Source organism: Strigops habroptila, chromosome 19 (genome assembly GCF_004027225.2).
Source record: "Strigops habroptila isolate Jane chromosome 19, bStrHab1.2.pri, whole genome shotgun sequence".
Classification (NCBI taxonomy): Eukaryota; Metazoa; Chordata; class Aves; order Psittaciformes; family Psittacidae; genus Strigops; species Strigops habroptila.
The window spans coordinates 1,429-108,472 of NC_044295.2; the positions used below are offsets into that span (position 1 = coordinate 1,429).

General features: G+C 46.8%; 7 protein-coding genes and 3 pseudogenes across 9 annotated transcripts; 5 read left to right on the plus strand and 5 right to left on the minus strand.

Annotated features, from left to right (window-relative positions):
* The first annotated feature begins 7,650 nt into the window (after nt 1-7,650).
* LOC115617849 (feather keratin 3-like) lies at nt 7,651-8,349 on the plus strand. The gene is made up of 2 exons (XM_030508825.1): nt 7,651-7,659; nt 8,020-8,349. The coding sequence occupies exon 2, from the start codon at nt 8,041-8,043 to the stop codon at nt 8,347-8,349; it is 309 nt and encodes a 102-aa protein (XP_030364685.1). The 5' UTR covers nt 7,651-7,659; nt 8,020-8,040.
* A 2,626-nt stretch (nt 8,350-10,975) lies between these two features.
* LOC115617946 lies at nt 10,976-13,076 on the minus strand (annotated as a pseudogene).
* A 21-nt stretch (nt 13,077-13,097) lies between these two features.
* On the plus strand, nt 13,098-14,022 carry LOC115617948 (annotated as a pseudogene).
* A 2,255-nt stretch (nt 14,023-16,277) lies between these two features.
* On the minus strand, nt 16,278-17,071 carry LOC115617839 (feather beta keratin-like). 2 transcript variants are annotated; one of them, XM_030508813.1, is made up of 2 exons: nt 17,002-17,071; nt 16,278-16,600 (listed from the first exon to the last, which is right to left on the minus strand). In XM_030508813.1, the coding sequence occupies exon 2, from the start codon at nt 16,596-16,598 to the stop codon at nt 16,278-16,280; it is 321 nt and encodes a 106-aa protein (XP_030364673.1). In that variant the 5' UTR covers nt 16,599-16,600; nt 17,002-17,071. The 2 variants fall into 2 exon arrangements, with proteins under 2 accessions (XP_030364673.1, XP_030364672.1); XM_030508812.1 differs by having other exon boundaries at nt 16,278-16,619; nt 17,002-17,026.
* A 1,045-nt stretch (nt 17,072-18,116) lies between these two features.
* On the plus strand, nt 18,117-18,437 carry LOC115617828 (feather beta keratin-like). Its single transcript, XM_030508801.1, has one exon. The coding sequence runs from the start codon at nt 18,117-18,119 to the stop codon at nt 18,435-18,437; it is 321 nt and encodes a 106-aa protein (XP_030364661.1).
* A 3,121-nt stretch (nt 18,438-21,558) lies between these two features.
* LOC115617829 lies at nt 21,559-22,191 on the minus strand (annotated as a pseudogene).
* Nucleotides 22,192-24,605: 2,414 nt separating this feature from the next.
* On the plus strand, nt 24,606-25,409 carry LOC115617830 (feather beta keratin-like). Its single transcript, XM_030508802.1, has 2 exons — nt 24,606-24,678; nt 25,087-25,409. The coding sequence occupies exon 2, from the start codon at nt 25,089-25,091 to the stop codon at nt 25,407-25,409; it is 321 nt and encodes a 106-aa protein (XP_030364662.1). The 5' UTR covers nt 24,606-24,678; nt 25,087-25,088.
* A 2,792-nt stretch (nt 25,410-28,201) lies between these two features.
* On the plus strand, nt 28,202-36,809 carry GTSF1 (gametocyte specific factor 1). The gene is made up of 7 exons (XM_030508803.1): nt 28,202-28,407; nt 30,525-30,622; nt 32,542-32,668; nt 32,916-33,002; nt 33,451-33,511; nt 33,930-34,018; nt 36,209-36,809. Coding segments are annotated over exons 1-7 (486 nt in total). The 5' UTR covers nt 28,202-28,385; the 3' UTR covers nt 36,211-36,809.
* A 2,513-nt stretch (nt 36,810-39,322) lies between these two features.
* Nucleotides 39,323-52,242, minus strand: GOSR2 (golgi SNAP receptor complex member 2). 2 transcript variants are annotated; one of them, XM_030508804.1, is made up of 6 exons: nt 52,136-52,242; nt 51,101-51,165; nt 48,586-48,694; nt 47,414-47,546; nt 44,493-44,633; nt 39,323-42,541 (listed from the first exon to the last, which is right to left on the minus strand). In XM_030508804.1, the coding sequence occupies exons 1-6, from the start codon at nt 52,162-52,164 to the stop codon at nt 42,380-42,382; spliced, it is 639 nt and encodes a 212-aa protein (XP_030364664.1). In that variant the 5' UTR covers nt 52,165-52,242; the 3' UTR covers nt 39,323-42,379. The 2 variants fall into 2 exon arrangements, with proteins under 2 accessions (XP_030364664.1, XP_030364665.1); XM_030508805.1 differs by lacking the exon at nt 44,493-44,633 and having other exon boundaries at nt 52,136-52,227.
* Nucleotides 52,243-77,789: 25,547 nt separating this feature from the next.
* WNT9B (Wnt family member 9B) lies at nt 77,790-91,812 on the minus strand (the record flags this gene model as incomplete). The annotated part of the gene is made up of 4 exons (XM_030508864.1): nt 77,790-78,276; nt 79,176-79,441; nt 84,814-85,070; nt 91,778-91,812. Coding segments are annotated over 4 exons (1,035 nt in total), but the record flags the coding sequence as incomplete, so codon positions are not given.
* Between the last annotated feature and the right edge of the window lie 15,232 nt (nt 91,813-107,044).

The window sequence follows — 107,044 nt, forward strand, 5'->3', positions numbered from 1 at the left end:
CCGCAACGGTGCCACCGGCATTGCTCTCGCTCCTCGCTTCCCACCTAAAAGTCCAATTGAATGCAACATCTACAGTGCCCACTCGAGGCTGTGCCGAGCCCATCGCATTGAGCACGAACGTCCGGGCCCTGCTCCCACAGCCGAAGAGCCAGGATAAAAAGCTGGTGCTGGGCCTCTTCTGCACATGGTGAGCTCCGCAACGGTGCCACCGCCATGGCTCTCGCTCCTCGCTTTCCCACCTAAAAGTCCAATTGAATGCAACATCTACGGTGCCCACTCGAGGCTGTGCCGAGCCCATCGCATTGAGCACGAACGTCCGGGCCCTGCTCCCACAGCCGAAGAGCCAGGATAAAAAGCTGGTGCTGGGCCTCTTCTGCACATGGTGAGCTCCGCAACGGTGCCACCCGCATGGCTCTCGCTCCTCGCTTTCCCACCTAAAAGTCCAATTGAATGCAACACCTACGGTGCCCACTCGAGGCTGTGCCGAGCCCATCGCATTGAGCACGAACGTCCGGGCCCTGCTCCCACAGCCGAAGAGCCAGGACTGAAAGCTGGTGCTGGGCCTCTTCTGCACTTGATGAGATTCGCAACGGTGCCACCCGCATGGCTCTAGCTCCTTGCTTACCCCACTTAAAGTCCAATTGAATGCAACACCTACGGTGCCCACTCGAGGCTGTGCCGAGCCCGTCGCATTGAGCACGAACGTCCGGGCCTTGCTCCCACAGCCGAAGAGCCAGGATAAAAAGCTGGTGCTGGGCCTCTTCTGCACATGGTGAGCTCCGCAACGGTGCCACAGGCATTGCTCTCGCTCCTCGCTTTCACAACTTAAAGTCCAATTGAATGCAACATCTACAGTGCCCACTCGAGGCTGTGCCGAGCCCATCGCATTGAGCACGAACGTCCGGGCCCTGCTCCCACAGCCGAAGAGCCAGGACTGAAAGCTGGTGCTGGGCCTCTTCTGCACATGGTGAGCTCCGCAACGGTGCCACCAACATTGAACTCGCTCCTCGCTATCCCACCTAAAAGTCAAATTGAATGCAACATCTACGATGCAGGCTGGAGGCTGTGCCGAGCCCATCGCATTGAGCACGAACGTCCGGGCCCTGCTCCCACAGCCGAAGAGCCAGGATAAAAAGCTGGTGCTGAGCCTCTTCTGCACTTGATGAGATTCGCAACGGTGCCACCGGCATGGCTCTAGCTCCTTGCTTACCCCACTTAAAGTCCAATTGAATGCAACACCTACAGTGCCCACTCGAGGCTGTGCCGAGACCATCGCATTGAGCACGAAAGTACAGGCCCTGCTCCCACAGCCAAAGAGCCAGGACTGAAAGCTGGTGCTGGGCCTCTTCTGCACATGGTGAGCTCCGCAACGGTGCCACCGACATTGATCTCGCTCCTCGCTTTCCCACCTAAAAGTCCAATTGAATGCAACCTCTTCGGTGCCCAGTCAAGGCTGTGCCGAGCCCGTCGCATTGAGCACGAACGTCCGGGCCCTGCTCCCACAGCCGAAGAGCCAGGATAAAAAGCTGGTGCTGGGCCTCTTCTGCACATGGTGAGCTCCGCAACGGTGCCAACCCGACATGGCTCTCGCTCCTCGCTTTCCCACCTAAAAGTCCAATCGAATGCAACACCTACGGTGCCCACTCGAGGCTGTGCCGAGCACGTCGCATTGAGCACGAACGTCAGGGCCCTGCTCCCACAGCCGAAGAGCCAGGACTGAAAGCTGGTGCTGGGCCTCTTCTGCACATGGTGAGCTCCGCAACGGTGCCACCCGGCATGGCTCTCGCTCCTCGCATTCCAACCTGAAACTCCAAATGAATGCAACACCTACAGTGCCCACTCGAGGCTGTGCCGAGCCCATCGCATTGAGCACGAACGTCCGGGCCCTGCTCCCACAGCCGAAGAGCCAGGATAAAAAGCTGTTGCTGGGCCTCTTCTGCACATGGTGAGCTCCGCAACGGTGCCACCGACATTGAACTCGCTCCTCGCTTTCCCACCTAAAAGTCCAATTGAATGCAACATCTACGGTGCCCAGTCAAGGCTGTGCCGAGCCCGTCGCATTGAGCACGAACGTCCAGGCCCTGCTCCCACAGCCGAAGAGCCAGGATAAAAAGATGGTGCTGGGCCTCTTCTGCACATGTTGAGCTCCGCAACGGTGCCACCGACATTGATCTCGCTCCTCGCTTTCCCACCTAAAAGTCCAATTGAATGCAACATCTACGGTGCCCACTCGAGGCTGTGCCGAGCCCATCGCATTGAGCACGAACGTCCGGGCCCTGCTCCCACAGCCGAAGAGCCAGGACTGAAAGCTGGTGCTGGGCCTCTTCTGCACATGGTGAGCTCCGCAACGGTGCCACCGACATTGATCTCGCTCCTCGCTTTCCCACCTAAAAGTCCAATTGAATGCAACATCTACGGTGCCCACTCGAGGCTGTGCCGAGCCCATCGCATTGAGCACGAACGTCCGGGCCCTGCTCCCACAGCCGAAGAGCCAGGATAAAAAGCTGGTGCTGGGCCTCTTCTGCACATGGTGAGCTCCGCAACGGTGCCACCGGCATTGCTCTCGCTCCTCGCTTTCCCACCTAAATGTCCAATTGAATGCAACACCTACGGTGCCCACTTGAGGCTGTGCTGAGCCCGTCGCATTGAGCACTAACTTCCGGGCCCTGCTCCCACAGCCGAACAGCCAGAATAAAAAGCTGATGCTGGGCCTCTTCTGCACATGGTGAGCTCCGCAACGGTGCCACCGGCATTGCTCTCGCTCCTTGCTTTCCCACCTAAAAGTCCAATTGAATGCAACATCTATGGTGCCCACTCGAGGCTGTGCCAATCCCATCGCATTGAGCACGAACGTCCGGGCCCTGCTCCCACAGCCGAAGATCCAGGACTGAAAGCTCATACTGGCCCTCTTCTGCACATGGTGAGCTCCGCAACGGTGCCACCGGCATTGCTCTCGCTCCTCGCTTTCCCACCTAAAAGTCTAATTGAAGGCAACACCTACGGTGCCCACTCGAGCCTGTGCCGAGCCCGTCACATTGAGCAGGAACGTCCGTGTCCTGCTCCAGCAGCCGAAGAGCCAGGACTGAAAGCTGGTGCTGGGCCTCTAACCCTAACGCTAACCTCTAACCCTACCCCCTAACACCTAACCCTAACCCTCTGTAACTCTAACGCTAACCCTAACTCTTAACCCTTACCCTAAAACCTAACCCTAAAATCTCACCCTAACCCTAAACTCACTAACCCTAACCCTAAACCCTGAACCTAACTCTAACTGTATCCTAACCCTTACCCTACCCTTAACCCTATCCCTTCCCCTAATTCTAACCTAACCCTAACCTTAACCCTAGCCTGTTATGTCTGGCTGCCACATCTGGCCCTCTGCATCACCTGGATAACACAAACAAGGTTCGACGTGCTTGTCACTGCTCTCCTTGCCTGAGCCAGTGCTGTTTTTTTATAAGATGATACTTGTCTTCCATACAGCCCTGCAGATTAAGAAGCGCAGGCCCGAGGCATTAACGTTGCATCTCTTGTGACTTTGCCGTACCTGTCATGAGCTATAGGGAGACTAAAATGAAAGAGACATCACCGACACCAAAATCTGACTGCAAAAGGCTGATGAACCCTCTGCTCTTTGATAACCACCCTCAGTCTAAAGCTTTTTAAACCCTTTCTTGGGTCCTGAACCCCACAAGAGGAACCCTGCTCCTTCCTGACAGCTCCCCCTCCCCTGTACTTGCACTCCTGAACCCCCTGCACCAGCTCTTCCTCAAGGGCTGTTCTTCTAACCCTCCCCCTGCATTTTGCAGTACCTCTTATCTCCTATCTTGCCTGAGATGCTGGGCCTTGCTACGAGCCTACAGCATACACGAAGTTGTGAGACTGATAATTTACTAGCAGCCTACAACAAGATGCACAGGTTCTAGGGACAGCAAGGTACTCTGCAAATAATTGCGAAAAGCAATAAGCCAGCCCTTGCTGGGAAAGACACAATCCCTTTTCTCCATAGAACTTCCTTGACACACCCTGAAACTCCAAGTAGAAATCCACATGTAACCTTGTGTCTACTGGATAACGTCTCCTTAAGTCCTACAAGCAACAAATATTTCAGCTACTAAGCCAATACAGAATAAAAGCAGCAGGAAAAAACCTCAAAACTCTACCTTCAGTAAAAAACCCCACACAAAACACAGTACTAGAAAAAAACCCCAAACCCCCCCAAAAATAGAGCATACCATTAAACTGCCTTACTAAACCTCAACACATCCTACAAATATACTACCCTGAAAAAAAACCCCACCCCATACAAAGATACTTACTAATACATACACTGGTAAAAGCTGACATGTCCTGAAAATCTCCTCTATCTCAATAAGCCTCAAAAACTAACCGCACAAAAAAAGAAGAAAAAGAAAATCACAAATCTTAGAAGCTATGAAAGACTGAATGAACTGCAGAGAAGCAACCCTAGTGAAGCCTAAGAACTGAATGAGCTCCCTAATGAAAGGCTGTGCCTCATATACCCCAGGCCCCACCCACAACCCCTCTCTCAATGCCCTAGGGCAGGGGTGGGGCAAACCACCAGCTGGGATATAAGGAGCCTGATGAGCCACAGTCTCTTTTGTTTTCTAGCTGATGCTGTAACAAGCAAAGGGCCAAATAGAGAAAAGGATTCTCCACTAAAGCTAAAACACCGGCACTTTCACCAGGATTACATTTTGTGCTTCAGTACATGGCTATGAAGGTAATTTAAAAAATCAAAAACTTAAAAAAAAATCTTCTCCATTTTGCTTTGACAAAGATATAAGAAGATAAGACTGTTTCTAGCCCATGTAGAAGTCCAGCACCAGCATTCTGTCCTTGGTAGCTCTGGTGCTGTTTCCAGTGGCAAAGTGAGAGGGGACTGCCATGTTGATGGCACCGATCCTCAGCTCAACAGAGGTAGGTGATGCCTAGCACCAGCCTTCCATCCTGGCACACAAGGTGTGGGAGCAGACACTGCATGATTTGCCTTCTGTGAGCTGTGCTACTTAATGCCTGAGAGCACTCAGTAGAGAGGCAGAAAGAAAATGTAGTTTTCGGTGGCAAACTGAGGGGAAACTGCCACGACAAGAGCACCGTTCCAGACCTCGGCATGCATAGGTGATAAACAGCAAGAGCTTTCTGTCCTGGCTCTTTGGCTGTGGGAGCAGGGCCTGGATGGTTGTGCTCTACGTGCCGGGCTCCGGCACAGCTTCGAGTACTTGCTGTAGAGGTTGCACGCAATTGGACTTTTAGGTGGAAAAACGAGGAGGAAGAGCAATGCCGGTGGCACCGCTGCGGAGCTCACCGTGTGCAGAAGAGGCCCAGCACCAGCTTTCAGTCCTGGCTCTTCTGCTCTGGGAGCAGGGCCCGGATGTTCATGGGCAATGTGACGGGCTCGGCACAACCTCCAGCCTTCAATGTAAATGTTGCATTCAACTGGACTTTTAGGTAGAAAAGCTAGGAGTGAGATCAATGCCGGTGGCACCGTTGCGGAGCTCACCATGTGCAGAAGAGGCCCAGCACCAGCTTCCAGTCCTTGTTCTTCGGCTGTGGGAGCAGGGCCCGGACGTTCGTGCTCAATGAGACAGGCTCGGCATAGCCTCGAGTGGGCACCGTAGGTATTGCATTCAATTAGACTTTTAGGTGGGAAAGCGAGGAGTGAGAGCAATGCCTGTGGCACTGTTGCGGAGCTCACCATGTGCAGAAGAGGCCCAGCACCAGCTTTCAGTCCTGGCTCTTCGGCTGTGGGAGCAGGGGCTGGATGTTCACACTGTGTATGAACTCAAGGCAGGTCAGAAGACAGCATCCTGGAGATGGAAGTAGAGTTGAGCCACAAAGGATGAATTTTGAAATAATTCCGGGCATGTTGGGATGCGGTTAGGAAAGCCAAAAATCAGCCTGCCTTGTCTCTTTCAAGGGGCATCAAGAGCAGCAGGCAACAAGCATGAAGAGTAACATAGACCCCTACAAGAGTAGCCAAAGACTGATGGAGGAAACTGTGGGCCTACTGCTGACTGCAGTGGCTAGCTTCCTGAAAGATGAAAGAGAGCAGTAGAGGGAGGTCAATGCCTTCTCTATCTCAGTCTCGCAGGCCCGTTTTCCCTCTCGAAGAGTTGAAGGAAGGACTGTGAGTCATCCCAGCAGTGCATGAGTGTCAAATCAAGGACTGCCAGAGGACAGACAGCCCCTAAAGACTGCTGATGTGCTCCAGGGCAGACCTGCTCTAAAGGTAGACTGAGACTGACTCAAGGACTGGGCCAGAGGAGCCTCCTGGCATTCAAGAAGGACAAATGGCAAGTTCTGTATCTGAAAAGAGGATCCTTGTCTGGGTAGGTCTGGCTCCTGGGGCAGGGTCAGCCTTGGGAGAGAGTAGAAGGATGGAAGGGAACAGATGCCCAGGCCTCATCTTCCTGGCCAAGGAGACCTGGCTGTGGTGAGAATCTCTGCTGCATACTCTTGGGAAGGAAAGAAAGGATTCCAGAAAACATCTCTCCACTGTATGGGAGTCAGCGCCGGATCTCAGGCAATACAGGGTTACAGAATACATCCCCTTTCTGTCAGGGTCCCATTGCTATATCTATTCCTGTCATCAGTGCCCCATCATGCCACCTTTGCCATGCCCCAAAGGCCTCCTCAGCTTGGGACACAACCCAGGACCATTGGGGAAACTTCCCCAAATCCCCAAAGAGTGAGGGCTGGCAGGACTCTGCAGTGCCACGTGCCTGGGGATGCTCAGGGAGGACCAGTGCTCAAAACACCCCTGAGTACAAAACCAGCTCTGAAAACACCTCAAGGAGCGATGCGCTTCCCTGCCCTGCAGCCATGGAGGCAGCTGGGATGCATCCCAGGAAGGCAGAGGAATGCCTTCCGTAGGCAAGCTTCCTGGGATAGACTCTCCCTACCCGTGGCAAGTCACACTCTAATTCTGGCCTGGTGTGTGTCAACCTTTGGTGAGAGGACAAGCCAGGAGTGCGAGCTGTCTGCAGCCCATGCCCATGTAGGGCTCAATTCCCCTGCGGCCAGGGCAGCTTCATCCATAACCCAGGAAAACCACCTCAGAGCTCTGGGCTGTCCCTGAGTGAGAGAAGAGGAACGTGACCCCAGCAAGGCTTGTTGAGCAGTTAGGATGCTGGGGAGGGCAATGCTCTCTTTCTGAAAGCCTGCTGGCAACATGGGCTGGGAACCCCCAGAGAATGCCACAGGAGGGGGCAACATGCCAAAGAAACCAGCAAATGTCTCCCAGAAGAAGAAGATTTGCTTGGGCGAAGGCTTTTGAGACGAGATATGCAGCCCCCTGCCTATAGAGGCAAGGACCAGTGACTACTGATGTGAGCAGGGAGACAGGCAGCGAGGGAGAAGGAAAAACATTGAGACCTCCCATCACGATACTTCAAAAGAGATTCCATGCCATAAGGGTGATGTCAGAAATGAGGAAATGAAATGGCAGTGTTGACAGAAACCAATCCCCAACCTATGCCATTAGGTGGGTGTTTTGCTTTGGAGGTGAGTCTGCTGGAAAATTAGTACCTGTGTGCAGTGACTGTGGGCCTGGGGCGGTGCCGGAGCAGTATAAAAGTGGGAACTTCTCCTCACTCTCTCATCTGCTGCTCTCACCTCCATCTCCTTGAGAACAAGGTGCATTTGGAACCCTTCTTCCTCGCTATCCTCCTCCTGGATAATTTCTAAGCTCCTCCTGGATAATTTCTAAGCTCATACCCTGTTTTGGTCTGGGTTGTGGGGATATTTACCATGGGAGAGGGAAGGTGGTAGAATGTGTGGCATGGGAATAGGCAGGGACTTGGTTCAGCTGAGATGTGGGCTAGGTGGGAACTTTCCATGGCTTGGTCTTTCTGGGTAGGGCTCTTTTTCGCTGAGGGGAAGCTGAAACCAGTGGGTGTCCCTAAAATGCCCCTGCATTCTTGTTTCATTGGGAGTGGGGTGAGAGGCTGCTCCTGACCCATCTCCCTGCTCTGCTTGCCCCTGCCCTGTCTCCAGGTGAAGCTCTACCATCGAGACATGTCCTGCTACAGCCCGTGCATGCCCTGCCAGCCCTGCGGCCCGACCCCACTGGCCAACAGCTGCAATGAGCGCTGTGTCAGGCAGTGCCAGGACTCCATCGTTGCCATCCAGCCCTCCCCCGTGGTGGTGACCCTGCCTGGCCCCATCCTCAGCTCCTTCCCTCAGAACACTGCCGTGGGCTCCTCCACCTCTGCTGCTGTTGGCAGCATCCTCAGCTCCGAGGGAGTGCCCATCAACTCCGGGGGCTTTAGCCTCTCCGGCTTGGGCCTCTCTGGCTTGGGCGGCAGGAGGTGCTTCCCCTGCTAAAGCTGCCGCCTGCACAGAGGCCTTCACTCAGATCGACCTCATTTCCCTCTTTTGACTCACTCATTAAAGTTCTGTTGCATCCCAGCCTGTGCTGTTGTCTCATCCTTTCCCCTGCAGATGCTCTCCCAAGATGGCCAAGGAAGAGAGATGTTGCTCATGGCTGGTCCTGGGAGGGCGTTGTTGGGAATGGTTTTGCAGTGACTGTCAGAACACTCTGGCATTCATTATGTTCAGTCACACACTGAGCGACCCTCTACTTTCTAAGAAAGTGCTGCCTTTTTGGTCTGGGATACAATTACCCCACATCGGTCCATGCCTTCAATCCACCCAGCTGTGCACACCTTTCCTGTTCCTCAGTAACTTCAACATTTTCATGCAAGTATTCTGGAAGGAATGTGGTATTGACAAGGCACAGCACTTGCTTCCCAGGAGAGGCCAGGAGAATCCGCAGCTTTCTCTAAGGGAGGGACATGTTTCAGTGGGGGACCTTGTTGTAGATCCATATAATTATAGAACCATAGAATTGTGTTGATTGTAAGAGACCTTTAAAGAACATCAAGTCCAAACTCCCTACCATGGGCAAGGACATCTGGCCCTACATCATGTTACTCAAAGTTCTGTCAAACCTGACATTCAACATTTCAGTGATGGAGCATGCCGTCATTCTCCAGGTAACCTTTTCCAGTGTCTCACTATCCTCATCATAATAAATTTCCTCCTTATATCCAACCTACATGACCTCTATTTCAGTTTAAAAGTGTTGCTCCTTGTCCTATCAGTACAGTCCAAACTCTACTTTGGACTTCTTTATAAGTTCCCTCTACATGTTGAAAGGCTGCAATAATGTCTCCCCATGGCCTTCTCTTCTCCAGGATAAAAACACCCAACTCCCTCAGTGTTTCCTCATCTGAGGGCTGTTGCAGGCATCTGATAATTTTTGTAGCCCTTCTCTGGACCTGCTCTAACAGGTCCATGTCTTGTTTCTACTGGGGACACCAGGGTGGATGCACTCTTCCCCTAAAGAGAGAGGACTAAAAGCAGAGAATCACCTCCCTCAGCCTACTGGCCACACTTCTTTTGATGCAGCCCAGGACACGCTTGGCTTTCTGAGCTGCCAGCACACACTGCTGGCTCATGTCTTGTTTATCAACCTCCAGTGTCCCCAAGTCCTCAAGCATTCATCCTCCAGCCTGTATTAATATTGCCCAAGTGCAGGTGTGGGGTCTTGCACTCGATCTTGTCGAATATCTTGAGTTTCCCATGGGACCATTCCTCAAGCCTATCAAGGTCCCTCTGGACACCATCCATTCCTCATGCATGTCAGTTGCCCCTCAACTTGGTGTCATGCAGCAGCTGTCTGAGGGTGCACTCAATCCCACTATCCATGTCATTGATGAAGAGATGAAATAGTATTGGTCTCAGTACAGACCCCTGAAGGAAACCTCTTGCCACTTGTTTCCACTTGGACCTTGAGCCCTTCACTATAAATCTTTGCAGCCAAAGTGCCCTCAGGGCAACTTCACTTGCAGCAGGCAGTAATTTTTGAACAAACTCACATCCAAATAAAAATATCTTACCTAACATCACAGGCTGTGTTTTGATCATTTTAGTGCTGAGCTTCAAATGTGTCGTTGAAACACTGCAGATAACAAGCCTAAACTTTAGATATTGGCACATGGTGTGTAGAAGGGGTGTGCAAGTAGCTGGATGGGACACTGCCAGGAGACCTGACCAGAACTGACCAAAGGACCATGCCATTCTGTATAACATTATGCTCAGCAATAAAACTGTAGGCAGTCTTTCCAAAGGGGCTGTTCTTTGGAGCATGGCTGGGCATCGTCTGCTGGTGCGATGTGCTGGGTGTTGCCTTTGCGTCACTTGGGTTTTCTCTTTTTCCTCCTTCCACTCATAGAGTGTCACACAGGCCCACAGGCAGAGAACATCCTCCTTGCCCTGCTCCTTCCCTGCCTGTGCCCAGGGCTTCCTGGGAATGTTTCTGGAGAGTGGGAGGCAGAGAGAGGCTCAGGGCAGGAAGAGAGGAAGCGAGTAGCCAGGAAGGTGAGGAGACTGGTGCACGTGGCTGGCCAGGATAGGCTGAGGGTACGGGTTTTGCTGAGCATGAAGAAGAGAATGCTTTAGTGGGAGACCAAAAATCATTGGAGTAGCAATGTTCACTGAACATCATCTGGTCATTCTGCCCAGACTAGGATAGGTAGAGGAGTTTAGAAAGCAGAGGGTCACCCAATGCACAACTAAGAATACCAGAAGCAAGCCTATGTTAACTGTCAGGGCACAAGTATCTCCAAACCCCCATCCCAGAACCACCCCTAAGACACATGGCATTTGGGGGTGTATTTCCAGTGAAAAGGATGAGACAAAGGCATGGGCTGAGATGCAGAAGAAATTTAATGAGTCAAAAGAGAAAAATGGGAGTGGAGGCCCCAGTACAGAGAACAGCAGAGGCAGGCATGGTCCATGCTGTGCGAGAGCCCAGGCTGGCCATGTCCTTGTGCAAGGGGTGCTGGGGTTGCTCAGCTGCTCTGGAAGCAACAACCCAACGCTCCGTCCCCAGTGCGGTGCCATCTTCTGGGTCCCTGGGACCTTCCCAGGGCCATCGCCAGCAGCTTTAGCAGGGGAGGCACCTCCTGCCGCAGTAGCGGCCGCCCAAGCCGGAGAGGCCCAAGGCGGAGAGGCTAAAGCCCCCGGAGTTGATGGGCACTCCCTCGGAGCTGAGGATGCTGCCAACGGCAGCAGAGGTGGAGGAGCCCACAGCGGTGTTCTGAGGGAAGGAGCTGAGGATGGGGCCGGGCAGGGTCACCACCACAGGGGAAGGCTCAATGACGACGGTGGAATCCTGGCACTGCCTGACACAGGGCTCATTGCAGCTGTTGGCCAGCGGAGTCGGGCCGCAGGGCTGGCAGGGCACACACGGGCTGTAGCAGGACATGTCTCGATGGTAGAGCTTCACCTGGGAGACAGGACAGCGGCAAGCAGAGCAGGGAGATGGGTCAGGAGCAGCCTCTCACACCACCAAAAGTAAACCAAGTCACAAACTAGAGACGAGCATTGGAGCAGGGTGGGACATGGGCTTCTCCTTTCCCTCAGAAGATCCCTGCCAAGCTTGACTAAGCCCAGGGAGATTCCCACCTACCCCATAGCTCAGGAGTCTCCTCAGCCAAGATTTAGCCATGACACATCATCCTCCCTCCTGCTTCCCTCTCATATGACAAGATGGTCCAAGCCCCCGCATGGGGCAAAGGGGCAGTTATGTGCTGAGAAAACTCAGAGGACGAGGAGGAAGAGAAGGAGGTAGAGAAAAGGCTTCAGACTCACCTTATTCTCAAGGAGATTCTCAATGAAAGCAGTGGATGAGAGAGTGAGGAGAAGTTCCCGCTTTTATACTGCTCCTGCACTGCCCCAGGCCCACAGTCACTGCACATGGGCACTAATTTTCCAGCAGACTCACCTCCAAAGCAAAACACCCACCTAATTGCACAGGTTGGGGTTTGGTTTTCATCACTGCTGCTATTTCATTTCCTCATTTCTGACGTGCTGAACCTGCTATGCAGCTCCTTTCATGTCCTGGGATAAGAAGCCCAAGGCTATCCCAGGCAGAATCATGTCAGTGGGGCAAAAGAAGAGCCCCAGGTACTCAAGGAGTCCCATGCAGGCACGGGGGATGTTGTCTTAGGGCAGTGAAGTGCAACTGTTGGCAACTTCCTTTGCAGGAAGAAGCCCAGCTCTTCCCCACACTGCACATGTCAGCAGAGTACCCAAAGGCTGCTCTTCCTGAGGACGTGCCACGTGCTGTCCAGAACATGACATGGAGGGAAAGAAAGGGTTGCAGAAAACATCTCCCCCATGTCTGGGACTCAACCCTCAAGCCGGAGTGATACATCTTCTCCTGATATTAGGGCTCCATCACACCTCTGATCCCATGCCCCAAAGGCCTCCTCAGGGTGGAGCACAACCCAGCACCATGGGGAAGGCAAGAAAAGTTCCTCTAACTGTCCAAGCAGTGAGGGCTGGCAGGACTCTGCAGTGCCATGTGCCTGGGGATGCTCAGGGAGGACCAGTGCTCAGAACACCACTGAGTACAAAACCAGCTCTCAAAGCACATCAAGGAGCGATGCACTTCCGTGCCCTGCAGCCATAGAGGCAGCTGGGATGCGTCCCAGGAAAGCAGAGGAATGCCTTCTGTAGGCAAGCTTCCTGGGATAGACTCTCCCTACCTGTGGTGAGTCACACTCTAATTCTGGCCTTTGGCGTGAGGACAAGCCAGGAGTGCGAGCTGTCTGCAGCCCGTGTCCACACAGGGCTCAATTTCCGTGCAGCCAGGGCAGCTCCATTCCTGCCCTGTGAAAAGGAGCTCTGAGCACAGGGCATCACCCAAGTCCATGGCTCCAGGATGACCTAATGGCCGTTGCCCTCAGTAGGACTTTCCTGCTGCTACTCCCACAGGTCAGGGGCTGCAGGAGTTTGGAAACTTGGCCAGGCCACTGTGTCTCTGGCTGGTCGGGATGCAAAGCACCAGCCAAACTGCAGGGTGGTGTGAGCAGAGTGGGAATGACAAGACGTTGTCCTGAGCCCCCACACACCCCACAGGTAATGAGGAAGAACCCAAATCCATGGGGATCCCCTTGGGAATTGTCTTCTGCCCCTACTGATGTGTTCGTGCACAGAAAATTCTTGGGCTTCTCATCCTGGTACTTGAAATAAGCATCCATTGCCTGGTGGGTGTGTCAGAAATGAGGACATGTATTGTTGATGGAAACCAAACCCCAACCTGTGCCATCAGGTGGGTGTTTTGCTTTGGAGGTGAGTCTGCTGGAAAATTAGTGCCTGTGTGGAGTGACTGTGGGCCTGGGGCGGTGCAGGAGCAGTATAAAAGTGGGAACTTCTCTCACTCATCCACTGCTCTCACCTCCATCTCCCTGAGAACAAGGTGAGTATGAAGCTCTTTCTCTTCCTTCTCCTCCACTGGGATTTCTCAGGACATCCCTGCCTCTTTGTCTTGTGCTGGGCCTTGGAACTTCTTGCTAGGGTAGAGGGAAGAGGGCAGAAGGTGTGACATGGACATGGACACCTATGACATGGACAGAGCTTGGGGCTTGGATGACATGAGGTGTCTCCTGTGCAATGGGGTTGGTGGGGATCTCCCTGCTCTCAGTAACTCTTGGCAGGGATCTTCTGAGTGAAAGGAGAAGCCCATGTGCCTCCCTGCGCAGCCTCCAGCTCTTGTCTACAGAGCTGCCTTTCATCCTTCCTGGTGGTGCGAGAGGCTGCTCCTGACCCATCTCCCTGCTCTGCTTGCCGCTGCCCTGTCTCCAGGTGAAGCTCTACCATTGAGACATGTCCTGCTACAGCCCATGCGTGCCCTGCCAGCCCTGTGGCCCGACCCCGCTGGCCAACAGCTGCAATGAGCCCTGTGTTAGGCAGTGCCAGGACTCCATCGTCGCCATCCAGCCCTCCCCCGTGGTGGTGACCCTGCCCGGCCCCATCCTCAGCTCCTTCCCTCAGAACACCGCCGTGGGCTCCTCCACCTCCGCTGCTGTTGGCAGCATCCTCAGCTCCGAGGGAGTGCCCATCAACTCCGGGGGCTTTAGCCTCTCCGGCTTGGGCCTCTCCGGCTTGGGTGGCCGCTACTGCGGCAGGAGGTGCCTCCCCTGCTAAAGCTGCTGGAAATGGCCCTGGGGAAGGGCCCAGGGACCCAGAAGATGGCACCACACTTGCGGTCACAGACTCCTTTCTGCCCTTAATGCTCCATGCACTGTGACCTCCACTCTGATCAAACTCACTCCCCTTTTTTGCCTCATTAAATCTCTGCTGCACCCCAGTCCATGCCTTTGTCTTGTCCTTTCCCCTGCAGGCATTCTCTCAAGATGCCCAGGGAGACAGATGTTGCTCAAAGGGTTCTGGGACGGGGGGTTGGTGATTATTGTGCAGTTATTTTCGACATGGGTTTGCACTGAGTTTGCTCAGTCATGAATCCTTTGACCCTCTGGTTTTTAAACTTCTCTGCCTATATGGGGTGTAGCAGGATTGAATGACCAAATGACCCAGTCACTACCATCAGTTTGGTGCATACACCTCTTCCTCTTCCTTGGGAAGCTCAACATTGTGAAGAAGGCAGTCAGGAAGAGGAAGGATGAATGTGTTATTGACAAGGCAGCATCAACACCTTTCCAGGGAAGCCTAGGAGAACCTGCCCTATTTGCAACATTGAGATTTTGAGTTGCAGAGTGAAGAGAACACCAGGCGGGAAGTCAAAGCATAACAACAGTAAAGGAACACACTGCCACAATGTTCTTGGACTCCATTGTCTCCCCAGCTGGGGTCCACAGGTCTTGTGGTCTCCTATCTGGTGCAGAGATGCTTATGGCAATCTACTTTTTCCTTCTGCAGAGCGTTCAGGAGAGTTCCTGCACACTGCCTTTCTCCTTGGCCAGAGAGCTGAGTCCCCTCTCCTTATTGCCACCCCTATCCCCCCCCAGTAGGCAGAGGCACAAAGGCCATCCTGGGACAATGGGATCACAGCATAATCAAGTCAGAAAGGACCTCCAGAGGTCATAGGGCCCAACCCTTTGCTCCAAGACCAATCAGCCATGAGCATCTAAGGACTGTTACTGCACTACCTCCCCAGGCAACCCTTTCCACTGCTTGACTCTCCTCCTAGTGCAAACCATTTTCCACCGATCGAGTCCAAACCTCTCCTCTTTCAGGGTGAGCCCATAGTCTCCAGTTCTCCAACCACACACTGCCACAGTGAGCACTGTTGAGCCTGGATCTGTCTTCTGGGGGACCTCACCATGCCTACTCCAAAGCTGCTCTTAGGTCTTCCATCAAAGCCTTCTCTCCCGAAACAACAGGGCCCAGGCCCTCAGCCACTCCCCCCTGAACACATGCTCCAGCTCCTCACCATCTTGGGCACCCTCTGCTGAACTCACTCCATTTGGTCAAGGTCTTTCTCACATTAGATCTTTCTTGTGTTTTAGAGCAGTGTTCTAGACCCCAACTAGTGAGTGCTGCGCAGAGTGGGATGGGTCCTGTTGGTACTGCCCAGGATGCTGATGACAGTCCTTGGTGGCCAGAAACAATTTTGATGGTGCTACCACAAAAACTGGCCCTGCTTAGGCTGCTGCTTGTCAGGGTGGAAGCATGTGTGGAGAGCTAGGGGTGGTTGCTGCCAAGCCAGCTGCCATGCAGGGATCTGGGTGGACATGTGTGATCTCACCCAGTTCTGTCCTGCAGCAGTTCAGCTGCTCCACTTTGTCAGCCACAAGCCTCTCTGCAGCCTTTGCTGCTGGTCACCACACTGCTGTGGAGAACTCCTGGGCAGTCCCTGGAGACACTCAGCCTCCACACGCCCAGAGACTCCTGCCCTGAGTCTCTCCCTGCTTCCCGCTCTCCAGAAACATTCCCAGGAAGCCCTGGGCACAGGCAGGGAAGGAGCAGGGCAAGGAGGATGTTCTCTGCCTGTGGGCCTGTGTGACAGTCTATGAGTGGAAGGAGGAAAAAGAGAAAACTCAAGTGGTGCAAAGGCAACACCCAGCACCTCGCACCAGCAGACTGATGCCCAGCCATGCTCCAAAGAACAGCCGCTTTGGAAAGACTGCCCTGAGTCTTTCAGTTCACAACCATTGTGTTAACAACCACTACACCTTCATCCCCAGAAATTCCTCCCAGAATCACACAAAGAAACAGCTCCATCCTTGGGCATTTTGGGAGAGCATCTGCAGGGCAAAGGATGACAGAGAGGCATGGGTTGGGATGCAGCAGAAATTTAATGAGTCAAAACAAGGAAACAAAGACACTGTGAGTGGACATCCTGGTGCAGGGAGCACCAAAGGCAGAAAGGAGTCGTCATCCCCAGTGCGGTGCCATCTTCTGGGTCCCTGGGACCTTCCCCAGGGCCATTGCCAGCAGCTTTAGCAGGGGAGGCACCTCCTGCCACAGTAGCGGCCACCCAAGCCGGAGAGGCCCAAGCCGGAGAGGCTAAAGCCCCCGGAGTTGATGGGCACTCCCTTGGAGCTGAGGATGCTGCCAACAGCAGCGGAGGTGGAGGAGCCCACGGCGGTGTTCTGAGGGAAGGAGCTGAGGATGGGGCCAGGCAGGGTCACCACCACGGGGGAGGGCTGGATGGCAACGATGGAGTCCTGGCACTGCCTGACACAGGGCTCATTGCAGCTGTTGGCCAGCGGGGTCGGGCCGCAGGGCTGGCAGGGCACGCATGGGCTGTAGCAGGACATGTCTCGATGGTAGAGCTTCACCTGCAGACAGGGCAGGGGCAAGCAGAGCAGGGAGATGGGTCAAGAGCAGCCTGAAGCCCACCACAAATGAGCCAAGCAACAACATGGAGTCATGAGGTAGGGGCTGTGTAAGGAGTCCCACTGGCTTCAGCTTCCCCTCAGTGCAAAAGTGCAAAAGAGCCCTGTCAAGAGCAATCAAGCCCAGCAAGGTTACCATCTAGCCTGTAGCTCAGCCAAGATCCAACCTAACTCCATGCCACAACTTCTACCATCTTTCCTCTCCTATGACAAGCTGCTCCAACTCCCAGTATAGGACAAAGGAGCAGGTATATGCTGAGAAATCCCAAAGGAAGACAAGGAGAAAGAGGATGACAAGGAGTAGGAGGAAAAGCTTCATACTCACCTTGTTCTCAAGGAGATGGAGGCAAGAGGAGTGGATGAAAGAGTGAGAAGTTCCTAAATTTATACTGCTCCTGCACTGCCTCAGGCCCACAATCACTGCACAAGGACAGTAATTTTCCAAGAGACTCACCTCCAAAGCAAAACACCCACCTGACGGCACAAGTTGGGGTTTTGGTTTCCGTCAACACTGCCATTTCATTTCCTCATTTCTGAAATATTGGTCTGCCATGCAGGTGCCACTGATGTGCCTGCAGATGGCCTTGGTTGAGACCCCAGAGACTATCACAAGAGGGGATAGCTTGGCCAAACAAAAAGACACAGGCAGGAGAGGCCTGCATTGGTGGGACAGCACGTTCCTTTTCCAGGGGGTTTAAAACAACCTCACCAGATCACTCCAGACCCATGCCTCTTACCTGCACACACACCTCCACCACTTGGAGTATATCTTCTGCCAGTATTGATGTGTTCCTGCCAGGGAAATATTTGGGCCACTATTTTGATACTTGAAAGGATCTTCTGTGGCCTAATGGCCATTTCAGAAATGAGGAAGCGAAATGGCAGCGTTGACAGAAACCAAACACCAGCTTGTGCCGTCAGGTGGGTGTTTTGCTTTGGAGGTGAGTCTGCTGGAAAATTAGTACCTGTGTGCAGTGACTGTGGGCCTGGGGCGGTGCCGGAGCAGTATAAAAGTGGGAACTTCTCCTCACTCTCTCATCTGCTGCTCTCACCTCCATCTCCTTGAGAACAAGCCCTTTCTCCTCTCCCTCTGCCTCCTTTTCCTCTTCAGCTTTTCTCAGCATATACCTGCCCTTTGTCCTATGCTGGGTCAAGGGGCTACTTATAATGAGAGAGGGAAGGGAGCAGAAAGTGTATCATGCAGATAGTCTGCGGCTGGCTGAAGTGAGCGGTGGCTGCACTGGGAGCTCCCTGGACTTGACCACTCTTGATGGAGCACTTTTTGGCTGAGGAGAAGCTGAAGTCTATGGGTCTCCCTACTACACCTCCAGCTCTTGTCTCAAGCTTGGCTTGCCTTGGGGTGAGAGGCTGCTCCTGACCCATGTCCCCGGCTCTGCTTGCCCCTGCCCTGTCTCTCAGGTGAAGCTCTACCATCAAGACATGTCCTGCTACAGCCCGTGCGTGCCCTGCCAGCCCTGCGGCCCGACCCCGCTGGCCAACAGCTGCAATGAGCCCTGTGTCAGGCAGTGCCAGGACTCCACTGTCGTCATCCAGCCCTCTCCCGTGGTGGTGACCCTGCCCGGCCCCATCCTCAGCTCCTTCCCTCAGAACACTGCCGTGGGCTCCTCCACCTCCGCTGCTGTTGGCAGCATCCTCAGCTCCGAGGGAGTGCCCATCAACTCCGGGGGCTTTAGCCTCTCCGGCTTGGGCCTCTCCGGCTTGGGCGGCCGCTACTGCGGCAGGAGGTGCTTCCCCTGCTGAAGCTGCTGGTGATGGCTCTGGGGAAGGGCCCAGGGACCCAGAAGATGGCACTGCACTGTGGATGACGACTCCTTTCTGCCTTTGGTCCCTGCACCAGGATGTCCACTCACAGTGTCTTTGTTTCCTTATTTTGACTCATTAAATTTCTGCTGCATCCCAACCCATGCCTCTCTGTCATCCTTTGCCCTGCAGGTGCTCTCCCAGAATGCCCAGGAGAGAGCTGTTGCTCAGGGGTGGTTCTGGGAGGGGATAATTGTGTAGTGATTTGTAATAGCATTGTGCAGGATCTACCTGGATGGAGTTGTCCCCATATTAGCCCTCCTATTGGTTCTTTGTAGTTGTACCTGGAATGATGCTGATAACACATAAACGTTTTGGGTTTCACTGGGCAGTGCTTGCACAGCACCAATGCTGTCTCTCCGGCTCCTTCTCCAAAATGCTTGTAGGCTGGGGTGGGCAAGAGGTTGCGAGGGGACAAAGCCAGAAGTGACCAAGGAGATTTTCCATGCAATATGACATCATGGTTAGCAATAAATGTTAAGAGGAAGGAGCAGATTTGGGGCAGGGAGGCATTCACAGAATGGTCGAGGCTGGAAGGAACCACCAAGAGGTCATCTAGTCCAACCTCCTTGTCTCTAACCAAGCCTCCTAAACCAAGGGAAAGACTTCCTTTCTCCAGACCTTCTCTCTGGTCTTCTGGGTCAGGCTTTGATGTTGAAGACTGAAGAAAAGGCAGAATTCAGTATCTCTGCCTTCTTTGTGTCCTCTGTCACGAGGGTCCCTGCTCCATTCAGTAGTGGGCCCACATTTCCTTATTATTGATCCATTTGAAGAAGCCCTTCCTGTTGTTCTTGACATCCTCAGCTAGGTATAATTCCAAATGGGTCTTGGCTTTCTTCATCGCATTTCTGCATACTCTGACAACATACAAAGTGGCCTGTCCCTGCTTCCACCTCGTCTATGTCTCCTGCTTGTGCTTCAGTTCATTATCAAGGCATTTGTCTTCTGAAGCAACTACTAATTGTACTGTGACCCTGCTTCCTAGGGGTGGCGGAACATCGCCTGCTGATGGAAATACTTCATAGGCAACACATCTTTTTGCTTTTCCTGTTCTTTCACACACTTTGCTTTTCTTCATTAAACTGCCTTCATCTTGATCCACAAGTTTTTGATGTCATTTTTCTCCCCTCTTTCTCCCTGAGGAGGGGGATTGATAGAGCATCTTGGTGAGCAACTGGGGGACAGACAACGTCAACTCACCACAGTCTTTTTGGTGTTCAACGTGGGGCTTGAGACACTGGCAGTTTTGAATTGAGCATGCTATTGTCATAGTAGTTTCTAACTGGCAGGATTCCGTGTGAGCCAGGGAGTTTGCTGCTGCACTTCCCATCTCTTTATTCTACTAGGACAGGAACGTGTTGATAGGACCAAAGGCTTTGTGCTTTGCCCTGGCATTAATGCCCTCACTGCGCTGGGGAAGCTGTCAAGTGGAGAGGATGAGAGAATACACCTCCCTCTTCCCATCCAAGACTGATGTGGCTCATTCTGTTGAGCAGGTTCCCGAGGTCCTTGTTCACACTTCAGTGAGGTTCTTAAAAATACTAATTAACTGTTGGCTTAATGTGGGTTTGTGGAAACTGCTGTCATGCTGGCGTAAGAGGTGACAACTTTTGGGTGTGGTGACAGTGAAATGTGCCCTGAGGTGGCCAGTCCCTGGGTGGCAGCTGCTTGAAAACCAGCTAGTTTTAGCACTGTATTGGCCTTGACCTGTGTCTATCGAGCCACAAGTCATTAATATCAGATGCCATGGCTAAAACAGGGACTCAAATGACCTCTGGGGATCTCACAATTCAGTCAGGGATCCGAACTACATCTAAGAACATGGTAGCTGATGTAAAGACCCAAACCGCAGGCGAGGACACCATGGTTAGGACAGGGACTCAAACACTACCTGCAGTAATTGTTCTGGTAATGAAAAAGAAATATTGGACAGTGAGGTGAATGGGTCCTTATCATTGATTAGTAAAGTGAGGAGGGAAGTGTGTGATCAGTAAGGCAACCCTTCAGCAAAGGAATGGGAGGACGAAGTGAGACAAATAACTGAAGAGACAGAAAGTACAGAATCGAATCATAGAAAGGTTTGGGGAAGAAGCTCGTCCAGTTCCAACTCCCTGCCATGGGGAGGGACATCTTCCACTAGACCAGGTTGCTCCAAGCCCTGCCCAAGCTGCCTTGGTTGCACCCGGTCCTTGACCTCAAGAGAACTTCAAGACATGTGGAAACATTACAGCCACCAGCCTGATGAGCAGGTTACTGCATGGCAATTCTGATGTTTGGAGAGTGGGGCCCACAGTCAGGAACTGGAAGGTAAGGAAGCCAAACAGCTGAGATCCCTCACTACAGACCAGAGAATTGACAGTGGGCTTGGAAAAGAAGCCATGAACTGCAGTCTCTGGAGGTGTGTCCTGTGAAGTGTGAGGGCAAGATACCTGTTCAAGATCTTGTGATTTAGCAAGGAAAGTGGACTAACACTTAGGGAAGCATAAAGTATCTGAGAGGATTAGTGGCGATGGAAGTCGTCTGATGATAATGAGGTCTCCTAAGGACTGGAGAATGCCCCATGGACAAGGGCCATGTGAAAAAGGTGGTCCAGAATGAACCAGTGTTGTATTCTAACAGCTTGGCAGCAATGTATTGCTTGGATTTGGATACACCAATGGTGGAGAGAACATCTTCCTGTCCGAAATTCGGAACACAATGCGTCTCCCTCCTCTCGGCGTAGTTGCAGTTTAGTTACCCCATCTTGTGGGGCAAAAAAACCCAAGCAATTGAGAAAGGCTGAAGAATAATTCTGATTCTTCTGAAAGGTATATTTGCCATGAGATCAAGAAAGATCAAACCTGCACAGGAGATGCGTTTCTTGGGATATTGGCATCTGCATGAAAAAGGATGACACAAAGTCATGGGTTGGGATGCAGCAGAAATTTAATGAGTCAAAACAGGGAAACAAAGACACTGTGAGTGGTGCAGGGAGCACCAAAGACAGAAAGGAGTCGTCATCCCCAGTGCGGTGCCATCTTCTGGGTCCCTGGGCCCTTCCCCAGGGCCATCACCAGCAGCTTTAGCAGGGGAGGCACCTCCTGCCGCAGTAGCGGCCGCCCAAGCCGGAGAGGCCCAAGCCGGAGAGGCTAAAGCCCCCGGAGTTGATGGGCACTCCCTCGGAGCTGAGGATGCTGCCAACAGCAGCGGAGGTGGAGGAGCCCACGGCGGTGTTCTGAGGGAAGGAGCTGAGGATGGGGCCGGGCAGGGTCACCACCACGGGAGAGGGCTGGATGACGACGGTGGAATCCTGGCACTGCCTGACACAGGGCTCATTGCAGCTGTTGGCCAGCGGGGTCGGGCCGCAGGGCTGGCAGGGCACGCACGGGCTGTAGCAGGACATGTCTTGATGGTAGAGCTTCACCTGAGAGACAAGGCAGGGGCAAGCAGAGCAGGGAGATGGGTCAGGAGCAGCCTCTCACACCACCATGAGGGATCCCACTTATGATGCTGAGTGGGGATGTGAATGGTGCGCAGAGGAGGAGAGAAGGGAAGATAAAGAGCTTCAGACTCACCTGATCCTTCAGGATAGAGAGAAGTGGATGGAAGACTGGGTATTTGCACTGGCTTTTATAGTGCTCTAGCATTGCCCCAGGCATGCAGTCATGCTCTACACAGGCAGTAATTTTCCAGCAGAGTCTCTAATTGAAGACATCCAAGCCAATGGCCCAGGATCTTTTAGCTGTTCAGAGTTCAGTGCTTTCATACTGTGATTTATGCCATGGCCATTTGCCTTTGAGTGTTCTTTCAAGTTCTGAGATGAGAGATCCAAGGATTTTCAGGTCAGGAATGCATCATTATGGGCTGAAGACCTGACCCAGTTGCTGGATATAGATACAGTGGGGTTGTTCACCACCCTGTTCAAAATAAGGGGTCTGGCATTCCTCAGTGGTCACTGGTGAGCAGTCTCCACTGCTCATTTTGAACCTCCTCTTCCTGATGATCTTGCTTTCAGAACAAATCTGCCATCTGTTTTGCCATTTCCACTCTCTGACCAATTTCTTGGTGTCTCCAACCAATGCCTTCAGCATATGAGGGTTATTTCTCTGTCCAACCTATGTACAAACGACATTTGTGTAGCTTCACTTATACATATGTCTGCTCGTATGTCTTCTCACTTGTCTGCATTCATTTTTGTATCAAAAGAATTTGTTTTGCCTAAAATCTGTGTATATATGCATGCTTAAGTGTGAACAAGCACACAGATGTACAAGACCACATGCCTGTGTCTCCCTGTGTACGTGTCTTCTTCATGAGGAGATATGCTAGTCATGCCAGGGGCACTCTTCGTTCCTCTGTACATGCACACTACAGAGCAGTAGGTTCCACAGGCCAAAAGGAGGCAAGTGGCAGCTGAACAGCAATGGCATGGACCTCGTGGAGACTTGCCCTGGGTGCTAGCACTGAAACCCTGCCTCCTGAGCTCTCCTTTTCACACTCCTTCAAAGCTCTTGCTCTGCTACTGCAGATTTCAGAGCCTCACACAGGCAGTTTCACGCCAATTTGGAAACGCAGTTTAAATCAGTGTACCAACATTCAAAGTGTCTTAGCATGACTGTCAGTCACCACTCCCTGCCTCTCCAGGTCAGGATACACCTTCTCCTTCCAGTGTTAAGGAGTTCAAAGCAATGGGGTTAGCTTTCTGTACAGGGAGAAAAGCTAGAAAATCCTGCCCACCTCATGAAGGGCACTCCTGAGTGAACCTGCTTCTGTTGCGGTATTAACAGTGTCTGGGAAAGGGACACAGGCTCCTCATGTTCAAGTCAAAGCCATGGGCACCTCCGCAGCTAATTGACCTGACACTGAGTCGGGCAGAGACCTTGAGTCACTACCAAACACGAGGACAGATGACCTGGTGTCACTGTGCTTTAGAGGAAGGACAGTTGGTCTAGGCTGCAAAGGGAGAGCCGAATAGCTGACAACTCATTTGGTCTTCAACCACACAGAGCTTCTGTGTCCCACACTGAAGTCCTATTCTGCCAGGAACTGCCCGGAAGGGAAGGATTGCCTGATTCATGGCCACACTCTCCAAACGCTGCTGCTACCGTATGAGGAGTGTCAGGACAAGACCTCTTTCCCTAAGAGACTGTTGTCAGCAAAAGAAAAGGCATTGGAAGAGAGGGGAAGGTTCTCTCTATTGAGAACTGCTTCTGCAAGAAACTTCTTTGCATTTCACTTTGGGCTGTTCCTCTCTAACTTGCTTCCTCTCTTCCACCCAGGCTTTTCCATATTTCTCATCACTGCACAGTGGTGCTTCCTGATGGGAATGGAGTGTGTAGCACCAGAGACAAATTCTCTGCCTGTGACTGCATCCCCTCTTACCCCATTTCTCCATGACCTCTCAACACCCCTGGCCACATTTCTGCACACACCTTGGCAGACCTAAGAAGCATTGACTCTGAGATGCTGAGAGGCTCTCACTCTGCTGATTCCATTCCCAAGACATTTTAGCCAGTCCCTGATATATGGAAGTGGGAATTCTGTGACTTTTGGGTGCTGCAGCCACTTAGATGTGCCAGTCTGGGTTGCACACCTAGAAGAGAGAAGGCCAAGAAAGGGGAGAAATTTCTCCTCAAACTAAGCAATATAAGGAGAAAGAGGGCTGAAAACAGAAGCACCAGCCTGAGGAATGAGCTGTCAGTCTGAACTGACTGTCAGAGTGAGCTGGGGTAGAAGGAAAGGACAGAGCAAGTCCTTCTGCATGGGAATCTGTGGGGATACAACTGGGGGCTGCAACACTTGGAGTACCTGTGACCCTTACTGAAAAAAGAGTTGCAAGAGAGCCCACCAAGGTACCCCACGCTGGTGTCCCCTGACTGTATGGGATGTCTTCAGCACTTGAGTGCACTGCTGCATTCCTGCCCTGGAAGTGCTTGACTCTCTCATTCCAGCATTTGGTAGAGCGTCTCTGGCACAAAGGGCATGTCAGAAATGAGGAAATGAAGAGGAGTCAAAGAAGGAAACCAAATTACAAGCTGTGTGATTAGGAAGAATACTTTCCATTAAAGATGAGTCTGTTGGTAAATTGCTGCCTGAGCAGAGGCAGCCTCAGGGCCTGGGGCGGTGCAAGAGCAGTATAAAAGTAACCCCAAAGCCTTGTTCTCTCATCCACTTCTCTGGGCCTGCTCTCCTTGGGAACCAGGTGAGTCTACAGCCCCTTCTGCTTCTCATCCTTTCCCAGGCTGAGATCTCAGACCAATGGACACATCAGCAGATGACTGCTCCATCATGCCACAGCGGGAGTTGGAGGTCCTTGCCATAGAAGTAGGAAGGAGGAAGAAGATGTAGCACAGAGAGGGCTAGGTCTTGGCTGATGTGCCTTCTGAGCTATGGGCTAGGTGGGGACCCCTATGAGCTTGGCCATTTTTGATGGGGCACTTTTGGGCTGAGGGGAAGTTGAAGTCTATGGGTCTCCCTACAACACCTCCAGCTCTTGTCTCAGGTTTGGCTTGCCTTGGCTTACTCATGGTGGTGTGAGAGGCTGCTCCTGACCCGTCTCCCTGCTCTGCTTGCCTCTGCCCTGTCTCTCAGGTGAAGCTCTACTATCGAGACATGTCCTGCTACAGCCCGTGCGTGCCCTGCCAGCCCTGCGGCCCGACCCCGCTGGCCAACAGCTGCAATGAGCCCTGTGTCAGGCAGTGCCAGGACTCCACCGTCGTCATCCAGCCCTCCCCCGTGGTGGTGACCCTGCCCGGCCCCATCCTCAGCTCCTTCCCTCAGAACACCGCCGTGGGCTCCTCCACCTCCGCTGCCGTTGGCAGCATCCTCAGCTCCGAGGGAGTGCCCATCAACTCCGGGGGCTTTAGCCTCTCCGGCTTGGGCCTCTCCGGCTTGGGCGGCCGCTACTGCGGCAGGAGGTGCCTCCCCTGCTAAAGCTGCTGGTGATGGCCCTGGGGAAAGCCCAGGGACCCAGAAGATGGCACCGCACTGGGGACGGAGCATTGGGTTGTTGCTTCCAGAGCAGCTGAGCAACCCCAGCATCCCTTGCACAAGGACGGGGCCAGCCTGGGCTCTCACACAGCACAGACCATGCTGTTTTTTCCCTCTGCCACTCTCTTTCTTCACCACAGCCATGGGGCGCAGAGTCTTTTCTGCTCCTGATGCTCCCTGCATGAGGATCTCCACTCACAGTGTCCTTGTTTCCTGTTTTTGCCTCATTAAAGATCTGCTGCATCCCAACCCATGCCTCTCTGTCATCCTTTGCCCTGCAGACCATCTCCCAAGATGCCCAGGGCTGATACATGTTCTCAGGGCTGGTTCTGGGAGGGAGTTTTTGGGGGTGGTTGTGCAGTAGTTGTTAACAGAATGATTGTTACCTGTCATTGTATGGTCCTTCCCTCTGTTGACACTCCAGACACCTACAGTCAGGAGGGTGGGTGTTTCTCTGGGGTTATTAGTTGGCGGGGGGGGCACATGTAGAGCCTTCATCCTCCCCAAAGGAAGGGAGGGTTGGACACTGTGTAGTGGGCCCTCTTCAGGCACCATCACTTGCAGGTGAGGAAGGCATCCATGACTCTTCCAGAGTCTCTGGCCATCCGGCCCAGCTTTGTTGAGCCTCTGTCCAGAAATGCCCTCTTGGGCTTGGCGCACATGCTGCAGAAGGAGCATATGGCCACTCCCAAGCTTGATTGAGGAGCCTGGCCTGTGGAAGGCCCTGGGAGGGCAATAGCCGAACAGGGACTTGAGGAGTGAAGGAAAAGGAATTCCTCTTGATCTGGATGCTGCTTTACTGGGTGGGGAGCAAAGACTCAGGTAGAAAATGCTCCCAGAGAATAGCAGGAGTAAGAATGAGGTGATTAGGCTCACAATGCACATCAACATCCTGCTCCCATCTCTGCTGTGGGTTTCGTGGGGAAAGTTTCTGGAGAGACGCTGAGGGCAAGGAGAGAGGCAGGCGGTCATAGCCAGTCATTCTTTAAGGGGAGTCAGGAAGATATCTAAAGCAGTGCTGTCACTATCATGAAAAGCTGCACAGAAGGTTGCAGCTGAGGAAAGGTTGCAGCTGAACTGCTTCAGGACATTCCTTTTCACTATCACCATGGTTGGAGAGCAGCACACATTATTCGGCACTTCAAGGGACAGACTGTCAGCAAGTGAGGAGCTGCTTTCCTTCTGCTTGCCTTTTCTTCGAGAAAAACAAGGTGAAGATCATATGTGGAAACAAGAAAGGAGAAGGCAAGGCGAGATGCACACGGTGAGTTCTGCAGAAGTCACGTGTGCTCTGTCACCATTGCCCACCCTTGTATCAGCAATGTCCACTTTAGATTCTGCAGCCCAACAGACAGGTCAGGACAGGAATCCAAGACATGTGTCAATCACTCCCTGACTGGAAAACACTCTGGAAATGGGGAAAAAAAGGGTCATTCCTGTGTCTAAACCCTTGGGTTTACACAATGGTCAGAGCTGGGTTATGATCTGCATTACTACAGATGAGAAATATGCCACTACAAGATCATGTGTGCAGGGAGACATCTCAAACCGATTTTACATATTTTTGCATATAAAAGGATATGCAGAGGCAAGCCTCTGTCTGTGGCTGAGAATGTCTGTCATTAATATCTCCATTCAAGAAAAGCCTACACTTTTCCCCTGCAGTCCTGTTATGACTCTATAAACATACTATCTCTTTATCTTAAGATGATTCTGCTTTTGTTACTACCAGAGAACATAGGTATGACTTCAGTCACCTCCTGAAATTAAATTAGGCAGGGCAGGACCTACTGCCAGCAAAGCAAGCACTGCTGTCCTGCAGTGGAGACCTCACAGCAGCCTTCCAGTATCTGAAGGGGACTACAAGGATGCTGGAGAGGGACTCTTCATCAGGGACTGTAGCAATAGGACAACGGGGAATGGGTTCAAACTTAAACAGGAGAGATTGAGATGAGCTCTGAGGCAGAAGCTCTTCCCTGTGAGGGTGCTGAGGCGCTGGCACAGGGTGCCCAGAGAAGCTGTGGCTGCCCCATCCCTGGCAGTGTTCAAGGCCAGGTTGGACACAGGGGCTTGGAGCAACCTGCTCTAGTGGAAGGTGTCCCTGCCCGTGGCAGGGGTTGGAGCTGGAGGAGCTTTAGGGATCCTCCCAACCCAAACCGTTCTATGATGATTCTAAACTGAAGGGACTTGGGGGGTGGTTTGCAGATCTGGATCCCTGCAGCACCAACCTTCTGCTCCAAAAAAAAAAAAAAAAATATCTCTCCAACCATTTCTACATCCACCGAACTTTTATTTTTTGGCTGCAAAATGAGGCAATCGTGAGGCAAAAGCAAGTGTTTTCGAACCCGGCAATGTGGCGAGAGGAAGCAGCAGGGATCTCTGCTTTCATAGGACAGAAAAACCTCTGTTTTTCTCCTCCTGCACTGCATGTGCCTGCGAGTAGGGTATAAAAACGTGCCCTTTGTTTAAAGCTGTCTCTGCGCTTAGAGCCTTTGAGGTAGGAGACCTATGGGCGCAGAAACCACTGCTCCAAAGCTATGATGCTCAGCAGGGCTGCATGATGCACGGCTCCACCCTGCCCTCGGCCACCTTCCAGCTCGCCCTCAGCGGCAGGGACACACTCCCCTACCCTGGGAAGGAGCTGCGAGTTTTCAGTCCCCATCTGGGGCGCCGGTGGCGAGGCCGGGTCGGGAGGAACCGTCTCCCCGCATCACGGCAGGGGCCGGGTAAGATCGTGCCGGCCACAGACCCAAGCCACGGCGTTACGATGGCAACCGCTGGACGGCGGGAGGGGCCCGGCGCGGTTGCTAGGAAACAGCCGCGCAGGCGCGGAGGCAGCGAAGGGCAGGAGGCTGCTGGTGCCTGAGGAGCGGCCTCGGCCCGGAGCCGTGTGCTCCGCGCTCCCCCCATCCCTTCGCCATGGAGCTGGAGGATGACTTCGGTGAGGCTCGGGGTGGGATCCTGCAGGGGGAAACGGAAGGAGAAGGAAAGGGAAGGAAGGGGAAGGTGGCTGCTATCCACTGCGTGCAGGCCCCAGCCGGCCCGGCCCTGTGCAAGTGGCTCTGTGTTTGAGCTCTCTGTGGAGCCAAGTAGGCTCCAGTGGGTTGTTGGTTATTTTAACTAGGCCAATCTTATGTGTGGTTACCACTCTGGTAACTGTATAATATTGGTAACGTGTGCTTCAGGTGTGAACTTTAGGAAGCACCTGGATAAAATGACTTTAATTTGGTTAAAGCGTTGCTCCCGCCTGTAGCTGTGGTCTCAGCTGGCTCCAGACACGTTTTTAGGATTGTTGTGGATTTGGGTGTGCAGACAGTATGGTTAGGGACAGGTATCTCCTTCGAGCATGGCATTGCTGTGGTGCTGGAGAGGCTTTGCTCATTACAGCCTTGTGTTAATTGCATCTCTTTACCTGATCAGGCCAGCTCCTGTGATTGTGTTTGTTGTTTTACATACTATGGTGAGAGCTTTCCTTTTCCTCTTATACTCGTTTCTGTCTCCTTCCTTTTACTGTTAGTGCACTTGGTCTGATTTGTGTTGAGCCAGTTCATGACGGAAACCACTTCTGATTGCTCTTCCAGGGACAGTGGAACCAGAACAAAGCTTGTCAATCCTTCTGAATGATGAAGTCTTTAGTTTTCAGCTGTTCTAATGACCTAAACTGGCTAGCAGAGGTGAGAGGTGCTCACAGCTAGCAGGACTGACTGCAGCAGCACAGCACAGCTGAGATGGAAGGAAGGATTAGGTCTGTCCTTCCTTCCTTCCTAGTGGCTCAGGCTCACTTTATCTTGTGGCTCACAACATAAAGTCTGCTCATTGTGACTGGTGGAACAACATCTTCCCTGCCCATGGGAGAGGGGATGGAACTAGATGATCTTTAAGGTCTCTTCCAACACAAACCATTCTATGATCTTAACCAGCTGTCAGCCTGTGGGCTGATACAGCTCCCTGGCCCGGCTATTGACATAACTGAGCACCAATGCATGTGTAAGAGAAGGGGATGTGATGGGTCAGGGAAGAGGCTAAACAGCAGCAGGCCATGCTTAGGTCTGTTTAAGATACCAGGTAAGCAAATCCTAAATGTGCTAAAAGCCTGTGCAAAATGAGTGGCAGAGTAGAAACAATGGAAGAAGCCAGGTCTGTTTCCCTGGTGTGTACCCCACAGGCAGCACAGGGCACCTGTGTTTCCTTCTGGTTGCCTCTCTTCCTCACTGAGAACATGGAAATGTGTTCTTTCCATAAATATATTAATATTTATATTTTAATGGAAGTATTCAAGGCCAGTTTGGACACAGGGGCTTGGAGCAACCTGGTCTAGTGGAAGGTGTCCCTGCCTATGGCAGGGGGTTGGAACTGGATGAGCTTTAAGGTCTCAAATCATTCTATGGTTCTATGAATGTATTTTATCTAGAGATATATAAAAATCTGTATCATGTATGCCTGAAATGATGCTGCTTCACTGTTCAGTGTCTATGTTCTTAGGTATTTCAGCTGCTTTAGTAACATCTCAGCTTCTAAATAAGGGACTGAAATAAGAGACTGCGTGACTTCTGAAAAAAATCCATGCACCAGATTAGGCACACTGCTTCCTTGGAAATGAAACTAAATTGCTGGGCATTCTTCATCCAGCAAAACTAGCTGTTGATCCAAAAACGTTTGTTTCAGACTGACAATGCTCCCAGAGGCACTGGTGGGCATGTCGTCATCCTACTGATTCTCCTCTAAGATAGCTGGAAAAGTAGTGCTGTCTTCATTCACTTTGACTAAGTGTGGTTACCTACCTAATATGGTAACTTAAAGAGTTGTTATGCTCAGTGCTCCTGACTGTTCTCTGTCTGTTTTGACTAACATCCCAGTCACAGAAGCTTCAAAATGAATTTGGTTATGCAAAACAGGTGCCTGCCTTAATGAATGATTTCAAACTAAGAACAACCGGTTTAACTACTTAAGATCACAGCCCTGAGGTGATGGTATGTTTTTTCCCCACTTGGCTGTGTTAGTGACCCTAAATCTTTTCTTCCTAACCAATTTTTTTTCTTGTTTCTTCCATTCTACTAGATGTTTTGGATCCAGAGCGATTAATACAATGTCCATATAATAAGCATCATCGAATTAGAGCCTGTCGGTTTCCCTATCACCTTGTAAAGTGTAGGAAGGTAAGCTGGACTGCCAGACCTGTAATTCTGTGCCTGTAAATATGACGTGCATGTTCTCATTCTTACTGCATTTTCTTGCTGGCTGCTGTAAGATCCTGACAAATAGCCTTGTTTAGCCTTTATTTCATAACTTTATTATTTGATTAGTAATAGCTTCAAGCACGTGTTAATTCACCCATGACCAGTGTGGCTCTGTTGAAAGGAGGTAGAGATTCTTCATGGTCAGGTCAAGGAGAAAACTCTGGTCTCTTCCAGCAGCTCACATGGAGGTCAGATACATTTTTCCTCTTTAAGTTGAAGAGAGAACTCAGTCTGAGTTATGTGCCCTGCTTCTGGCTCATCCGAGTGGAAGTGTTGTGATGTTGGAATTCATTCTTGAAGTGCTGGAAATGCAGCTGCAAACAGGGTTAGGATTTTTTTTGTCTTGCTAATAACTATTTGAGTGCATCTGTCAGAAATTGTACTTCCTGAGCTTAGCACATATGGGAGACGGCTTTTTCCCCTCCCCATCTTTTATCCAGAATTTAAATACAAATCATATAATAGGAAGCATTCCTTCCTCTCTTCTCATCTGTTGTCCTCATGGTTTATTTACTTTAAACCTGCAAGTGCTGGCATCTGACTGAGCATGAGGTTTTGCTGATACCTTTTAAAACCCAAGTTGTTCCTCTTTAAGTTTACAAATAAATTTGACAATGTGTTTTTAAAATAGTATAATGGTGCTGTGCCTTCCAGTTAAGGTGTAGTTGTTGGGAGGATGTCCTGGTATCAGTACTTATAAAAAATTCATTTTGGTGAAACTAGAGCCTTAAAAAATATTAAGTAACTAGTGAAAGCAGGGGACAGAGCTAAGTGGCAAGTACCTCCATCATTCCAACATTAAAGGGGGCTGAAATTTTCCTTGTTGACCCCCTGAAGATTTTGGCAGGAATGTGCATGTTAGCTAGGTGAACAATGTTGGCAGGGAAACTTTGAACCATGTTGGGTTTGTCCTTGTGTTGCATAACTGCTGAGCAGACAGTTTTGGCAAGCTTACCTAGTTAGGAGGATGAGGTGAGGTAGTGGTCACCAGTCAGACACAGTTGGTGTCTAAGTAATTAGCAGAAGAACGGCTCAAGGATTATCATCTGATCCATCTGAAGATGCTACAGTTTTATTTGTAGTGGCAAGCGTCTGGGTGGAGATTGTCCTTCTTGCTTGGTAGTTTGAATTTCCTTTGCATATTCCATGCATAAAATCTAATGCTTCCATCTGCCTCAGCTTCTCATTGCTTATGCAGAATGCAGCCCTGCCACACAAACGGGGACACTCCAAACAGAGCAAGTTGAATCCTTTCAGCTTGATCTGCATTAGCATTGAAAAGCTTCTGCTACGTGGCCAGAATAGCTTGCTCAAGCTAATTGAAGCAAATGATGGACACATGAAGAGACAGCAACCCTGGCTGTATAGGCTGGGTAATGACAAACACCTTGGATGTACCTGCAGCTTGTGCTGCAGTCATGTATCGTATCGGTGGTAGTGAGGAGACACAGCCTGGAGCAGCATCAGTACAAGGCACTTCTGCCTCTTCATCTGCCTCAGGTGAAAGTCTGTTCCCTGGCCAGCAGAGCATCTCTTCCCTACTGTTATTAAAATAGTTTCATCTGTGCTTTAAACCATGCAGACATATTGCCAGCATTGCAGCAAACTGTAGGAAGTTTAGCTGAGGGTATGTTTCATTTCAGTCAACTCAAGGGTGGCTCAGTTTCTCAGTGAATTGTGTTTTAAAGAACAGTCATGTTAGTTCCCCCTTCCTTGTTTAGTCTTTTTTTTATTTTAAAGCAACATCACAAATATCCTTGAGGGTTTTTTCTATGGATTAGTAGGAGATAAATGAACTTGAGAGATATGGCACATGATTTTGGTTTTCCCTTTTCTAGAGCTACCCTAAAGTTGCAAAGGAATTGGCCACGTGCCCCTTCAACGCTCGCCATCTAGTTCCTCGAGCTGACCTCAGCGATCATATAACGAAGTGCAGTGACAAAGGATTCATTGAACAAGATATAGGTAAGAGAATCACCCAAGCTTAGAGGAGTTTGGTCATCCTGGGGCCTGTGGTCTCTCATTTGTAAGGACAGCTCATAGAATAACCAAAAAGTCAAAGTCAAATTATTGTCTATAGTTTTGTGTGGCACAGCAGCCTTGGAAAAACTTGAGTCTAAAGCCAAGAGATGTTTTACAACTTAATCCAAAGCATTTAATGCATCTGGAGCAGGACTGACTGCTAGTCACTGAGTTTTCTCTCTTCCTGAAGTGAATCAGTCCTCTGGCTTCCAAAGAGATCAGATGAATGCTGTGAGCACGTGGCAGGCACCTCCGTGTGATGAAGACTGGGAAACAGGTGAGGAACTTCCCCATCTGCCACACCACTACCTTCTCCTTGGTCCTGTCGTTCAATTCTGCTTGTGACAGTGTGAGACCAGAGATGCTCTTCACTTAGGTCTCACTTGTAGGACACCTTGCTTTTGCTCATTCCTAAAAGCATGCATCTCTTCACGCATCAGGCTTTTCTTGGTGTAGAGAACTGTTCAACATGCCTACCATAACTGGCATGGAGATATATTTCCAAATCTCTGCTCTTTCTCACATAAGCTTTTGTACATTATGTGCAGTGATGATAATGGAAACATGCTAATTTTTGTGTTCCTCAGTTAAATGACAGTGAAGCAGACACATTCATCATTATATCAACCTTTACTCCCTCTTGAACATGTAGAAATATGACAGATATTCCTGATCTGATGATGGTTGCTGGAGTTCTGAGCCACAACATCTGTTCCCTTTTGCAGAGTTGCTGGAGCAGTCAGATTCTCCTTTTATTTGGGGCATGAGCAACTCTGGCATAAACAGGTAGGGAATATGAGTTTGATTCCTTACAATAATGTTTTCTATAGAGGAATATTGCAGCCTGCTCCGAATCCAGCTTTCATGTTGTGACATGGGCTGACTTTGCTTAAGGTTTGTCTAAGCCAGTATGCAGCAACAGTCCTGCACTTGACAGCTCTGCAGGCCTGTATGAGCTCAACCATGATATATCTCTCCTTCCATAAAGTGACAACCTGTCTGATTTCACTTGTTACACTTCTTGGAAAACTTGCTAGTGTTCAGAGCATATATATAAAAAATATTAATATAATCATATATTCTTCTAAGCACCACCACCTCTGAGTGACAAAATACCATCCCCTTATGTCCCTGCTCTCCTCTGTGCTGTTGTAAAATGCATAAATTTGATCATCTGGCAGGAGAAGTAACTGAAGTGTTTCAGTTCCAGTACCACCTTTGAACAAAAGAATTGCTTGCCTTCAAGAGTACGTGCCCCTGAGTCCTTCCCGTACGCTGTAGCATGGAAAGGCTGTAAGTATTATCCATATTTTGGCACTGAATTCTGTAGATGGTGACAGTTGCTGTAATCTCTGGCTGCAGCAGTGCTCTATGGCCACTGCTGCATGGGCAGGAGGGGTAGTCTATAATACTTGCCTTCTTGAGAGCAGCGTATGAGGGAATCTGGTGTGTCGTGGTTTAAGCCCAGCTGGTAACTCAGAACCACGCAGCTGCTCACTCACTCCTCCCCTTCTCCCCCACCCCGCTCCCAGAGGGATGCAGAGGAGAGTACAATTGCTCACCACCCACCAACTGATACCCAGCCCGACCCAAGCAGCGATCTGGGCATTCTGGGTAACTCCCCCAGTTTATATACTGGGCATGACGTGCTGTGGTATGGAATACCCCTTTGGCTAGTTTGGGTCAGGTGTCCTGTCTCTGCTTCCTCCCGGCTTTCTGTGCCCCTCCTCACTGGCAGAGCATGAGACTGAAAAAGTCCTTGATCACAGTAAACATTACTTAGCAACAACTAGAAACAGCGGTGTGTTATCAGCACTGTTCCCAGGCTAAAGTCGAAAACACAGCACTGCACCAGCTACTAAGAAGGAGAAAAATGACTGCTGCAGCTGAGCCCAGGATAGGTGCTTAGATCATCCTCTGTATTCTTTTGTTTTCTGTGTGTGTTTTGGGGTTTGGTTTTTTTCCAGCATTCTCTGAATTCTTTATTTCATATTCTTGACCAGGCCCTTCATTACAAGTGATCCAGTTTAAGCAGCCCTGCTCCTCAGTCCTTTCACACCATCTACACTCATTCCTCTCACCCCCCATTCTCCTCCCCGACTTAGACAAAATTATTTCTTTGCTTTGTGCAACTCTGCTCACTGTCAGAGGCAGGTAAGTCAGAGCAGGGTAAAACTAAGACTGTTTAAACCAAGACTACTGGGGGAGAGGGTGTGGGAGCAAATTGCATCTGGAAGTGGAAGGGAACTTCCCCTGTTTTAGTGTCTGATGCTGAAGTCGCAGACCATTATTTGCCATTAGCTGCAAAGCAAAAGCTTAAAGATGCTTTGGGGAATGACTGTCTTGTTTCTTACCTGGAGCAACAAACTAAACCTGGTACTCTGGGGGCTTTGCAGGCATGGCTTCTGCACAAGTCAGTGGCTCCAATTGCCGTATTGTCAGGCTGAATCTGCCAAACAAAACTGGAATGTCACTTTTAGATAACTGTCCTTGGTTGCCAGATCTTCCTCCGAGCATTTGTTTCATAAGTTACCCTCATCTTCATTTGGTGACTGTTATTGAGTAAATAGACTGATAAATTTACCCAGCACCAACTCAGAACCCTTCCCTCCTCTGACTGCAGTGAGTAGCTAACAGTAGTTGACTGTGAAGTTGTTCCCATGATTTGGAAAAGGCAAAACTCTTGTGAAGTGGTGATGGATTTCAAGGGGTGGGAGTTGAAGAAGAGGAGGTAGGGTCTAATTAAGTTCCTAATCAAAGAAGTGACAGTGGGAAAACAGAACAGCACAGGGGGATTGCACATACCCCTAAATTCTTGCCCCTTAGCTTGACACTTTAAAACAAGAGTGGTGTTTGAGAAGAGGCTCCTTCAGAGTTGTGTTTTGTGCTAATTGTAAAAGAGAGGCTGCAATTATGCTGGGCGAAAGGGGAGAGAGGAAATGCCCTGCAAAAGTGGCAGATATGTGTGAATTCAGGCCTTGGCATAGCAGTAACTATTGTAGTCCTATTTTAGTGGAAGTCAGGAACCACACAACAGAATGATTTCCAGGAATTTCTACCCTGCACCATAAGCGCGTCTTGCATCTGCAAAGCAACACTCCCTACTGCTGTTCTCAGGAGCGTATAGTGCCCAGTGTGATTTCTGTGGGACTTCTACTGGACATTTCTGAGAACATTGGGTTGTTTGCTGGGAAGGTGCAGAAAGCTTTCTCTGCAGGAGGCTTTCCGATATCATAACATCTGTAGTCATTTGAGGGCCTGTTACAGCTGGAGACTCTACAGTTCTGAGAGTTTCTTCAGCCTGTAAAGAGGCTGAGATTTCCTGCTGTGTAATGTTGAACTAGAATCATCTGGATCAGCCAAACCTAAAAGAGTTTTTGTCTGCATGCACTTTTTACTTGTTACCTTGTCGGCATCTGAGTTTGTCCACATAGGGTATGGGAAGTGGGTAGTTTGGGTTTTAAACTACATTGTCATTTCCAGAGACTTCTGCCTTCGTTGGAAGCATCCTGATCATGACTTTGCAGCTTCAAGCCTTGATTTTGTCGTGTGGGCGCATGGTGCTTCAGGTCACGCGTTAATGGGGAATCCTGTGTGAATTCTTTACAATATGAGTAATACCAAGCAGGGGAAGTTTAAAGAGTACACTTAAGTACTTGTCTAGTTTCCATTAGAGTTTTGAAGTTTTCTAACACATAAAACGCATTTGAGGTTCTAACATAACTTCTGTTCTCTGTTGGGGACAGTGGAGGCAGGAATGGTTTAAATCACTCGTAATACATATTTGGGTCTGTGTAAATGTTTGGCTTAAGCAGTGTATTTCTAAAAACAGGCGCAAAGTTAAAAATGAGATCTAAATATACAGAGAATTAAGAAACCACATCTGGTGTTTGTCGAGAAAGAAAGAAATGCTGTTCACATTTTGGAAGTATGTTCCTCAAAGTATGTTCCTGGATTTTCCCCATTTGTATTCCTACCACTGTAAACCAATGCATGTTGACTAGAATAGACAAAATCAGGCTTACTTTAAAGTTCAGTTCTGTTAAAGTTCTTGTTGGTAATTTAGAATAAAAGGTTATGAATACTCTTGGACTCATATTTCTAAAATTCTGCAGTGATTTGTTAGACTCTTGTTCTGTTGAATAAGGAAATGCCTCCACAGTAAACCGTCCACTCGACCTTTATTTGATTTTCCTTTTGTCACTTCAAATGAAAGTGGTGACAAGTCAGCTTCTGGGTTGGCTGCAGTAGCTTGTCTGCAGGATTTGTGGGCCAAAGCATTGTAATTTTAGATAGATGCCATAATTGGGCTTCATTATCCTAATCTCATTTAATTGCCAATTGGTGAAAGGCTAGCGCAGTAACTACCTGCTTTTTGTTGGGTCTGCACTGCAGAGGAGGTGAACTTTGGGTGCACCTATTCCTAGGAGGCACATTATCCCAGGCCCTGCACTTTGTCCAGGTGAGTCAGGAGAGTACTGATATCCAATAGCACTACCTTCCTGGAAAGGACCAGAGGGGCTTGGAAGGTCATGGTTGTGACTTCAAAACATCCCCTGGCCACAGTAATGGGGGGATACGGACCACAAGAAGTGGGTTTGTCTTGTAAGGTGGGTGCAGCCAACATGTGATAGAGCTCTGACATCTGAAATCCCATATTCTTCTGGGCAGTATCCTCAAGCATGTCCTGCGTGTGCTGCTGCCTGTGAAGAGTGGGAAACCCATCATTTTACTGTTCCCTGCAGTGATTTGGGAGGATTGGGGAGAGTGATAAACAGGCTATAAGGGTGTAAAACACAAAGATGACCCTCCTCCACCATTATGACTATGTAAAACCCCAATATTGTCTTATCACTGGGCTGTTAGCTCCTTCTGATTGTTTTGTATTTACCACAGGACAAGGACTGTTTTCGGCAGCATGCTAAACGGCAGCTACTCCAAGGTGGCAGAGTGAGGACTTTCATGTGACTATCACTATGGTCACAGCCACAATATTCCTGTGTTAAACTCTCAGTCTCTCTAGTGATGGGCAGGCTGGCCAGTGCTGGAGCCTTCACCCCCTTCCCTAGAGGCTAGATGTGTCCCTTGCCAGGAGAAGCTCATGGGATGTAAGGAAATAGCAGCCCCTTCTGGTCTGTCCGGGAGGGGTTTGGAGCACATGCCTACTCCAACCTGAGTTTCTTGGTAGCTCAGCAGTGCCTGTGCTCACTCTGAGCACTCTGGTGGGTGCACCCTGCCTGCTGGGCCATTTCTGCTTTGTCTGAGCTACCAGCGCTGTGGCAATAGGACTGGTCTGACTAGAAATGCCTACAGATATTTGGGCTAGAAATGGTTGTGTCTGCAGTTGTCACTGGTGATTCAGAGGGAGGAGAAGAGGCAGTGTTTTCCTTTAGGCACAGATTCCTGGACACACTGGAATTCCTTGTTGCTCCTGGTGCCCTCTTAGGTTTTCCATAGAGATATTTATATCTCAATATAAATAATAAGTGTTCAAGGCCAATTTGGATGAGGCTTGGAGCAACCTGCTCTAATGGAAGGTGTCCCTGCCCGTGGCAGAGGGTTGGAACTAGATGAGCTTTAAGGTCCCTTCCAACACAAACCATTCAGTGATTCCATTATAAAATTCTTATACCTACACAGTGTTACTGTGAAAACATGACACCATCACCTTTGCATTATGTTACAGCTCACAAAGAGATATTTTTCTTTTTCTACTGTTGAGACATTCAATATTGTCACTACAGTCCCAGGTAGAATTATCATTGGTTTTGTCTCATGCTAAAGGAGGTATTGCTTTTTACATTCTTTGCTGGATAGTTTGTGATTTAATAAGTGGTTTGTAGCTGTGGGGAACTTGAATGACTGCAAACCAGAACATACATTGCAAGAGAAAGATGATCTTCCATACCCTCCATCCCCACTTCCTACTGAAAGATGCAAACTGGGCTACTCCACAGGACCCCTCTTCCCTGCTGATGCCTTCTCCTCTGCAGAGCCCCCTCCTCTCTCCATCCATTCTCCGAGAACTGGGAAGAAAGTCCACCCTGCATTTCCCATCTCCATTCTCCTCATTGCATACCTTCTCCCTCCACATGCAGGACATTCCTGGTTTATGCATCCCCGCATGTTTCCATCTGCCTCCACACTCCCTCTCCTCATGGTAGCTGAAGTAGCTACCTTTCCCCTTGGTGGAGGCTTCAGTTCCCTCAGGTGGAGTGTCTGCCACCACACACCTTCCTGGCTAGGCAAACAGTGGGAGAGATCGCAGGAGGAAAGACTTGGGTCACTCAGCTACCTCCTGTAGTGTCCCCTTTGGCTGGAGGCTTTTTCCCCTTTTGCTGCCAATGCATTTATACAAGCCCTTCTTACTAGTTTCAATGCCAGCTGAGCTTTGTTCTTGACCAATTATCCATCCCTCCAAGGGGAGCTGACCCCCACTCCCACTTCCTGTAAAACTTCCTCTTCACATCTGAGCTCAGGCAGGGGTTCCCCATTTGGCTAAGCCAGCCTGTGCCTACCTGTCTCAATATACTGGAATGTGTCCAGCTTGTTGAAATAGTTGAGTTCCTTCTATGTTAGCCAAGGTAAAAACCTTCATTTGGTTGAAAAAAAAATAATCTTTATTCACATCACATGAATCACATCATGTCCCACCCTTGCCCCTTCATGTATAAAATACTGGTAAAAAGGGTTTTTTTCCAGAGGCAAGTTAATTTCCACAGTGTCCTCTCATAAGAACAGTTCATCCAACAGCTGGGACACTTGCCATGCCACACAAGTTGAGAAGCAAAGCAGCTCTGTTGAGGGAAATGCGGTCTTTAGTAAGAAAGGAAACTACAGAGAGCTGCAGCAGCAACATCTGTAAAGACATGAGGGTTTCAGCTCTGTCTCATTTCACGTTAGCAGGAATCCTGAGCCTACCTTGCTACCTGCTGTAGCAAGAACTGACAGGCTTTGAGGGTTTTACATGTCTGAGACAGCACAGATGCTCTTGTACATCATTTTGGACTTAACATGTAGTACAGATCTGTTTAAGTCATCAAATCCAGTTACCCAGGTAGTTCCTTCAAGCCCCACAACTCACCTCTAGACAGTGAATAGCAAGGACACTTTGCTTACAAAGGGGAAACTACCCTACATGAGAACATAGAGACTCTAAAATGGCAAAATAAACAGAGAAATGTATTAAAATGCCAACCTAGTTTCAAAAACAGAAAACAAAAAATCCAGTTCCAATTATTTTATGGCTCCTACCACAAGCCAAAAATAGGAAACAAATTGGCTGAAGTCCCACCTTGGTGTAAGACAAATCCTGCTACATCAGGTCACAACTATTTGAACTTGAAACACCATCAGAGGACGTTCTTTGAAAGTCAAACCATGAAGTTGTAAAATCAAGGTGGAATTGGACCAGTTTATCGGAACAAAAAGATGTGCCAAGGATCCCTTTCAAGGTGCCCAACTGATCTCAGAGAAGAGGATCTCTCAAGTGCACAGTATGCTGAATCTATCAGGTTTCAGATTTAAAATAAATGTAAGGTTAATTTAGATTTAGGATTTAGCTTAAAGATACAGCAAGGCAGGTGATTTATCACTGCAGACTTCTTCTCCTTTTAATTCTCTCGTCCCTCAAATGACTGTACTTGGTCTGCTAACGTGTTTCCTTGGGAAGGCCTGGTGGACTGAGGAACACAGAGCACAGAACACTTCAGAAGCACCAAACACATCGAGAAGCACAAAATGGACAACCAGAAGGTGTGCTGCACACTGGATATTTAACAAGCATTGAGGCTTTCTTCTGCTGAACCATTTGAGAGATTTATCTAGGCACTGAGGGCAGCTTGGCCTCCACTCCTGCATCTGCAGCAACCAGCTAGTGCTCTGAGCCCTGGCTCTTCTCCCACCCTGCGTTCCAAGTATGAAGCTGACTGGCCTATAACAGCAGATCAAACTGGGTTCTCTCATCTGGGCATAAAGCTACACCACAGCACATAGGTCAGTCAGTACTTCGGTTAGGCAGCTGTAAACAAGCTACATAAACAACAGCTAAATCCTGCTTCACTTGCCCATATTAACCCAAATTCACTTTGTACAGTTATTAATACCATTTCTCCAAACTACATAATAAAAGCAAAGCTTATTGCAGCAAAGACAGAATGCAGAACTCGTAATCTGTTACTAAGTAAGAGACCCACAACCACTCCAGACACAAAAAAACCAAGGAATTGCCATCGTTATGCCACATCATCTGAATATGACCCTTCTGTGCCACTGCTGGACATCTGGAAATGCTCCAGACTTGTAAACACATTGGGATGGGAATGTATCTGAAGGCTGATTGAAATGAATGATGCCCAAAATCTCAGGAAGGCCATTCCAATGGAGCCCCCCCCAAGTCTGCAGTGAAAGTGCCACATTTAAACAATGAGGCATTTTATAACTGTGACTGTAAATGTGGGTAGATACCTACAACTGAGGAGATACGTCTAAGCTGGCTGTCACCACCTCCGTGAGATGATGTCTATGAGAATCTTTCACAGTAATTCTGCAGGTACAAAGGGTAACACAAAGAACACCCTTCCCAAGCACGAGGGATGTTTTTACCATCCCAAGGCACGTAACTTCAGGAAACTCTTTTGACACAACTCATTTTAAGTGAATGGTCTGTTGCCCTGATCTCACTGTTATTCTGAACAGCACAGAGAGCCCATTCCATCTCTATGAACATAAAAATCAGAAACCTCAATCTAAGCACAGTGAGGACTTGCCTGCTTCATAGACTCAACAAATACCAGCCACAGAGCACAAAACCCCAACCAACCACCTCAGAAAGTGAATACAACTCACCAAAACGTGATGTGCACTAGTATTAAAAATGTCTTAGAGGCTGGATTTGGTACTAGGCACAGTGGGATGACACAGGCTTGATGTGCATCTGGCTGAAAGCAGGCAGTACAACATTCAGCTTCCACTGGGAAGCAGCGGGGCATAAAAAGGTACCAGAACATACCTCAGTGAGAAGCATTTCAGCCTAAAACAGCAATGTTTGAGCTGGTTAATACTGTATGTGTAAAAAAAAAGTTAGCTGAGGTTATAACCGTGCTTTAAAACCCTTCCCCACAAATCCTTCTCCCTCCAGCAAAATAGTGAGTTTGCAGATGGGAATCCTTTACTTCCCACCTTTCTGCACACTGGCTCCCCAGGAGCACGCCACAAGTGATGCACATTCTCCTCAGAGGCATTCTTTCAATGGCAAAATACAGTGATCAGGGTCACTTCTAGCTAGCACAGGAAAGGCTCACTACATCTTATGCTCTGCCTTTGAATCCTCTTATCCCTACCTATCCCTACCCCAAAGGACCTTGCAATACAGCTGGGTAAAATTTTCACTTCTGCTTCCTACTTAACAGATTCTTAAACTTGCAGACAATATGGTGAGAGCAGGAAGGGCTGGGGTTATTTTTTATAGGGCCATTCTCAACTACAGTGTCCCCAGAGAAATTTGTTTTCCTACGTGCTTCCCACGTGAGTGTGATTTGTGAACACGAGTTCACAGGAGGGGCTTATCCAAAGCAGCACTCAAAGGAAAATATAGTTTGGAGGACAGTCCATCTTGCTCCAGAAGACCATCTCCTCTGATAATAGTTCAGTAGCTCATGTCAGATACTGCACGACAAGAAACATAATGACACAAGTCAGAATCATTCCCCCAATCATGAAGTATTTATCTTGAAAGGCTCGCTTCTCGATCAGCCGCATCACTGTGTTGGATAAGCCCAACATGTTGGCCACATCCAGGATCTTCTTGTGAGTACCCTAAGAATAAAAAGACAGCACAGAGAAACAATTAACCTCATGGTCCAACGCTTCTTATTTCACACAGTCCAAGAATATTTCATCATGGGTGGCACGTGATGAATTCCGATCAGTGGAACTTGCTCTCAGCCAACAGTTCCTACAATTTAAGACCAGGACCCTGGAAATAGCTGAATGATGAGACAAATTAATTCACATACATGAACAGGAATGTGGTTAAAAATATAGAACAATTTGTCCAGATGGAGACATCATGATGAGTAGCTCAGAGAACATGCACTCCCTACAGAGGCATTAAGAGTTTTCCTGGTCCTTTTTCAGACACAGTCTAATAATAGCTTGAAGTTTCTCCATCAGACAACCTTTCTTGTACAACTTCCTTCCTGCTGAAGTACAGGTCATACCAACAAGAGATTGAAAAGTGGGTCTAGAAACTTGTAAGGCTAATGGTAGAGTGCAATGAAAAGGCATATAAAAGTGTAGTTAATGTGATTTCAAGAACTCTTTCCACAGAAAAGCACTGAACAAAGGCTGCTAGCAGGTGTACTGCAGACAGGCCCACACCCTGGTTTTGTTTCACTGCTGAAGCAGTTGGTATTACTCAGAAGGGGATGCCACCAGTTTCCACATCATGAGCAGTAAGCACATGACAGGTAAACACAGCGAGCTGCAGGATGGGAGGCAGCAAACAGCCTTGTCACACCATGGTAATGATAATGGACCTGGTCTCTCAAAATGCCTTCTGAGTCCAAGTCCTTAACAGCACACCCTGCTTCAGAAAGCTTTAAGACTTAATTACTTCTTCTCTGAGCAGGAGCAATAGCACGGATTCCCATCACAGTGCTCTAGTACCTTCAAATAAAAACTCTAATTTCTGTTCTCCCAGTCCGCTGAATCTTTGGTTGCAGAAGAATAAAAAGGTGAAATTTGGCAATTGCTTTGAATATAAACCTGACTTAAGATCACAAAAGCTCTTTGAGGACAGAATCTATATCAACTATATTGGACATACATGCACAAACAATTTCTCAATCCATAAAATACATAGAATTGCAGTACCAAGTTAGATAACCAGTTTCTTCTGTGGAAGGCCCTTTGCTGAAATCAGGTTGTGTCTTTGCTAGTTATACGTAATCACATTTTTCACCTTCATTTCATACACCTCACATCAAACCCTGGATACTATGCTTTCAAGTTCAGCACTTCTGTCTCTGCAGCAATGTTTTCACATTAGTTCAGAACAAAAGGAAAACTTGCTTGGAGAAGAGAAACCAAATATGAAGCTTTAAAACAAAAGCAAACAATAGGAAAGTGAAGATTCTTCAAGTCTTGCAGTCAGTGGAACAGTTACAAGATCCCTTGCCATAATTTGGGAATACTTGGTTCATCCATATTTATATCCAATACCCAAGAAGTTACATGGAATAAAAAGCTTCCAAATTAACCCATTGATATTTGTAAGCTGTCTCCAGGCTAGCTGCTTCTGCTACGTTTATAAATGGGCAACAAAGTCTGGTAGTGTAAAAAAAGCTAAGCTAAAGGGAAAAGGAATATGAACAGGTATTTCCTCATCTGTGAGTGAGAAGATATATCTCCCTGAAAACATAAGGACCTGATGCTTCCAAAAGAATAGAATTCACAGCTTCCCATTCTTAAATCAAACACAAACAAACAAAACAAAACATAAGGGAACAGAACATAACATTAATCACTCCAGATAGCAAGTACCATGCAGATGAAGACTGCTAGGCCATCCAACCACCAAAAGAGCTTAAAGATGTTCCTAATAGGATTATAAAATGTAAAGATTTCAGGTTTAGTTTAAATGGAGTTTGGGCCTTCAAGCCTTCTCAGCTTGAAGCAGTGTAGTGAAAGAAACTCACGTATTTATTTTACTTATCATAAACACAGAAGAATGTGGGGTCTTTTTGGTAAAACATGATGCCCCCACCTTTAATGTCACTCTCTGGTCCCTCAGGCCCTGAAGGATGTTGGTCCCACTGCCAATAAGATCATCCATGCCACGATGGGCATTCTGGAGGGATTCATTAAACTGTAATGTTTCGTCGATCGGTATGGTGGTGTCAGAGTCCTGTAGGGGAAATGCAGGGTCTTGGTTACCTTGCCTGCTCACTCACACTGCCCACACATAGTTAGATCCACAAAAAGAACATGCAGAAACAAATGTGGAAAAAAAACCTTGACAGGACTTGAAGGATTATGTTTTAAACATGTTTTCATACAGATGCTAAATACAACATTAATATTTGAGTGAAAAAAAAGTAAGAGAAGCCTAGGGGAAGCAAGCCAAAAGGCAAAGTTGACCAGGTGTTCAACTGCAATTGGATCTCAAAGGCTAAAAAGTCAGATTAAAAGTGGAGAATTTCTTATAAACTGATCTATGCAGAAAAGGGTATTACAAGAGAGAACATCAGAACTAACAGAAGGTGTTTAACAAGGAGTCATTTGATCACTGCAAGTGAAAGACTTTGATTTAGTATCACATTTCTAAGTGACAAAAGGCCTGCAAAACATTCTGTAAGTTTACAACATGGCGCAAATTTCTGATGAGGGCAAAAAGACATTGACCTCGTTCCCTGAGGTCTGACTCACTCGACACCCAAGGCCTGGTCTTACAAAAAAAAAAAATTTGAAAACATTAAAAAATAACATTTTTTCCAGAAAAGATGCATTAGCTCAAATATGCATCTTGAAATGGAAATAACTGAATAAAACTCTGTAATCTGGATTGCACAAGAGGTTGGAGGATGTGATCACTTTTGTCTTTCAAAGGCCTCTAGTTTAATCTTCTCTGGACACCTTTCCATCCAGAGAGTCAAGATAAGAGCTCATCACTCCCATGCTGGTTTATGAACAGGAATCATGATACTGATAAGAGGTAAGTGTGGAACCACTGGCCTACCTGCTCACATGTACTCAGTACAAGAGCTACCAACATGCAGAATTCATATTTAAGCAAAAGATGGTTTATACCCTACATCTGACTGCCAGCTGTAGGTTACAGGCATGTAACATCACCAAACTTGCTCTGAGGACACTCTGATGATTATTATAAAAGCTAATATGGGAATGACATGTATGATCCAGAGTTAGATGTTGTACAGCCTCAGGGGGTGTTCTGCTTACTGTAAAAGAATGAAGGACAGAGTTGTTAGCAGCCGCAGGGTCAGAGTCAGTGGATGAAGTGGATGTGTCAGCACACACATCTCTGATCAAATGTCAATGAAGCACTAAGGTTGAAACAAGTGTCTTGTCTTACATGAGCCTGCAGAGCAGGAGCACTTGGATTTGCAGCTGAATGGCTGTTCTTTCAGGTATTTATAAGACTTCAAATCAGCAAGGATTTGATTTCCTAAATGAGGAGCTTGTAGGGCAGCAAGAAAACTACCAAAGTGGATTTTTGACTCTCCTCACAGGGAGACTTGATGGCATCATCTTTCATTTGCTGTTAGAGGTTTTCTCCAGAAATGGTACAAGGGAAGACCTTAAACATAAAGACCATATTTCTCTTTGAATTAAGCAAATTGTTCAGAACACTGCTACAGCTTTCAAAAGCTGTTCTGTATGTTGGTGATTTATTCAGGATGCTTACACGCTCAGCTGACATTTCTATTTAATAAGGTAGTATATCAATAGAAACATGTGAACTTCTAACCACAACAGATAGGCCAATAACTGACAAATCAATCATCATTTTCCTATTAAAGGGTCATTCTACTTTAAAAGTCACATTTTTATTATGAGTTGAAAGAAATACAAAATAATAATGGTTTGGGGTTTTTTTTCCATCTTGAGGCACCTTTCAACATCTAAAGGAGAAAAAAAAACCCCAATTTGCCATTTATTTTGTATTTGCAGAGCTACTGCTCTTCAAAACTGTTACACTTACACATATTTTATTTCTGGACAAATTTTCCTGTAGGAAATTGTCTCCATATTTGCAGAGAAACACCACAGTGTTTTAAAAACAAATCAAGTTTCAGTGTTCCTTTCAAGTCTTGTTTATCATTTCAAAATAGCCAACCTAAGGCTCAGGGTCATCTTTTTGTCAGGCTTTGAGAAGTTCCCTGAACTTCCCAAATCTCAAGAAAATAGACTGCTCACACTCATTCTTCCTTGCCTTAACAGTGAATGACAACACAGATGAGGAATGTTAGGTTATATGCCATTAACAAGAAAGAAAAAAGAAAAAGAAAGAAAAAAAAGAAAACCACGAAAACCAAACCAAAGACTAGCTTTTGAGTCACAGCAAAATGAAATCTGAAAGCAAACCTACATTATTTAAGCAACACTCCTCTAGGAATTTACACTGGGGAACTTCCCAGTGGAGGAACCAAGAATTAACAAGAACAGGTAGAAATACATCCCTGTTATTAAAAACTTCTAAATCATTTATAGATAAAAAGCAAGGGTTTTTTTTTTTATCCCCAGCTGTGTGATTAATATTTGGACAAATTAAAGCTTGCTGACATCTACTGAGAGCAGGGTGTATAAATCAGACAGTTTACAAATGTCAGGATTTGACAAAGACATTGGACACAAATCAAGTCAAATGTATATTTGGTACCTGACTCATTTTCCCCTTTGTAACTACTAGATAAAGTCAGGTAGAACTGCACTGGATAAAACAGGAGCAGCAGCTTTGGAGTCTTTTACTACTGCCTCTTAATAGCTCAACTGTCCCTCATGAGAGTTGTACTTTTTCAACACGTATTGTTATTCTTTTCTATCTTTACTGCGTTTACATCTCACAGCAGCAATCTAATAGAGTCATGCCTATGTCTTGCCTGAAACTCCTCTGAAAGCCTAGAGGCTTCTAGAACACAGAGAGCTAAAGTAAAGCATATTTACATTAGTAGTGAATGTACGTGCAAGCAACTCCTCTCGCTGTCGCTCCTGCTGCTCCCGGATATAACGGCGATGTTGGAAGTTCCTCAGAGCTGTCTGCAGGTGCTGAACATCATACTTGAGCTGGTCAACTCGGCTAGAAAGGATCAACAACAGCAAGACATTCCCAGGGATAAAAATACCATTCTTTTCCAGTGTTCTTAATAGGAATAATGGAGTATTACAAATTAACAGTGACAAATAATAAAGAATACTGAGTTCTACTTATAAGATAAAAGTCATTCAAGCTTAGGCCTGTATTCCAGGCTTAGATCTTCCATGCCTCATTTTTCTACTAAACAGGTGATGATTTAACTGGGGGCTAAACGATAGACTTGAACATCCTATTCCATGACTAGTCTCTTCAGGAGTTATATATATATTCCTCATTTAACACAGATTTGGAAAGATGGTAGGATTTATACAGTTTCTATTTCATGACCCCTCTTCCATAAAGGATTAAGCTTTCAGGTTTCTTTAATTAGCTTAAAAGTCAGCAGGCAATATAAGAGACCTCTCCATCAGGCTAAAACAAATGACATCCAGAACTCTGTTGTCTCTACTTACATGTTTGATTACTATAAAGCAAGCCTAGATGATTATTTCAGATACTGACCTCTATAATATAGGTAGGTGACATGAAATCCATCCCTAGTATTGAGAGAGACATTTTGGGACCAAACATTAATAGCAGAGTCACAGAATAAAGTAGAACTGAAAGTCCTGAGGTCTCTGGTCCAACCTCCTGCTCAAACCACTGCTCACTTTAGAAACCTCCTTATTTTAGTCACCAATGGGTAGGAAAATGGTCCAGAGAAAATTATACCAACTGAAGTAATTCTACGCCTTACCTCCACAAATGCCATTAAAAGCCAATGCCATATAAAGAAGAAATTTAAGCATCCAAGTGATACGTTCTGATCATCTCAGAACAGAGCCATGAATCCAGCTCCATCACCAGTCCATGGTTAAATGCAGGAAAGTGATTTTGCCCTCTGTGCCTCGACTTTGCCAGCATAGAGCACAGAGGTAAGTTATACAAAGGTTTCACTCAAACCAAAAGGCAAAGGGCTTCAATAAATTTGATTAAAATAATAACAAAGACTCCACTATCATAGCAAAGAAGGTGAACTTACAGTTTAGCATTCTGTCGCTTATTGGGAGGCTCTTTGCTGGACAGGATTTCCAGACGTTCCAAGTTGCTGAATATATTGTCTATTCTTGCCTGAATTTCATTTTCTACCACTGCAAGGGAATAAAAAAGCACTCAAACCAGTCTTTAAAACCTGACAGATGCAAATCCTTACTGGATAGGAAAAAAATTATCAGCTCCACATATCATGAAAAGCCACTTCTTTAACACAAAGATTTGAGACTCTTGCCTTTCCCTTCCACCTTCTCTGAGGAAGGAGCTAGGAAAGCCCCTGCTCTTTCAAGATATCTGAGCCTCTTTCCCTATCAGCTCCATGTATTAGGATTTAAAGATCCCACATTCCCCCCTGCATCCTCTCCCCGTTCCCTTGGCAGGATTTGCTTACAGGAGCTAATACCCAAAATTATTCTCACAACAATGGCAATTTAATGGCAAATTGTTAACAGAGAGTTAATATACATCATCCATACCTATAGCAGGGGAGATTGACAGAGCATGGGAAGGATTCGGGAACTGGTAGATTAGACAAACAGCTCAGAAGGACCTGGCCAAAGCCCTTACAAGGGGAAAAACAAGGCCACTGTAATTGCCTCTGTACTCATCTACATTGCAATTGCTTCTGTTAACCTGTGTAGAAATAGCAAAGGGACAATAGTACACAGTGCAAACTCACATACTTTAATGAGGTGGGAAATGGATACAACTGGGGAAAGAGAGTCATATGCTTTCAGTTACACTGTACAGCAAAACTCAGTAAAAGCCACAACCTCCTTCCTCATTTGACAACTGCATTTAACCATGTCACAATCCAGCATTTCACAACTCAAAGAATTGCACAGAAGGGCAAAAGACAGGGGCACTATTAATCACCTGATGTGTGTGTTTGAAGAAGGCGAGTGGTAGGGCTGCAGGTACACACCCTCCAGAGCACGTCCAGACTATCAAGAGGACAGAGGCACTGTCATGTCTCTGCAGCCACAAGGACAGTCCTGCAGGCTCAGACCTGCTGTAAATCACCACCAAATCCTACAGACACCATTTGTTCTTATTTTGCATTTAGACTAAAGAGGTACTCAGAAAAGCATTACTAACCAACTGCCAGCTACTCCACAGTATCTCAGGACTTCAGAGAATCCCATTCAGCAGAACCCAGAAAAGCAAACAGCACCTACAATCCCTTTTCTTTGCCCTTTGATCTCACGCAAACAGTAACTAACTCACATATATAGACACAAATCAATCAAATTGTCCTAATTCATCTCTCATCATTTAGTACAGCTAAACTTAACAGAAAGGCAACAAGGAGAGCAGACAGACTACGTTAGCTTTTGCTAGTCCAAACACTAGTATTATTATCTTGGTCATCTCATGCTTTTCTGAGCAAGAAGGGATTACTTGCCCACAGTCGGAAAAGGAAAGCTGCAACAGGAAATTTGATTTCCTGGCTTCTATTCCTGCTCTCCAGCCAAAAGAATCCTTTTTCCTATAAATTCTGAAATACTAGTATCTAGACCACATATCTGTCCTCAAATATGTATCTAGAGAAACAGTATGTTCATTTATTGTCTGTGTAAAATGGTACACAATCCTAGCAGTGTCCTTTTCAGAACTTCCTGATGAGGCCCATTAGCAATTACTCATACAGAAATTAAAGTTTCAAACACAGGTCCAAAATTCATTTGGCAAAAGTCCTGCCAGAAAATATCACGGCATTTTATTAGTCATTTTATTAGCACAGTGTTATAGTCCAAATCCACTGAAGCAATTTCAGACGTAGTTGTTCTACATATTTCTCATGAGCAGATGGAATTACAGGTTCTGATTCTGATGGAAAAAGGATCATCCTGCTTAAATTCCTGCACTCTAAATCATGGCATTTTCCCCAGAAACTGGACTAAGCATCTTTTGGGAAAGATTGCCAATTAGTGGATGTTTAAGGAATTAGTAAAATGACAAAACATATATACAATCACATTTCTCAGCATTTTGAACTTCTACCAAACTAGCCTGGTGATGTTCTGAATTTGCAGTTTTGTCCACATCCATGTGTTCGTTATACCTTTCTGACTGCATCACTGTGGGGTTTTATAACCTGTTTATGTCGAAGTCCTCCACAACATACTCTGACAATGAGTTCCAGCATCTAACAGCACCAAAAGGTATCTGGCCTTCCCATATCAAGGCACTGCAGAAGCATCCACAGTAAGCACTATCAGTCAATTAAAGACTTACAACGGGAAGATGATTTGAAGTAAATTCTTGTTCTGTCTTTTCTGCTCTGCCCTTCATATAAAACATCATCTTATTGAAGTGAAATAGCAAAATAATTCTAATGCATTTCCAATTGGTGCTGTGTCTCACCAGTTGATCACAACAACTGGAAAGCCCAATTTGTTCCAATAATGACTGCACATACAATGATAAAGCCACAAGTTAATTATACAAGCTAAATCAAATCAGTACTGGAATGGGACTTTTCTCACCAATTAATTACTTACAGTGTACTGACTCTTTGTCTGAAGTCTCCAGGCGCCCCATGTAAGACTGGACCTCATGGACTTGCCTTTCAAAAGACAAGGAGTAAATTAACAGAAGTCAGTTGACAGCTATGAAATCAAATAGTTTTTCAAAATCTCAATATTCAGCTTCTTTTACTTAAAAGTATTTTTTCAAACAGAACAGGAATGAACTACATAGTATTCAGTTCAGACAGTCTATCACTGAACATAAAAACCCCAGCCCAACTCTTCAGTGTGAAGTAAGGTGTGCTCTCAATATGCACCTACAAAACAAGTTTAAAAACAAAAATTGAGGTGAAAAGGATTTTCTTTCTTCAGATTCCAAACCCAGTTCGTATTTATAACCTGAACTGGCGCTCACACACCTGGCATATTAAAAGCCATCAATTCAATCTACCTAATCCACAACCATAAAGACAAGACTTCGGGTTCACAGTAAGACCTGGCGAGTGGTGAGCACAGCAGAAGGAAGACCTGACACCACTTCTCCCTCACCAGATCAGCTTTATCTGTGAAACAGCGTGGATTTTATCATCAAGGGGTCACACATTTCCCAAAGTGGTTTGTGTCCACTTTTGACATCTCAAAACCCCTGCTGCCATAAAAATCCTACTAAAACAGCATGCCTTAACATACGTACATTTAATAACACAGAAACACTTGTTTTCAGGGAATCCCAGACTCGTTTGGGTTGGAAGGGACCTTAAAGCTCCTCCAGCTCCAACCCCCTGCCACGGGCAGGGACACCTTCCACTAGAGCAGGTTGCTCCAAGACCCTCTGTCCAACCTGGCCTTGAACACTGCCAGGGATGGGGCAGCCACAGTTTCTCTGGGCACCCTGTGCCAGCCCCTCAGCGCCCTCACAGGGAACAACTTCTGCCTAAGAGCTCATCAAAAGGCGCAGCGAGCGCGCTGGGCCGCAGGCACTGCGCCCTCCCCGCAGCCCGTCCCCTTCCCCGCGGCCCATGAGGCTCAGCGCTGCGGCCGGGCCGGGCTCCCCGCAGGCTCACGCACTTGTTGGTGTGGTGGTACAGCCCCTCCATGCCGGCGGCAGCCCCCCGCGCCCCGCCGCCGCTCCGCCACGACCCACGTCGCCACCGCCCGCTTCCGACCCCGCCGACTCCACCGCTTCCGCTGGCCGCGGACACGCCTCTTCCTCTTTCCCACCTCCCCGCAAGGAGCCTCCGCCGCCGCCCGGGGGCGCTGCAGCACCGCGGTGGCGCCGCCGCCCGTCTGAGCGGCGTCGGGGCGGGCTGTGGGAGCGGGGGTGTGAGTGTTGGGGGCTGCGAGCGGCACCTCCCGGCCTCGGGTCCCTACGGGACATGCTTTTGCCGTCAGCCTGGCACCACCCGGCGACCCTGGAGCCCAGGTGAAGCGGGCGGATGTCCACTGCTTGCGTCTCCCACACCCATGTCCTCATCTGCCTCCACATCCCTTCGTCGCTTCCAGGCTCAGCATGCCAGAGGGATCATCGCAGTGTGGGTGTCTGAAGTGCACCCAAACCACTCAATGACTATCAGAGAAGCTGTGGCTGCCCCATCCCTGCAGTGTTCAAGGCCAGGTTGGACACAGGGTCTTGGAGCAACCTGCTCTAGTGGAAGGTGTCCCTGCCCGTGGCAGGGGGTTGGAACTGGATGAGCTTTAAGGTCCCTTCCACCCAAGCCAGTCTGGGATTCTATGAGAAGTTATTTTAAGACGTGGGGAAGCTTAAGGCAGACAGTTCATGTCACACTGGTCAACATCTGAAACCTTGAGACAGGAACAGTCTCCAAAGTGTTGATTTCTCCTGCTGTTGCTCGTTTACAGTTGAGGGTGTGTACGTGAAGGATACAGGCTAGTCACATAAGAACAAGTGACTGAGCATCGTACAGGTATAAATGAGTGAAATAGCTACAGATCTTTAATCAGTGAGAGATTCATGTTCCTGTGTATCCATCTTTTGATGGATTAAACTTTGTCTGCCCTGCCCTGCCATGAAGCAAGCCAGATCTCTGGCAAAAGATTATCCTCTGATGTCTAATAACTCAAGCCACAGAAATCACATCAGTCTAAGAATAAACAGCGTATCAGTAAGAAACATCAACAGTTTCAGTTAGCAGCAGTAACAAATCCATTCAGCCCTTGTTCTTTGCTCTGCCTTATCTGAGTCATTACACCCCATTTTCAAACACTTTCTGGAAATAGAGATGTTGAATGAAAATAGATGCCAGGATTTCCCTCCTGGCCAGGGCTTTAAGAAGTATCACAACAATTTTGATGAAGTGGCAAGCACTGAAATACAAGAATGGATTTCTCTTCCTTTGTAAGGAAATTGATTTTTGCCAGAAACAACATGCTGCAACCAAGCGTCTGTTCCTGTTAGACTTCAAGTCCTTCCAGGAGGAGTCCTTCAGCAAATTGGCTCATTTAGACACAACAGCCAGGAGCATGGAGAGAAAAAAAAAAAAGGGTTTTGTTCAAGGAAAGCCTCTGTATTGTAAACAGGATAAAAGGGGATGGAGAGAGTCACTTATCAATGTCTAATGTGTCCCCAGGTCATTCCTGTGTAGCACCTACTGGAGAAAAAGGATTTCATCTTCACTGCTCTCTTAGCAACCCCAAGCCAACTGTGGGGATTTTCTCTATCAAACAATCTACAGACATCATGTGCATTCAAACTCCCATCGGTGCATTCCCCATTGCTCTCCTCTGGCTTGTAGTTTAAAGCCTTACAGCACCAAAGGGAAAGCTGGATCCTTGTAGGGTCTTCTTTGTTCTGCCTACACCTGCCCGCTTTCCCCTCACAGCTATGGGACTTCGTTCTCCCTCCGAAAAAACAGACCCTGATGCTCTATTTAAAACCAGACCCTAATAATGTGTCTCTCCCTATTTCTCTAGGCATGATCCCAACAGGCAGAGAAACTCTTTCCCCCTCCTCTCTCCCTCCCTCCCTCCTTTTTTCGGGCACACAAAGTATTCCCCAGCTCTTTGCATGCTTTCTTGATTCTAATAACTCTGGCTTTAAAAACAAAGGAGTGCCGAACCTGAGGGCATGCCGCAGAGGCAAGACATTTAGATGAATGCTTGATGGAGACTCCTCACTTAGTCCAGCTGCAGGCCATGGGGCTGCGTGTCCCAGCTCTGACAGACTCCCTTTACACAAGCCAGACCTCACAGCACGCCTCTCAGCATTTTGAGGCTGTGGAAGTGGAGGAAAAAGGGAAGGGGAGACATGACAAGAATGTGGAAGACTCATCTATCACATTTTTTGGACTGGTGGGTGAGGTGCTGGACCCAGGTCTTCCTGGGCAGTAAGCTTTTTAAAGACACATTGCACCTTCCTTCTCACCTTCCCAAATGTAGAACGTTTCTGCACTACTATCATGTTTTGGTCAGTTTTGAGACTGATCTCTAGTCAGAAGAGTCACAAATGCTTGGACCATCATTCCCTTCTTAATAAATGTACAAGGTAAAAGGATACAGCAAGGGTGGGAAAGGTCAGGCCAATGGAAATATAAGTCTCTACCACTTCACAAACTCCCTCCCTTCCAGAAAAATGATAGGAATAGGAATACAAGAGAAACAAAATCACCCAGTGGAGAAATACACTGCAGCATCCCCAAGCCTTAAGGATCTTTGAGGCACAATGGCTGGAGGTTTGGAGAATATCCTGGGCATATTTGCCTCATGCTTTTATTACTCCCTGAGTGACAGCTGCAGATGACTGCTGGAGATGAAATGCTGACCTCGATGAGTTTTTGGCACATGCACTACATTGGGTGTGGTTGGTACCTCCGTGCCTCCACTGCAGTATAATGTGTTATATTATCATAATAATGCTTAAATCTGACAATGTTCTCCATGCAGGACTGAGTGCCTTTGCCCTGCAAATCATGTCTCAGTTTGACCTTATCAATGACATTCAGAAATCAGGAACAGAAGAGGCTCCTCCAACAAAGCCAAGGAAGCAGAAGGGGCAAGAAATGACATTGCCTTCCCCAGTCTATGAACAGGTGAAATTACAATATCCCTGAAGGGATAGCACCTTGCTTCCATTTGCCCAGCATCAGGGCAACTTGTCAGGAGCCTCAGCTGCCTTCTACTGAGGTGGCATCCCCACTTAATCCCAAATCCAATGTCAATCTCCGTCTTAAAAACTCTGGCTTTGAAAATCTGAATTTATTTGCTTGACAGCCCTCTGATACATGAATGTATCAGGACACATTCTGTTTTGGCAGTAATGTAGCCCTAAAATGTATGCATAATTTAACACTTACATAGGAAAATCTTAAAATATCTGGGCAAACCCATGTGCTATTATCCTGATTTTTCCAGGGTCAGTTCCCTGACAGTCAGTCTCTCTGAAAGGTGTCAGGTTAAGAATTCCATCAGAATGAGACAAAATCATCATCTGCTTTGGGAAATAGTAGGCACAGCTCTTTTATGTGCTACTCATTTCCACTGAATGAACACCCATTTGCTAGGTCGGATTTTGGCAAACCAATGCAGATAGCTGGACTTCATGAGTTTCATAGGTCAATTCTGAGCTGTTTTTCCAAGTCAAATCCTGATGCCAACCGGCCTCACACTCACATTTTGTCTATATGGGGGATCTTAAAATTAAAACAAAACAAAACAAACCCAAACAGGTAAAAATCATTTTAATCCATGTTTCATCAACTGATTAATCCAGGCGTACAGAGATGGATGTGCTGGGCTACCTCTGCCTGCTTCTCACATGCTGGACTGCCTGCTCCAGGGGCTGTGCTATGTTTGTTGTTAAGACAGCCTGACACAAAGAGGCCCCAGGAGCTGCATGCATCCACAGGATAGATGTCTTCTTCTGTCAATCCAGCTGGAGTCCCCCAAGAGGGAAAACTGGATTGTCTGTATGGGTGAGGAGAGGGTGGGGAGAGTCCTCTGAAGAATGTCATAGAGGAATGTTTCTAAAACCTTCTCCAGTAATCTGAGCAAAACCTTGCCAAGTCTTTTGCCATTAATGGAGGCCAGGAGAAAGTCTGAGGACTGAATGCAGACTGAAAAGGTGCAATTTGCCATTCAGTCCAGCCTGGTAGCTCCTGTGCCAGAAAGCCAGAGCAGCCAGCTTACTTGGGCATTGCTCAAAATGAGTGTACTTATAACAGTGTGGTGCTTTTCAGGCCATTTTCCATTGCCCAAGTAGTACTGGTGCTCTACTCAGAGAGGTCTGAGGAGTTTCTTATAGTCCAGTAAACTATGGACTGTATTGGCATTCAGGAATGTATAGCATAGGCTCCAAGACAGGGATCCCCCCTCAGGCGGGTTTCCTTTTACCAAGTCTGTACTCTTCACCCAACACTCTCAGCAACATAGAAAATCCATCCCTAACACTGAATTTTCTGATGCTTTTACAAACTTTTCTTCTTGAGAATTGAATTTTGCCATTTTCTCGCAAGATGGGTTTGGTACCTGTAAGAAACATAAATCACGTTTCTTTGGGGCTGGAAAATATCTGAAAAGGGCTGGAAAAGCAGATTATATCTCATTAGCTTGTATATTCTTCAGGAGCAAGGCACACATCACAGGCTGAGAAGCACCGTTTGCATCAGTTTGGTTCATGCTCCTCAGAGGCAGTAGTGGACCAGGCACTGATGCAGGCAGCTGGACCTGCTTCCCCTTGGAAGTCAGGTCATCCCACTGGTATGGTGGCATTTACCCACTTGCCAGCATGTCTGCAGGGAGAGGGAAGGTGCCCCAGCAGGAGCTGTTAGACTGCCTGTCACATCACTGTGTTGGAGATCTTATCTCCAGTGATTAGCTTGGTCCTGCTGTACTGCTCTGTTCACTATCCTCAGCTTGCTGTCAATTTGCTGCTTCTATTTCACATTCAAAGAAGGGCTTGTTTTTCCTAAAGCTTATCTGCTTTTTTCGGACCAGACTGGATGGTCTCATTGCAAAAAAATCTACCTCCAGCAGCCAACCTTGCACCTCTATGTTATAATTCAGTCTTCCAGGTTCAGCTGCATTTGCCCACATTGCACTGGCAGCAGGATTTTATTTGCCCCAGTACAAAATTACATCTACCAGTCCTTCCTGTTTTAATGAAATGGGTTTACTTTATTGCTCCTTCAAGTTTTCCAGCACTCTTGAGGTAACCCAAGCATCACTAGGTGCAGCATGGTGCAGCAGCTGGGGCTATGAGCAGTGGCACAAGAGCTCCAGGATTTGTTATGCTCAAGTGATTTTGGATTGCCCACATTGGGAGGAATCCATAATCACTTTAGTCCCTGGTTAACCAATGTCTCATGAGTCTAAGCAGGGTGCTCACCTCTCTGGTCATGCTGCCCGACAGCTTATTATCCTTGTGGATCTGAATTTCCAAAGACACAGTTTTAACTGGATGATTTGATGAATCATAAAATTATCTAATATTATAAAATTATATACTATAATTATAGAATATCATAAATCTGTGTTGATAACAGGCACTCACAGCTTATCTCTACCTGTCCAGCCACATATCTTTCTGCATCACTTCCCTGCAGTTTCCAAACCAGGTGAGTTCTTTGTTCACAGCAAGTGATGCAAAATCAGCCCATACTGATGGCATAAGACTTTGGTGCATTTCCATCTGCCAAGACTTTTCTTCTCCCCAGTGTCCATAACACAAACTGCTTGGGAGAACCACTCTTTCTTCCCCAAACCTGCTTCACTTTTCTGCTACAGCTGTTGTAAAACAGCCTAGCTCCCCTGGGGGCCCCACACTGCCTATTGACAAGGCTCACTGAAGCTCAGCAGGAGACCACCATGGCAATACAACTGGCTTGGCATCAGGAGGTCACGTTTGCCTGCAGAACTACTAGGTATGTCTTCCCTCAAGATGGTCATGAGTGTAGCCAATAACAGCATGCCTTCTCTCCATTACCCTTTTGGGAAGTGGGGATGCTCTTCTCGTCATGTTGCCCCAGAGTGGGAAGATGCTTGCTGGAGCTAGAATGTGGTCAGCAGCATCCTTACCTGGGTGACACAGCCACCTTCTCCTGCCTCTCAGCAAGGTCTCAGCCCTGTGGGTGCTACTGTATATAAGAGTTGGAGGGAGAAACAGAGTAAGTACAAGTGCAAGAGAAATCCTTTGAGAAGGGAAGCCAGGACCATGAGCTCTGCAAGCAAGTAGAGACCGGTGGTGGACTTGGAGACTGAGGGGCTCAGTGCAGGTCCTCAGCTCTTCCTCAGCTGCTGACAGTTCCTGCATGCTCCCAGTGAAAGATGGGATGGGCTTAGTTTTGGACCACTGGGTAAGGCCCGTCTATACTGGGTGGGAATAACTCAGCAAAAGGAGGGAGATGATAACTGTTCAAGTCAGCCACAACATAGGAACACAGAGCACATTTCTGCAGCATGGGAGCCTATTCCTGGCTGTAGTCTTGCTGTCAGTGTCCATGTATGGTCTTGTACAGCAACACTTCACCTTCTTTTATCATTATACTACCCACAGATATCAAAGTGCTATCAGTTTCTTTGTGGGAGAATTAGAGGAAGAAGGAGACCCAAGTTGTGTAATGGTAGACTTCAGGAAAGACTAGAGCACAACTCCTTTTCCCTGCTTCTCTGACCACTGGTATCCCCTCCTCTCATTACTAAGGTGCGGAGTATACCTGCAGCCGTGAACTGGGTTGTTTTGCCCAGTTGCAGACTGGGGAGAAGCAGCACTGTGGCTCCTCCCAGAGACCTCAAGGAGCGGCAGTGCCTCGGGGCACTCAGTAAATGAATAGAAACACGGAGTCAGAACTGATTAGGGAGCTCAGGTTTTGGCTCAGACTCTCTAGGGCCTCCAAGGCATTGCAGAGGCTCAGAACCTCATTACTTCTATAAAGTGAATTCAGTAATTAGCTCAGGTCAAAAGTTTACAGCTTGGAGACTGCAGCTGGGGAGATGGTTCCTCCTGGACGTTAGAAACCAAACTGCAGAAAGCAGCAGAAGTTGGCTTAGAGGCAAAATACTTAATCAAAGATCCTTTTGATGGGACTGTCTTGCTGTATATTCTTACTGGACAGTGAGTGTTGCAATGATGTCCCCTCAGAAGGAAATACATCGCACTGAAGAAGTAGACAAGACATTGCTATAAATACTTGTAAACAGAGGAATTGCTTCACTGGTGGGTCCTGGTCTAGCAAAGCCAAAATCCTACCATGACCAGAACAAGGTTTTACAAATGAGGCTGCAAGTATCTGTTCCAGTCTGTATCCCTCCCCTGTTGCTTCCAAACAGTCTAGCTGAAAAGCAGCCGAGATCTTAAGCAGTAATTCATTCCGGGGCATAGCGTTGCCATCAGTTTAAGTAGCCGACCTCTACTTAAATGTTTCTATGCTCCTGGTTTCAAAGATAACCCAAAGCAGCAATTTTACATCCTTGATTCGCCCTAATTAAGTGGCTGAAATGATTTTATTTTCCAATTTCATGTAATATCCCCCTGTAACATGTTATGAGACAGGAAAGCCCAGTATCATTTGCTGTTTCATCATTTTAGTTGTGGTTCTAACTATTTACCTGACTCACAGACAGTTAATTTACCTTATAATGATCAGACCTCTGGGTCCCATCCCACTCTGAGAGGCCTCTGCAATTCTGCTGCATCCTATGGGATGCAAAGTATGCTGAGCTCTGATATGGCACTGAAGGGTTTTCCGTCCAACCCTTTACCTGGGATTATTCATCCTGCCCGTTTCAAGACCACATTGCAGAGAGTGTGCTACACTGCCCAACATTACACCCTGCCTCCTTTCCCGTTGCCTGATTATGCCAGAAAGTGGGACATGAAGGAGGGGAGGGAGGGGCTGAAGGATTAAACAAGACAGACCAGAAAGCCTTGAATTTTTCCCCTAATACTCAGCCATTTAATGACTAGTTTGATGATAAGCATGAAATTAAATAGACAAAGAAAATTCTCTCATGTCTAAGTCGTCAGTGGATAATTAGGCTTTGATGGGACATTCTAGATACTTTCTACTTGTTTGCTGAGTGGGATTTAATGCTGTGGCTGTCTTGGTTGTCCCTGCAGTTGAACTCTGCTGATCTCTCCTGGCCAGACCTTGGATAGATGCTAGTGCTGGCTGATGCCTCCTTTATTCAAGGTGCGAGTCCTCTGGAAGAACCTTCCTCCACAGGGAAAAGCTTTCTGTTCCCCTCAGTTTCCATTGCCCATGTTTGTCCTCTTTTAAACTCTTATACTTCACTTCATCCAGAGCAGTATCAACATAAAGCTGAACAAAGAACTTGGTGTGCAAGTCTTCTCCCCTTATAAGGGTAAAACCAGTAGCAGCAGTGTGAGGAGGACTCCTTCAGCAGCTTTGAAACTCAAATGCATCGTTTCTGTACCTACTTATTGATGTAAGTTCTTTATTTTAAGTCAAAAACTTTTGAAAGCCAGGAAAAAATAAACCAGCTCAAAGACTCAGACCCAAACCCACTCCTCAAGGGTCTGAGGAATATCTAGATAAGAAAATCATTGCACACAAGGTAGAGTGTGAATTCACAGTATCCTGGTCCTTCCCAAGGTAGGCATAATTTGAGCACTGGGAAATGCCGGGAAGAATCTCCCTTTTTTCACATGTAAGCACTCCTAAAGATGTATTACACTTTATTTTAAGGCAAATGCCAGCTCATTATGCCAACGCTTACAACCACAATGACCAAATGCAAGCTAGCTCCAAAGTAGAAGCCATGAAATCCCAGGTGATACAAGTCTGCTGCAAAGTAAGGCACATCAGCTGTTTGCTAGAAGCATCTCTAAAACCTTGAGGTAGGAAAGAGATGGTTAAATGAGGGAGAACAAGAAAACGGGACAGATGAAAGGAAGGGAAAGACTTAAAAAAATCATATTTGTGAAGCAAAAGTAGACACAGGATTTAAAACAATGCAAAGCTGAGTGCAGAGTGCAAAAGAGAGGAGAGGTGAATCTGTGGCTGCTGGCTTTTTCACACACTTTGGACTTGGAGAAAAAGAGGAGAATTGCCTGGCTCTGGCACACAGCATCGATAGCCAAGTGTCATCTGAGAGCCTAGAAAGCACAAGCTTTGTTAAAGTCACTGTCCCTAAACCAGCATGTCTACAGGTTTGGAAAAGAAGTTCTCATAATTCCATTTAAAATGTTCCCAAAATGAGAAACCTGATTAACCCCACTGAAAAATGAGGCTGTCAGCTTGCCCTGAGACTCCACAGTTTTTACTTTGATGACAATACATGATGGGAAAAATTCCAAATCCTTGAAAACACCCTGAGAAGGAAAGAAATCCGTTTCCTCCTAAGCTCTGATCTCAGAGATGTTTTGCTGTTTATTTTTGGAGGGAGAAGACCAGCAAACTTGACAGTGCCCATAAGGAATGTCCAGCTGCCAGCAGGCTGTTCACGGCTTTCAGGCTTTCGGAGGAGTGATGGGAGGTGGGGAGGGAGAATCCACCTGAGGAATGCTGCTGGGGTGTTTAGGAAGGCTGAGCTGTGTTTGACAGTGTAATAGACCCCCAGAGAAGCACCAAGTCTTATGCATAGCCCGCAGCTATTCAAGAACTCAAAGCTCAAACATCCACAGCGAAAGGTTAGCTTTTAATGGATGGTAAATGTTTGGAGAGACCTTTGACCAGCTTTAATACGGCAGCTGACCGGTCAGAAAGTCCCTAATGAATGACCTCGCATTAGGCTCTGCTGCTCACTTTAGTGAACAATAACTGTCAAACCTTGCTGCTTAACCCCCAGTGAGCTCTGCTGCCTGTCGAGTGGTAACTGAGCAGGTAACAAGAGATTTAGGCCTGGATTTGGATTACACTCGTTCTGTAAAACCATCAAAGCAGTCCAGAGTACCATTGCTAAGTTGGAGAAGGTGCAAAAATACCTTTGGATGCCTCCAAAAATGCTTTTTTTTTCTTCCTTATTTTTCAAAGGACTCATATCTGTTTCAGCCATGGGCATTGTTGGTAGCTTTATCTGCTCTGGCAAGGAGAAGAGCCACAAAGTGTCTAGGACTTGGATTCTGTCTTGGTCTTTCTGAAGAAGTCATGAATGGAGACGTTTTGCTTTCCGTGTTTTTAGCATATACCACTGAGCTCAAATGCACCTGAGAATCTCACACTTGAGAATGTTCAGCATAGACACGTGTGCAGATTTCCTGAAAATATTCACAATATTCCCTGCAGAAATTTGCAAAAGCATTTGTTGGTTTTTTTTTCAAACTGGAAACTTCTGGAGCCCCCAAGTAAAATATTACTCAGAGTAGCTGTATTTCAGTGCCTTCTTCACTGCTCTTCCATTTCAGACATTGCAGTTCTTCCCTCTTTAAAGATTTAAGAGACTTTCAGCTTACCCAAAATCATTCTGATAGCTCGGGGCCAAGCCATTGCTAGAAAGTGAGTTTTCATTCTTATTGCCATGCACTGTCCAGATGGAACAATGATGTCTCCATTTATAATGCCCATGGCTGGCCTGGCTTAAGGACTGAGAGGACAGCAGTGTCCATGGCTTTCTGTCCAGTATCTTCTACTATGAATTTCAAGAAAAGGTATTCTACAGAAAGGGATGTGTTCATGGCTCATTAGGGATAAGCGAGTAGGAAAGAATACATCATATTCCGTGATGATGCATCATGGAGATGCTGGATGTCCAAGGTGGAAAGAAACACTTAAGGCCCTGAGCTCCATATGGAGGGTGTATGATGCATGGAGACACTGACTTGAGTTTGAAGAGAGCAAGAAGGGACTGATGAAAAGGCCTACAGACAAGCTGCGAGGGGTCCAACAAAACGCTACTTCTTTTTTCATACTGATGGTGTATCTGACATGAAATATGCTGGCACAGAGTTACCCAATCAGCCCAATTGGAACAAATCTAAGCTGGCACAAAAAGTTTATTCCAGATCAACATGTTGAGTCATGAGGCTGTCGTGAGGCAGAGCTAGAGCACTTAAAGCCCCCAAGTTAGATTTAGCATATCACTGAACTGCAGTTTTAAATCACAACTTCCCCATGTACTCTTTCCTTTTGGTAAAAAACAAGCATCAAAGGACCCTCTTAGGAGCTTCTCCTCCTATTCCTTCCATCTCATTTTTCGATTCGAAGAAGTACATTGTAGTCTAATTTTACCTCCCTTCTCTCAGTTTCTTCCCTTTGGCTGATGCCTTCAGATACTGTTCCAGTGCCAGTGAATATGCAAATACCATTTTGTTTTCTTGCCTTGGGACAATGAAGTCTTTGAAATGTAGATGTGGGATCTTCAATTTGTCTTGCTGTCTAAGAACCTACTTTCTCTTTGACTCTTAATTTTTGTTACAATCCAATAGGACTTCTCTGTCTTTCACTTTCATTGCCAACTTGCCATTCATTCTTATTTAGACAAAGTGGAATATATTTCATCTGATCCCTGCTTTTGTTTGCTGAACTACATCATAAATTATATATTTTTAAAATCCATTCTCATTCAATGCCTTAGCAACAAAACAGCTATTCCATAGAATCATAGAATCATAGCATGGTTTGTGTTGGAAGGGACCTTAAAGCTCCTCCAGTTCCAATCCCCTGCCACGGGCAGGGATACCTTCCACTAGAGCAGGTTGCTCCAAGCCCCTGTGTCCAACCTGGCCTTGAACACTGCCAGGGATGGGGCAGCCACAGCTTCTCTGGGCACCCTGTGCCAGCGCCTCAGCACCCTCACAGGGAAGAACTTCTGCCTCAGAGCTCATCTCAATCTCCCCTCTGGCAGGTTAAAGCCATTTCCCCTTGGCCTGTCCCTACAGGCCCTTGTCCAAAGCCCCTCTCCAGGTTTCCTGGAGCCCCTTTAGGCCCTGGAGCTGCTCTAAGGTCTCCCCTTCAGGAGCCTTCTCTTCTCCAGGCTGCCCCAGCCCAGCTCTCTCAGCCTGGCTCCAGAGCAGAGCTGCTCCAGCCCTCGCAGCATCTCTGTGGCCTCCTCTGGCCTCGCTCCAACAGCTCCATGACCCTCTTGTGTTGTTGCCCCAGAGCTGGACACAGGACTGCATAGGGGGTCTCACCAGAGAGGGAGAGTCCGTTCCCTTGACCTGCTGCTCATGGTCTGGGAATGCAGCCCAGGATACGGGTGGTTTCTGGGCTCAAGCGCACACTGCCAGGGCATAGGGAGCTTCTCATTGATGAACACCCCAAGTCCTTCTCCTCCAGGCTGCTCATAGTCCATTCTCTGCCCAGCAGACACACACAGCAGGGGCATTTCTGCTGATAACTTACAGTGAGCTAGTGGAAAGTACCAAGATAATTTGTGGTTTGACTCTCGGATTTCAACCCCACTTCCGAGTTCCTGTCCTGACTTGGCTCATGGTTTCAGTCCCCATCGTCTGCCTAGGACCCCAGAGAGTCAGAATTGAACCTTTCTTCTTTGCTCTAGCATTGCCTGTTGCCTGATTAGCTACCCCATGCTATCCTGCTTTGTAGGCAATCCACTCCTCACTAATGCTGTACTCAGGGTTGTGCATGACCAGACACCTCAAATTATGTGTTGCAGTTTGGTCACCACTACTTGAATCCCTCTCATGAGTCTTACCAGAAGTTTACAAAAGGACCCAGGAGCAGATTTCTAGCACAAGTCAGGACTGGGGAAACAAAGGCTACATCAGGAAACAGAAAACAAAATCTCACATGTAGAAGGTCCTTAAAATTAAAATCCAATAACATTATTTTCAAAGACCATTTAGAGAAAGTTCTTTTGAGGCCCTGTTAGTTTGTTATCTTTTAATTTCATGATAGGTTTGTTCATTGTTGTTCCAAGTTCTCCACAATTTAAGAATGCTTGGAACACATTTCTTAAAAGAGAAGGAAGTGTTCTGTATTTCGCGGTGATATTACAAAACCTCTTAAATATAATTTCGAGAATAGAAACAGCCTTGTTAAAAGAATGAACTGCCAGAGCAGTGAAGGGTGAAATGCAATAGGAAACTGACTTGATAAAAGGATAATTCCAGTAAATGAATAACACTTCCCTTGTATCACATAAAATACATAATGCTCAGTTTATAAGAATAGTGACTGCAGTGCATGTTCTTCCAGCAATGGCAAACCTGGGTGGGAGCCTGTGGAGAGGAAGCTTTACAACCAGTCTAGCTGAGGAGCATGAAGCCCCATGGTAAAAGCAAGCCTAGATGATCAGCACAGCTAAAAAGTGTTTTAGTGGCATTGATGCCATTGAAAACATTATCCACAATCAGCAAGAGGAGCATGGAGGTGAGTGTCCAGGGCCTGAGACTGCATGGAATGGGATTCATCTCCATCCTGGAGCTGGAAAGTGAGATGTCAAGTGTAAGCCAGTCACCTCAGGCTCTGCTCATTCTTAGTGAAAAAAAGAAGCCTCAGTGCAATTCATCTGGCCCTTCTTAGCATTCATCCTTTAAGGGCTTGATTCTTCCACTGCTTATAAAGGGAGCACAGAGTAACTAGTTGAGGTTGGGACATTGAATTATTAGTTGAGGAAGCTCTGACAGCCCTCACCATGTCAAGACACCTGAGGAAGGATCGTTGACTAAATGGCAAGTCTTGAAAATGACTATCCTTGAAGTGGACAGTCTTAATACTTGCCAGGAGGAATGGGGAGTCCCAGCTTTCCCTCATGGCTGTAACTCTGGCTTAGCGCATTACTCTGCATTAATCTCTTCCTCTGCTTATCTTTGGTGAATTACACAATGATGGCTGTGAATTTGAGGCTCAGTGAGAAGCTGTGGATCTGGGGAACACAAGGGCAGAGGCTGCAGGATGACACAGCTCCAGACAGCATTGCTAAGTGCCAGACATACCATTTTCCTGCCTCTCAAGATTTTCAGTCATCCTCAAAAGGCACAGCTACTGGGGATGTCTCATAGGTACCCAAGCCAGATATGAATGCAGTCCCATGACCACAGGAGCCAGAATAGACATGTTAACACTAGATACTAAGACACAACATGCTGATTAGTCCTGCAAAGGAGGAAGGTCTGTGCCTAAATTATCTCCAAGACTGACACTGATATATATTCAGAGCTATGGGATGACCCCCCATGCCTCTAAGCACACCTGAAATGGAAGGTGTTTTCCTAATCCCGTGAAAATATTATTTCAGTAGGGATGGGAGTTGCAATGTACTGATTTTAGAGGTTGGAAGCATTAGGAGTGAGTATGTCAGGCAAGGCAATCGTTTGGTCCTCCCACCTTAGAAGAGATGTCAAGATCCTCCAGTAAATCTATGTGGCATGATGCCGACAAGTGACAGACGCTCATCTGAGAACAGCCAACACTCAGGCCACACTGTGGTTGCACTTCTGCTGAAAGGGGTGAACAAGGAAGAGGAAGGCTTTGTCCTGCAGGTTCTCTGAAGACACGGGGTTCTTTTTCAGCATGGCCAACCTCTTTGAAACTCTTCTTCTAGCTGCTCTGTTGGTGGCAGAAACAGCTGGAGCCCTTCTGAGGTCAGATAGTGGAATTTTAGCTAGAGGCATTTTTTTGTCTCAACAGACATGCCGCTGGTTTGTTCGGCTGAAAGATCTAAAGTAGGGGCCGCTGCAGCAGAAATCCACTTGCTTGGGCCAACTACTGCCCACCCACCCTGGAATTACTCCAACACACTCACTAGACCCCCCACCTCTTGTTTAATCTTTAATGCACCTCCAATTGCCCTAGGCTGGACACCGCAGCAGGGCAGGTGAGATAGGAGTGATGATTAGCTCCCTGACCCTGCGTGCTATGTTGGGCATTGGGAAATGTGTGTCTAACGGCTGACCCTCCATCGATCCCGACTGTGTCCTCCAGGCAGAAGGAATCATTAGCAGCAGCTTACAATGAAGGGGCATGCAATGCCTCATTCTGCTGGGTGTAGGCACATGAAAAAGCCACAGGCACAGCAGACCTGTCCTACCTGTTCTTGCTCCCCCAACTCTCAATTTGGCTATTCTTAGATATCTAGTGTAATAACGAATGGGGGAGGGATGAACAAGTGTACCCTGTTCATAGCTCCTTTGGTGCTTGCCTAGATCCTTTTCTTCCTGTGATACCCATCCTGTGCCATCAGAAACCAGCTCTTGCACTAAGAAGACAGCTCTCCTATCTACAACGTGTCTACAACCCCTGACGTCTGCCCTGGTGGTAACACAAAACCCCGGAAATTCCAGTTGCAAATCTGGAGACAACTGCATTTCACTGCTTACCCACCTCTAACATCTATGGTCAATTTTGATGAAAGACACTTCTAGATTGGAAATGAACACAGGGAGGAAAAAGGATCAGGAGATCTGGCCCCTGCCATAGAGGAACTTCTCCAAAGCTGGAACAACCCAAGATCTAAGGTCAAGCATCCTCATATATGACAAAAGGTGGGGTTGCCGACAACAGTGATGGAACTCAGACCAGAAAAGGCGATAGACAACAGCAAATGAAACAGATTTTATGGCCAACACATGAAATAAGGGAACTTCTCTCTGATTAATAAATAAAAGGAGCATTTGGGGACAATGAAAGAAGTGATTGAGAACCTAACTGTGGAGAAGAAAGGAGAAAGAAAATCAAGAGATAAGAGAGCTTAGAAGAGAACTGGATAGCTCCATTGCTATCATGTCCCATAGGCTAGACATCGACAGTGCAAAGGCTTCCTAGAGGCTAGAATAAAGATAAATTCCCCAATGTGAAATAATTTCTGTAAGAGAAAACAACCGGTTAAGCAATACTGGAAATGTGTTTTGTCCAGATTCTATCCAGGGTCCATCTGGTGGGCATTGCTTTGTGTAGAAATGAAGGAAAATAGACTTTTTTTTACCCAATTGAAAATATCATTCCAGATACCAGTGCAAGACCCTGCAGTACCAAGCAACCAAGCAAGGTCTTCCCCCATATTAAAAGACAAGGTAAAAACTCATTTCAAATTAGTTCATATTTTGGGTTTTCTTTAGGAAAACTGTTGCTTTATCAAACTGTGAGTGGCCCATCTGGATTGTCCTCTGATAAACCAGTGTTTTAGCCAAATCCCACTTCTTCAATTACATGTTCCGTAAAAATCCTTTGCTTAGGATCCTACAGCCAATCACGTCTTTTTTTTTCTCTCCCTTTTTATTCCAAGGCACTTTTCAAGGCATGCAGAGCAGTTTGATGACAACTGAATGAGGGTGTGATATAACCACCCAGATTTAACACGATTTAGGATGAGCAGCACAGCTCCGTGTCTTCCTGTATACGGATAATGCAGACGAGGATGTGAGAAGAAGAAAGCAAGGCAGGAGTTCAGCTGTATCTGAAAGAAGGTTAAGGGAATGACACGTAATTGTCCATGTTATCCACAGCACCATGCTGTCCACCAGCACAAGAATTTTCTTTTGTTCCCCATCTCCTTTCCCAGGTGATATGATTACTTTATCCTCCTTTATTTGACTGTCTCTTCCAACTGTGGATTCAATAAGACCCAAGGAATCCTATAAAAACTTCTGCAAGAATTTGTAGCAGCACATTCCTTTTCCATCATCATCTGCACTTTGAGCAAAGCTCTTCTCTTATATATCTCTTCTGACAGAATATGAAACCACAAGTATTTTAAGCTGAGACAAAGAAAGTGGAGGGCTGTAATCCAAACTGACAGCAACATTATTAATCGGGGAAGAAGAGGCTGAGCAGAGCAGATATTGTTCAGAGTTCTAAGAGATGGCAACGTGTTGGAAGGGGGCTGCCAGGTAGTTCTGGGCACCGTGGATGGGTTGCAGAGCCTCTGGCCTAGAGGAAAACACATCAGTCCCCACACTGCACCAGCCACTAGGAAGAAAATTGACTCTATCCCAGCCAAACCCAGGACATTTCCCAATAGAAATCTTTTCAGTCACTCTGGAAGCCTGGAGGCCTAATATTAGCCTGGGCATCTTTGTGGTGTGCTAGTTGAGAGCATGGGGGAGTCCCATGCCCACAGTCACAGACACATCAACAACAGAGCTAGGAAGATAATGTTGGAGTCATGCATCAGAAGATGGCCATGCTGCTCTGTTCCCCAGAAACATTCTTGGATGCTGGGGGCTGAGTGTTGAGGAAGCCTAATACGACACGCCGCTATCTGTCTTGCAGAAATCTCATTTGACCTTGGGCTATGAGCCCCAGACTAAGCCTCCTGTTCAAACCTGACCCAGCTCTTTCCACAGCCTGAGCTGGAGGAAATGTGAGATGGAATGCTGGCAGCTCTGGTTCCTGATGTGTGTCACTCTCCCCCTTCAGCAATTCCCCCATCCTTTCCGGAGCCAGGGTAGGAGAAGAGCCCTCCATCCTCCACAGCACCTGCCTGGCTGCGGCTCTCAGAGCCTCTGGGCACACAGGGTGAGCCAGAGAGCAGCTCAGCAGAGAGGGGAAAACATGTTTAAGGAGATTTTAGGTTTTTAATATAAGTTGCTGGTTTCAGGTGACCTAAGGGGGGGTTTGGATAGCAGGGAAGGGATCACTCTCCCCCTCTTCTAAGTCAGTAACACAACAATCACAACCTGGATCAGTGCAAGCTGATCTTTATTTCTCTGTCTTCCATGATGCTGGGCTTGCCAAGCAAACAGGCAAGCATCTGCTGGCAAACATGGTTGGGAAAGGGTTTCCCACCTCATCTACACTTGTCTTCTGGATTCTGCTCTCCCTGTGTGTCACTTGTCCTTGAGGTGGGTAATGCTGCAGTTTTTAGTCATGTTCTTAGAACCACAGACTGGTTTGGGTTGAAGGGACCTTAAAGCTCATCCAGTTCCAACCCCCTGCCACGGGCAGGGACACCTTCCGCTAAAGCAGAACTTCAAACCCCTGTGTCCAACCTGGTCTCGAACACTGCCAGGAATGGGGCAGCCACAGCTTCTCTGGGCAACCTGTGCCAGTGCCTCACCACCTTCACAGGGAAGAGCTTGTTGCTGCACTTTTTTCCTTTCCTCCATTACTAGACTTGCAGAAGCCAGGAAGGGGTAAAATGATTAAACACCAGGAGAAATTGCCCCAAAATTGAAAGAGAGGAAAATCAAAACAACCCCCCCTGATTTGGGGCTGTAACTGAGAAAGATACATGCAAGGGGACAAGGACCTGTTTACATCTCCCAGTTCTTACAGACCAGGTGACTTTCTGCTGGGAATTCGAGTGATTATATGAGAACTCCCACTCTGTTGACAGCTGTTGACAGCTCTTCTTGGGACAAACACTAGCCCCAAAAGCTGGAGAGAAGTGCCCTATGGGTGGGTATAAACCACAGCTGTAGACATGCAGGGAGCTGGAGGACCAACAACTTCTCCCTTTCCACATATAATGTATTTTACCAGCATGGTTGAGCAGCCTCTTTACAGGTATGGCTGGATTTGGCCCTGCTTACCCTGCTAACCCCAGCCATGCCCCCATGCTCCCAAGGTATTTTTGCACTGGAGCTTGCCTGGGGCAGTGCAATGCCATGAATAACTTTCTTCCTAAAAGCAAGAGGGGATGGAGAAATGGAAGAGCCAGATAGGGTTTGGCAAGAGCAGCACAGAGGAAAGGATAATGAATCTGGATTGAATCAGGGGTGGGGGAGGGAAAAGAAACTGAATGAAGAGCAAAGTGAGGTAAAGGACATTGGAGGAAAGCCAGCACATCGGGTCAGGCAGCAGTCAAGAAGAAGGTGGTATCGAGGCAACTAGAGGATATGGATTTGTATCTACAACAGGATCAGGCAAGCTTAGATTCACAGCAGAGTCCTTCCAAGGGCCAACAGTTGAGTCAGAAGGTCACTGATATAATAAGTAGGACCTGAATCCAAGAAGACCTCTTTCTCAGATGTTTCAGCAACACATAATGCTGTCTTGGTCAGCTTCTTCATCCTGTCCATACACAGAGTTGTGTCACCAGCCTTATCAGCGTCAGACAGGAGACCTGCAGAACTCCCAGGAACAAACACCTGGAGCAGTGTGTAAAGCTGGGATCTGGGGAGGTGTTTGGCGGGGGGAGTTGCAACAGAGCTGTTGAGCAGAGTTTTGCACAGACGTCTACAATTTCTCTATGTAAGCAGGGGTCTATTAAGGTGCAAAGCAGTTGAAATGTGAGAACACACGTGCCTCTACAAATGATACTGCACCTGGCACTAAAGCAAATGTCTTATAGTTCAACACGTGATCTGACATCTAAATATCAATTCCCAGCTGCCTGTAGTGATATAGGAAAGCAGCTGGCAGCAGATAGAGCAAAGGTGACAAAATCTAAGTGCCCTGCTGTCGATTCTGTTAAAAGCATCCCTGTAGGTAGTATATCTTGGTTCTGCAAGGCTGCTAAAACAGGGCTAGCAGCCGAGCAGTTTTAACATACCTTTTGGAAGGAACCTTTCCCATGTAGTCTTGGGACTTATTTCTGCATCCAAAATATTTTCCCAACAGATATTGACAATATCATCAATATCTGATAGATCCAAGGCATCAGCGTTGGCAGACCTGAAATTCCACTAACCAAGACAAAAAGGAGAAGAATTTCCAAAATGCTCTGGAAAACATTTGCGACACTGGGTTAAACAACAGCAGAGAAATGTAAGTTCAGGAGGAAAATATGCACGTTGATTGGAAATGAGGGCTATCAGTAAGTACAGAAAACTATGAGATGCCTCCATTCACAAACAAAAGGGATACAAAAGTTTCCTAAATTTCTGTTTTCGTGGGCAGTTTCTATCTGGTTTAGTTGCCAAAATATCTTATCTATAGACATTAATATTTAAAATGTACTGTTTAACATGGGATGCCAATAGGAATGGGTAGTTTGGCTTGGAGCTGACACAGACGATTCCATCCAACACTGTCAACTGAGGTTCCTAATCAAAGTCTTGGGATGTTGTGCTGGAAGTAAGAGTCATGCCAGGTCCAGAAAAGCCTGCAGAAGGTATCATGCCTTTTACATATCCAAAATGAGCCCTGGCAGAAAGTTTTCACAAAGCCTTTCAGACAATTGCAGAAGAAAGGCATTAGCAAATGTGCTTTATTGTGGGGGAGGGAGGTTCCTGCTGTTCTCTTGCCTGGTGACAGTTGTGACTTCAAAGATCTGGCTGGAGGTCTTCAATGTCTGGGAGAGTGACGGCACGGCTTGGTGGGAACCATCACAGCAAACCCCATCTCCCAAAAAGTTGGGAGGCCTGCCCAACCCCATGGTCCAGCTTCTCCACCAGCAAGGCGGGGGATTTTCAGCGTGGCCACACAAATGAGCAGGCATCCTACTTGCCTCATTTGCCAAAAGCTCTTTCCCATGACATTTTAATCCCACTGCCATGGTAACAAACAGTGTGAGGAGGTTTCCTTGCACATCGCTCTACTATGCATACACTCGGTAGGACTGAGATCAAATACCTCACACCACGATTAGCCCAGGAGCAGATCTCTCAGGAGAACTACCTGCCTGCTGAGGGCTTGGCTGGTCCCTTCTGTGCCTAGGCTCTGTGCTGCCTGACGCTGCTGAGGAAGGATGGCATGTTCTGCCACCCAGTTCTCCACCAATGCTGCTTTTCTTCTAGGACTGTTACCTCTCACAGCAAGATTTGACATTTCTATTTGGTCCCTGGCTGTGGAGCTAACAGCCCTGCTGCCTTTTGGTGCCATGAAACAGTGGACAGGCAAAAGTAGCCTGTAAAGGTATGTTTGAGGTGACACACTGGGACAGATTCACCCTGTGAATGTGCACCCTCCCATGTGCCCAAAATGAAGGGCAAGAAGAGCTGCTAGTCTGGCATCATTACTGCAGCACAAGACCAGCTCCATCATCCCTCCCTGCAAAAACTGCAATCTGGTGTTCCTCTAGTTGTCCACAGACTTCCCTCAGACAACTCCCCTTATCTCCACAGGGAGAGTCTAAGGAGCATAGGGTACCTTGGTGTCATGTCTTTGCAGCTGAGCAACTTTGACTCCAGTTGCATCACCCCAGTTGCCAAGTTCACCAAAGAATTGCATCCCAACAGATCAGAGTAACCAGGTACGTGAGCATCCAGTTTGTTTTGCTGCTATAGGAAATATGCCACTGACATGTTCTTGATGAGACTTGGCTCACTTAGTGTCACACCTCCTTAACACAGACATACCTGAGCTCAACGCTTACTGTTTGGGTGGCCAGAAATTTCTTGTTATCTTCTGGAGAGGGTGCACGTAAAGGAGAACTAGAGGAATAATGTCAGTGTGGCAATGAAGGAGTGGAGTTATTCAAAGCTATTCCCAGGGGATGTTCCTTGAAAGGCAGAAATGTACATTCTTAGAAAATAACCTTTTATGTATTTATTGACTGACAAGAACACCAGCAGTGCAGATGCCAGTGCAATACCGGACAACACAGCCAGCTACACAGATACGCATGTTATAATCAAGAGGATTATATGAAAATGAGGACAACATACAAGCAGGACTGTAATGCAACTTAAAACCCATAGCACCATTTTCTTTCTAGAGGATATATAAAAAAAATATAAATAACATCCATACTTCTTGTCACAAAAGTTGTACATCTTGAGGTAGACAAATGTTTTGTTTCCCTTAAAGCCCAGCCTTTTTTTTGTTTTCAAGTGACATATTCCGTTGTCACAAATCAGCCTTCCAGTCTTACACAAGGTCTAGAAGTGGCTATTGCATGAGTGGGGTTCGTTACTCTGCTCATTAGTGTTTCTTGGCTTACATGGCCCTATTTGTTGACCTAATAAAACACTCCTGACCCCAGCATTGCACTGCCCTTCCATCACAGCAAATGCTGCAGGGATCCCTGGTTACACCACAAGGAATTACTGGTGTATAACCACTTCACCCAGCAGCCTCCAGATATGTGATTTCTTCCCAAGCAGGTTCAGCTCTTCACTTGGGGATGGTGGGGTTCCTCCACACCAGAACTTTACACACTTCTGTAAAACTTTTCTGATGGATTGCTGTTTCCCTCTTGCAATAAGCATGCTGGATCCACTGCTACCAAGCCCAGCACCATAACACACCAGGAGAGGCAATAAAAAGTGGTCTAGGAAGTACACACAGGGCCAGGGACTAACCTGTGTCTGTAGAATACCCTTGGTGTGGGTAGTGAGGATCCCAGCCAGCTTAGGAGTATTAGAGACATCACCGTTCTCAGGTTACTTGGATCTTAGGTACATCATAGGAATGGATTCATCCTGAATCAAAAAACTGTACAGGAAAGTATATACAGCTCAGATTTTTACCATTCATAGTCACATTGAGATACATTTGCACTTGGGAAAGAATTCTTTTATAGCCAGGGCAGAAGCTTTCACCTTTGCTGCTGAAAAGATTCTAATGTAAAGGCTTAAGTGCAATCCTTTTATATCTCAAGCCTCTCATTCCAGAAACTTCTTTGCACCAAGAGGCAGCACATCTACTGGATTTGTAGATATGCAGCTCACACACAGACCAAATGGAGGTCCAGGTCTTCACATCTCATATCTCCAGGAGGTGGCAGAAGAGCTTTGCTCAAGATGATGCTTGGTCTTGTTTCCTCGAGAAAATGTTAACTAGAGGTGATCCCTTCACATTTCACAGACACCAGTGGTAAGGGGCTTGGGGACTCCACCACAAAAGCATGAAGGTCCATATGACATGGGCTACACACACAAGATCTTTTTCGAGTGCTGCAAAGCAGTATCTAATCCTGCTTTAAATGTGCCGCCTTTGCCTGAAAGAGTGCCAAAGGACCAGTTCAATCCAAAATATCCGCACTGAAGGGGCTTCATTGAGCTGCCTAAATAAAGATGTCTGGTCCCCTTGCCACAAACCTGTCTTTCAGTTCCCACTGACATTGGTGTTTCAGCTGCAAAAGACACAAATAACCAAAGCTGCAGGTTCCGCTAGCGTGACCATATTCCTCACTGCCTAAATAATCATCTCACCATCCTTCTGTCTTGTTTTTGAGTCTGTTGTGCAAAACACCTAACATGCCTCTGAAATGCATTTACCTACTGCTCGAAGCATTGCAACATTTGGAGCCAGATAAAAGATATTGTTAAAAATAACACTTTTTGCCATGTGGATGGTAGAACTAGCCTACAGATTTGAAATACTCTTCCCAGGAAAATGAAAGCTGTTAGCAACATATATTTCTTTCCATGCTCACTGCAGGACCGGGTCATTGGAGAAAACTAAAAGACTTCCCTAACGTGCCTGTTCTTGTGTTTTTCTCCTCTGTTTTTTACAGGAATAGTACAGAAGAGTGAGTCTCAGTAAGCCAAAAAGCTTCACTTTGAAATGTGAGACCATCAAGAAAACTTTCCACCACCTAGGAGCATTCATTCTACTTGCCCTCAGATTATAACATCTGGGTGTGGAGAATGGGTTGTGCAGTGCAGGAATTACTGGCCAGTGGACAACTGACAAGTGCAGCTTTGATAAAAGCAAGAGGACAGAGAGGTGTCTCCTCCACTCGTTTCCCAAAGAATGAGATCCAGCTGTGCTTCCCCCCTCCTTCAACTGAGTCTCAGTCCCTGGTTAAATGAGAATGTTCTGTGCAATGGCATGGGATCCCCAAATATCCCTCCCGTGATGTGGTATATCCATCCTCTCTGATACTGGACAAGGCAATAGGCCATATGGCTTGGGATCAATAGTATAGAGCAGAGCTAGTTCCTTTGTGATGCCAATTTTAACTTACTTGGATGCTGTTCCATTGAGTGCTCAACATTGAGACTCATGGGAAGATTTCAACTCTAAAAGGATTAAAACCAACACGTAAGTAATGGTCTGTTCAATATGAAGTTCTTAGGTACTTAGTAGGTAAAAAAAATCAGGCCAATTAGCCCTACTTGCAGTACTATGCCTGTCATAAGCACTTTCATTCAGTTCAAGTTAACTTGAGCCAAAAATGGGATAAAAAGGAATAAGCCCATTAAAAGGCCTCTAGGTAGCCAAAAGGAAGGTCATAGTGGCCTCTAAAGAGCCAGTTAATGGCTAGATCTGCTCTGAGACAGTTCTCCTCCATCCTTTTATGAAGGAGAAATCGAAAATAGTTGAAAAAAAATGCCAAAAGGGCAACAAGGTAAAGATAAAGAGAGTGTAAGTGCACACTCCTCACTGCAACATAATTGTCCAAAGCACAGGTAAGTGAATGGATGAGGTGTCTGACTTCAGCAGATCCACACTCAAGAGCTGGAGAATATAGGTGAGATCTGACCTCTCATTAGGAGAACTTGATCACTTTGAAAATTCAGCCTATGGATGAGTCCATCTAGACAACCCAAACCAGCATCCTTATCCATTACATTGCCGATGAATTTTGGTGTGAGTTTAAGGATCTTTTCAGCACCAGCCCATCTCCACACAGGCATCCTGCTTGCTGGTTTATAGCCGTCACCAACACTGAGTAAATACAGCAGCTTGCTTATCTCAGAGACACTCCAGAGCTGCTCACAGTAAAAACTGCTGCTGTAGGAATAACCAGGACAAGCCCTGGAGCAGGCAAATACATTGCCAAGCACTGTAACAGAGCTCAACACCCGGACAGGTTGTGCTACATATATCTGTTTGGTGGCCAGGGCAGGGAATGCCATTCCCAAAACTGCTCTCTAAAACACAGCCAGAGAAACAAAACAGGTTGCTTATGTTGTGTTCAGCTTCAAGTGAACTAGAAAAATACAACTCAAAGTCAGGGCATCACAATCCTGTAATGGACTGTGCTCTTTTCCTCCAGGTCATGTTCTCTCCTGCCAGATGCCTGCATTATCTAGATGTATCTAACTCCCCTGTGCAGAGATTGTCACTTATGACTTGCAACTTTGAAGATGTCCCAGTTCCTGTGGTTCCTCAGTCCCTTTCAGAAGTGTTTCCTGTCATTAGTACAGCGCAGAACTGTGGGATGGGATGCACCTTGGGCACCAGGGCAGAGTGGTACACATGAGGCAAAAAGGTGATTGATAGTTTGATTGGCGGGGAGGGGAGGGAAAGATGCATAATTGGCACCATCACCCTGCATCCACCACCATAAAATAACTCCCTGCAAGGCAGCATACTGGAGAGGGGTAACTTCCCAGACCTCGGCTGAGTTCCTGCAATACATACACTGTAACAGAGGCAATTCCAGGTCTCCTGTGTACAGCAAGATTAAAACATGGTTAACATGCACTTGGACTCTCACATCCAAACTGTAGACCTGGGAGATGATGGACATGAGCTCCATTTGTTTGTAAACTGGTATTTCTGAGGCATAATTCTTGCATTGGGATGAGATTACTCAACAATATGTCTTTGAGTTCAAAGCAGAAAGGATTCAACCAGCACCCAGAGAACAGCACTGAAAATCCCCTGCTGCCAGAGTCATTTTGCCTTGGTGCAGGAACACGGCTGTCTCTGCTACATCAGGATCCAGTCTCTGGTTAGTTCCTTCCCTGATCCCTTAGTTCAAGCCCTCAGAATTTCAATTTTGCCACCCCCATGCATTTACATAAGTGCAAGTGAGAGATGGAGGAGGGGATGTTCCTGCAGACGAGAGTATAGGTTTTAGCTTGAGAGACATTTTTGACTGCTCCAGTGTTTCTGCTGTCCCCATGTTACCCCCACTCTCTGACCCTCCTTCCTGATTTGATACCTGACAAAACCTCTAGTTTTCACCCCTCATATAGGAGTCCTTCCTGGACTGGAGGATCTCAACATTGAGATAATAGGAGCACTGGACATTTTTGATGTTTGTCTTTGCCCTCACCCCACAGCAGAGAATCACATCTCTCCCTCCCTACTGCTTGCTTGTACTCTAGGACTTGTCTTGACCCTCTAGCACTGTCTTTACTGCTTGCAGCTGTAGACAACCTCTTCCTGCATGCATTGTTGGCATTCAACATAGCAACACCACTGCACTTGGCAGTGGCAAGAGAAGGTAACCAGCCGGCTCTGGGTGTTATAGCCTCGTCCACAGCACATGCTGTCACAGTTGCCTTCCCGAGAGCAGGTCCTCCCAGCAGTTCCCAGGGAGTATTTGCTGGGACGACAGAAACTAGGGGAATCTTCCACATACACCAGGTCAGTAGAGCGGGGTGAAGCAGAGTGCTTGGGTGAATGGCTGTGTCTCTGTGGGCCAGCCAGCTCCGAGTGTCCTACAGCATCATTGGTGGTGCTGAAGACCTTGACGGCATCATCATAGCGCAGCTTCAGCAGTCGTCCAATCTCATGGAAAGGCGAAAGCTGCTTCCAGCAAGTCCGGACAGCACATGAGCCAGAGACACCATGGCACTTGCATGTGGTTTTGAGACCATTTTTCACAGCCTGATGAGGAACAGAAGGGGTAGTCATTATCTGCCAGGACCATGAGCCTAGTTCTGGGTAGAGGCAACACCTTAGACTGCAGACAGACTGGAAGTACTTCAGTTTTATTGGTATTATTCAGTATTTATTGGTATTCTTATTTTATGGAGGAAAAACTAAAAAAATGAAACAAGCCAGAGGAATGGCTACAGAGTTGACTGATAAGCCAGAGAGTAGAGAGCCTGAATGAAGACAAGTAGCTGAATACTGAATAAATTCTTACTAAGCCTATTTGGAATAGCAGGAGTAATCAACCATAAAACTAAATATCTCCAGCACGGTGGATTCCTTGAGGTGTATTCAAATGAAGACAGTGGTCTAATTGAATAAGTAGCTGGACTCGGTAAATGGAAAACAGTAAGTCAGTAGCCTGTAAGTTACAGGCAAAAATTCTTGAACTGATGGTCTCCTGACCAAATGGTCTCCCTGACCCAAACAAGTGACATGACTAGCTCCATAGCAAATGATCAGCTGACTCAGAACTGATCTCAAGAGTGTCAGCTTCATGGGTCCCACCATCTCTGAAGCTTTAGCTGTTCTCAAAACTCCCTGTGTCTGTGGATTAATTCAGCCATTGAGTTTTACAGCTGTTACCATGCTGCACATTGCTGTCACTCAGCCCCTGATGCCACTAGAGGATACAGGAAGCTGCTCTATCACTCAACATGCAACTCCTCACCCCAGAGTTCAGGAATCTTTCCAGGGAGCTGTCAATGCTGTAAGGTCCATGACACACAGGTAGGCAGGTCTGGTTTGTGAGTAGGGGCAGTGAATAGTCCTCTCAGCCTTGGCTGAGGATGGCTTAGAAGACTTGCACTGAGTCCTAACTTCATTCTAGCCCTGCTAGTGCAGCTCCTCACCTTGATGCCAACATTGGTGTTGTGGATGTCCACCTTGGCCCGCAGGTCTTTGCCAATTCTCTTCTGACCCAAGAACTTTTTTAGGAACTTGGTGCTGTATTTGAGGTTGTCTCCACAGACTCCCCATTGCCAGGCCTTGCGGTTCTCCAGGTCTGGGGAGTCATCGCAGGTGCAGCGCTCCATGCGCCCAGCGCTGCACGCTCTGGCCAAGGAGTGGGTGAGAGCAGCAGAGGATACAGCGTAGAGGAAGGCAGTCTCCTTAAAACCTGCACAGGAGAAGGATTAGGAGAGGGTAGGAGCAGAAAAGGCAAAATAAGGTGTTCATCCACCCCATCAGCTGTCCTTAGTCCCTGAACTAAAATCAAGCACAATACCTAGAAATACAAAGAGACAAAACTCTTTCATTACCTGCACACCATTCCTAGCAGAGAAACTGAATATCATGTTTGGTGTAGTAAGACCCCAGCCTCACCTGGTGGCTGTGACTGATTCAATATGAAGACAGGAGACCACTCATGCATCAAGGGATGGGTGGCAACAGTCACGTAGTCCTGGGAGAATGTTGCAAAAAGCAACAGTCATGAAACTCCATTTGTCCTCATGCTCACCACAGAGCTGATAGGTGTGAAGAGAGACAGTCATTGAAACCATGTTGGGGCATAAAATCAGGAAATATTTAGTAGAGACCGAAAAAATATTTTAAAAATCTGACCTGTTATTTAAAGTATTTTTAATTGGGACTGTGTTAGCATGGTAGCATTTCATATGGAAAAATCACTTGTAGTTTGACCGGAAAGGTTCCATGTTGAAGGACGTCTTGGGCAAGAAGGACAACTCTTCTGCATGTATGTTGCATGGAGGGAAGCACATTGAAGCAAAAGAACATTCCACACTGGAAAATTCCAAATCGCCTTCCACGTCAGAAAGAAACAAATCTGTTTCCTCCCAAAAATGGAAGATAAAGAGAGAACCACAGAGACCTGATCTAGTCTTGCAGTTAGCCCTTTGAGCAGAGATTGGAAGGCACCTCTAGAATTCATCCAGCCCAACCTCAAATCTTTCCATCATTCTGTTCCCTCAAAGAATTCCCATCCAGCTGTAATAATAGATGAGACCACTGACTGCTGAGATCTGAGTGAGGTCACCATAAATCTGAGCAGAGAACGGTACAAAGAGTTCTGATAGCTATCAGTAAGAAGAATGAAAAATTGACTAATCATGAACGTAATAGAGAGGCTGCATTAGCAACTTCAAGATAGACTTCACAGGAGCTCTTTGGAATTACAGAATTTTAGAGGAAAGATCTAGCAACAGTATGGTTGTGGATGAGAGAGACAAGAAAATGTGGCGATCAAGGAGATCAATCAAACTGTTTCCTACCTCACCATTTTAGTTGCTCTATCACTGGGACAAGCAACTTGCAACTGAGCACTCTGGTTGATAATTCTCTATAAAATCTCTCAGGGTACTGGAGGAATAACAAAAAAATGACACTAAAACATACCAAAAGAGAGGAGAACATTTTGGAAACAATTTCCCATACCATATAAAGCTAGCAGTACCAGTCAGCTCCACGTACCCTGCTAAATCTGACTTTGTGGAATACCACACTGCTTCTGCTATTTCTGACCAGTGATGGTTTGGTTTCTTCTGTGGCACTCCATGTAATTACTGGTCAGGTTTCAACCCACTTGAAATCGGAGACCATTGCTTGTGGTCGGGCCACTGCAGACAGCAGTAACTGAAGATAACAAGCATACTTCCAAATCGTCTCCTTCTTCTCCTCCCACCAAACCTTTTATGGCAAAAGGGCAATGTCACCAGGCTGCCAAATGCTTGTCTGAAAAGTCAAAGATGATTCCTTCTACTTTGTCGTAAGGGATTGATCACCATATAATTGTTTAATTCACAAATCACATGAGTAAAGGAAACACTGAATGGTCCTTGTGGGAGAACAGTGAGCAACAGAGCAACTATTGAAGCTAGATTTTCAGTGATACATAGCATGAATGAGCAGCAATCAGCTCCAACAAGCATGGTTTGAGAGGATCTAAATAGAGGTTTCTCCATGAGTCCTGGGTATCTATCCTCCCACTATGTCAATGGAGCTCTTGTCACCACAACCAGTGGAGCCTGGAGCGGATTCCCGGGCTGTCAGGGTCTGTTTTAGGGATGAGTCACTCTCCTGACCCCATTGACTGTGTTGATAGTGACTAAATGAAATCTTAAACACACAGTGCAAGGGGAGAACATCTAAATGCAGATGACTTTCTTGGGCACTTCGATTGCAAACATCCATCAGAGTTGAATTTCAAGATGTTGAAGAAAACCAGCTCCCTCTGGTAGGACCTTGCACAAGTCCAAGTCTTCCCCTGAGTTCTCTGGAAATATTTCTTAGCTCAGCAGACTATAAATACAGAAAGATGCTTCCTGCAACGGCAAGACACTGCTCTGTGGTGTGGTGTGATCTAGACCACAAGGAAAACTAGAATAGAAGGAGTTTAGCCATATGGTGATTCTGCCAAAGGAAAGATGCTCAAGGTCAAAGATTTTACAATGCTACACTAAAGATTGTGGGAGTATTTCAGGCCAAGTGGAAGAGACATCTCTGAGGAAGAAAAAAAGAAGACAAACAGGAACAAAAATCCAAACCAAATCAACCAAAAAAGAGGAGCCCAGAGGCCTTTTTAAGGTCTTTAATACAATCTCCTGCTCAAAGCAGGGCTAACTCCAATGCCAAATAAAGTTGCTCAGGGCTTTGTCCAACTGAGTTCTCAAAATCTCCAAGAATGAGAGATGGAAATTCTGTATCTCTCTGTCAGTGGCCCGGTGTTGTACCACTCCTGGATTCTTTGTCACATCAAAAAAATCACTGCTTGAAGGTCAAAAAACCTAACCAACATGAAGTAAAGAAATGGATTAATGGAAGGATTTTTTCTGAGTGGCCGGATTTGAGCTGTCTTTGCTATAGGTATTTATTTCCCCAAATATCCATGTTGTTTGAGATTAAATACTTCTTACCTGACTCTAGCAGCAATTGACTGCCTTTATGGCACACCTTGGAAACCAAAAATTTGTCATTGCTTTTTATAAAGACGCCAACTGCCACTGTGCAACAAGATGGCTTGAAATCTCTCTCCAGAATATGTTCAAATCTATTTCCATGGATTTTTAAAGAAACGGATAAGGAACAGAGGAGGATTTTGCATGGACCAGTGAAGAGTAACATCCTTCAGTCACAGAAGGATTGTAGGTTATGCAAAAGGAGTTTCCAATTGTATCCAGAGGAGTGTTAATATAAAACAAGAAATGGTGCAGACTGTGAAAATAAATCTGGCATTTCAAAATCCAGAAAGCCTTGGCTTTTTTTTTTTTTTTTTCCCTTTACTTACTAAAAGTATTTAAATAGAAGAAAAAAGATGATGGCATCTCTAGAAGCAGGAAAAACATTTGTGATCTGAATCAGATATCACAGGTTTTCAGTTGTGACTGCAAGTTAAGTGTGGTTTTTCACCTACTACAAAAATGAACCATCTCGCTGAGGCATGACCTTTTTTCCCCTCTTGCACTTATAAAACCACCAAACACACTTAAAAAGTGTGTGGTTTTCCTCACGGTTTCTCCAACACCATGGCAAAATCAAATGATTTAATCATTTCTAAAACTCTTCATCACTATTTGGGTGAAAGGAGCATAGTCCATTGTCTGACCAACAATTTCCAAGGCAGCAGCAAAACGGCAGTAGGAATACGTGAGGAACAGATCAAAAGTGCCAGCTGAAAGTGTTCATGTTCTTTGTGAAGCCAGCCTGTTTGAAAGGTAAAGGAAAATGAGAGCTAATAGTTGCTCCCAGCCAACTGCCCTTTCCTATAGGAGATGCACGCAGCATACTTTTCTGTATTAAATCATCATTTGATCCTTAAGATTGTGTAATAAAAGTTTTCAAACACTTATCCTCATCTGCCAAAACAGGTTTTAAATTACAGGTGATATTTTATTTTGTCAGTCAGGAGTCCATGGAAATGTTAAGGCATGCCACTAGGAGATAATGAAATGTTTTCCAGCTATTTGAAGATGAGGATTATTCAATTGTCATTTTCAAGTTCTTTGAGGTTGATGAAGGTACAGATGTCAGAAAGACACTCAAAATGATCACAAACTGCTGCTTCTACAGTGTGCTAAAAAAACCACAATAGAGCCTTGCAATGAAGTAAATTTGATGTTGTATCTGCTGGTTACTAAAATATAAACTTAGTATTTAATAAAATCTGATAATTTTAAACGGAAATGGTAAAAAGTCACAATCCCAATGGTAATTAAAGTTAATATTTTCATTTCATCAAAGTTAATATTGGCTTATTCAGGCTCCTTTTTGAAAAAACTAAGTTACTAAACATTATCAAAGGTCTGAAACTCAATAATACTGAAGACTGAAACAGTAAATGCTACTAAACATTAATGAAGAGCAGAAATGGCAACAGGCAGCCACGTGTTGTTTGGATGTAGGCAGGTTTAGCAAAGTGTATATGCATGTCCTGGGAGCTTTCATGAAGAAATTGTTTCAGGGTCTGTCTTCATTCCATTTTTCTCAAGTTCTTACAATTTGAAGGATTTATTATGCTCCCTCCTACCTCAAATAGAGAATTTATAGGACATTTTCTTCCTCTAAAGCATTTGATGAAAGAGAAGCCAGTGGATTTTCTGTCCATTCTGGCTGAACTTCTGCAGAAACACCAGAAACACCATAAATGTGAAAGAGTCTTAGGAGATATTTTTCAACATGCACTGAAATGCCTTAATGATAATAAATAGCTTTTTCAAACAGAAAATTAGGATTAAATTCTGTATCTGAGAACAGCAGAGATTTACATACAGTGATATCCTAAGAGCTAAAAGAAGTCTTCTCTTAAAATGACCCTTGACATAAAGCACGAACCCTTATTTTTTCACAGTTTCATCCCCATTTGCAAACCAAGGAAGATGGTCAGTCTAGGAAACTCTGATCTTGGACCAAAATCCACAAGCTAAGGCTGTGAATTTCATTCTACTTTTGAATCTGTGATAAACTGTGCAGAAAAGATGAGGATAAGATATATTTTGTTACCAAAGGGCCCAACTGTACAGCTGCCATTCCTAGGTAAAACAGATGATCCGCACTTCCTGGTTCCTGCCCCACTTTGCTTAATTTGAGATCATATGGTCCCAGCCTGGTTTGGGTTGAAGGCACCTTAAAGCTCATCCAGTTCCAATCCCCTGCCACGGGCAGGGACACCTTCCACTAGACCAGGTTGCTCCAAGCCCCTGTGTCCAACCTGGCCTTGAACATTGCCAGGGATGGGGCAGCCACAGCTTCTCTGGGCACCCTGTGCCAGCACCTCAGCACCCTCACAGGGAAGAACTTCTGCCTAAGAGCTCTTCTCGATCTCTCCTCCAGCAGGTTAAAGCCATCGCCCTTGTCCTGTCCCTACAGGCCCTTGTGCAAAGCCCCTCTCCAGGTTTCTTGTAGCCCCTTTAGGCACTGGGAGCTGCTCTAAGGTCTCCCTGTGGCCCTCTTTTTTCCAGGCTGAACAATATGTATATTCCAAGGGCTACAGCAGCAAGTGGGATTTTATACTGCAAACAAAAGACTACCTTGTACCTCGCTTCAGCAGGCTGGTCCGTCCCTCCAGGCTGCAGTTCCAGCGCTCGCTGCGGAACTGGTACTGGCACTCCATGACTCCGAGCCGGATGGCATCCCGCAAGGTCTCTGCCAAGCCAGGCTCCCTCCGGCACAGCCTCTTCTGCTTGCGGGACAACTTCAGCAAGTCGCACTGCTTCATGTGGACCTTCCCCTGGGCAGAGTTTGTGGAGGGTCCCAGGGATGGGAAGTGGGTCAGAGCTTCTTTTCCGGTCAAGCTGAAAGGAAGCAGAAAAGGCAGTGAGTGATGGAAGATGGCAATCCTGGAAGAGAAAAGGTGATCAGAGGGAAGGATACTCAGAAAGCTGCTGTTCAGGGTTCATTACTGGCTCAGAAGACTAATCAATACAGATTGATTAGATCTAGTATCCCATCTCCACCACACACCAAGCCAAAGATTAACACTGTGGGGAGAAAGAAAAAATGCACTTGTGTTGTCACCAGCAACCTCGGGAGGGAAGCTTTCTTGACTCCATGAAAAGGACATGTTTACACCCTGCAGTTTTGTTCTCTTCACAGAACATTCACCATCTCATACAGAGATTTGGTTTATTCAGTGATGCTAAATTCTGAAAGCATTAACCACATCCTTCCAGGGTTTGGTGGGCACTGGTACCATGCTACTAGACATAGCTACAGAAGACCAACAGGGAGACATTATCAATGACCACCTTTCTAGGGCAAACACAACTTTTGCTGGAAAACATTTCTGTGCTAAAAAAATACAGGAAAGCTCAACTAAAAGTGTGTTTCCAAATGCCACAGCAATGCACTTATATGTGTTTATATGTAATTCAGCTGAAAAATGTCACAAATTTGAGACAAATGGTTTCACTCTTCATGGCAAGAGAATATTTTTCTTGCAAAATTTATCTCTCTTAACATCTTTGAGATGCTTGAAATCACAGAGAAATTAATTTACTCTGATGCAAACAACCTGGGAACAGTCCTGCATTTGCACAACACTGATCAGGAGTGCCTCTCCTTATTACCAAACAGGTGAGAATTGGAGAGTGCCTCAACCCCCACCAGGAAAATACCAAAACCAGATAGAGTAATGGAAACATCCTAGAACCTTTACTTTTGGACACATCTCAGCCCCAACATTAACATTTTCAAACTACACCTTCCCTCCTCCAAGCACTGTTGTTTTCTTTGCAAGTCCACAAGCACTTCAACATGGACAAACAGATGAGCCAGTTCCTTCTTGTTCCTCTCTCCCAGTCAGGCAAACCGGGCTATGCTGCTCCGCAAAGTGAGTGTGGGAGTCAGACCAGGAAGGCTAGATAGGGAGGGATGCAAGCAGGAGCAATCTCTGAAGCACATCTACAAAGACTATCCGGCTGTGGCACCCCCACCAGCAGTGCAGCGACTCCCCATCACCTTTCCTGCACAGTTCAGTGTTTGAGTAAACCAAGCCAGATGGAGATGGACACTAGGTAGTAAGCTGGTACAATGCAAAAGAAGCAGTTCCCCACAGCAGTGTAGGAAGTGAGATTCTCCACCTCTGCACCATTATTGGGTTCCTTGTAAAAGCATGGCTCTTTCACAGTGCAAGCACTGCAGCTGCAATTTTAGTCCTCCACATACTTTATAGACATCTGTCTCTGAGTTAGATGTCTAGATCTCTCTGTAGTCAATCCAGTCTACCCAGGCATGGGGATTATAGCACAATTCAGCTGGCCTAACCCCACAACACTTCTGCATTCATTCTCATAGTAGCCTACAACCTCCAGAGGCACTCACACATCCATAATTAGGAACAAGTTCCTACAGAGATCAGGATTCATTCCGTAAGATCAGTGCACAGACACAAGTCTCAAAACTAGCGTCTCACATAACTTTCAACTTAGGTCAGTACGCAGAGAAATAAAAGGAGTTGCCCAAGGTCATGCAGTTGACCAGTGGCAAAGCTGGGAGCAGAAGCCACTCTCAAAGTCACAACGGACACAACTAAGATTACTCATAAGAGCAGATCCTTGCAAGCTCTGACTGTAACCGTGTTTCATTAGGGTAAAACTACCATAGGATCAGATCAAGATCACAGTATGAGAATATTCTTACAAGATTAAATATAAAATATGCAGATATTTGCAGTTAGGCAAACTGCACGTCGTTTTTAGATGATTTAGAGTTTATTATCTACAGATCATATGGCAAAAAAAAAAAAAACTCTTTGAATTAATGCACACCTGCTAGCAATCTGAAAGAACAATACAGATCTCCAACTTTTATTTCTCTCTCCTTTTCTGTCTAAGCACTTTGCTAAATTCATCTATTTCCTTTAATCTCCTTCCAGCCACATTCCGGCTGCTTAAGAGACTTTTAATGAGAGCCTGTTCCTGTGCAGTGCCCAGTGTCCTCTGGATCTGAAAGGTCTTAAAAATCCCTAAAAATATGCCTTTTCTACCTCTCCCAAGTAAGGAGAAAAATCAAAGGGAGCCACAACAGAACTCCATATCTGGTTTCACGGGCCTTTCATGTTCCACGGAAATATCTACACCCCACAGATAACTGCAACAAGCATTCAGGAAAGGTGAAAGAGAATATGGGACAATGACAGATCAAATCAAGGCCACTGCAGTGCACAATAGGTCCTCAGCTCTCCTTTCTCCCTGGCAACTCAGTGGAATAGAGTTTTAATCCTTTCAGAAGCAACACTATTTCATCCGCAATATTCATCCCTGGACAAATGGATGGCCAGCAGCAGTGCTGTAGTGTCTTGACTGAACAGAATGATCTTCCATGCTTTGTACCACCCACTGTCTACAGCGAAGGTGGCAAAAATCCCAAAGAAGCATCTTGGGATAAACTATTGATCTCAAAGGTTTTTTACTTTTCTCCATCAAAGTTGTCATTTCAGACCCTCTCTATACCTGTTACCCTCCAAGTTTTCTGTCAAGCTTTCTGCTCCTCATAAAGAAAAATAGCTTGAATTCAAAACTCAGGTGAGGTTTGTGAGAGGTTATGAGTTGGAATCCTTTGAAATGAGCTTTTCTGCTTGCTGCAAACCCTTTTTGGGAACAGCAACAGATGATGTGTTCAGATATAGACTCACTTTAAAAAAAAAAATTCTCCTGAAACTCCACAGAGAACAGCATATAAAATTCTTATACCGGAAGAAATGGCTGGTTTGGGATGAGAGGTATGGTATGAAGATTTAGCTGGGAACCATTGCAGTCAGTGCCTGTGCACCAGTTGACTTGGGTCACTCTAACTGCACTGGGTTCTTCCTCCTTATGTGCTTCGGGCTCACACAGGCTGCACGTATTTGGTTTATATCCTTCCTTCCTGGGAACTGAAGATAAGCAAAAAGCATCTGTGAAAAGCCTTTACCTATTCAATGCATCTGTAGCCACACATCGCCTCTGCTGTGACAATCATTACAGACTCCATCTTTTCAAGTCTCATGTGAAAGCTGCCTTGCTTCTCCATTTCTGCTCTCTTTCTGCTAATACACTCTTTAAATATCCCAGTATTCTGTGTGTCTGAGAATGAGAATGCAAAGGAAGATGCTGTAACAAACCCTCCTGATACACTGTACTTTGAGGAAGGATTACGCCGCCTGAAAGTAATATAAGCATTTGATTTATCAGCTCAACAGGAAAAGAAGAAACATCTTCAGAAATCTTTCCAGAGTCAGAACTGGACAGCAGAGTCCCTCTTTGTAGTAGGTTTATCAGGGAAACGCTTCAATAACAAACAGTTACCAAAGAAAACATAAGAATGTAGGCAACTGGGCTAACTGGACGAAACCCAAATCTTACTCAACATCTCTAGAAGGATACAGGGAAGGTGAGGACAGTGTTTTTGAAGGCACCCTTATTTACATTAAGATGTCGTTTGACATATAAAGCTATTTTCATAACTATGAAAGCCCAAGCTTCAATAGACCTGCAAGTTGTGTTGTTTTTACTCTCTAAGGCCCCAAGAATTCTTCCATCATGAAATGAGCAACAGTTGTGTCACTGACTTTGATGGGAGCAGAACTAGCTCCAGAGGACACAGGTAGGCTGAATTAAGAGGAGCTGTGAAGCCAGACAGCACATCATGTGAAATTCCAGGAAGCCTGGCGCCTCTGTACCTACCACAGGTATTCAAGGATGAGTTACAAAGGAAGGCTCCAGCAGATCTGGCTCCCCACATTGCACAGGCCAAACTGGCCCATGAATGAGACATGTTGCAGCCTGCTCCGTGGAGGTCTCTCCAGGAGAAGACTTTAATCAAGTTTGTGGCTCCTGCCTACCCAACAACCTCCTACCCGAGGTGGGTCTCTTCTGAATTCTGCCCTGACCTAACTCTACGTGGAGATCCTCTTACACTCTGTGAGGACCTCTTTGCACTCCAGCACATCCTAAACTACTTTTCACTTTGTGAAACACAGCCCCTAAGAAGGCAACAGGAGGCTGAGAGCTTTTAGCGAGGTCTAGAGAGATTCCCACCCAAGGAGTTGTACATCCTGAAAGCAAAAGCATGGCTAGGATGAGGAGGGAATACCTTACAGGAGCTGCAGCACAGGGGAGATTGAAGCAAAGGTGAAAACAAAATAAGCACGAAGGAAGTCAAGACGTGTACACTGTCTGTGTAGCAGGGAGACAGTTATTCCTGGATTCCTGCATCTAATGAGCCAGGCAAGTTGAACGTCATCTGAAAAACAGCCGGACCACATTTTGTGCAGAGCTTATTTTCTCCCCCTCTCCTAAAAGTAGGCTGTAATGTACCCCTCTATGGAGCCAGCATTGGCAGTTCAAGGTCTGTTCAAGCATAGCCAGCGCACTGATACCAGACAGCCAACAACCCCAGGTACTGGGAATGTGGTCTTCCAATGTCTGCCCACAGCTGCCATTATTTCTCCAGTGTAAGGCTGTGTGAAGTATGGCAAGACTTCATTTTGTATATTTATAGGTGATCTGCATCTTCGCTGGGCCCTTGGACCATTTCTGCTGGACTACCATGTGCACTTCTTGCCTTACCTTTGTCCTGCTGGAATCAAACTTGGCATTTTTCACTGCTTTCAGACAGCAGTATTTCACCTTTGCCAAAGCCACTGTACACAACAGGAGGGGCTCAGGTCCTCTCATTGCAGATTGGCACTCAAAAGCCTCCTGCACTTTTTATTGTATCTTTGGAGGTTTCCTTAAGTGTTTGGAAAGCAAAGATCTGGCTCATGTGCAGAAGTCTCTCCTATTTCACAAAACTTAGAGGTGGACTGCTGCACCAGGGCCTAAGGTCTCCTCTAACTCAGTAGTAATTTGGATGCGAGATACTTCCAAAATAAGCTGTATCAGGGATTCAAACCAGGACTTCTAGATACTGAAGTTCCTCTCTGCCTATGGGATCCAATTTGTATTTGAAAGAACCCATGGATCACATTATTAATCACCACCACACACCCAGTGAGTTCTTAGACTTTGATTTCCCTCTTGTCATTTTTAAATGCAGAGGTGAGAATATGTAGGGCACCCCTGTGACAAACTCCTCAAGGAAAATACCGTGAAGAAGTGAAGCTACAGCCTCAGATCCTGAGCTATGCACCATCAAGAGGCAGCACACCCAGATTTCATGCCCAGAAAGCAGCTTATATCAAACAGATCATTGTCACAAGATGAAGAATCAGTCAGGTTGCTTTAACAGCTTGAGCAATAGTCAGTGACCACTTTGTGTTAGTTATCTGAAAGGAGAGCACAGAGACATTCACTTCCACTAAGTACAACCATGTGCACATGTCCCTGTAGCTGGAAAGACAAACACTCACCGCAACCAAATTCATTTGTAGAGCATCTGTACGTACACACCACGAATGACCAAGAAAGGTAGAGTCCTCTCCTCGCAGCAGGTGCTTAGATATGAGTTAGGCTAAACAATACAATTAACTAACTTAAAATCCGTTTGTTTTAAGGAAGGTTTGCAGCAGAAATGAAACACCAATCATTGCCCTATGTAAGCAGTGCCAAGCAAGCAGATGCTTGCCAGCAAATGTAGGAAGAAGTGTCTGGCACCTGACGGGAGGGTCCGTAGAGAGGGACCAAGACCCTCCAGATCTGTCCCGAGTGTTACCGTTTCTCACAGCAGTGAGAACGTGTTGATATTTGTGGCTCTTCTACGCTCACTGGGAATTGAGCGCTAACAGCTCTGGTTAGCACAAGAGAGTCTGAAAAACCTCTCCGAGAAGCAGCTTACTAAGAAAACAAACCAAAACCCATCTTCATGGGAAATTCTGCATTGACCCAACCTGTTAAAAACGCATCTTTGCCTTTAAACCAAGCAAACTGAAATGTGAGGGGAGGACACGCACACAGGGACAGTCGTGTCTAGGTTTATCTTGCACCATATCGCGGCTGAAGCATTCGTTCTGCCTCCCTGTGCCCCAGCGCACTCTCGGTCCCTTGGCTGGCTTTGAGCCCTGCAGCACCCACATGTCACCCAGACCTCTTTGCTGAGCCCGGGCTCCCTCCTTCCACCTTCTTCCCTCCAGGGAAGCAGCCTGGAGAGAGATATCAAAGCCTGCAACTAGCCGGGGCTAATTCGCATCCTGAACAGAAACTGAGCATAGTTCAAGGAAGCAAGTTTTGACCCCGGTTGCTCCCGGCTCAGAGCATCTTCCAGCCCGTTCCTCCGTCCCGCTGTCCACACGTTGATCTTTCCTTGCCCCGTTTCTCCGCGGTGCTCACACCCACCATCCTCACCCCTTTCTCCCACCCCTTTCGAACCCCACAACTCCCCGCCGGACACCGCTCACTGGGACCCGCGCAAGGGCGCAGCAGCCCTTGGAGCCTCCGCGCCTTCTCCCAGCACAGCATCCGCCGACCCTTCGCGCTCCCCTCCCCGGGTCCCCGCAGCGCTGTCCCACGGACACTCCGCGCACCCTCCCCGGGTCCCTGAGCGGAGGCGGTGCCAGGGGCCGAGTCCCGCGGGCGGTGCTGACCCGAAGTAGGCGGCGGCGGGCGGCAGCGGGAGGAGGAGGAGGATGAGAAGGAGGAGGATGATGATGAGGATGCGGCAGAAGGCGCAGGGCATGGTGCCGGGCGGTGCCGTTCCGCAGCTCGCTGCACGGCTGCCCGGCGCCGCGGCTCTTTAAGCGGGAGGCGGGGCGGCCCCCTCCTCCCGTCCCGTCCCGTCCCACAGCTTCGGGCACCCCCGGGGCTCCCTGACGACCCGCTGGCCCCCCGAGCCCTCAGGGTCTCTGTGCCGGGTCGCGTCCCATCAGGTCCCTCCATTCTTGCGGGCGCGGGGGGCAAGCACTGGCAGTCTCCATAGCAGCTTCGGGATACTCGACGGTGCCATGTGGAATAATATATAGGGAACATCCTGCTGCCAAGGTTTACTGCTGCCTTTGGCAGCTGCGGGCACCTGGTTGTGCAGCTAAACTGGTGTGTTAAGGAAAAGATGAAGAGGCACCTGCAATGCCTGGGCACCCAGCACTCACCTAACCCATTCCTGCTTCTGCCTGGGCTCACTGCCAATAGGTCTAATGTTCATGGACATATCAGGGAGATCCCACTGCATGGAGCATGCTCCCACAGACACATACAATCAAACGTGCATTGCACAAGCAGACATCTCCTAGAAATGTTGGTGGAAAGGACCCTTTGGAAGTCTCTAGACCAACCTCCTGTCCCAAGGCAGATTATTGTTAAACCTAGATAAACATGGTTGTGTCTTTGTCAAGTCCTGCAGACCTCCAAGGATGCAGATGCCCACACCTTTCTGGGCACTTGTCCTACGGATGCACAACCCTCCAGGGTAGGCACTGTTTAATGCCCAGCCTGATCCTCTCAAGTGCAATTACACACACTTTCACAGAGAAACTCAGCAACAAATTTCCAGAACCCAGTGTCCATTGAGATAAACGTTAGGAAGGTTCAATCCCCATGTTCTGAAAACACTCCAATAAAATCACAGGACTATGGAGACCCATGCCTGGTAGTGCTCCAGACAGGCAGGTAGCCAAATGAAGCCAATCCGGCAAAGCAATAAATGAGAATGGCAGCTTTGCTGAGCTGGTGGTGCTCCGCTGCCTTTCACACCCGCCTTCATAAGGTTTGCTTTGCAAACACTGTAGAGGTGTGTGCAAGGTTGTGAAATGCAGCATTTCCCAGTCACACTTAGGGAACTCCAGCTGAACCTGTAAGTGCTCCCATCCCTTCAGCTGTATCCTCAAATGTCTCACGATGGGGAGGGTACACCAAGACCTGTTCTCTGTTACTGACACCAGTGTTGATCTCCAGGGTCTGCTTGGGCTGCTTCTTTTTGTTTTCCTACACATGGCACTTTCCCAGGGCAGAGCATCAGTATAACCTGCCTGGATGACAGAGGTGAGCTGTCGCACCTCCTGCCTGCACAACCCTGCTGCAATGGCATTAAGTCTTCAGCACGGGGGACAACATGAGTGTCATCTTTTCCCCAGACCTCTCTTTCTTCTTGGCTTATTGGGAAGCCACTGTAGCAGGGCCTTTTCCCATAATTTTTGTTTAGGGCACAAGGTGTGAGAGAACCAAGCATGGGGAGGGACGGTGCCTCCTGCAAGGAGTGAGGAGTGCTTTTGTAGAGATGCTCTTGGGGGAAAATGCAATGAACCAACAGGAGCTGATCAGTGCAGAGCTGGGTCGGAAGGAAGATAAAGTGAAGAGTAAGTTGGTGTCTGAAGCAGAGAGGAAAGTATCAGGAGAGATGTTGGGCAGGGCAAGTTGGTGGTGGAGGTGGGCATGAAGCAAGCTATGAAGCAGGGATATGGGTGGCTTAGCACATGGGTCAGGTAATGCTTTGTGCTGACAGAAGGAATGGAAAATGTTTTGCCAGAGGCAGGGCTGAGGCTCAGATATGTTGAGGACTTTGGAGGAGAAGGGCTTAATACATCTGAGGAAAGGAAAGTAGTTGGAAGTAGGAGAGTAGCAAGGGCACCTGAGAGGGTCTACCTGTGTGGGTGAGAACACTGTTTTAACAAACAGCTCTACTTGCTCCACTGCATAGTGCAAGGCCAAGGATTAGGCTTTGTCATGGAGTTCATAAGCCAGTAAAACCCATAAAAGACTGGAGAAAGAAGAACAGTTGTTTTCTGTCCTGGCATGTTGCCTTATCCAAGTTCCTGGTAGGGATGCTTCAGGACTCTACATTGTAGGTCTAGCTCCAGTTACATTTATTTATTTCAGAGCTGATTTGATCTGTGCTGGTTTGAAAGCACTTTTAGGGACATTTGCTACAATGGCCCTATTTCTGCTAATCCAAATAGTTTTTTGGGTCAACTGCTTGTTGCTCTATTGACTCTTCTATAGACATTCAGGTAAGTATCTACATTAGTAGTTATTTCATACCTACAGTTTACATAGTTTTTTTTATCTATGGCATTTCAAGGACCTTTTCACTGAATTTCAATTGCCACCCAACTTTCTTTAATTCACAAGAAAAAGGCATATACTGTAAGATTTTGGAGGAAAGTTATTTTGAGAGATTCAAGACAAGCAAAGATCTTCTCTCTCACAGCAGCATCAGTAGACTTATTTGGACTGCACCAAACATCCTATCTCCAGTTCATGGCATGTCTTGATTGTGCCTCGACTGCTCAAGTAGCAAGTGATCATTTCCTGTGATTAGGAATCACAACCGTGGGCAGCTTGGCAACTGCCTAAGAATTGCATTCATCCTTTTGACAGACCCCAGAACTTCTACCTGAAGAGTCGTAGCCCTCCTTTAGAAATGCCATCATTCACCACCTTTGGTTATCTTCATCACATTTCCCTGCTCTGATTCTCCTTTTTTGTCAATAAGGAGAGCAGAATAGCATGTATACCAGATATGTTTCCTGTCTTGGTCTCTTGCAGTAATTGCTGATGTTCTGTTCTCCATTGTGACCATCCAGGAGATCTGAGATGATAATTTTATAGAAGGCTGTACTTAATTAAATGCTTATTGTCTATTGGAAACTCATTGTCCATAAAGAGAAAGTGGTAAATTAGCTCAGATGTAGACACTCACATTGTAGACATCCTCCTAGCATGAGACAGATCTCTCCTCCCATGCCCCATTGTGTTGCAATATCCTGGGAAAACGATGGTTTTCCCAGCAGCTTTAGGCTGGGAAATAAGGAGTAAATAAATCCTCAGCTCACCACAGGTAGTATTCTGGAGCACTGACTGCTTCTATCTTGACCTCAGCATTACTCTGTTGTTTTACTAACACTCAACTGATCGTGTATTATCTGGATGGCTTATGTTCTTCCTTAGCTCATGCCAGCAGGAATGGCAAGAAACAGCAACTATTGTCTATAAGCAGTGTGATTTCATGGAACTTCAAGCTGAGATCCAGACACAGGTCAGTCCTCCTCCCATCTCAGATAGGAGTACAATAGAACTAGGAAAGGGTTGGAGAATTACAGCAATATTGATCAAAGGACAGAGAAGGGCATCTGTAGAAGGTGCTGCTGAGTAGGCTGGGATACTTTACTTTGGAAAAGAGACAATTGATGGGGATACAATAGAGATCTTCCAGACCAAGTGGCTGATAGAAGGTGAGAAAGAACTTACAATTATTGGGGCATTAAATTAAGCCAGCTGGTTGCTTTAAAAGTAACAAAACCAAACCCAAAATGCACTTGATGCCATTCTTCAACATAGCCAAGATACCATCACCAGGAGCTGTGGGACTGCAGGCTACACCATGTCACAGAAGCCAAACATTTGCATGCAATTCAAAGAGAAACCAAGTAGATTTATGGAAGAAAAAACCTCACTGCTACTAAACCCATCAACACTACCTTGGGCTGGGGAAGTCCCTAAGCTGCAAATTCTTGGTGTCTGGGAAGTTTTTCGGGAGAAGAGTCTCTACGTGCACATTCCGTTCTTGTACTTTGCCCAAGGAATCTGCTTTTTGCACAGTGTCACTGCTGGGCATGAGCCAAACTTGAAAATCTAAACAGAAAATTGGGAAAAGTGGGAAATGGATCAAAAGAAAAATCAAATTACAAAGATGGCAAAAATTAAAGCAGGGGACATATCAAAGCATCAGAAATATGCAAAACTGGGAAGAAAAAAGGCAGAAAGAAACCTGATGAAACTCCTTTGGAGATGCTTACTGCTCCCTAATGGGATCCAAATAGCTGGTGAGGGCTTCCTAGCATAGTCTCGTCTGGAGAGACAATAGGATCAAGGTCTAGTAGCTGGATCCACAATCACCTATAGCGGTGGGTAGTAGCTACATCTACCCACTTGCACAATGGAGAGAAGTTTGGCCGGAGCAGGGTGACACTGATGAGGAATCCAACTGCCCTGTGGGCCCTCAGGTGAGATGGATAGAGACAAAAGTGAGAAGCATCAGCAAGAGTCTCTAGAGTACCTGAAGGACATCTTGCAGTCTTGAAGAACATGTTCACCAGGGTCTGCATCTCACCACAAAAAGCAGCTTTGTGAGGAGTGCTTTGAACTGCAGTGTGAGCACACCCAACTTCACCATGCTAGGTGGATTTTCCAACCTAAATCCCAGTCTGGACCTGATAGAAACTGAAATCCTGGAAATCCTGGATTTCCGCTTTCTTTGCTAGTAAAAGCTCCCAACATTCTATGTCTGTGCAGCAATCCAAGAAAAGGAGACGGATCAGATCAGATGTTCTTCAGACCCAGTTTGAAGTGAGCCATCTTGATGTTACTTGTCCAGATAAAATGGTGTGTTGGGGCACCCAGAAAGGCTGGTGAGACTGAAGTCCAATGATGAGAGAGTCAAAATGAAGAGCTAGCACAGCCTGCACAGCTGTATGAGTTTTTTAGTAGGGCCTGTTGCAGGAGGACAATGGGTGATGGTTTTAAACTAAAAGAGGGGAGATTCAGACTAGATACAAGGAAGAAACTTTTTACAAGGAGGGTGGTGGAACACTGGCACAGGTTGTCCACAGAGGTGGTAGATGCTTCATCCCTGCAAACATTCAAGGTCTGGTTGGATGTGGTTCTGAGCAACTTGATCTAGCTGAAGGTGTCCCTGCTCATTGCAGGGGGAGTGAACTGCATTTAAAGGGAACCTTTAAAGTTCCCTTCCAACCCAAACTATTCTATGATTCTACAGTTGTTCAAGATAAGAGACAAGAGCAGGGTCAAAGTAGTCCTTGTACCCTGGAGGACCCGGGACTGTAGAGTGGAGCTCACCCATCCCTGGTCAGGCTGAAGCAGTCAGTCTTGCTAAGGTCCTAGGAAAAGGCCAACAGCTCAGAGAGGCCTCCAAGGAGGTATCTTGGGTGGATGGAAAGGAACTGTTGATCATAATTCATATTCAAGCAGTCTAGAGAGAGCTGCTGGGCTCTAACAGGGGAATCTGAGGATGCCAACAAATGACAAACTGAACCAGTCTGACAGCTTGGTGCTGCCTAGAGAAGAATCACTCTCCCCTCCTTTCTTCTCCCCTCTCTGCAACCAGCAGCAGACCTGACCACCGTTTTAAACAAGCTCTTTTTTGCCATATTCTGTGTAATCAGTGAGCTGAATCAGTCCATGGAGAGCTCTGTGGGCACCAGGTTGGTTCCAGATTGTCTCAGACCCACATGTGGCCTGGTAGCCAAACCCTTCAGCCACAGCATGAACTAGGTGTTAGACCCCTGCTTGGACTGAGCCCTGCACTGTCAGCATCTGAGCTTGGGTGAGCTCAGATGCTGACACCCTGGATGAACCTTACCCAAAGTGCCTTGAGTTCAACTCCATAATCTCCAGTTTGGTCCTTTTCGCAGTTACCCTGGTGTGTCTGCAGCTCCCTGGTACTGCAATGGGACAAGCTGATCAAGGTATGAAAAAACAGTTATTTCCAAAGACCTCAACACACATCCCATCAGTCAGGTGCATTCTGATAGATGAGTCAGGTTTAGGAAAACCAAATCCTGCTCCTTACCCATCCCCAACCAGTGGGACCACATTCCAAGAACAGGATCAAGTCCTAGATCGTATGTGAACCCATGTAGCTTAACAGATGCTTTCAGGAGTTGTGTTTGGAATCCTCTGGGTTTGCTTTAAACCACAGTTTCCTGGCCAAATTGTGTGGGATAGTAGCTAAGTGCACAGAGCTTCCTTTTGCTGCACACTCCAGAAACTGCTCGGTGAAATAACCAAGGAAGACAAACAGCAATGCACAGGAGCAAAAAAGTCATTAAGAGGAAAGAAAGAGCAAATGTGGCCACTAGACCTGAGTGTTCTGAGAGCAGGAATGAACTATTGGCAGCCTCAAATCAATCATGTGCTATTTCTTAGGCATATAAATTTAAGTGGGGTAGAGCCTGGGAGACTTAGAGGCTAAACACTGTGCTGAGATGAATAGAAAAAACAGAACAGAGATAGTTTGAGTGGGGAGGGAAGGTAGGAAGCATTGAGGTAATGCATAGCCCAGGGAAGAAGAGGTTAGAGGTTGAAAACATCACTATTTAATCTACAGCTTAATAAGAAAACCAATAAAAAAGTTATAAAAATCTACTGATCTGAAACCTTCACCCAGATTTGGTAAACTGGGCTCTGCTTTGGGATTTTCATTGCCTTCCCTTTGCAGGTGGGAAAACTTGGCAGCATGAACATGAGTGATTCTGACTGTCTGAGGTGGAAATCTCTCCTTGCAAGGATGTCTCGGCTTCGAGGGCTAAATTTTCAAACTAAATATTTAAAACTGGACTGACTGAACAGCAAACGTGAGTCCTGCTCTAATTCTGGAATAGAGCAAATGGCCAGGGCTGGGTTTTCTCCCTGTGTCCCATCCCTCGCTATGCTGCCGCCTCATTGCCAGCAGGTGGTACTGTGCCCCCAAGCATCACACACGGAGCAAGGCCTCCATTGGAGGGGCTTTTCCAGGAGAAATCTTGTTCCAAATAATTGGGAAAGATGTTCGCTATTTTTCTCTGCCCTACTTACTCACCCTGGGCTCCTCTTGTAGCCGCCTTCTGCCCAAAACACTCTTGCCCTATGCTCCTGAGATGAGGCATAGGGAGTGCATGGGGGTCTGCTTGCAGGGGATGCTCCCATCCCTCCTCAGTGGCATTAACCACACGAGTAAGTGCTCACTTGGATTTTGCTTCCCCTCCATCACCTGGGGCACTTCCATCCCCGAGAGCTGGGGGAGACAAGGTGCAATGGGCTAGTCCTGATATATGGTTCTGCATTCTCTTAGCTGGGACACCCAAGTGATGGACACTGCCAGGTATCCAAGGCCTTGTGGAAGATGTTTTCAGGGATATAATCTGCTCCCTGGGCTTTGCTGAACATCCCAGGTTTGTCTGAAGTGGGACTGGGAAAGCATCATATACAGGCCAGTGCCTCAAACTACATCACGAATGAACACACTACCTGCTACTGCAGCATGGTCAGCCGTGGCAGGTCCACTGGATGGCACTGTCCCCCACACTCCCAAGCTCTCCTAGCAAGTGACCCCCATCCTATCATGCTTATGCCCCAGATCACAGAGCACAGGTCTGGTGCAGCCAGTCTATGGGTCATCAGGAGTTACTGCACCACCTGCATTGCATTTTAGAACAGTCTTCCTTTAAAATAAAGATGGTCTATATAAAGAGAAACTCTAGTAATTGAGAGTCAGCCACTGGTTGCAAAAGTATGAGCAGGGCAAATGTGCTGGACAGTCCAGTTCTGATACACAAACATACAATCTCATGATCATAGAAACAGTGATCCTGCTGCACCACACAGAAAATCTACTCATTCCTGTATGCACCTTCCATAAAAAATGGGATAGCAAAACAAAAGGAGAACTATATGAAGGTGGCACTGATGTAAACAAAGATTATTCCCCCAAAAAAATGGTTATTTCTACAGCAGCTCAGCTGTGATTCACCACTTAGTCCCACAAACAGGATACCTGGATAACTGAGGGGGTAATCCCAGGAGAGGAATATGTGGCTGTGGTGACACTGTGATAGAGAAATTTAAGCCAGAGCAGTCCCCAAAGAGAGCCTGAGGAGCCTTCATTGCTTTATCTACACAAGGAGCACTGTGGGGTGCTTTTTTGCCTTGTTGTAGAACAGAAGTGGATTTACAGGGATCGAAAGTGAAGCTCCAGTAACTTTTTAGCTCCAGAAAACTCCAGCTTCCCCTAGCAATAAGACCTCCAAGAGTGGCACACTTGCCAAGCTGCAAGACAGGAAAGATGCTGCTCACACACTCTGACTGGTGCAGTTCGTTTTATTTTTACCTGAATATAGAAGGCAAGAGGGTCCTCAGACACTGCAGAAGTCCTAAGCACAGAGCCTAGAAATTATTGGCTGCTCTGCAAAGCAGGACCATGGTAGGAGCTGAGAAATAAAGGCCCATTTGGGTGTTAGGAGGACGAGGTTCATGGGTTTGTGTTCAGGGAGCAGCAGTGGGAATGGAAGACAGCTACTCAGAACACTAAAATTTGGCAAAGGCAGGCAAAACCATGTTTACAAACACTCGTCCAAACAATTCTCAATTGCTGGAGCTGCTCTTCATTTAATGACATTAACATTCCTTCAGTAAACATAGGTTCCTCCTGAGCAGAGAGGTTCATCACTGGGAATGGGGTGAGCGACCAGAAATCATTCAGCTTCTGGTGAGCAGGAAGGGTCCATGTCTGAACGATCTACTGTGATCCCAGGAATGTGCATACTTCCAGGACAGCTTCAAGGGGACATAATTCTATTTGCACCATGCACAGTGTTTAGCTGGCTGGCCACATACTTTACCTGCTGCATGGATTTTGGCTTTGTAGCCCATGATTTGGATGGCTCCTGCAAAGGTGTTCTGGACTATTTAAGTGGTTTATGCTATTCTCATGCACAAAACCAAGACTACATAGTTAATTAACTTGTAAAGCAATACAGCATCATCATCAACTCTTAGAAGTACTGGTGGGAAGGAAACTCTGGAGGTCTCTAATCCAACTTCCTGCAGAAAGCAAGACTAATGCCATAAGGTTTCCTATGGTTTTGTCTTCCTGAATCTCCAAAACCTCCAAGGATGGATATCCCACAGCCTCTCCAAGTAGTAAGATCCCTTCAAACACAGTTCTGGGTTTAAAAAGAAACCCAAGAAGCTGATGGAAACAAATCAAAGTCTGCACCACAGCTCAGCAGAAGAAAAGAAACAGGCTCCAGAGCAATATTCTAAGGGTTGAGAGGGAGAGCAGACCCCAGCCTCGGCCACTACCCCATGTCCCCAGCCATACCTGCTTTTTCCTAGCTCACCATGGCACTCTCATCATCAAAGGTCCAAGAAGACCTGAATACCCCTGACAAAGCATGAAAAAAAGAGAGAGAATTGGGCTCTGTTAACCCAGCTGGCAAGGAGGTGTGAGCTGCAAGCTCAGATATCTCTGCCCATGGGATCTTTAAGGTCCCCTCCAATCCAAACCATTATATGATTCTAAGATATGCTTTGCTCTTCTATGCCTGCAGGAGACTCACTGCTTTTGCTGGCACCTCTGCCTTTTCGTCCCTTGTATATAACATCAAATGGGCTTGAGGAGGATTTTTTGTAGCACATTACACTATGGACTGGAAGTTCAAGTATCCAGCTCTAACCCCACAATGAGGAGAACCCAGGGCATAACTTGAGCACTACAACACAGCTTTGGGCCTTGTATTATGCAAGCACCACTGGAGAAATCAGGGTAAGGCAGCACAGAGCTGAATTTCTCCCTTTCACTTTAATTTCTGGCATTTGCTCGGCCAGATCCCTCCCAAAAACCCAGGAGCTGTGGTGAGGAGGAAAACCGTCTCCAGCTCCATTGGAAAAGATCTTCAGCCCCCCTTCCTCGTGGAGGCTGTTTCGGTGCAGGGGCTGGTGTGATGACAGACAGTGTGAGCTGTTTATCAGCTCTGAACACGTAAGAATTCCACAACTACAGAGGAAATGGGGCGGTGCATCCCGGTGGGAATAATGGGCTGAAAGAGGCAGTGGTCTGCCCTGCAGGGACGGGTCTCCAGGGCAAAGGGTGCACAACTTGTTCTAGATTTTTTTTTTCTTTTCCTTTTTTTTTTTTTCCTCTGAGATCCGAATGTACAATTGCAGGAGGGGATAAGGCAGAAAATGAGCCGAAGACTCGTAACTGCAGAGGCCGGTCCCTGTGAGCAAAGGGCCACATGTCTCCTTTTATCGCCAGCCATAATTCCCTCCTTGGCTCAAAGGCGGCTGTGAAAAGAGCAGGACTGGTTCAAACTTCCTTGGGGTCTCCGTGGCAACCAGCCCTGCAGGAGCCTTTTCTTCCTTTCCCCCCTTTCCTCTTTTGTTGTTGTTGTTGTTGTGTCATTAAAACTTCCCGGATTGAATCCCCACCAGGCTGCTCTGCAGGCACTGCTCCAGAGCTCCTGCCTGCCTCCAGCCAGCTGCCTTCGCCTTTTCCCATCCCTAGACCAGCAAAGCTCAGCCCCAGCCCAGCAAAGCCCAGTCCAAACAGCTCCAGCCCAGCTTCCCATTGGGATATTTGTCCCACTCCCTGCTTCACCCCCCCCCCCCCCACTTCCCCTTCATCCCTCCCCAGTATTTTATCTTCTTACAGTTCATGTAAGCCCCATGTTTTCCAACTACAACATAATGGAAAGTCACAGCCTGCACCAAGAAAATAGCTGGCTTCATTTTTACCGTGTATTCTCCAGCCTCCAGGATATTGCCAGGCTGGAGTCCTAGGGAAGGAAGGAAGGGAGAGGAATGACTCTGCTCCCTTTGCTCTCCATCCCTTTCCCCTGGCCCCAGGATGCATTCCTCCAGATGTCAAGGTAGACAGAGCTGTCTTCAAACAAGCCCAAGACCTGGGGCACAGTTTCTTCATCTGCTCAGCTAGTGCAATTAGTCAGATTTACTGCAGCTGTGAAAGGCAGCTCAGCCTCTCCCATAGAGCAAGGCTATCCTCAGACACACAAGGTGTAAAACTACCCTTCTCTACACAGCTTCAGAGGCAACATGCACTTGCCTTACAGAGCCTTTTATATGGACCTGTTCCCCAGAAATATCTGGGACTTGCTGTGAGGCTGCTTCCCCAGAAGCTAGGCATTATATATCTATAACCACTGATCTACACATGCTCATCCACCCTCAGCCATCTATGCTTGCTCACATTAACCTATGAGTAAACCATATATATACACGTTGGCAATCAGGGCTCTACACATACTCAACCATCCTGGTAGTATCTCTCTTGTATCCTGAGCTATTGCTTCAAATTGATGAAAGAAATCACATCATTGTGCAAGAAATCTTTCTGAGACCTTTTGCAGTGGGCATTAGCCTGCCCAAAGTGGCTCAGGTGAAGACTGAGCAGAACACTAAATGTTACCTGGAAATAATTTTCCCACTAACAACGGATAGGTGATGGGACAAGTGTCCTACTCTACCAGATTCAGATCTACCTTTACTTCAGAAGAGAGTAGGGATGACTTGGAGTAGGGATGACTTGGATAGGTCAGAAGACTTTAAAGCATCATCACACATACAGCAAACCTGTTGCTGAAGCAGTGTCCCCACATGATGCAATGTGGGCCAACACAATTTCAGGCAAGACTGTGCCAACCAAAGACAGTATTTATGTCCTTGTATTTACTGAGGTTTGAGATGGGCTTCATTGCCAGCCCTCTTTGCTCCAAGTTGTCATAGTCACTAAAAACCCATGTGTCTTAGGGCTTCATTAGGTCTTTTTTTTCTTTTTCTGAGCTTCTCCATGGCAAGATAGAGGAAAGAATCTGAAAATCCAACCAGAGCTGTGATATTGCATCAAAAGTTTGGTTCAAAATTGTTTCTACCATCACTGGAAAATAAGTGCAAGATTTCTATACCATGAGCTTAGAATAGTTCATAAAAGAATGGAGTGAGGTAAAGCTATTTGCAGAAAAAATAAGCCATAAACTTATTCCTAAAACACTGAAAGCTATGATTAAAGGGTTTTGCTAAACTCTGAGCTTTCCATTACCATCATCTCAACAGCTAAATCCCAACTTTCCTCTGCTTCGTACCTGTGTCTTCAGCAAAGGGAAGTTTCCAAAAAAATACCAAGTAGAAACAACATCATGATGCTCATGTGAGCGTGTGAAGATCCATTTTCCTGTAACATCAGGTGTTTTTCCCCTCTGGCTAAGTCACCTGTAGGCCTCCCACAGCTTTTTACATCAACTGCAGGCGGTGCTTCACTGGACATAAACAGGCAGGCAAACGTGAAAGGCAACCCTGCAAACCCACATAAGCTATGGGATTACTTGGAGGTACCATTAATGCTTTCCTAGAGTGAACATGGTGATAAGGCACCTAACAGGAGTGAGGGATGTGCTAGGTCAGAAAATGCAATATCAACATGCTGGAGTGCACCCCTCAGATCACTGGCAGTAGAGCACATCCAAAAGATATGTGGAAATATAAAAGATGTTCCTGTCCAAAGATCAGAAGTGATGTTAATTGAGGTGCTTCTTTAAATCACTCTGGTCGGGTGTTAACACAGGATTGCTGTTTCCAGGTAATGACTGCCTTGGGATGCCCAGCTAGTGTGAACTGAGATATGAAGAACAAGACCTAGCAAAGGACAGTCTGTTAGAGCCAGAGGGAACATAGGATCTAGGAGAGAGCAGATTTGGCCAAGAAAACTGAGGAACGGGTACGTTTAGAGATGTTAAGTTACCAATCACAAGTTAGCAGCAAACAATGTGCTCAGAACACACAGGATTCCAGTAGTTTAAGATGGAAGGGACTCAGTCAGCCCATTCATGCTTTGAGAAACGATTTCTTCAGCTCTTTACAGACTTTTTAATAATTATTTACTTTAGGAGTGATGGCGAGAGCCATCAAAGAAGTAATTTGCTATGTTAACTCCACTTTACATACTAAGACCAAAATCAAGGTCTCCAAAACAACTCATTTGCTTCTAAGACTTGAAACCCCTTAAAATATCATGGTTCTGAGGGACCCACCTTCTCAGTTTCTGTTTCTGGTCATGCCCAGAAGTGCCCAAATGTGCAATTCAACTTCTAGCAGCTAAGCCACCCTCCACCACTGAACCAGAGTTGACCTACAAATCCAGCATGCTGATGCCATTGCTTAGTGCTGCATCATGGATCACATGTCTTGTACATTCCTTGCTTTCTCCAACACACCAAACCAGGCACCTAAACCCCCTCTGTCAGGTCATCCCAGGTCATCCATCTCTTGTCCTTTGGTGTGCGTTTTGAGTCATCCTCTTCCTCTCACACCAACCATGGGATAATCCCACCAAGGGCAGCTGAACTGCACCAGAAAGGGTTGAGTTCCTGGTGTCTCACTCATCAGAGGCTTGGTGTGCTGAAATGCATGCTGGGAACGCATCCAGGAGATTCCATGGTCCTGTCACCTTCCCAAGGCCCTTGGTTTCTTGTTGCTGGTAAATTCTGTCGGGGAAAGGAAGAAAAGCTAAAAGAAGGAGAAGCTGCAAAAATTAGAGCACTGAGGGGAAGGAGAGGCACATTTTTAATGAGCATTGCAATGCTCCTTTCCTGGAATGATGTTAGAATAAACGCAAGGATCCCTTCGGATGCCTTGGCACCTACAGTGGCTGAGTTTGCAGTACCACGATGTTAGCACAATACAGAAGGACCTTTATACTGACATTGTAAAGGCAACCAGGCTTTTCTTGAGCAGCCAAACCTCCAGATTCTTCCACTTTTTTTATTTCTGGACATACTGAAACTGGTCTCCAAGAGTCAATATTGCCAAACTAGACAGCCCGATGTGATTGCAAAGACTCTCAGTAAATAAAACTGTCAGTTAGCAGCACAGGGAGGTATCTGTAAGTGAAATTTTGAAATTGTACTCTTTTGGATAAATCTCATTTGCTTTTAGAAATTACATTTAAAATTAATGTTTGCTGTAGAACTTAGAAATATTTGTTCAGGGCAGCATGAAATATCCCCAGGATAATTTCAGCATCTAGGCATCAGATTTTCATTTCACAGCAAAGAAGACTGAAAGTGAGTCTGTTCATTTCACAGACAACATAGTCTTCATCTCTGTGAGACAGGTCATACTCCTTGATGAGACACACCTGCCATTTCAAGGCTTTGGGGATCTAGGCTGATACAACCAAAGACACAACTGAAACCTGCCATTGCTCTTCTAGTCATTTCAGTAGGAGAAACTTGGAGCCAGGAATTGCTATTAGTCACATGTGAACAGGGTTAGAGACAGTAAGGACCTTCTACTTGCATGATCTCACAGGATTTCCAAGTCAAAGCAACTGCAGACATGCTTGAAACACAGTCTATTCCCAAAAGGCAGGACAACATGAATTCTTCATGATGCTGAGACAGTCCATGATCAGAGCAGACAAAGGTAGCAATGGGTGGAAGAAATCGAAAGGTGGGAGAGGACAGGTGGCTCGAGAAACTTCATCAGATATCTGTAAGAGTCTATAAAGAGCTTTCCCTTGATTTTAGTGTGCTTGGGATCAAATTTTTAACAACATCTTTCAAAACCTGTCTGTGGCCACACCAACATGATGTTGGGCAGTTACTGGGGCGTGGATGGGCACTTTAGCATCTCTACTGCTTTTGCGTGCAGCCTTTCCCAGCACAACACTGAGATGCCTGCCCAACACGCAAAAGCAAAGTCTCTTGGATTTGGGTCTTAAGTCACTTTCCCCCACTTTGTTTTCAGCAGAAACAGCATTTTATTGCTAGTTATTGGCTTGATTTATCAATCCTAGCATCAAGAAGCACAATAGAAGAGTACCTAGTATTGTTCCCCAATGTCTGATGGACAGGAACATCTCGGCTACTAAGACCTTGACTATGGTCTCCAACCAATCATTCAATTTAAATTCCAAAAGCTTTCCCCAGTTGGATTTCTGCAGTGGTCAGGATTTTTAAACCTCTTCCATGGGATGTCAGTCATCTGTAGTATCACCTGAGATATCTCGCTTCAGTCTCTCCTTTTGCTGCCTCTTTAACAGTTTGATATTTTAATGACAGAAATTCTCTTGCTCAGTACTTTTAATCCTTATTTTGTTGGTGTGGCTCTAAAACATCCACCAAGAGAGGTACAAACCTGTGTAACAATTTCAGTTCTGCTTTTGCTAATTAGACTTACAGGCTATTTACTGACAGTTCAGGTACTCCATGGCTTACTTTAACCAATAAGTTAAAAGTGCCTGTGAACATTCCCTGGCACTGGAACCAGAGAGACAGGGGCACAGGACCACCTTAATCCATTCTGCTAAACTCATTTAACCTCCAGAAGAGACAGGTCACATCATAAGG

Excerpts from the sequence above, each read along its gene's own strand:
- LOC115617849 (XM_030508825.1), top strand. The coding sequence starts at position 8,041 with ATGTCCTGCTACAGCCCGTGCATGCCCTGCCAGCCCTGCGGCCCGACC.
- LOC115617839 (XM_030508813.1), bottom strand. The coding sequence starts at position 16,598 with ATGTCCTGCTACAGCCCATGCGTGCCCTGCCAGCCCTGCGGCCCGACC.
- LOC115617828 (XM_030508801.1), top strand. The coding sequence starts at position 18,117 with ATGTCCTGCTACAGCCCGTGCGTGCCCTGCCAGCCCTGCGGCCCGACC.
- LOC115617830 (XM_030508802.1), top strand. The coding sequence starts at position 25,089 with ATGTCCTGCTACAGCCCGTGCGTGCCCTGCCAGCCCTGCGGCCCGACC.
- GTSF1 (XM_030508803.1), top strand. The coding sequence starts at position 28,386 with ATGGAGCTGGAGGATGACTTCG. Across the intron at positions 32,669-32,915 it reads ATTCATTGAACAAGATATAG|TGAATCAGTCCTCTGGCTTC; the intron begins GTAAGAGAATCA and ends CTCTTCCTGAAG. Across the intron at positions 33,512-33,929 it reads AGCAACTCTGGCATAAACAG|TTCCAGTACCACCTTTGAAC; the intron begins GTAGGGAATATG and ends GAAGTGTTTCAG.
- GOSR2 (XM_030508804.1), bottom strand. The coding sequence starts at position 52,164 with ATGGAGGGGCTGTACCACCACACCAACAA. Across the intron at positions 48,695-51,100 it reads AGACAAAGAGTCAGTACACT|TGGTAGAAAATGAAATTCAG; the intron begins GTAAGTAATTAA and ends ATTCCCTTGCAG. Across the intron at positions 44,634-47,413 it reads CACGTACATTCACTACTAAT|GACTCTGACACCACCATACC; the intron begins GTAAATATGCTT and ends TTTCCCCTACAG.